Raw genomic sequence first — 121,896 nt, 5'->3', positions numbered from 1 at the left:
CCGCTTGTGCAGTATACATGGTTGACCACCACTATGCTGCTGTAGCATGGGCAGCTTCTCCAGTGCTAGGATACTGCATAGCATGTCGTACAAGGACATAAAAATCTTGAACATCAACACTATCAACCTCAGTAAGAGGTTACAAAACGCACTAGCCAACACTAGTAGAATATGCTTTTCAAGTGTACATAGAAGAACAATCTCCAAGGTAGAACATATGCTGGGCCATTAAGAAAGTCTCAATATATTTAAAAGAGTTGAAATTATTCATACTATATTTTTTAATAAAAATTATAAATCAATAACAGAGAAATTTGGCTTTGTATCATGATGCTTCTGGTGAGACACCTACCTCTAAACAGCTTCACCGAACACTCTAAATGGAGCATTTTTCACAGTGCTCAGAGGAATTAGAAAACAAAAGTTCTCAATAATATAAACTTCCACCTTGAAAATCTAGAAAAGCAAATTAAGCCCAAGTTAGGGAGAAGAAAGGAAATAATAAAATCAAAGTAGAAATCAATAAAAAAGAAAACAGAAAAATAATAGAGAAAATTATGAAACTAAAAGTTGCTTATTTGAGGCCTGGCGTGGTGGCTCATGCCTGTAATCCTAGAAATCTGGGAGGCTGAGGTGTGTGGATTGGTTGAGCTTAGGAATTAGAGACCAGCCTGAGCAAGAGTGAGATCCCATCTCTAAAAATAGCTGGGCATTGTGGCAGGTGCTTATAGGCTCAGTTACTTGAGAGGCTGAGGCAAGAGGATTATTTGAGCCCAGGAATTTAGTTTGAGGTTGCTGTGTGAGTTATGATGCCACAGCACTCTACCTAGGGTGATCAAGTGAGGCTCTGCCTCAAAAAAAAAAAAAAGGAAAAAAAAAGTTGCTTGTTTGATAAATCTTTAGCTAGGCCAAAGGAAAAAAAGAAGGCATGAATTACCAATATCAAGATTAAAACAGAGAATATTATGACTGACCGTCTAGAAATTGAAAGAATAACATGGTATCATTTTGATAGCTTTTTGCCACCAACTTATAAATTACATATTTACATATAAATATATTTGCAACATATAGTAAGCATTATACACCATGATCATGTGTTTTTTTATCAATTTATTTATTTAAAACAGAGTCTTACTCTGTGGCCCAGGCTAGAGTGCCATGGTATCAGCTTAGCTCACAGCAACCTCAAACTCGTGAGTTCAAGAGACCCTCCTGCCTCAGCTTCCTGAGCAGCTGGAACTACAGGCACCTGCACAATGCCTGGGTAATTTTTTTGTTTGGTAGAGATGTGATCTTGTTTTTGCTCAGGCTGGTCTCAAACTTCGGAGCTCTAGCAATCCACAGGCTTTGGCCTCCCTGAGCACTAGGTTTATAGGTGTGAGCCACTGTGCCTGGCCTAAGGCTTATCCTTTTGCACGCATTTCTAGACATTTGCAACAATACATTTTAAGGATTCTGGACCTCACTTGGGCTCTCTTATACCTCCCTGCCTTTGTATATTCTACATGCTCAGTGCATAGAACCGAGTATGTAAAATACATATTTGTTTAAGATTCAGCTCAAGCAACATCTTTTCTAGTAAGTCTTCCATTAGAACTAAGTTTAGGGTCAGGCTTGGTGGGTCAACCTGTAATCCTAGCATTCCAGGGGGCCAAGGTGAGTAGATTGCTTGAGCTGAGGAATTTGAGACAGGCTGAGCAAGAATAAAATCCCATGTCTATTAAGAATAAAAAAACTAGCTGGGCTTTGTGGCATACACCTGTAGTCCCAGCTACAAAAGAATCTGAGGCAAGAGGATTGTTTGAGCCCAAGTGTTTGAGGTTGCTGTGAGCTATAATGTCACAGCACTCTACCCAGGGCAACAGAGTGAGTTTCTGTCTAAAAAACAAAACAAAACAGGGTGGCGCCTGTGGCTCAGTGAGTAGGGCGACGGCCCCATATGCCGAGGGTGGCGGGTTCGGACCCAGCCCGGGCCAAACTGCAACAAAAAAAATAGCCGGGCGTTGTGGCGGGCGCCTGTAGTCCCAGCTGCTCGGGAGGCTGAGGCAGGAGAATCACGTAAGCCCAAGAGTTAGAGGTCGTTGTGAGCTGTGTGATGCCATAGCACTCTACCCGAGGGCAGTACAGTGAGACTCGGTCTCTACAAAAAAAAATAATAATAAAAAAATAAATAAAAAAACAAAACAAAAATAAAAACTGAGTTTAAGTGACTCTTTCATGTTTTTCTAATTTCCCTTGTGCTTGTCCCTAGGGTAATAGTTTTCAAATGTTTTGGTCTTCGGATGCCTTTACACTCTTAAGAATTATTGAGGACCCTGAAAAACTTTTAACTTATGGGTTATCTATCCATATTTACCGTATTAGTAATTAAACCTGAGATAGTTGATATTTTGAAACTCATTAAAGATAAGGAGTTGAAAAATGAGTAACTATTTTTTTGAGACAGAACCTCAAGCTGTTACCCCGGGTAGTCACAGCAACTCCTGGGCTCAAGCGATTCTCATGCCTCTGCCTCCCAAGTAGCTGGGACTATAGACGCCCGCCACAACACCCGACTATTTTTTTGGTTGCAGCTGTCATTGTCATTTGGCGGGCCCAGGCTGGATTCAAACCCACCAGCTCAGGTGTATGTGGCTGGTGCCTTAGCAGCTTGAACCACAGGCGCCGAGCCATACTTTTTTTTTTGCAGTTTTTGGCTGGGCCTACGTTTGAACCAACTACCTCCGGCATATGGGGCCGGCGCCCTACTCCTTTGAGCCACAGGTGCTGCCCGAATAACAATTTTCATAGCCTTTTCAGATAATCATAGGTATTCTTCCTTGACACCACCCCAAACTTATTTAAATCTTCTGGTCTATTTTGCATATGCAACAATCTATTAAATTTTGTAATAGTACTCACTGGTCATTTGGAAAATAGTTGTTCATTGAGTTGGAAGCATCATCCAAATGTTGACATATTTTATTGTATGATGTCAAAAATATTTGTTAATACATGTATCAGTGGTGATTTTAGCAGAAAAGTCTTTAAGTACTGGAAGACTATTAAGCTTAATGTAACATACAGGTTTAATAAAACTTGGATTTTTGCCTAAAAAAATCCATTACACAAGTGCTTTTTTGTGGAGCTAACTATCCTATTGGGGCATACAGTAGCAGTAGTTCCCATTTTTTTCATGTATTTAGTAGGTTACAATGTTTGTGTTGTTAGGTAAAGTCCCTGTTGTAGTTGTGTCCCACCCCCAGGCGGTGTGCAGTATACCCTCACATTGTGCCCATTAGGTGAGAACTCACCTGTCAAAGACATTCTTTAAGTGAAACTAATTTTAAAATCTTAAAGTGAAGAATAAACAATATAATGAGTATAGTTTGGGCCACTGCCTTGATTCCTGCTAATCAAGTCAGAAATGTAATTTTTTACACCATCAGTGGAAATGTTAACATAGTGATTAAAGGTCAATAAACTCTTGTTGACCCACAGAAAAGATCCAGGGTCCCTCAGGGATCTGAGGTGGGCTCTTTGGGGCCAGCAGCCCTAGGACCAAGATACTACAATTTGACTCTCATTAGGTTCCAAGTTTTTTTTTTGAGACACAGCCTCAAACTGTTGCACTGGGTAGAGGGCTGTGGCATCACAGCTCACAGCAACCTCCAACTCCTGGGCTTAGGTGAGTCTCTTGCCTCAGCCTTCCAAGTAGCCATTTTTTGGTTGTAGCTGTCATTGCTGTTTGGCAGGCCCGGGCTGGATTTGAACCCACCCTCTGGTGTATGTGCCAGCGCCTTAGCTGTTTGAGCTACAGGCGCAGAGCCTAGGTTCCAAGTTTTAGGTGGATGTCTCTCTCTCTTTTTTTTTTTTTTTGAGACAGTCTCACTATGTGGTCCTCAGTAGAGTGCCATGGGCTCACAGCAACCTCAAACTCTTGGGCTCAAGGGATACTCTTGCCTCATCTCAGGCTCCCAAGTAGCTGGGACTACAAGGCACCCACCACAATGCCCGGCTATTTTTTTTTTTTTTTTGCTGTTGTTGTTGCAATTGACGTTGTTTAGCGGGTCTGTGCCGGAATTCGAACCTGCCACCCTCAGTGTATGTGGCTGGCGCCATAACCACATGTGCTACGGATGCTGAGCCTATGTGGACGTCTCTTAACCGCCTTTCATGTGCCCTTGTCTAATAGTGTCTGGGACATGGTGGCGCCAGTAGCTCAGTCGGCAGGGTGCCGGCCACATACACCAAAGGTGGTGGGTTCGAACCCGGTCTGGGCCTGCTAAACAATGACGACTGCAACCCCCTGCCCACCCCCCACCTAAAGAGCCGGGCGTTGTGGCGCCTGTAGTCCCAGCTACTTGGGAGGCTGAGGCAAGAGAATCGCTTAAACCCAAGAGTTTAAGGTTGCTGTGAGCTGTGACGCCACAGCTCTCTACCCAGCTTGAGGCTCTCTCTCAAAAAAAACAGTAAAAGTGTCTGGGACATAATACCCGTGGAACGGGCGAAAAAATTAAATAATCTTCTTAAGTCTTAATTCAATCTGCACTTACACATTTTGTAAAAATTTTAAAGTTTTTCCCAAGCCAGGCGTTGTAGCAGGCGCCTGTAGTCCCAGCTACTTGGGAGCTGAACCAAGAGAATCGCCTGAGCCCAAGAGTTTGAGGTTGCTGTGAGCTATGACGCCACAGCACTCTATTGAGGGCAACAAACTGAGGCTGTCTCAAAACAAAAAAAAAATGCCGCTCTTCATTTCTCATTTACAGCACCCAGCAGGCCAGGCCGGCGGACTTCTCAGTAGGTCTGAGAGTACAAACTGGAAAAAAGTTGAGTCTCCCGCATTGACAGGATTAGAATTTTGTCGTATTTCAGGGAAAACAAAAACAAGGAAGAACTTCCAGGCTGACGGAAGAAACAACGGCTAACTTCACACAGACTGAGGCCGCAGTCGCGCGAGACCGGCCTGGTTGCCCGGGCGACGCTTCCGGCCGGCGCGCGCAACCCCGGGAGCAGCGGAGTTGCGAAATCGGCGGCTAGACCTGCCCGGCGCCGTGCACTCGCCCGCGGGAGCGTGCTCGGGGCCGCGCGTTCCCTGCTTTCCCGGCTCCGTCGCTGACGCGTCGTAGACGTTGGGGAGCGGGAAGGCAGCGGCAGCGGCATCAGGATGAACAGCGGCGGCGGCTTCGGGTTGGGCTTAGGCTTCGGCCTCACCCCCACGGCGGTGATTCAGGTGACGAATCTGTCGTCGGCCGTGACCAGCGAGCAGATGCGTACGCTTTTTTCCTTCCTAGGAGAAATCGAGGAGCTGCGGCTATACCCCCCGGAGTAAGTGCTGGAGCTCGGTGGGGGAGGGGCGCGGGCGCCGTACAGACCTCGGGAATCGCGGCGCGGGCGCGCGGGGCCTGTCACGTGACCGCCGGCTTACCTTGGTGCCCATGTTTGATAAGGGCACCGGTGCCCCGCGGGCCTGCTCTTCCTATTAGTCGGGTTTGGTTGGGGGTTAACCTTTGCAACGAGCCCTGAGAAAAGGTACAGGTGGTTACCTTTTCTGAGTCTCCGGGACTTGTGTTCGCTGCCAGGTCTCCGAATTCAGTGCCCCTTCCCCCCCAATTTAAGATGGCCGCAAGTGGGCCCAGAGTAGTCCTCATGGCATACGCTTGCTAGCGTTTTTGCATTCTGAACATCGCAGGAACTGCGCCTGAACAACTGTCGGGTTTTTAAGGCCTAAGTGTCAGGCTGTTACTGCTGACGAGAAAGCCTACGGCTGGTGACAAGATGGGATTAGGGGTGTATTTGCTCCCCAGGGCGGTTTCGCAAACTTACCGTAGCATCTTGGTCTATCGAAGCCCAGCCACGTTCTTAAAGAAAACCCTTTTTTGGTAATAGATTAAGTATTCCTTCTCGAAGGTCACAGTGTCCCACACCTTTCAGAAATGGTGTAAGTCTGTGTAGGTTTATCCTTGCTTTGAACTTTCTGAAGTCCAGATCTTGGCTGGCATTCACAGGTCGCAGCTTTTTCCCAAATAGTGTATTTTGAGGTGGTTTAAGATTTTCCCACGTACAATGTTATTTCCTCAAAAACTTGTAAGGGCTTTGCCGGTTGTTCATATTCTTGTTAGCATAAATGTCTCTGTTTTTTAAAGGTTTTAAGATCTTAATAGCCTCCGTTTTCTGTTCGTTATGTCAGAATCCTTTGAAGGAATGGATATTTGTCTTTTTTTTTTTAAATTTGCTTTGGATTTATCTCAGTGATGCCTGTAGACTTATTTTTCTTTCATTTTCTGCTTATAAGTTATGGCAGTGCTACTGCATAGATACATACAAGTTATTTGGATATTAAAATTTTTTAAGTTTTTTTCTCTGCTTTTGATTTTGAACTATGTCATGCATACAGAAAAGTTGAAAGATAATAACATAGAACATCCGTGTTCCCTCACCTGCATTCTTCCAATTTTTGCAACAGTTGATGATTAAAGTTTCCGGTTATCCTAATAAAGTTTTTTTTCTTTTGATCAGGTATATATACACAGTCTCTTTTTAAAGCTACAACTAACCTATTTAGTTATCTCATTTAATCCAGAAAAGCTCCCAGCACCTTAAAAAAAAATCTTTCATGATACTGACACTTTTCTTGTATAATAACTCATAGTCTTGAGTTTATATGGATTGTTTCTTAATGATGAGATTCAAGTAATTTTTTTTTTTTGGAAGAATACTGCATATGTGCATGCACATACATTGTGATTGTTTAGCCATGGCATTATAGCTTTGAATATCTTATTTAACTTTTGAAAATACTTTGGGCCATCTCCATTTAAGTACTCACAACATTTCCGAATAATGGAGAAGTATTTGGAGGAGTGCTGGTATCCTGCAGGTATTGCAGTCAATCAGTAAAAAATATATATATATATATTTTTGCAGATTTTGGCCCAGGGCTGGGTTTGAACCCCCCACCTCTGGTATATGGGGCCGGTTCCCTACTCCTTTGAGCCACAGGCACCGCCCAATCAGTAAAATATTTTGTACACAAACCTTCGCAAACTAACTTTGTTTTTGAGGTTGTGGTAGTACAGTATCTCATAGGTAGAAAAAAAAATATCAGAATATGCTTTTTTTTTTTTTTGAGACATTAGTCTATCGCAAAATCTTTGGGCTCAAGTGATCCTCTTGCCTCAGCCTCCTAATTAGCTGGGATTACAGGCTTCCGGGCACAATGCCCAGCTATTTTTTGGAGAGCTCTTTCTATGACTGGTCTTCATCTCCTGAGCTCAAGAAATCCGCTTGCCTTGGCCTGCCAGAGTGCTAGGATTATAGGCATGAGCCACCACACCCATCTATATCAGAATTTTTTTTTGCAGTTTTTGGCCGGGGCTGGGTTTGAACCTGCCACCTCCAGCATATGGGGCTGGCACCCTACTCCTTTGAGCCATAGGCAACACCCTATCAGAAATATTCTTAATTGGTAACAATACTATTTATATGATGGACACCTGAGTTTGAGTGAGACTATGTTGCCAGTTACTAACTGACAGTAATGGGCTATTTTTTTTTTGAAGTCTAGAGTTACTGGAGTTTAAATATCAAAGAGAATATGAGGCTCTTATAGGTATGGAACATTAAAATGGAGTTAGTTGGTCATAACTTGTAATACATTTCACAAAATTGTGGCATAAATGTAACATATATAGGCCAGGCAAAATCCTTAATGCTTTAAGGATTTATTTAACAAATCCTTACTTTTTCCGTAAGAGCAACATTAGATCCCTCATTCTTGTTCTGCAGCAATACTGACACACTTTATTAACAGGTTTTCTGCTTTGTAATGACATTGTCATTACTTGGCCCTTAACGTTTTTGCAAATTTGGACTTAAATGGATAAAATGCAATAGTAGTATGTTGTTTGAGAATTGTTTTGCCGTGTCACATAAACTATTTCATAATTAATCTTTAGAAACTGAGCAGAAATTCAGTTCTTTTAAAATTGGAAATATGTGGACTGGGCTTGGTGGTTCATGCCTGTAGTCCTAGCACCTAGAGGCCAAGGTGGATGGATTGCTCAAGCTTGGGAGTTGGAAATCAGTCTGAGCAAGAGCAAGACCTTGTCTCTGAAAATACCTGGACATGGTACCTTGGTGTTATGGTGGATGCCTTAGTCCCAGCTGCTTGGGAGGCTGAGACAAGAGAATTTCTTGAGCCCAAGAGTTTGAGGTTACTGTGAACTATGACACCTGGCAGTCTACCAAGGGTGACAAAAGTAAAACCCTCTCTCAAAAAAAAAAAAAAAAAAAAGAATTCATGTAAACATTCTTTTTTTTTTTTCATGTAAACTTTCTTATTTGTAGGGTGGTGCCTGTGGCTCAGTGAGCAGGGCACCAGCCCCATATACAGAGGGTGCCGGGTTCAAATCTGGCCCGGCCAAACTGCAACAAAAAAATAGCCGGGCATGTGGCAGGCGCCTGTAGTCCCAGCTACTTTGGAGACTGAGGCAAGAGAATCGCCTAAGCCCAAGAGCTGGAGGTTGCTGTAAGCTGTGATGCTACGGCATTCTACTAAGGGTGACAAAGTGAGACTCTATCTCTAAAAAAAAAAAGAATTCTTATTTGTAATTTGTCATCCTTTTTGTGCTACCAGTTAAGTATCCAGAATTACTATTTTAACCTTTTGCACAATAAATTTTACAGGTGATGAAAATGTTTTTTTATGCAAGTAAGAAATGTGGGGTTTTTTTAGTAAATTTTTTATTGACGTATAATTTACATATAGAAAAAGTGCACATAAGTGTACAGCTTGATAAACTTTTGCAAAGTAAATATTTCTGTGTAACCAGCACACTGAGCAGGATTATCTGCACCCTAGAAGTTCCTTGTGCACCCTTGTGTGCACCCAAAGGGTGACCCTGTCCTGATTTCTAACACCAGAGATTTTTGCCTTTGTTGATTTCTTTGTATCCTGGTTTCCTTCACTTTTCTTGGTGCTAAGAAAGAAAGAGAAAGAAAGAAAGATACAATGAACCAACTACTTGTTTAAGTTTACTTAGTAAAAAAAATTAATATAACTAGAAAAGGTACTTTATAGAAAAAAGGGAAAAAGAAATACCCCTGTAATTCTACTACTTCGTCAAAACTTCTCCATTTCCAGGTATTTCTCTCTAGTCCTTCTTTTTATTTTTTTATTTTTATTTTTTGTAGAGACAAGAGTCTCACTGTACTGCCCTCGGGTAGAGTGCCGTGGCGTCACACGGCTCACAGCAACCTCTAACTCTTGGGCTTAGGCGATTCTCTTGCCTCAGCCTCCCGAGCAGCTGGGACTACAGGCGTCTGCCACAACGCCCGGCTATTTTTTTGTGGCAGTTTGGCCGGGGCTGGGTTTGAACCTGCCACCCTCGGCATATGGGGCCGGCGCCCTACTCACTGAGCCACAGGCGCCGCCCCCTCTAGTCCTTCTTATATGCATTTCTTGTAATACAGTGTAAACAAAAGAATCATCTGCTATGACTGTAAACTCTTCATTTAACCTCTAGTAAGCAATTTTTATATTGCCTTTTTTTTTTTTTTTTGAGACAGTCTCACTTTGTCACCCTCTGTAGAGTGCTTTGGTATCACAGCTCACAGCAATCTCCGACTCTTTGGCTTAAGCAATTGTCTTGCCTCAGCCTCCCAAGTAGCTGGGACTACAGGCGCCTGCCACAATGCCCGGGTTTTTTTTTGTTGTTGTTGCAGTTGTCATTGCTGTTTTAGCTGGCCAGGGCTGGGTTTGAATCTTCCACCCTTGGTGTATGAGACTGGCTGCCTACCCACTGAGCCACAGGTGCCACCCTTTTATATTGCTTTTTAGAGTAATATTTAAAGACTAATGTGTGTTTTAAGTGTGTAGCGATTTTATTGTTGGATATTTTGGTTGCTTTTTAGTATTATGAATTAGTCCATTTTAGCTAGAAGCATTTGGAAGTCTGTATTTATGATTGCTATGATTAGAGGGCCTACTGGTATTTAGTAGGTATCAGCAATTCATAAGAAGGTGAAGCCCAGTGGAGAAACCTTGCTATAAATAAATAATGGCTCTATTAATATTTTATACTAAAACTATCTACTTTGCTCATGTTGTGGATTATATCCTTTTGATATGCTCCAAAGGATTTATATTAATGTATTAATGAAATATTGGACAGTTTATTATCACATTGACTTTTTTTTCTTTTTTCTTGAGTGCTAGTATTATAGGCATGTGCCATGGTACCTGGCCTCACATTGACTTAATATTGACAGGGCCATAGCCATGTTCAGTGAAAAACAAAATAGGCCGGGTGTGGGGGCTCATGCCTATAATCCTAGCACTCTGGGAGGCTGAGGGGGGTGGATTGCCTGAGCTTATGCGTTTGAGACTAGCCAGAGCAAGAGTGAGACGGCTCCAGCTCTAAAAAAATAGCCAGGGATTGCAGCAGGCGCCTGTAGTCCCAGCTACTCTGGAGGCTGAGGCAAGAGGATTACTTGAGCCCAAGAGTTGCAGGCTGCTATGATGTCATGGTACTCTACTCAGGGCAACAAAAATGGCTCAAGTGGCTAAGGTGCCAGCTACATATACCTGAGCTAGCAAGTTTGAATCCAGCCTGGGCCCGCCAAGCAACAATGATGGCTGCAACCAAAAAATAGCCAGGTGTTGTGGTGGGGGCCTTTAGTCCCAGGTATTTGGGAGGCGGAGGCAGGAGAATCGCTTGAGCCCAGGAATTGGAAGTTGCTGTGAGCTGTGATGCCATGGCATTCTACCCAGGACAACAGCTTGGGGCTCTGTCTATAAAAAAAAAAAAAAAAAAGAAAGAAAGAAAAAGAAAAGAAAAACAAAATAAATTATTTAACAGATGCAGTTGGTTCTTTGGTTTCTGGTTACCCAAAAGAAAGTCTAATTTTTCTTTGAAAAATGGTAAAATTTTATATTTAAAGAAACAAATGAGGTCAAACTAAAATCTGTTAAATTTGAGTTGTGCTATACTTGCTAGACCCAATAGAATATGTAATGTTTGTTTAAAAATGAAAACTGTAGATCAAAATTGCATTTAAATTGACAATTCTATTTAATTAAAAAAGTAAGTCTATTTGATAGTTTGGATATACTAGAGAGAAAGTAAATACAGTAGAATTTTCATAGTTGACCACCTCCTTAAGTTGACCCAGTTTTCATAACTAGGCATGGACCATGTGTATGTATTTGTCAGTCTAGTGGGCTTTTAGTTCATTATGTTGACCAGTTTGTTGCAGTCCTTTAGGTGGTCAACTTAACAGAGGTTCTACTATATGACATTTGGAAGACATACTGATTTATTAATAAGTACATATTTGTTTGCTGGGCTATTCGTTATCTGCATGTAGGTTTGGCACTGTATCATATTTTAGTCTATGTTTAAAATAGTGTTATAGCCCTGTGCAGTGGCTCACACCTGTAATCCTAGCACTCTGGGAGGCCATGGCAGGAGGATCTCTCAGGAGTTCTAGACCAGCTTGAGCAAGAATGAGAACTCCGTCTCTAGCAAAAATACAAAAAATTAGCTGGGCATGGCGGTGGTGTGTGTACCTGTTGCCCTGGCTACTCGGAAACTGAGGGAGGAGGATTGCTTGAACCCAGGAGTTTGAGGTTACAGTTAGCTATTGTGACACAATTATACTATATCTCCAAAAAAAAAAAAAAAAAAAAAAAGTGTTACTATCTCTCCTGAAAAGCCCAAATGTTTTTGTAAAGTAAAATATGTTAGCCTATACTCTGTATTTTAAGTGAGGTAATTGGAAGTAAAGATTAAGAAAATTACATAAAGCAATTTAATGGGTGTCAGCTATCCACACTTCCATCATGCAGAGTGTTCCAAAAATCACTCAAATTTTAGGTACAAAATTTTACAAAATATTTGGTATGTGTGTGTTGGCTATCTCTTTGTAAAAATACCCTTAGCTAGGGCGGCACCTGTGGCTCAGTCGGTAGGGCGCCAGCCCCCCATATACCGAGGGTGGCGGGTTCAAACCCGGCCCCGGCTGAACTGCAAACCAAAAAATAGCTGGGCGTTGTGGCGGGCGCCTGTAGTCCCAGCTACTCGGGAGGCTGAGGCAAGAGAATCGCTTAAGCCCAGGAGCTGGAGGTTGCTGTGAGCTGTGTGATGCCATGGCACTCTACCGAGGGTGATAAAGTGAGACTCTGTCTCTACAAAAAAAAAAAAAAAAAATACCGTTAGCTAGAATTTCCTGTTTCTGATGTATATAGCCACTTTGTAGGTGACTTTTGGGACATCCTCTAATGCCATTCAGAATAGACCAACATTTTTTTTCTTTCTTTCTTTTTTTTTAATTGGAGACAGCTTCCCACTCTGTTGCCCCAGGATAGAGTGCCATGGTGTCAGCCTAGCTCACAGCAACCTCAGACTCTGGGTTCATACAAGCTGTTTCATTTGGTTATGAAGTCTGGCTATGATGTCTTCTAACTCCCTTTTTGAATGGCAATTCCGATTTTCTTCAAGGCTCAGCTTTCAGATAAGCCATCTTAAAACTACCATGGTGATTAGGTACCCCTCCTACATGTGCTTTTGCACAAGGCCATAACAATATTTTATTCTAAACATAGACTAATACTTGATCCTCCTGCCTCAGCCTCCCAAGCATCTTGGATTAGAGGTGCCCACTGCAATGCCCAGCTAATTTTTCTATTTTTTGCAGAGATGGAGTCTGTGCCTTGTTCAGGCTGGTCTTGATCTCCTGAGCTTAAGCTATCCTCTGCTTCAACCTCCAAGTACTGGGATTACACACTTGAGCCACCATGCTGGCCTCAGACCAACATTTTTTAATCAGTTTCCAAGCTTTTCAAGTCTTGGTGGCAAGTCTCCTTATCTAGTTCCTTTATAAATTAGGTTCAGATTTATTCCTATTCCTGTGGATGTTTTAAATTTGAAATGAAGTATGTTTCAACTAGAGTATTTAAAAATGTGATACTAGGGCGGCGCCTGTGGCTCAACGGGTAGGGCGCCGGTCCCATATGCCGGAGGTGGCGGGTTCAAGCCCAGCCCCGGCCAAAAATTAAAAAAAAAAAAAAAAAAAAAAAAATGTGATACTAGTTTTCTTTTTTTTTGTAGAGACAGAGTCTCACTTTATGGCCCTTGGTAGAGTGCCGTGGCGTCACACAGCTCACAGCAACCTCTAACTCTTGGGCTTACGCGATTCTCTTGCCTCAGCCTCCCGAGTAGCTGGGACTACAGGCGCCCGCCACAACGCCCGGCTATTTTTTGGTTGCAATTCAGCCGGGGCTGGGTTTGAACCCGCCACCCTCGGTATATGGGGCCGGCGCCTTACCGACTGAGCCACAGGCGCCGCCCGTGATACTAGTTTTCAATAGTGATTATTTAGGTTTGTATTCTTTCACAAAAGGATCTTTCAGTTTAGGAAATGTAGTTTCAGTGATGGCTTGTCAGGTTCTTAAAGATTTCAGGGCTATGGGGTGACACCTTTGGCTCAGTGAGTAGGGCGCTGGCCCCGTATACTGAGGGTGGCAAGTTCAAACCTGGCCTTGGCCAAACTGCAACAACAACAACAAAATAGCCGTGTGTTGTGGCAGGCACCTGTAGTCCCAGCTACTCGGGAGGACTAAGCCCAGGAGTTTGAGGTTGCTCTGAGCTGTGATGCTACAGCACTCTACCGAGGGTGATAAAGTGAAACTCTGTCTCTAAAAAAAGATTTCAGGGCTAAAAGAGTGTTTTTTTTTTTCCCCTCAGTTGGTAAGTGCTATGGTATCATAATTCACAGCAACCTCAAACTCTTGGGCTCAAGGGATTCTTTTGCCTCAGCCTCCCAAATAGCTGGGACTACAGGCGCCTGCCACAACGCCTGGCTATTTTTGTAGATGAGGTCTGCTGTGGTTCAGGTTGGTCTCAAACCTGTGAGCTCAGGCAGTCCATCTGCCTTGGCCTCTCAGAATGCTAGGATTACAAGTGTGAGCCATGTAGAGGTGTGAGCCTGGCCTTAAAAGAGTATTCCTATTGCAATTGATAGGGCTTTAGTAGGTTAGTGTAATCATTTTTCTTGGTAGGAAAGGACAGAAACAATGTTTTTACCCAATCTAGCTCAAGAAGAGACATTATTTATTAAAAAGAGATTTCATTAAATTGAAAAATAAAGATTATGGTATAGCTAGGCCTCCTGGGAAGTAGAACTGGGAACCAGAAAGGTGCCAGTGATCAATGTGACTGTCTTTGCTCTCTTAGCTCAGGGTGTGCCCCCCCCCCCCCCCCCCCCCCGTGTATCTAGCCCAAGGCAATTCTGAGTCACTTTCCACCCTGGTAGAGAGAATCTGATTGTTCTGAACTCATTTGGTTAAGCCTGACTGCTCAAATTATAGGCTGCTATAAGGAAATGGGCCCTTATGAGAGGGGGTGGCTAGAGAAGTTTACAAGATCTGTTGAAGATTTCACATAAGGAAACTGATAAGACCTGTGTTGAGGTTGTGCAGAAAGTCTTGGTAGCACATGTAGGAGGGGTACCTAATCACTATGATATTTTAAGATGGTTTACCTGAAAGCTGAGCCTTGAAGAAAACCGGAATTGCCATTCAAAAAGGGAGTTAGAGGACATCATAGCCAGACTTCCTAGCCAAATGGAACAGCTTATATGAAGACCCAGATGTTCTTCCTGTGTTCTCAGAAGCACGAGTATTTGTATGCCTGGATTTTGGGGGATATTTAGATGATAAAGCAAGAACAGAAGATTGCCTTTGAGGAAATTGAACCTATGGAATGATATAATGGAAATTTAGGGTTAGGAAAATTGCCGTGGGAGCTTTTGTAGAAGACCATTAATAAAGGGTTGAGGTTGGATGCAGTTTGGTTAGGAGCCACTTAGTAATCCAGATGAGAAATGGTCAGAGTGTGAGTTAAGGCATGGATAGTCAGAAAGATAAAAGAATTAATGTGATAAATATTTGGGAGGTACTCTCAGCAGGATTTATGAACCAGTTGGATATGGGAACAAAAAGATCAAGAATTATTTATTTGTCAGGATAGGCAGAGTTTTGGAAATAACCCCAAATCTCAATAGTTTGACAAAACAGATTATTATTATTATTTTTTTCCCAGTGGTAAGATAGGACATTTATTAGAAGTTAGAAAAGAATACAGAAGAAGTAAAAAGGACCAGAGCTTCTGGAAGGGGGAAAGAACTGAAGAACTCTCTTGGGAGTCTCCACATGGGCTCTTTTATCTAGGGGTCTTAAGTCTAGAGGTTAAATAGGAAAAATTTGGGACCATGGAAGAGAAGAGAAGATAGAGCTGGGAGAGCAGTATTTTCCGAAGGCCTTCCCATGCCATGAGGTAGGAACCATTGCTAGGTACCCTAGGACCTCTGGGGAACTACTTCTATTTGCTGGGCTCTCAAGCCTTCTAACATTTCCTTCCACTCCTTTCTTTTGGAGCCAAGGGGAATTAGAAAGTTGGTTCCCCAACAGCCTCTGGTCTGTGACCTGGAGGTCAGCAGTCACACTATGCACATTTATCGGCTGAGGGGCATCAAAATTATTACTCTCCATTATTATAGCTACAGAATAAAGCAGGATAGAGGTAAGTGGTTCCATTGCTTACCACAGCTCTTCAATCTCGGATGAGCCCCCAAATATGATACCGGAGTTTCACTGTTCAGTAGGTCCTTGGTCTTGGGGATTCGAAGAAGGAACCCACAGACCACAGATCAGTGGTAAGATAGGACTTTCATTAGAAGTTAGAAAGGAATGCAGAAGAAGTGAAAAGCACCAGAGCTTCTGGAAGGAGGAAAGAACTGAAGAACTTACTCCAAAACAGATTATTTTTTACACAAACTTGATTAAGGTAGGAACTCATTGTGATCACTCACTCTGGGATGAAGCTGATGAATCAGCCAACCCATCTTTTGAATGTTGGTCGTCACTGTGGCAGAGGAAAAGAGCCAAGCAATGGCTCTTTAGGCATCATCAGAGTAACAACACTCTCATATTTAATTGGTCAAAGCAAGTTAAATGGCAACACCTAACTTAAAGGAGCAGAAAAATGGAATGAACCCAGAAGGAGCTTTGGAAATATTTGCAGCACTAATGACACTAGTGATGCCCAGATTCAGGCTTTCAGAAATGAGATACCTTTCACTAAGACACACAATATAGGATAAAGGTCAGGGGTTGGTAAGGAAGGAGGGTGATGTTTGCATTTTGGACTTAATGAGTAAAGGTATAGTACTCCTGCAGGCACTTACTTAAATCTAGGGGTGTAGAGCTCAAGATAGGAAGGCCTAATAAATTGGAAATTTGGTAATGTAAAGATGGTGAGTTAAATCTGAAAGGGGTATATGTATCTCAGTGATAACACATGAAGTGCTTTGCCTTAGATGTTGGATTGGATAAGGGGGAGATGTTTGGTGAATGCTGGTATGAATCCTAAGTTCCATGGTCTCAGGCAGAAGTGAATTGAATTGGGTGTCAAAGGGGTAGATGTCTTTTTGCCATCTTTAATTAACCTTATTAGCAAATGCTTTGTAGTATCACTGTGTTTGGTTAATAGCATAAAATGTATATATTTAACTATTAATGTGGTTATTCTACGTGATTTTTAAAGATGGATTTGTTGCTATTTGTGAGGAATTACAAAGACTTTTGAATTTAAAAAATGGGTAGTATTTGTGCCATTATTAATTAAATAGTATATCAAAATGATTTTAAAGTTCTTTATTCTTTGAATGATATGGTTACATGAGATTTGGAATTAGGCGATTAGATTTTTTTAGATCAGTGTTAAGACAGGATTTTATTAGACAGAAAGGAATACAGAAAGAGTAAAAAGCACCAGAGCTTCTGGCAAAGGGGAAGACCCAAGTTGGAAATCTTCCTGATTAGATTTTATATATATATATGTGTGTGTGTATGTGTACATAAATATATAAATTTTTTTTTTTTTTTTGCAGTTTTTAGCCGGGGCTGGGTTTGAACCCGCCACCTCCAGCATATGGGGCTGGTGCCCTACTCCTTTGAGCCACAGGTGCCTCCCTATTATATATCTTTAACTTTGCCATTTACTTGTTCTGGGATCATGGTCACCTTCTTTGACCTGTTTTGTAAACTAAAGTAAATTACTATTGCACAAGTCATATATTTTTTAAGTGATCTCTCCTTTTTTTAAAGAATGAATACTAATAATGTTTCAAATGATTGTATATTTATGTCACAGATTATATATATTTAGTTTGGGTCCTTTTTCTTTTTTTTTGCTAAAGACAATTATAGACCTTAAAGAAAAATGATTATGGATAGGTTGACAAAATGATTTGCCTATGAAGATAGTATATTTTGGAGTCCAACAAGATGAATTCATATTAGGAAAAGTTCCTTTCCTTTACACTGTCTCTGGTTCCTTCTTACTGTAAACCTAGACTGAACTGAATCAACAAAGACTAAAGTCTATGCTGTTTTCCATTTAAATATGTGAAATTTTATTTGTTAGATTTTGTATCTGGAAAATCACATTGATCAGCTTAAAGCAGTCTGGTATGGGCAAAAGACCTTAATTTTAATTCCATATTATCTGATTGTTTCTAAGATTGCTGTGAAGTTTTTGGTGATTTAAATGTTGGAAATCATATTTAGGAAGTGTTGGAGTTGTTATAAAATTTAGAGAATTGGAGCTTTTATCAAGATTTTGCCTATCGATGATACACTGGTTGACTGTCTTTGGTTAAATTAGCTATTAATGTTTCACTCAGATTAAGGACAGATTAATTTTGAGTTTCAAGTTTTACAAATAAGGGTATAGGCCTGACTAGATTGCCTTCTGTCTTGGCAGACAAATCATCAATAAATGAGTAAGTTTTGCTATTTTATGTCTTAATGATCCTTAAGAGCAAAAATTCTTTAATTATGTAAAAACTAAATTTGAAATGAAAATGGAAAAATCAAGCAAATGTTTATTAGTCCAATTGTTTTCTTTTTGTTTTGCAGCAACGCACCTCTTGCTTTTTCCTCCAAAGTATGTTATGTTAAGTTTCGTGACCCATCAAGTGTTGGTGTGGCCCAGCATCTAACTAACACGGTTTTTATTGACAGAGCTCTGATAGTTGTTCCTTGTGCAGAAGGTTGGTATCTCACATGTTTTTTTCCCCCATTGTATTAATCTGTGTCCTGTCTGTTACTGCCTTTGGCTTCCTAGAAATTGGCAAGTAGACAGTTCTGTGTGTGTGTCTGTGAGAGAGAATGAAATTTGGAGAAGGAAACAATTTTTACCTAATAGTAAATTATATTCAAATGGTTCTAACATGGCGTATGTATGTTTGGGATTTTATAGATTAACGTTTAAAAAGTTCTTAAATTATTTGGCTTTTCTGGTTTGCTTTGACTTTCTATAGTCAAATTTGTAGACTATAAAGAAGTCTTTCTAAAATTAAAAAAATTAGTAAGTTGATATGGGAAATTATTTTAAAGGACAAATAAGCAAGCATTTACTTACTTTATGTGTTCAGTACTAATACTATTACAAATTAAAACATTGCACACATTTTGCCAAATTCGGGTTAAATGGTATTTTAAAAGTTCATAATTTTTTACTTCCAAGTATCCTCTTAAGGTAATTTACCTTAATTGTTACTGTGGGACCATTATTTTATACTCAGTGCAATTGTTTACTGTGAAATTAGAATTTACTTTTTTCTTTTATTGGCTTTTTGTGGGTAGAGGCTCCTCCCCCACCCCCCCAAAAAGAGCTTCCGTCAAGGAAGTAGTTGTTGAAGATAAGAACAAAGGCCTCATAGTTACTTGTTAAATTTTATGACTTAAACTGTTTTGAGAACTAATTATTACTAATATTCTTTAGTAACTTCTATTTACAGAACTACTCACATATAATAAGCTGTGCTAAATTTTGACAGTTCTGGTGTGTAATTTTATTCAGAAGGCTGATTATGGCTTGTGTACATGGATTTTTAGAATTGGATTATTGTAAATTTAAGTGTCCTTAAAATAGATTTTCTTTGGTGGATGATGGTAACTGTTTTATAGCATGAAAGTTTACCTGCAGCAGTTTAATGGTATTTCATGTGTAATTTCTAAACCCTCTTTTCGTGGCCAGGTCAGTATTAAAATATATTAATAACTTAGTAGATAATAAGTTATCCACTGTACTTTGCTGTAATTACATAGTTTTATACTTATTTCAGAGTTCCTATTCTGGGATGTCAAAAACATTACAGTCAAATACAGTGAGTTCCAGCTAGTGTTTTTAAAGTCCTAGAATAGGACATTCTGGATTTTTTTGGACAAATTTTCCCATGCTTGGGTTAAAGTGGTTAGAAAAAATAAAAATTAATTAAGGTTAATTATTTGCTGAATATATCCCTACCTGCTGATCTATAAGGGTACAGCAAGCCTAAAATTAGGGAATTTTTTGAAAGGAGCTAGTTAATCGTTTAGTTGTACATACTTTGTACTGAAATTTCATACTAAGAAACTGCATGGGAAAAATATTAAATAGAAGATTTATTGAACTGGAATATTAATTATATCAGAAAATTATGCCTCCAGTAGCACAAGATCTGTTATTATGTTAGGTCATACTGAATTTTATCTCTGTTGCTTGGTTGGAACCTTGCTATATTCCCATAGAATCTTTCATAGATCTGAGAAGGTCTGACTGTGCTTTGTCATAAATATTGAAGACTTTGGACATGTAGAAGTCTCTTTTATTGTTTATTTTATTTGATATAGAGTGAATAAATGCACGTTCAGGTATAGCTTTTAATATTTTAATATTACCATTTTGAGAAAAAACATTTTTGAACATGAAAATTTAAGCATATTTTTATTTCAGTTTAGTTTGAAGTAAATATTTTACAACACTAACCTATAAAATTATAGCAATTAGCAAAACATTCAGATACTTATTTTTCATGAGTTGTATTAAATACAACAGAGATGAATTTATAATACCTGAAGAATTTGTTAAAAGTCTGATTATTCACTGCAAGCAAAGAAATAATGCACTGTATTACTAAAAATAGCAGAGTGATTTTGAAATAATGAAAGTGTTCTAATAGCTTAAGTTCTCTAAGAGGAGGTGTACTGTGGTGCTGTAAGCAGTCTTCATTTCATTGACTGCATCCTTTCCCTTGATGTTATACAAACAGCATCGTGACATAAATAAAAAGAACCTTAGAAAAAAGTTTTAAAAGTTTTTTTCATTTTCTTTCAATTTGCTGCTTTTTGATGCAGACAGTAATGCAAGAGGAACATAAGCTATAAAAGTGATGTTTGATGTGTAATAGGTTCATGCATATTAAGCATTAATTCTTGTTAATAAAACATACCATGTCAAAATAAAATATACATTCATTATTCTTGTCTAAATATGACCTTTTTGTTGTTATGTGCATTTCAGATTTCTTTTTATAAATGTTAACACTTGGAAAAGGATAAGGTCAAACATAACAAGGGTGTCAGCCTAATCATCAGTCATAACTTTATGTCCACATTTTCTGGTAGATGGATTTTGACTATTAATTTGGTTTTGTATGTTTTCTCTATGTGATATTTGTGCATTATTAGATGACTAGACTGGCCAAGGCAGACCTGTTACACTTGCCTGAGTTAGGCATTGTTTGCCATGCCACTAAACCTGCCGTCAAGTGAAACCTTCATTGGGGAAATGAGATCGAAGTCTGAACCGCGGAAGATGGACGCCCTGTCTCTGTTTTTTATTGTTTTACTTTAATTTCATTTCTTTCTCTTTATTTTGTCCCCTTTTTTTGTTTTTGTTTTTGTTTTGTTAAATCTCTTTCACTTTAACTTGTGAGCTGGTTTTCCAGTTTTTTGTAAATGGTATTCCATTAAGGGTTCATAACATGTTTCAAATTATATTGGGAGATGATTAGCAGAGCTCAACGTTAAGATAGATTAAATTTTCATACAATAAATTAGGATACAGTGATGTGAAGCTCTTTGTGAGTTTTAATTGGTGTTTATGCATGATTAGGGACATATTGTTCTTGAAACATTACAACACTGGTAATAATCTTAGGAACACTTTCTGATCTCAAAGAAACATTTTGTAGTTTTTTTCCAAGTCTACATCTCTCATAAAAACCAACTGAAAACTTCTGATTTTTATCCTTCCCCCAGGAATTTTAGGCAAGCAAAATCATTGAGGAAAACAAGTAAATTTGTTACTTAATCTGGGAGTAAGAGAGAAGAGCCTTTCACTTTCGTGATGGTTATTCATCATGGAACTTATTTCCTTAAGAAGGTTTTGTTGCCCATGTGGGGAGTGGATATTTGAGAAACTGTTGATTATTTATTTGTGTGTGTGTGTGTATTTGTTTGCTTGAATTTTTTTGTTGAAAGTTCTTTAAAGATTATCAGCCTCTAAATGGATTTTTGAGATTAGGACTAATACTTTAATACTGTGAGAGATGTTGTTTTCCTCTCAGTTGTTTTTGAGGAGTGCAGTTTGGGGAAAATGCTAATTCCTTATTTCATACTTTTATACACTGATAGCATTTGTTGGATAGATTTGATCTTGTAAGTTAAACAGTGGAACTTTTGCTTAACATACCTCAAATGGTAATTAGAATAAGAAACATTGTTGTGCTTACAGTTACAGATTTATAGTAGTTGATTACTCTCCGAAAGGCAGTGAGAGTCTGACAATCTACTGATAACTTTTATTTAAGCCAGAAATGAAAGATTTCATAATACTAAATAATTAACTTTTGGCTTATATTGAATACCCCCTTTATTTGTGTGTTCTTTCTAGACTGCCTTCAGTGGATAGATGTGCTTATGACAAGTAATATTAAATTTGGAATATTACTAGATTGGAACTCTTTTTTATTTTAGGGGCATGCATTAGAGTAGTGAAGCATAGGGGTTTTACCTCAGGACTGCAGTTAATTTATCAAAAGTGTTCAAGGTTTCACAAACATGAAAAAAAAAACCTGATGTATAACAGATAAAATGAGTGTTATATCAACATAAGTAGTATAGTTCATATGTGGGTATACATAAATACATATGTTAATACTAATAACTAATACATATAAACTAGATTATTGTTATTTGATGTTTTCAATAAGACCTACGTTTTATCTTTATGCATGTTAAGAAATCTGTTGTGAATTTACATATTAATAGAAATGATAAAATAACTTTGTTTCTGAAATTAGTAAATTAAAGTAATACAAATTTAGATGCCGCAAATTAGAAAATAGTAGGCTTTTGATAAAGCTAATATAAAATTTAATTTTTATTCTGTTCCTATAAAGCATAGCCGTTATTTAAAGCAAGTTTTAAATTTCATCTTGAATTTATCTATATTTAGAGATATATCAGATAATAATTGTTGAGAGAGTTATTGCTGTACATATGGTTGTCTTAAAAATATAATTTTTACCACCGAAACTGGGCATGGTGCTTTTGAAAATTTGCTGCATATGCTGTATTTGAGTTTAGTGTAATTTAGTACACTGTGTTTTAAAACACTTGAAGAATTCATAAAGGAAATGCAGAGCCAATTTAGTTCTAAATGTATCCACATGTGAATTATTTAAGAAAGTTTTTTCTTTTGGGGGGGCAAGAGGGTAAAGAACAATGTGTGGAATCCTTATTGAAATTAATTGGTTAGAATTCACTAATTAAATATGGTAGATGAGACTTATTTCAGGGTAATTTTTTTTCAGGTTATGGGGATTTTTTTCTTAGTGTCTAAAATTATTTTGGTGTTCCTGGTTTTACGCTAGCTACTAGGCAATTGTTTATAGGCAAGGCATTTTAGACATTAATTTCCTCTCTTCAGATAAGTATGCATAAATTAGTTGTAAGAGTTAATTTAAGTTTTCTGGGATTAGGGAACATTTTTTGTTGGTTACTCTAAAATTTTTTTTAGCAATTTCCCAAGGCATATTATTTAGAACTGAATTCTTTTAGGCACATCTGTGAGGTTGGTGAGATGCCTTATTAAACTGAAAGGATGTAGCCTTTTTAATTGAAGCTGATTACAAGAAGTAGGATTTTGTTTTCTTCTATTTGAAATTGAATGAAATCTGTTGGAGGGTTATCAAAATTGTTTGCATCACAAGAAGGTAGTTTCAGTAACAGGATAGGGGCACTCATTAAGGAACAAATTTCAATTCGCACATATTTGTTTTTTCTTTTTCTTTTTTTGACTAATTTGGTTATTTGCCATTTCTGGGGATTAAACTTTAAAAAATGTTCTTCTTTTCTGTATCTGATGTTCTGTGTGCTATTAGTGATGCAGCCAACACGAACGGTTGTCATGTGTAACACAACTTTCGATCACCGCGAAAACACCGTCCTGGGAAAGCGTCCATGCTTGATATCGTTTGGTTCATGAACATTAAGTTTCCAGTACAGGTGACCCATAGCTCAAAGTGTTAAATAATTGTCTACATTATTCAATTTTTAAAATAATGTTCCATTAATGAGATTGTTAATCTTTGAAGTTTTGCTCACTTTTATTTTTCCTAGTAGAGCAGGATAAAAGGAAAGACTTAAGTTCTTATTTATTTCTTTATACCGATCTGATAGATAGATTCATTTATTATTATTATTTTTTAAGTGCAAGGGTTGTTTGTAAAATCATAGTGTAAAGTTTGTGTGGTGCTTCTGCTTTCTGTAATGTTTGAAACTTGCCTCTGCAGGTAAAATCCCAGAGGAATCTAAAGCCCTTTCTTTATTGGCTCCTGCTCCAACCATGACAAGTCTGATGCCTGGTGCAGGATTGCTTCCCATACCAACGCCAAATCCCTTGACTACAGTAAGTATTATACGCTCTTATGAAAAGGGTGAGGTTCAACTATGTAATCAGTTGAATAAAGAGCTTAGAAAATTATTTTCATTTCAGAAAAAAAATCTGTTAAAGAATTTACAGTTACTACTTAAATTCTTTTCCCGCATTATCCCTGACTTGAATTGACTTTTGGAATTACTCCTGAAGTAATTGAGGATTAATTGAATTGAGAATTCAAATACAGTAGAACTGTAAATTGACCACTCCAGAGACTACAACAAGCTGGTGAATATATGGAGGTGGTCAATATACAGAACTAGCCTACTGTACTGATACGTACTTGTGGTGCATGTCCGGTCTATGAAAATTAGGTCAACTTAAGGAGGTGGTCAATGTAGGGGAGATGGTCATCTATGGAGACTCTACTATAGATTATTCATTAGAAAATAAAGTATTGAAACAGTATTTTAGATAGCATGAGGAACTGGGAGGAAATACAGTTCATGAGGACTAAATCCATTTTAAAAATATGAAATGTCCTACAACCTTGGTAATGAGAAAAAATACCTGAGAAGCTTATGTTTGATATTGAGAAAAGGCTACAAGGTAAGAACATGGCTAAAATATTTTCCCATTAACTATGCAGAATTAACCAGTAATTTAATGTTCCTTTGTGATTTCCAAATGGGATAATAAAGAATATTACTGTTATTGGCCTCATGATTTTTCTATAAAAAATTCTAGTCATATTCATTTTAAAAGAAGGGCCATTTTTCTTCAAAAACAAACCGAAAGCAAATTACAAAGCTCAGATCAATTAGAAGTTGAATCAGCTTTGTGGGTTGGATAGGGAGTAAACTTAATATGTAAGCTTTGTGATTGTTGTTAATTTAGCCAAATTGTAAAAGTGGTTTCTGAAACTTTTAAGTGTGGAAGTTTAGATTTTTATGTAGGGTTTTTTAGACCATGGGAAGGAGCTGTAATTTATTCTGAAGGTAATTAGAAGCCATAGTTGAGTTTCAGGCCAGAGTAGGGGGTGATTTGACATTTTGAAAGGATCAGATTGGCTGTTAAGACAATAAGTGACATTGTTCCCCCCAGCTCACTACCGGGCAACCCCTAGTGGCAGTGGGGCTGGGACCGGTTAATTTTCTCAACTACTAACAGAATAAATCTAAAAAAAAATGAAATAAATAGAAGTGACATTGGTTTTTATAAACTTGTGTTTTCACTTTTAGGAAGTGCTGTTACTTAACATTTACTAAATCTTCGTAGTTTTGCAGTATATTTGCATGTATAATCATCAGTGGTCAAATTTTCTTTTCTTTTTTGTGGTTTTTTTTTTGGCCGGGGCTGGGTTTGAACCCGCCACCTCCGGCATATGGGACCAGCGCCCTACTCCTTGAGCCACAGGCGCCGCCCTGGTCAAATTTTCTTAAATAGCATGAACAGACATGAAAAAAGTAATTATGTTTTGTTTCTTTTTCCTTGAAGAAGTGTTTACTTCTGGAAGGTTTTTCCATTTTCTTTCTTTATTTTCGAGACAAAGTCTCACACTTTGTTGCCCTTGGTAGAGCGCTGTGTCATCATGCTCACAGCAACCTCAAACTCTTGGGCTCTTGTAATCCTCTTACCTCAGTTTTTCTTTTCTTCTTTTTTTTTTTTTTTCTTTTTTGAGTAGAGATGTGGTTTCACTCTTGCTCAGGTTAGTCTCAAACTCAAGAGCTCAAAGGATATACCAGCCTTAGCCTCCCAGAGTGTTAGGATTAGAGGCGTGAAAACCACCAAGCCCGGCCAATTTTTCCATTTTCAAATTCTTTTTTTTTTTTTTTTTTGTAGAGACAGAGTCTTATTTTACCGCCCTCGGTAGAGTGCCATGATGTCACACGGCTCACAGCAATCTCCAGCTCTTAGGCTTAGGCGATTCTCTTGCCTCCTCTGGTTTAAGTGCACATTAAAATTAATATTATTCTTTATACCTGAACTACAAACTGAATTTAGTAATAATGTTATGGAAAGCTTATTCAAAGTTTTTTGTCCTTTTTATACCTTAATATAAGTAAGGACCTTAAGATTTAAGATTTATTTTCTTAGGTAAACTTGATCATTTTTATTCTGTGGATGATGGTACCCTGCTTTTAACACTGGATAGTGTCAGGCACATCATTTGATTTTTTAAAGTATTTTTCTTTATCTGTGAAAGTGGCATAAAAATAACCTGTTTCAAGGTTGATAACGATAATTAAGAACTCAGCAAGATTAGATGCTATAATAATTATTGGCTATTTGGAACTCACACAGTCTGTTTAAGAATGGCCAAGTTTGGGCCTCATTATTTGTGAATTCTGTGTTTATGAGTTCACTAACTAGGTAAAGTTTTTTTGGAACTTCCCACATCAACCCTTGAAAGTGCTTTTGTGGTCATTTGTGGACACAGTGATAAAAATTTGAGTTGCTTGATGTGCACTTTTCAGGTGAGGTAAAACTCTTGTTTGTTTTGGCACTCATGGTGTAAACAAGTGTATTTTCTGCAGTTTTAGTGCCTTTTTTTAAAATTTTTGTGCTTTTTGTTAGTGATTTTGCCCCCAAATGTAATGCTAAAGTTCTATGGGATGTTCCTAAGTGCAGGAAGGGATGTGTTTCATTGACAGAATACAGGTGTGTTAGCTAAGCTTCATTCAGGTATGACAGTGCTGCTGTTTGTGAGTTAAATGTTAATGAATCAAGAGAAAAATTTAATTGAAGTTGGTGGGAGGGGAAATGAGGGAGAGGGAAGAAGGGAGGACGAGGGAGAGGGAAGAAAGAGGGGGACTGGTGTGCTCCCACTCAATGGACACAGTGTCAGGGTATAAGGCATACCTCCTAGGCGCTGGGCACAAATATAACAGGGATTTTACCTAAACGTGAAACTTTGTAATCTAGTAATTTGTACCTTCATCTTAATCTGAAATTTAAAAGAAAGTGTTAATGAATCAACAGTACGTAATAACTAACGTGTCTTTAAACAGAAACACATATAAAATAAGGTTATATATTTATTGGTTGATGAAAATGTGGTGACCAGAGGCTGGTAGGAACTTCACCCTGTGTTTTCCTTAGGAACAGTGGTTTAGCATTCAGTAATTCATTGTTTGTAGAAATGTTATAGAACATAGCTGCCTCAAATAATAAGAATCGACTATTTTTAATGTCAAGAAAAAAAAGTAGCTAAAATACTCAGTTAAGAAATGTGATATTTCCAGCCAGGAGTGGTGACTCTCACCTGTAATCCTAGCACTCTGAGAGGCTGAGGCAGGTGGATTGCTTTAGCTCAGGAGATTGAGACCAGGCTGAGCAAGAGTGAGACCCCATCTCTACAAAAAATAGAACCCACCCCCACAAAAAACTAGCTGGGCATTGTGGTATACTCCTGTAGTCCCGGTATTCCAGAAGGGTAAGGCAAGAGGATTGCTTGAGCCCAAGAGTTTGATTACTGTGAGCTATGATGCACTCTACCCAGGGTGTGGAATGAGACTCTTGTCTCAGAAAAAAAGAAATATATTTCTAATTACATTTAAAACTAATGTAACCTCTCTTAATTCGGAAATAATCTTGGTTTAAAGGTAGGGGTCACTAGTCTCCTTCCATTCTTAACTGAGTTATTTTCAAGATTAGAGAATGGTAATTTTGAATAACAAAAGAAAATATATGCTCTGTTTTGTTTTTTTTTTTCTTTTTTTTCTTTTAATAGCTTGGTGTTTCACTTAGCAGTTTGGGAGCTATACCAGCAGCAGCATTAGACCCCAACATTACAACACTTGGGGAGATACCACAGCCACCACTTATGGGAAATGTGGATCCTTCCAAGATTGATGAAATTAGGAGAACAGTCTATGTTGGAAATTTGAATTCCCAGGTAACTAATTTAAGAAGAAATTCAGTGGCAGAAACTCTTATCCTTTTCATAAGAATCTTACCAGTTGATAAAGTAATATTTACCTGATTTTTTTGAACGAATACTTTATTAAAGTCTCACTTTGTTTCCTCAGACAACGACAGCTGATCAACTACTTGAATTTTTTAAACAAGTTGGGGAAGTGAAGTTTGTGCGAATGGCAGGTGATGAGACTCAGCCAACTCGGTTTGCTTTTGTGGAATTTGCAGACCAAAATTCTGTCCCAAGGGCCCTTGCTTTTAATGGAGTTATGTTTGGAGACAGGCCACTGAAGTAAGAAATCCTAAGCAAAGAAATTTTAATGATTTTTAAAATGTGAAGTATTTTTATGTAATTAAGGCTTTTTTTCTTTTTATGGTAATTGGCAGTTTGTAGAAAGAAAGAAGTACAAATGAAATACATGAGATACTTAATCATTTTAGCCTTTAAATTCCTATATCTAAAGACATTTATCTTTATCATTTTCTATTTTACAAGGTCTAGTAATGTTAACATTTTTATTTGTAATGATTATAGGTCTTTTTCCAAACGTTTTGACAAGTCAGGTTGGTTTTGCATTATGACTCTAAACTAATGGGCAGTTTAACAAGTGAATTGAATTACAGTGCTACCAGTAATAAGAACTTTGGTAAATCCACATCTCAGGAAGAAAATAAAATACTAAGTTCCCCAAAATGTTGTAAATCAAACATTTCAACTTCTAAGGTTTGCTCACGTCTTTGTTTGCAAAAAATTGATACAGCTTTTCAGATACAGAAATTCTGTTTCATGCAGATTATTGCGGCAAGTGTAGTTTTATCTGAATTTCTTAGATAATTGCCTTAGTCACACGGTTTGATCAGGATTTTGCTGTTAAAGGATACATAACTTCTTAGTGGTGTTTGTCTTCTCTGTGGAAGGGGCAAAGCAGGACACAGCAAATTTATTTGTTTGCATCAGAGAAGCCACTCTTACCTAATATAGGAAGAGTTTTATCTGATACTGCCAAAATTCCAGTCCCTGTGTCTGACTCAGCTGTGGTTCAGGGTTGATTAAAAGGGTACACATAATACATAGGTTTCCTTTTATCTTCCCAGGGTGCACAGGTTATCAATATAATTTTATGATTGAAAAACAGAAACGATTGATTTTAATATTGGTATCAACATTTTAATTTATTATGATTATAAGCTATGTGGAAAAGCACTTCCTCTTGTCCGAGTTTTTAAAGAAGTCAACCAGGGTTCAGTTTTTTTCCCCCGCTTTGGCTTTGTTAGTAAGAAATGAGAAGAATAGAGATTAATAGAGATTAATCATGGTTTTGAAGTTGTTTTTGGTTATTCTGTTTGTAGTTATATAATTTTTAATGTGCTTTTGAGACGCCCTCAGATTTATAAATATGTGTTTGATGTAACATATAATTGTTTCATGTTTTATAAAATGTGGTGTGTTATTTGTGATTGGCTAATATTTTTAATTTAGAATAAATCACTCCAACAATGCAATAGTAAAACCCCCTGAGATGACACCTCAGGCTGCAGCTAAGGAATTAGAAGAAGTAATGAAGCGAGTACGAGAGGCTCAGTCATTTATCTCAGCAGCTATTGAACCAGGTAAGGCCATGTAGCATTGTTACATAGGTCATAGCTTAGAGATTACAGACTCTTAAGAGTTGAAAGGAATTTTAGAAATTATCTCATTCAGTCCCTTTGTTTTACAAATAAGAAGACTGACACTCAAGAAATAGTAAGTGAAGCTTACTCATGTCAAAGAGCAACTTAGTACAAATCCTGTCTTTCCCCATTAACCTGAGTTAACTCAGCTCTTTATATTTTAGTAGCATGATCTATTCAAAAGTGATTTGCTGAAAGCTAGATATAACTGTTACTATGAGGCCGAAAAGAAAAGAGTAAATACATATAAAATGTTATGATTCAGCAGGTTTACTTTCCTTCAAAGTTTTAACTTTAAAAATAGCAAAGAGAACCCACAGTTTAGGGGGGAAAAAACCCACAGATAACTGTTTTAGCAAGATAAACACCTATTCAAATTTTTGTGTTGCTAACTAAAGTAATTTAAAAATCCAGTCTAAAATCGTCTACGTGGTTTATATTTGAGCAGATTTCCTGAATTAACACTCAGTTTAAGCTTCGTTTCTAGCTGAATAAATGGGAAAAGGACTGAAAATCACTATCGTAGAAATTACAGACATGTTATAATCGTACGTTATGGCAGCAACAAAATATTACGAACAGCTGTTTATAATCATCTGGTTTATATGTACTGCTGCAGGGTGGCTGCACTCAACGAGTTTATGCAATGACTTTCTTGGATGTTTCTGAAGGATAATTGCACAGGAGGAGGATGTACAGAGAGTAGGCCCCTTGCACTATATGTGGTACATTCCACTTGTGCCTGATTATTAATTGGGATCTTTAATTGTTCTGAGCTTACACTGCAAAGTGGTTTTTTCCTCCCAGAGTCTGGAAAGAGCAATGAAAGAAAAGGCGGTCGATCTCGTTCCCACTCTCGCTCAAAATCCAGGTCTAGCTCAAAATCCCATTCTAGAAGGAAAAGATCACAGTCAAAACACAGGTGAGAATTTCTGCTATCATATTTAATAGTTTTTTTAAGCTTAGTATTTAAAATAGTTAAGATTTGATGAATCTTTGTCACAATACCAGAATTTGGAAATTTTAGTAGTATTCATTTAATTATAATACCGTAGTTTAAAGAGTGAAATATTTAATTTTTAATATTTCAACTAATTTTTATATTTAGAAGTTGTTTTCTGTTTAAAGATACTTTATTTCTGATTTTTCTAAGAGTAAGCTATTCTTTATATAGAAGTTATAGAAACTTATTGTTCATCATCTATGGTTATTATTCAAGTAGCAGGTTTTTTGTTTGCCTTCTTCATCTATTCCAGGTCTGGGGATCACCACCTTAGATCTTAGTTTCAAGCAGTTCCCTGTCTCCAGTACCATGCATGTGTCTCATGGAGAACATCGAGTCCTTGGTACTTTTGGGGTGATAAGGGTCTCCTCTGCCCACTTTTGGACCCAAAGCACAGGAGTAGCTTTCATTTTCAGCTTCAACTTTTATACTTTTCCTATGCTCTATTTCTTTTTTTTTTTTTTTTGAGACAGAGTCTCATCATGTCACCCTTGGCAGAGTGCCGTGGCATGACAGCTCACAGCAACCTCACACTCTTGGGCTTAAGAGATTCTCTTGCCTCAGCCTCCCAAGTGGCTGGGACTACAGGCACCCACAACAGTGCCCAGCTATTTTTTTGTTGCAGCTATCATTGTTGTTTAGCTGGTCCGGACTGGATTTGAACCCACCACCCTTGGTGCATGTGGCTAGCGCCCTAACCACTGTGTGCGGGCCCTAACCACTGTGCTACGGGTGCCAAGCCCCTATGTTCTATTTATCTTATTTTTGATCATAGCTTTGTCATTTTGATTTTCTTTGTTTTCTTTTGTTTGCTGCAAAGGGGACTTCAAAATGTAAACTTGCAATCTCATCTCCATGGGCAGTATTCTGTAAATCATGACTAAGTTAAAAATTTTGTCTTTAAGCACTATTGTTGAAATGTGAAAAGTATATATAGTAGATCTTAATTGCATATTATATGTACACATGTACTAATATCTTGAGAAAGGAGGTAAGGGAAAGTGTGTGTTAGAGAAGGAGGAACATGTCAGAGGAAAGAAAAAAGGAACCAATGTGCTATATTTTGAGACTCATTATCAAGCTCAGTTTAGTTTGTTTTTCTGTGATGATCAAGGAAATTCAAAGAATGGAATAGGAAAATAGGATGTTCTTTCTTTGAGTCTAGTAAACTGTAATTCTGGCTCTAACTACATTGTCTTAGTTATTCTTAGTTTGTAAAATCTACTTTGGAATATGATTTCACTAACTCTGTCTGGGGTCTTTATTTTATTTTATTTTTTTGAGATAGAGTCACACTTTGTTGCCCTTGGTAGAGGGCTGTGGCATCACAGCTCACAGCAACCTCAAATTCTTGGGCTCAAGAGATTCTCTTGTCTCCGCCTCCCAAGTAGCTGGGACTACAGGTGCCTGCCACAGCGCCTGGCTGTTTTTAGAGATGGGGTTTTGATCTGGCTCAGGCTGGTCTTGAACTCATGAGCTCAGGCAGTCCACCTGCTTCGGCCTCCCAGAGTGCTAGGATTACAGGAGTGATCCATGCCGCCCGATTAGAGATGGGGTCTTGATCTGGCTCAGGCTGGTCTTGAACTCATGAGCTCAGGCAGTCCACTTGCCTTGGCCTCCCAGAGTGCTAGGATTACAGGAGTGATCCATGCCGCCTGACTGTATCCAGGGTCTTACAGTCAGGCACGTTCAGAACCACGTGAAGGAAGTTGTTTGATGTACAAAGAATAAGGTAGTGCAGCAGAAGCCAGAATTGGACGGGGAAAGTACAACAGAAGCAGCAGTGATAGTAGACTATAGATATTTCCTATGTTGACAGGAGATGAAGGAAATAGAAAACTGGGCAGAAAAAAAAAGATCAGTGACCTGAATCTCATTTTTGTGTTGAGTCTAAGAGCACTGAGTTCCAAGGGAAAAATCAAAACTTGATGATTGATAATGTCATTGTTTCCTTGGTAATCTACATGAAGCATTATGTGCTTTTTAAAATTATGGCAAGTAATTTAGCTATATACTTCAAGGTTTTTGTTTGTATTTGAGTATATTTGGCTATTTTCTCCCTTCGAGGGTGAGAGAGGGAAGGGCTATTCAGTCTAAATTTAAATTTGTTGATTATTGTTCTCATTTGTGGGAGTATATTCTAGTAGATCTATGTAGCATTAGAAATTATTAACTCTTGACATATATACATACGTATTTTTTGTCAGCATATTCTATTTTTATACATGTATGTAGAAACGTTGACTAAGTGCTCAAACATAGAAGAGGATGAGTTCTCTTTAAAGGCCAAAAAATCCCTTACCTAAAAGCATTTGGTTTAAGGATCTTGACTTGAAAGGACTCTACTCCCCCACCTCTCAGTTTCCCAGGAGTCTGGGAGTGAATGACAGACCTTTCTTGGCTTTTCCTCCCATGGCAGTTCGAGTTGATGCCGTATAAGAAGGAAGGGTTTGTTGTTATTGTGACCTTGCCTAGGATTGAGGAGATGTATTACCATTTTGTCCAAATTTTGATACATTTTATTCATAGAAACACCGTTTCTGTGAATAACACAAGCATTAAAAGTTGTATAGTACTGTAATTGTTGTATTTTTAAGTTAAGTAACTTACAGACCAACATAGAAAGTAATAGACATTTACAATGATTTAATGGAAAACAACTGATTTACAAATGAACTTTGCAGCATAATGGTAAGTTACCATTTATTTACAGTTTAATTTACAAATATGATTCTGCATTATTCAAAATAATGGGAATATAATATATCATTAAAAAATGGGAACTGCTGATAATAGCACACATTTTTATTGTTGGTTGGAATTAGATCTGCTTTTGACTACTTTGAGCATTCTTTTTTTTTTTTTTTTTTGTGGTTTTTGGCCGGGGCTGGGTTTGAACCCGCCACCTCCGGCATATGGGACCGGCGCCCTACTCCTTGAGCCACAGGCGCTGCCCAATAAGTGTTTTATTATTTTTTTTTGTTTTTTATTATTAATGTTTATTTGGACTATATTTGATTCCTTAAAAGATGTTCCTTTGGTTGATTAGGATAGAAAGCACTGCTTTGAGGAAAACAAAATAATTATATTTTTAGCAAGGGTAATTAGAACAGAAATCTTTACGTTAAGACTTTTTATTAGCAAGCACAGAAACAGAGGCACTTTAAAAGATTATCATGTGTGGGTATCTGTAAATGAACTAATAATTGCCTTAAACTCTATTCCTTTACCTTTGTGTCTCTTAAGTTACTAATGATAAAGAATTTCTTTTCTTTTTTTTTGAGATAGAGTCTCACTTTGTCACCCTCTGTAGAGTGCCATTGCATCATAGCTCTTGCCTCAGCCTCCCAAGTAGCTGGGACTACAGGCACCCACCACAACACCCAGCTATTTTTAGAGACGGGTCTCGCTCTTGCTCAGGCTGATCTGGAACTCCTGAGCTTAAGCAGTCCACCTGCCTCGGCCTCCCAAGAGTGCTAGGATTATAGGCATGAGCCCCTATGCCTGGCTAAATGTATATTTTAATAGTTTATTCTTAATGCTAGCCTTTGACAAGGTAATAAAAGATAATTGCAGGCATTTATTTGGTGCTTTACTATATGCCAGATAGGAAGACAAGTGTATTATCTTTAAAGCCTTATAACAAATGATGTTAGAAAACACTTCTAAAGTTTTATTTTAATTAATTATTTTTAGAGACAGTTTTAGAGACAGTTGCCCAGGCTGGAGTGCAATGGCACAATCATAGCTCAATGTAGCCTGGACTCTGAGGCTCAAGTGAGCCTCCCAAGTACCTGGGACTATAGGTACGCATGCCCATACTTGTTTAATTTTTAATATTTTTGTACAGACAGGGTCTCGCTATATTGTCCAGGCTGGTCTTGAACTCCTGACTTAAAGCGATCCTCCCACCTTGGCCTCCCAAAGTGTTGTGATTATAGGTGTGAGCTGCTGTTGGTGGCCTAGAAAACAGATTTTGACATAAGTGAAAACTGTGTTTAAAAAACATGATTTTGTTATTACTTGAGGATTGTATGGCAATTTTTCTGATAGTATGGCGTAACACAAGCATTAAGTGTGTCTTTTCTGTAGGTATTTGCTTTAACTTACTAAAATATCATTAAGATGAGTGTTAGTTACAGAACGCATACTTGTAGAAGTTCATTTGACCTTCTTAGAATACATGTGTAATTTAAAGTTTACATTTATGTTAATTTTTAATGATGATGATATTGAGAGTTAAGAGTGCTAAGAATTAACTCTGCCAGAGACTGCTAGGCAGTTTTACATACATCTTCAGAATTAATCCTCATGACTGCCCTGGGAGATGTAGTGGTAGAGCTTAAGTGGCTAGCTAGAGTTCTCACAGCTAGTATGTGGCAAAGCTGAGTTTCAGAACCAGACTTTCAGACTCCAAAGCCGGTGAGTCTAATCACTTTGCTATTTAAGTTGTGTGCTTCCTTTTTGTTACATTTTAATAAATAGTACTTAAGGTACCTCATTATAGAGAAAAAAAATCACATTATTAAAATACTTATTTCAGTATGGAAAAAGGACCTAGTCAAAGTTGAAATAACAGTTGTTTTTCTTGCAACAATTCCACTAATATTTATTATTATTATTTTTTTATATGGCTTGAGCCTCCAAAATCTCAAAATCTGAAATGCTCCAAAATCCAAAACTTTTTCAGTGTGGTTGTGATGCTCAAAGGAAGTATTCTTTGGAACGTTTTGGAGTTTGGATTTTTGTATTTTGGATGCTCACCTGGTTAAAAAAAAATAAAAAAAAAAAATATATATATATTTTAATATTATAAAATATTTATAATATTTTATATTATATATAAAATATATATATAAAATATATATATATTTTTTGCAGATATATCTGCAGAAATCTGCAGATAAATATTGCAGATTTTCTAGAATTTATAAAAATCTGAAATTCCAAACACTTGTGGTCCCAAGCATTTTAGATAAGTGATACTCAACCTATAGCTGTGATTGTAGTTAAAGCTATAAAATCAGAGCATTGCAAATCTAACATTTGAATATATCTAGTTTTTACTTACGAGTAATGATTTTTATTTTATGCAAAAATATAGTTTTTTTTTTTTTTTGGTTGCAGTTCAGCCGGGGTTGGGCCTGAACCCCCCCCCCTCGGTATATGGGGCCGGCACCCCACCGACTGAGCCACAGTTTTAACTTAGAAGTATCATCATTAGTACTCTGCTTCCTTATATTCTTAATATGCTGGTTATGACAAACAGCATATAGCCATTTATAGAAACTATTAAAACATGTAACCACTATTCCCTTGACAAGATGAGCTATAACCTGGCTTGGCGCCAGGAGCTGGCGGGTTCGAACACAGCCTGGGCCTGCCAAACAGTGACAACTAAAACCAAAAATTGGCCAGGCCTTGTGGCGGATGATTGTAGTCCGAGCTGTGTGGGAGGCTGAGATAAGAGAATCTCTTGAGCCCAAGGGTTTGAGGTTGCTGTGAACTGTGACACCATAGCACTCTACGGAGGGCACCAAAGTGAGACTATCTCCAAAAAAAAAAAAAAACTATAACCAGATTACATGCAAATCAAGAGTTAAGGACATTTTATGGTATGAAAACATGGACCATGGGAAAAAATTTTATATTAATCCGAGGCATGTAATGATTAGCAAAAGAAAGGTACACCTGAAAATATCAAACTTAAGTCTGACATAGAAAATCACTGTTAATTTTTTTTTTTTTTTTTTTGTTGGATGCAGGCTGTCACGTTGGGGTTGAGTGCCTATAGCTCATAGCAGCCTCAAATACTTGGGCTTAAATAAATGATCCTTATGCTTCAGTTTCCCAAGTAGTTGGAACTATAGGTGCCTACCACAACACCCAGCTAATTTTTCTATTTTAGTAGAGACGGGTTCTCATTCTTGCTCAGGCTGGTCTGGGAACTCCTGAGCTCAGCTCCTACCCACCTCAGCCTCCCAGAGTGCCATGATTACAGACGTGAGCCATCTCACCTGGCTGATAAATTTTTTGTTTCTGTCTCTCAGTTCTAGACAACAAAAATGTTGAGTAAAGTTTTTAATAAATAAACTTATTTTAGATAATCTTATCTAAGCATTATATATACATATATATACACACACATAAGAAAATGTTAAAATACTGATAAAATAATGTTGGGACAGATTATTAACTTCTCTTATTTGAAAGCTATTTAAAATGTTTTAAAAATTGAAATTCTGAGAATAAGTTTTGATAGTCTAACAATTTGTTTTTCTTTAGGAGTAGATCCCATAATAGATCACGTTCAAGACAAAAAGACAGACGTAGATCTAGGAGCCCACATAAAAAGCGTTCTAAATCAAGGGAAAGACGAAAATCAAGGAGTCGTTCACACTCAAGGTGCGTTTTAGAGAAATTAAGGTCAATTTTTTCATTGATTTCATTTGTTTAAAATCTCTTGTGGTTTAGGCTTTAATGAAAAATAAAACAATTTTTTGATTGTTTTAGTAATCTACAATTAATATTTATTACCATTGATTTCAATCAGATGTCAATATGATTTGAGGTTTCTGAACTCAATTCAGCTTGATAATCGCATCATTTAGTGGCTTTTTGGACACGAATTATAAAAATTTCTGTGTAATGTGTATAGCCATTATAAATTGTTTTGTGTTGATAGTTGAGGAAAAGGAGGGCGGTCCTTTTGGGGGGTAGAATTATTTCAGTTATGAATTTATTTATTTTTGTTTTTAAAGGGACAAGAGAAAAGACACTCGAGAAAAGGTCAAGGAAAGAGTGAAAGAGAAAGATAGAGAAAAGGAAAGAGACAAAGAGAGAGAGAGGGAAAAGGAGCGTGAAAAAGAAAAGGAACGGGGTAAAAACAAAGATAAAGACCGGGATAAAGAACGGGAAAAAGACAAGGAAAAGGACAGAGAGAAAGAGCGAGAAAAAGAGCAAGAAAAGGAGCGTGACAAAGAGAAGGAAAAGGAACAGGACAAAGAAAAGGAACGAGAAAAGGACAGGTCCAAAGAGATAGATGAAAAAAGAAAGAAGGATAAAAAATCCAGAACACCACCCAGAAGTTATAATGCATCAAGAAGATCTCGTAGTTCCAGCAGGTTTGATAATGCTTAATATTTTTTATGGAGGGGTTTACAGATGACTATGAAAACATAAACTTTTAACTGAGGGGGGAAGGTCATTCTATAAATGGAATCAGTATGATAATATCAGAACATTTCACAGTAAATATTTCTCTATCACAGAGGGATTGCCACAGTATTAGACTTGTTTCCAAGAAGAAATGATATTGGGCAACATTACTATTAAAAGTTTTAGTTCCTTTGTAACCCACTGTTATTTTTTGAGATAGAGTCTCACTTTGTTGCCCTCAGTAAAGTGCTGTGGCATCATAGCTCACAGCAACCTCAAAGTCTTGGGCTCAAATGATCCTCTCGCCTCAGCCCCTTGAGTAGTTGGGACTACAAGTGGCCGCCACAATGCCTGGCTATTTTTAGAGACAGGGTCTTGCTCTTGCTCAGGTTGGTCTCAAACTCATGAGCTCAGGCAGTTCACCTGCCTTGGCCTCCCAGAGTACTAGGATTATAGGTGTGAGCCACTGAGCCCAGCCTAAGAAGGTATTATTTTTAAAAAGTATAGAAAGACTTGACCTGTATGCTTTCTTTAGAATAGTGTGAATTTTAATATACAAAATGGTTTCTAAAGTTGCAGTGTTAGCCCTTTTTGTCATCTGAGTTAATTTTTAACCTCTATTTTGTTGACTGTAAAACATTTAAATTTTGATTGTCTTTTGTCAGTTTTAAGGCTTAGATTTTCTTAGGACCGTACTACCAATTTGTTAATAAGTAGTCTGCCACCAGGTGGCAGCAAGTTGCCATAGTAAGAGCTGTGAAATGAGAACCAACTTTTGAGATTTGAATATCCCTTACTTCAGATGATACCATGACTATAAATAAACGGAAGTTCCTAACTTGTGTTAAACTATCTAATTTAGAAATACTAAATATTTTTAGCAAGTTTTAAAGATTATTTTAAAGATGATTTTTTTAGAGAAAACAATTTGATATAGAAGAAATGTATTTTGTACTATATATACGTGTGTATATATATATTTTTTTCCACTTTCTCACCCTTGGTAGAGTGTTGTGGCATCATAGCTCACACCAGCCTCAAACTCCTGGGCTCGAGTGATCCTCTTGCCTCAGTCCCTGAATAACTGGGACTACAGGCGCCCACCACAACACCTGGCTATTTTTAGAAACAGGGTCTGACTCTTACTCAGGCTGGTCTGGAACTCCTGAGAGCTTAGGCAATCCACCTGCCTCAGTGTTCCAGAGTACTAGGATTACAGGCATGAGCTACTGTAATTCTGGCTAAATGTATATTTTAATAGTTCATTCTTAATACTAGCCTTTGACTAGATAATAAAAGATAATTGCAGACCTTTATTGGGTGGCAGATATTATGTCTCATTAGACTTTTCATGTCTCACTTTGTTTAAGAACAGACCTGTGAATCGACCGTTAATTGATTATCAGTTTTTAAAACATGAGGAAACTTAAGCTTACAGGAAGTTCTCTGTTCACTCTGTACTTTAAAGTCAAAGGTGTACAAGTTATTTCCCTACTTTATAGAGATTAAGCTTGAAAAGTTTTTAACTAGTACTTGCTACCTGTTTTTAAAAACTGTCCCAGAAACCAAGTTGGAAGCGATAATATATCATGTTAAAATGGGGCTTAAAGTAAACAGGTCTTTGTAGGATTTCAGCATATTGAACCAAAAAACTGCACCTTTACTATGAAGTATTTTCTTGGTGGTTTGTCATTCATGCCTCTGTGCTTAAGAAATTGTTTAGACCTTATCCTTTACAGCACCAAATGATGTTTTGATTCTTTTTTAAGAACTTGAATTTACTTTTTCAGATGACTTGGAAGTGGTTACATTTTCCATGCGCAGTTTTAAGTTGCTCAGTGTTCATATTTTTAAATTTGTTCTTAACCTCTAGGGCCTGGAGAATAAAAGATATCTGACAGTAGTTCGTAATGACTGAGCAATTTGGAATGTCTTTGCTTTTAGAAGAGCTGCTTAAAGAGCTATAGTTTCTAATCTTTTAGCTTTGTTCCTAATGCTTATGGGATGCTCTGATTTATTAAAAGGGGAAATATTTTTTAATTTTTTTTTTTTTTTGAGACAGAGTTTTACTTTGTCACTCTTGGGAGAGTGCCATGGCATCATATAGCTCACAGCAACCTCAAACTCTTGGGCTTAAGCGATTCTTTTGCCTCAGCCTCCTGAGTAGCTGGCACTACCTGGCTATTTTTTTTAGAGATGGGGTCTTGCTCTTGCTCAGGCTGGTCTTGAACCTGTGAGCTCAGGATAATCCACCCGCCTTGGCCTTCCAGAGTGCGAGGATTACGATGTGAGCCACTGCACCTGGCCAAAAGGGAAATATTTTAACTACTCGAGAAAAAAAATCTACTTCATAGTTTTGTTTTCAGCATTGCCTCCTAATCTGTATTTTTAATGAACATTTTGATATTTAAAAAATGTTTGTTGCTTAAAAGTTACTACTAATAAAGGCAAGAATAAGAATGGGAGGGAGAGAATATTTGTTGAACACCTACTATGTGCCAACTCTATGCTTGGTACTTTACAGTACCATATCCTTAAAACAACTCCGTAAGGCTCGAGTTACTAATTATCTCCATTTTTCTGTTGAAAAAGCTGACTCAGGTTAAATATAACATGACCCTGGTTGTGCAGCTAATAAGTTGTATAACTAAAATTTAAATACACATGGTGTCCATAAAGTTTGTGTGTTATTTAAACCATACAACTGTTTTAAATTGCACACAACTTTATGGACACTCTGTAATTTTGTTCATACTATAGCTTACAGCTTCTTAAGTGATTGACTATCTAGATTACTGTCTATTCAGCCTAGTTTCACTATCATTGCCTAGTAGTTAGTGGACATCCATTTGTAGTGCTTTCCAAACAAACAGCTAATGAATTATACTGATCAAGGCAGAGCTGTTTTGTGTAAACTTGAAGTCTGGAATATGCTGACATTCTCATGCTATGAAAAAATTACTTTTGGCTTTTATGTTGAGCTGTTATAGAATGGCATTGTAACAATGAAATATCATTATATAATTTCTATATTAGTTAGGAGATATAATTTTTGAGTATCTTGGAAATAAAAGTGGGTAATGGAGGAGAAAGCCTTAGATAAAGTTAGAATTGATTTATTTGTGTTCTTAAAGTTCTTGAGTTTTTATGGTCTTTTACAAACATCTGCTATTTGTACCACATGTGAGCATTACTTAATTTTTTATGTTATAACTGAAAACTTACAGAAAGCCAAGTTACTATTCTGACAACAATTGTATTAGTCTCTTAGAATCACTTCCTGGGTTGGCAATGAGAACTTAAATTCAAGCGAATTTGGTTCTTTCAGCCATGTAGTCACTGATTATCAGAGCTCCCTGTGAGATAAATCATTAGGCCAGGCATGATGACTCACACTTGTAGTCTTAGCTCTCTGGGAGGCCAGGATGGGCAGATGTTTAAGCTCAGAAATTTAAGACTAGCCTAAGCAAGTATGGGATCCTGTCTGCTAAAAATAGAAAAACTAGCTGGGTGTTGTGGCGGGCGCCTGTAGTCCTATTATTTGAGAGGCTGAGGCAAGAGGATTGCTGAAACCCAGGAGTTTGAGATCGCTGTGGGCTATGACACCATGGCACTCTACCCATGGTGACAGAGTGAGACCTGTCTTAAAAAAATAGTATTTAATATTAGGTTATTAAGTATGAAGTGTCCGATTTCCTTAAGTACTAAGTTTGATAGATGATATCTCTGACGTTTCATTTTGACACTTCTTGTTTTCTTTTGCTTGTGAAGGTATGTCCTCATTCTTTCAAATGCATGTTTTGGCTTGTAATTATCTTCAAAAAATTTTTTAGGGCAGTGCCTGTGGTTCATTGGGTAGGGTGCTGGCCCCATATACCGTGATGCCTGTGGCTCATTGGGTAGGATGCTGGCAGGTTCGAACCTTGCCACCACCAAACTGCAACAAAAAAACAGCTGGGCGTTGTGGCGGGCACCTGTAGTCCCAGCTACTTGGGAGACTGAGGCAAGATAATCACCTAAGCCCAGGAGCTGGAGGTTGCTGTGAGCTGTGACGCCATGGCACTCTACCGAGGGTGACACAGTGAGACTGTCTCAAAAAAATAAATAAAAATTTTTAGAGCAATTTTTGTGAAACCATGGATAAGTCAAAAATTTGTGTTATTTTTGAGTATGAATTCCGTTGTGGAACCCACGTAGCACAGACAGCTTTAAACAGCAACAATGTGTTTGGCAAGGATGTAGCTAATGAATTCACAGTACATCAGTGATTTGATTCTGTTTTGTTGATTTTAATCTTGGAAATGAGCTACGTGAGTGGCTTAACACCAAGGTAGACAATGATGAGGTGAAAGCGGTAGTGGAAGCGAATCTATCTTACCCTATGTGAATTAGCAGCAAAGTTTAACGTTACTATTCCAACAATATTTGAGTATCTGAAACAAATTGGCATGGTAATTAAATGTCAGAAGACAAGTCATCTCAAAGCCTGCCTTTTTGCTGTCACAACATAAAGGCAAACCATTTCTACACTGTATTGTTAATGTGATGAAAAATGGATTCTTTTTGACAGTAGCAAACTTTCAGCACATTGGTTAGAAAAAGATGAAGTTCCAAAACACAGCCCCAAATTGAATATTCATCAAAAAAAGCTAATGGTGTCTGTTTGGTGGTCCAACACTGGTATTAATACATTAAGGCTTCACGAAACCGGGTCATTTGGCTATAGTGGGTGTCTTCTGCAACTAGTTGGATGAAATGATGAGGGTACTTGTGATTTAGCAGCCAAGATTGATTATTGGAGACAGGTCGATCTTCTTGCAAGAAAATGCTCCTACCCATATTGTACAAATAATGCTGCTCAGACCACAGAAGCTGGACTAGGAAACTCTGTCATCTACCATATTTACCAGACCTTGCACCAACTGACTACCACTTCTTGCAGGGTTTGCACCACTTACAAGGAAAAATATTTAATTCTCAATAAGCGGTGGAAAACATCTTTCACAATTTTATTGCCACTCAGCTCTCCAGGTGGCATATACAAACTACCCTAAAGATGGCAAAATTGTGTCAATAGTTTAGGAGCATTCTTTGATTAACTTTACTGGTTCTTGTTTGAAATACAATGAACTTTGATTTTGAAATTGGGCATTTCATATTTAATGACCTACTATATATATACTAACATCTCATCTCCTAAATTACAGACATAGTAAAGTTTATTGTTTCAATGTTGAGCACCCTTACAAATGAAGTAATTTAGAGTATGCATCATTTGCTAATACGTTAAGCAAATAGTTTTTTTTTTTTTTGTAGAGACAGAGTCTCACTTTATGCCCCTCGGTAGAGTGCCATGACGTCACAGGACTCACAGCAACCTCCATCTCCTGGGCTTACGCGATTCTCTTGCCTCAGCCTCCCGAGTAGCTGGGACTACAGGCGCCTGCCACAACGCCCGGCTATTTTTTTTTTTTTTTGTTGCAGTTCAGCTGGGGCCGGGTTTGAACCTACAGACTGGGGCCGGCGCCCTACTGACTGAGGCACAGGCGCCGCCCAGCAAAATAGTTTTTTTTTTTTTTGAGACAGAGTCTCCTTATGTTGCCCTTAGTAGAGTGCTGTGACATCACAGCTCACAGCAACCTCCAACTCCTGGGCTTAAGCGAATCTCCTGCCTCAGCCTCCCAAGTAGGTGGGACTACAGGCGCCTGCCACAATGCCTGGCTTTTTTTTTTTTTATTGTTGTTGTTGTGATTGTTGTTTGGCAGGCCTGGGCCGGGTTCAAACCCGCCAGTCCTGGTGTATATGTCCAGCGCTCTAGCCACTGAGCTACAGGCGCTGAGCTGGCAAAATAGTTTTTAATAGTAAACATTGTTAATCTACTTACTAATTATTTTCTACTTTGTCATATTTAAATCCCAGATTTTAGCTTTTTAACTTATATCTAAAACATCTTGTGTACTGAATTTTAAATGAGTAGAACAATAGCGAAGTTGTAGGAAATTAGAAGGAAAAGAAATTTCTCTATAATGATATTAATGTGAATGCCTTTTTTAGAGTACTTCTAAATACTTTGGTGTAGAAAGTTCACATTTCACAAACTTTATCTTTCAGTTTAGAAAAGGACTTAATTTTGTTACAAAATAATCCACAGTGGGGGGGTAGCAGGAGCTAGATGGGTGATAAAGGATCTGCTAAGCAAAATATGTTTTAGGTGCTTAGAAAGAACATACTTAACTTGAGAGAAAGTGAAATATTGTTAATATTTTTTCTACTCAGGAAATTATTGTTTCAGTAAATATGATAAGAAGGAGGACTTCTCTATGCTTTCTAATATGAAATCTCAGGTGATATTTTAGTAAAATTACTAGTTCATAATTTGACCTGCCCTAAAATTAGTTAATAGATCATGTTCATAAAGAATGTGAAGTTAAACTGGCCTCTGAAGAATACTGTTCACTTTAGAGTATCAAGGACCCTTTTGCTATTGTATTTCCTTTTATTTCATCTACTGTTTTCTGAAATGACTTTTGGCTTTCAGGGAAAGGCGAAGGAGGAGGAGCAGGAGTTGTTCCAGATCACCAAGAACATCCAAAACCATAAAGAGGAAATCTTCTAGATCTCCATCCCCTAGGAGGTAGGTTGCAAGCACGTGCTAAAACTAAAGAGGAGAAAGCAAGCAGGAAATAGGAATAAATGTTTTAAAATTATCTTTTTATTTCTTATTTATTTATTTATTGTTGGGTATTCATTGAAGGTACAAGAAACTAGGTTACTCTGATTGCATTTGTTAGGTAAAGTCCCTCTTACAATTGTGTCTTGCCCCCAAGAGGTGTGTCACATACCAAGACATCTTTTTATTTCTTAAATTTTGTTTTTTTCAATGAGTAATACATTTCCATCATCCTCTGGTTAAGTATTATAAAAAGTTACATTTTGAGAAATTGTAAATTCCAATTATAGGCAGTCCCCAAGTTACAAACATCTGACTGACATACAACTCACACTTAAGAACAGAGGCTATTACAGTAAGTCTCCAAGTTATAAACATCTGAGTGACATATGACTCACACTTAAGAATGGAGGCTATTAGAGGTAATAGGTAAGTGTACCTATTCCATCCTATGTAGGAATTCAACTTAAAAACAAAGCTTACACTCAACACCTGTAATCCTAGCTCTCTGGGAGGCTAAGGTGGGTAGATTGCCAGAGCTCAGGAGTTGGAGACCAGCCTGAGCAAGAGCAGGACCCCATTTCTACTAAAAATTGAAAAACTTGCCAGGCATTGTAGTGGGCGCCTGTAGTCCCAGCTACTTGAGAGGTGAGGCAAAAGAATTGCTTGAGCCGAGGAGTTTGAGATTGTTATGAGCAATGATGATGCCATGACACTCTGGCCAGGGTGACAGAATGAGACTGTCTCAAAAAAAAAGAAAGAAAGAAAAGAAAAACAAGGCTGTAGAACCTATCTTATTTGTAACCCAGGGACTGCCTATATGTAAAACTAAAGAATAACTTTGGACCTAGAGTAGGAGTGTATTTGTAACTTTTAAATGAGTAGGAAGTTGGAAGGAAAAGCAATTTGTCTATAATGATATTAATGTGAATGTCTTTTTAGAGCCCTCTAAGAAACTATGTATGAGGGTACCTTTATCTCTGCTTCCATGACAGATAGTTACAGCTTTTTGTTCATTTGGTAGATGAGAAATGGTATCCTTATCTGTATAATTTATGCATTTGCATTTGTCTTATTTTTGAGTGAAGATGCCAACCTTTTCATACATTTGAAGGTTATTTGGATTTCCTTTTTTATGAATCATCTGTATTCTTTGCCCATTTTTCTGTTGGATCTTTTTTTTTTTTTTTCTATTTCCAGGGACTTTTTATATTGGAGACAATATTGTGATAACAATAACAAATATCAGTTCCTGTTTCTTCTTCCTTCTTAAGAAATACATTGCTGGGTGGTGCCTGTGGCTCAAAGGAGTAGGGCACTGGCCCCATATGCTGGAGGTGGTGGGTTCAAACCCAGCCCCGGCCAAAAACTGCAAAAAAAATAAAAATAAAAATACATTGCTTTTGGGCTGCGCCTGTGGCTCAGTGAGTAGGTGCTGGCTCCATATACCGAGGGTGGTGGGTTCAAACTCTGCCCCGGCCAAAATGCAACAAAAAAATAGCAGGGCAAGGTGGTGACTGTGGCTCAAAGGGGTAGGGCGCCGGCCCCATATGCCAGAGGTGGTGGGTTCAAACCCAGCCCCCGCCAGAAACTGCAAAAAAAAAAATAGCAGGACATTGTGGCAGGCATCTGCAGTCCCAGCTACTCAGGAGGCCGAGGCAAGAGAATCACCTAAGCCCAAGAGCTGGAGGTTGCTGTGAGCTGTCACTCTACCAAGGGTGACAAAATAAGACTGTCTCTTAAAAAATAAAAAAAGAAAAAGAAATACATTGCTTTTGAGATTTAATTTTATAGAGGTTTGGGGGGCTTTTCTTCTCATTCGTTTTTTTTTTTTTAATTTCAGAATATTAGAGGGGTAATCTCACTGGGTTAGGTGATATCTCAAGGTGGTTTTGATTTGCATTCTTCTGATGATTAGGGACGAGGAGGATTTTTTCACCTGTTTGTTGGCCATCTGTTTATTTTGCTAGTAGAAGGTTCTGTTCATGTCTCTTACTCAGTGATTAATAAGGTTATTTGCTCTTTTCTTGTTGATTTGCTTAAGTTCTTTGTAGATTCTGGATTATTAGCTCTTTGGGAGATCTGTAACATGTGAACATCTCCCATTCAGAGAGTTGTTTATTTGTTTTGAGTTTGTGTCCTTAGCTGTGCAGAAGCTTTTTAGGTTGATCAAGCCCCATTTATTTATTTTTGTTGTTGCCGCAGTTGCCAATGGAGTCTTCTTTATAAAATCTTTCCCCAGGCCAATATCGATAAGTTTTTTTCCCACATTTTTCTTCTAGAGTTTTCATTGTTTTGTGCTTATATTAAATCTTTTATCCAGAGTGAGTTACTTTTTGCAAGTAAAGAGTGAGGAAGGTCCAATTTCAATCTTTTACGTGTGAACAACCCATTCTCCTAGCACATTTGTTAAGTAGGGATTCTTTTCCCCAGTGTATACATCTGTTCAGTTTATTGAAAGTCAAATGGGGATAACAAGCTGGTTTCATCTCTTAAGTTCCCTATTCTGTTCCATGTCTGTGTCTCTATTTTTGTGCTAATACCATGCTGTTTTGATCACTGTAGACTTGTAGTATAACCTGAAGTCTGGTAATGTGATGCCTCCAGATTTATTTTTATTTCTGAGAATTACAGTGGCTATTTGGGTTTTTTTCTGTTTCCATACAAAACGTAGAACTATTTTTTCAGGTTCTTTGAAGTGTGATATTGGTACTTTAATGAGGATTGTGTTAAATTTGTAGATCTCTTTGGGTAGTATAAACATTTTAACAACATTGATTCTTCCCAGCCATTAGCATGGTATATTCTTCCATTTGTTAACATCTTCTGCTATTTATTTTCAGAATACTATGGGGGTACATACGATTTGCTGCAAGTTTTTCTGTTGCACAGTGGAAGAGTAAGAGTTTTCTTGGTCACCACATTATATATACACAAACACTAATGAAAGTTGATAAGCAAAAAAAAAAAAAAAAAAGGCCTGTGCATACTTTATGTCATATTGAAAGACAAGCCAAATACCACAGATAAGCAAAAAGTGTCCTCACAAAACCAGCATGTGGCCTGTCAGCTGCAGCTTGGATACTCCTGGGTTACATAATTTTGCTTTTGTATATTTTAAGTCAAAGCTGTCAATGTACCAATGTACCAATGCCTTTTGGTAAGTATACTTATTCTTTTTTTTTTTTTTTTGTAGAGACAGAGTCTCACTTTATGGCCCTCGGTAGAGTGCCGTGGCCTCACACAGCTCACAGCAACCTCTAACTCCTGGGCTTAAGCGATTCTCCTGCCTCAGCCTCCCGAGCAGCTGGGACTACAGGCGCCCGCCACAACGCCCGGCTATTTTTTGGTTGCAGTTTGGCCGGGGCCGGGCTTGAACCCGCCACCCTCGGTATATGGGGCCGGCGCCTTACCGACTGAGCCACAGGCGCCGCCCAGTATACTTATTCTTAATAATTTTCTTTTGTTGCTCTTATGAAACTTTTTAAATTTTTTTTTTAGACAATCTCACTCAGTCACCTGGGTTTCATAGTGTCATAGCTCACATCAACCTCAAACTCTTGGGCTCAAGTGATTCTCTTGCTTCAGTCTCCTGAGTAGCTGGGACTACAGTTGCCTGCCACAGTGCCAGTCTCTTTTTAGAGGTGGGGTCTCACTCTTGCTCAGGCTGATCTGAAACTCAGGAGCTCAGGTGATCCACCCACCTCGGCCTCCCAGAGTGATGGGATAACATGTGTGAGCCACAGTGCCTGGCCCTTCTTGTGAGTGTTTTTCTTTTATTAATGTTATCTACTGGGAGGTCAGTTTTCTACTTGGAAGGTTGTTTTTATTTTACTTATTTTTTTGAGACAGAGTCTTGCTCTGTTACCCAGGCTAGACTACTGCACCTTGTTAAGTTTTATATTTTCAGTAGAGATGGGATCTCTTGCTCAGGGTGGTCTCGAAATGGCCTCAAGCAATCTTGACCTCAACATCTCAGCCTCCTCTAGGATTACAGGTATTAACCACCACACTGGCCCCTCTTTATTTTATAATTTTTTTCTTCACAAAGGACATCATACTTGTGTGTGTGTGTGTGGGGGGGCTTTGACAAGACCCAGCCCCACAGTATTTTTTTTTATTATTTTTATTATTTATTTATTTTTGAGACAGAGCCTCAAGCTGTCACCCTGGGTAGAGTGCTGTGGCTTCACAGCTCACAGCAACCTCCAACCTCTGGGCCCAAGTGATTCTCCTGCCTCAGCCTCCGAAGTAGCTGGGACTACAGGCGCCCGCCACAATAGCCCGGCTATTTTTTGGTTGCAGCTGTCATTGTTGTTTGGCAGGCCTGGGCTGGATTCAAACCCGCCAGCTTAGGTGTATGTGACTGGCACCTGCTTGAGCCACAGGTGCCGAGCCATTATTTTATTTATTTATTTATTTATTTGGGGGGGAAAAAAAGACATAAGAGTCTCACTATGTCACCTTTGGTAGAGTGCTGTGGCCTCACTGCTCACAGCAACCTCAAACTCGCGCTTAAGCGATTCTGTTGCCTCAGTCTCCTCAGTAGCTGGGACTACAGGCGCCAGCCACAACACCCGGCTATTTTTTTGTTGTGGTTGTCTTTGTTTAGCAGGCCCAGGCCAGGTTTGAACCTGCCAGCCCCAGTGTATTTGGCTGGCACCCTAATCACTGAGCCATGGGTGCTGGGCCCCCACAGTTTTGTTTTGTTTTTTAGTTAAATCATAGCTGTAGACATTGATACAATCGTGGGGGTACAATATGCTGGTTTTATATACAATTTGAAATATTTTCATCAAACAGGTTAACATAGCCTTCATGGCATTTTCTTAGTTATTGTGTTAAGATATTTGTATTCTACATTTAGTAAGTTTCATATGTACCCTTGTAAGATGCACCGTAGGTGTGGTCCCACCAATCATCCTCCCTCCATCCATCCTTCCCCCTCCCCTTCCCTTCCTATCCCCTTTCCTCATATTCTTGGGCTATAATTGGGTTATAGCTTTCATATGAAAGCTATAAGTTGGTCATAATTTTTTAAATTGATATCAGTCACATACAAGATTTACCCTTTAAGCTGTGCAATTCAGTAGTTTTTATTATGTTGGTAGTGTTGTGTTGCCATCACTATTTAATTCCAAAACATTTTTTATCATTTCAAGAAAAAACCTATACCCATATTCCCCTCCCTCTAGCCCCTAGCAGCCACTAATATACTTATTCTGAATATATCATATGTGCACTCATGTGATATGTGGTGTTTTATATATGGATTCTTTCACTAAACACATTGATTCAAGGTTCATTTATGTTGTAGGATAAACCAATATGTCATTTTTTTTTTTTTTTGAGACAAGAGTCTCACTCTGCTCTCTAGGTAGAGTGCAGTGGCATCCTAGCTCACAGCAACCTCAAATTTCTGTGTTCAAGTGATCTTGCCTCAGTCCTTCAGCTGGGACTAGATACTCACCACCATGCCTGGCTAGTTTTTCTATTTTAATAGAAATAGGGTCTCACTCTTGGTTAGGCAGGTCTTGAAACACCTGAACTCAGGCGATCTACCTGCCTCCCCCTCTCAGAGTGGTGCGATTATAGACATGAGCCACTGCACCTGGCCTGTTCTTTTCTTTTTAAGGGTAATACTCCATTGTGTGGATAAGATCATGTTTATTCATCAGTTCATGGACATTTAGTATTTCCACTTTTCTTAGCTATTATGAACACTAATGCTATGAACATTTATGTACACATTTTTGTGTGGAAACGTTTTCATTTCTCTTGGCTTTGTATTGGGAGTGGTAATTGTTGGATAGTATAGTTACTCACTTTCTGAGTAATTACCAAATTGTTTTCCAAAGTGTGCATCATTTTACATACCCCCCGCAGAGTTCCAGTTTCTCTGCATCCTCACTGACACTTGTTACTGTCCGTTTCTTTCATGGTAGCCATTCCTGTGGGTGTGTGATGGTGTCTTATTATGGTTTTGAGTTGCATTTATGTCACAATTAGTGATGTGCAGCATCTTTTCATGTGCCTGTTGGCCATTCTATAAAGAAATCTTGCTTATTTTGAATAGGACTGGGCTTTTTTTGTTTGTTTTTGAGAGAGTCTCACTCTGTTGTTGAGGCTAGAGTGCCATGACATGAACCTACCTCATAGCAACCTCAAACTCCTGACCTCAGGCAATCCTCCTGTCTTTTCCTCCTGAGTAGCTGAGATTACAGACATGCACCACTGCACCTACTGAAATTTTTTTTCTTTTTTCTTTTGAGACAGCGTCTCTGTCACCCTCGGTAAAGTGCTGTGGTGTCACAGCTCACAGCAAACTCTTGAGCTTAAGTGATTCTGTTGCCTTGGCCGGGACTATAGGTGCCGGCCATAACGCCTGGCTTTTTTTTGTTGCTGCAGTTGTTGTTTTAGCTGGTCTGGGCAGGGTTCAAACCCACCACCCTTGGTGTGTGTGGTCAGTGCCCTACCCAGGGAGCTACGGGTGCCACCTGAAACTTTTCCATTTTTAGTAGAGACACTGTCTTGATTTTTTGCTCAGACTGATCTCAAACTCCTGCTAAGATTACAGGAGTGAGCCACTGGGTCCAGTCACAGAACAGTTTTGTGGTTTCCACTGTACATGGTTACCTCTTCTGATAAATTTATTCCTAAGTATTTGATTCTTTTTTATGCTATTCTTTTATTTTTAAGTTACGTGTAATGATACACATACACACAAATACGTTGCAAGTATTTTTTGTCATTTTTCTTTTGAATACGTTAATGGTGTTTTTTTCCTTATGAAAGTTTATGTAGGCAAATTCTTTAATTTTTCTTTTATGTACCTGGAGTTTAGTTACGGTTAAAAAAAATTTACCTTCACCCAAGTTGTACAGTAATTCACCATGTTTTTTTCTTTTTCTTTTTTTTTTTTAGAGACAGAGTCTCACTTTATCACCCTCAGTAGAGTGCCATGACATCAACAGCTCACAGCAACCTCCAACTCCTGGGTTTAGGCGATTCTCTTGCCTCAGCCTCCCCAGTAGCTAGGACTACAGGGGCCTGCCACAACGCCCGGCTATTTTTTTTGTTGCAGTTTGGCCAGGGCTGGGTTTGAACCCACCACCATCGGTATATGGGGCCGGCGCCCTGCTCACTGAGCCACGGGCGCCGCCCCACTTTTTTCTAATACTTATATGTATAGTTTCATTTAAAAAATTGAGGCCTCTAATCCAATTGGGCTTAAACTTTTCTATGTACTTAGGTCTGTTTCATAGGTATCTTTATTTGTTCCATTAATTTGTATCTATTTTTAAACCATAATTAACAGAAAAAAGTTTAGAATTCCATATTAGGGCTGTTTTGAGTAGAGGCTGTCTGTACTTCTGTGTAATGCATTGGTTTTTTTCCCCTATAATCTTAAGGGTATGCTAATTTTTAAAAGTGTTAGTTCATTCCATCATCATCTGCTTAACTTTTGCTCTTAAATTGTTGAGACTTCTTTCTAATGGTATATGAGGAGGACAGGTAGGTTGTTTGATGTTCCAAGTTTTTGCTAGTAGTCATTCAGCCCTACCTGGCAACCACATTTAATTTTTATCTTTTTAATTTCTTTCTGCTTATTTATTTATTGCTTTGGAAAGGTTCATATGAAAGCACTATATGTGGTTTAATTTTATCCTTATTACACTTAGATAAATCTTGACTATCTCGAAACTTATGAATTGGCAGTAGTAAATTGTGTTTTATATGAACATATGATGGCCTCTGCAAAAAAAAGTCTTATTTACCTTCAAAAAAACTAATGGGAATAAGGGTGGAGTAGGTTGTGTTGTATAACTCATTTGTGTTACTTTGCCAAACCAGTTTACTGGTAAGTATACAATGAATTATTTTGGATACCCTGTGTGAGATAAGGATATTTCGTCAAGAATATGATAGGTTTTTAATTTCTTAGAAATTAATTGGCACATCAATATGCTTATAGCAGAAATAAGAAGGATAAAAAGAGAGAAAAAGAAAGGGACCACAACAGTGAAAGAAGAGAAAGAGAACGTTCAGCCTCTACAAGGAAGAGTTCTAATGACAGAGATGGGAAAGAGAAGTTGGAGAAGAACAGTACTTCACTTAAAGTAAGCAGCTGTTATTCAGTGTGTGGGCATTTGAGACTGTTTTTTGCATAGAAATAGTTTTTTTTTTGTTGTTGTTGCAGTTTTTGGGTTTGAACCCACCACCTCCAGCTTATGGGGCCTGCGCCCTACTCCTTTGAGCACAGGTGCCACCTGCATAAAAATAGTTTTAGACTAAAAGCTTCTTGAGAGCAATAGGGTCTTGTACATTGTTGTATTTTATTTTATGTATTTATTTTTGTTTGAGACAGAGTCTCCCATTTTGCTATTTTAATAGCAAACTTACAGGAACAGCACAGAAGACAGACAACATTAAAAACATCTACTTGCATGTAGGACAACTCAGAAAAGTATAGTGAATGGATGGAATCTACTGTATGATAAAAATGCTACAAACACCATTTAGTTGCCGTCAATAAGAAATTTAGTTGTTTTAAAAAAATCCAAATGCTGGCATTGTCCAGAAAAATTTAACAGGTTTATTTATAATTGTTATAAAGTTGAACTGCTGAAACTTGTTCACTGAAACATTTTGACTTGCATTAATGCTGCACATCTCCGCATTTTATATTAAAAATTCACACACAAATGAAAATGGAAAAACTGCCAATACCACCTGATTTCTGTCCCCTATTTTTCCAGTCGCAATCATATACTTAAGTATCTTTTGACCTCATGGGGGAAAAAAAATCTAACGTTCAGAACTACCAATAACAGGAAGAAGAGAATTTTTTTTTTTTTTGAGAATGAAATGTTTTCCCATCATAGTGGACTCTTAAGCACGTTCTCCACATATGCGGCGTGCTAGCTGGATGTCTTTTGGCATAATTGTTACACATTTGGCATGGAAAGCACACAGGTTGGTGTCTTCAAAAAGGCCAACTAGATAGGCCTCACTTGCCTCCTGCAAAGCACCAATAGCTGCGCTCTGGAAGCACAGATCTGTCTTAAAGTCCTGAGCAATTTCTCGCACCAGACGCTGGAAAGGAAGTTTGCGAATCAGAAGTTCAGTGGACTTCTGATAACGTAGTGCCACAGTACCAGGCCTATAGCGATGAGGTTTCCTCACCCCTCCAGTAGAGGGCTCACTCTTGCCAGCAGCTTTTGTAGCCAGTTGCTTCCTGGGTGCTTTACCATCGGTGTTACCATCGGTGGATTTGTGGGCACTCTGCTTTGTACGAGGCATGGTATAAAGACCTCCTTACTTACCCCCCTTCTCCTTCGGCTGGAGCTCAGCAAGCTAGAGGCGGCACTGGCGTTAGACAGCGATGGCCCGTGTTGAGCTTTCATCTTACAGTTTTATTTACTTTCATGCTGTGAGAGCTTTACCATCATTTTCAATACTGTTGACAGCATTTATTGATCATTTATTATGTTCCAGACATTGTTCATTTTCATTTAATTCTCTGTTAAGCTGAGAGCAGAATTTGGAATGTTCTTAAACAGTCTTATTTGGGAGGAATAGTGACTTTCTTTATTCCCTTATTTTTGCTTCTTGTATATCCAGGTTATAAATCTATCCTGGTATCTTTGGAAACTATTTCAGTCTTTTTTTTTTTTTTAACTTAATTTTTATTAAATCATAACTGTATACATTTATGGGGTACAGTATGATGATTTGCTATACAATGTAGAATGCTTAAATCAAACTAACACAACCATCACCTCACTTATTTTTGTGGCGGGACATTTATGATATACTCTTAGTTTTGAAGTGTACCCCTTGCATTGTGCACATTAGGTGAGATCCTACCAAATACCCTCCCTCCACTCACCCTCTACCCTCTCCCCTTCCCTTCTCTCCCTTCTTTCTTTCTGGACTATATTTATTTTTTATCATTTGTATGAATGTGTAAGTGTTTATACATAGGTTTCACAATAGTTTGAGTACATTGGTTACTTTTTTTCTTATTCCTGAGATACTTTACTAAGAAGAATATGTTTCACCTCTATCTAGCTAAACATAAAAGATGTAAAGTCTCTATCTTTTTTATGGCTGCATAGTATTCCATGGTATACATATACCACAGTTTGTTTATTCATTCAGCATTTAGGCAGCTTCCATGATTTGGCTATTATGAATTGGGCTGTAATAAACATCCTGGTGCAAATGTCATTGATTAGTTAGTTGTAAAATGATTTTTGTTCATTTGGGCAGTTAACTAGTAATGATATTGCAGGATGAAATGGTAGGTCAACTTTTAGTTCCTTGAGAATTCTCCATACTTCTTTCCAAAAAGACTGTGTAGAAGTGTTCCCTTCTTTTCCACATCCATGCCAGCATCTGCAGTTTTGGGATTTTGTGATGTGGACTAATCTTTATTTTAGTCTTTCAACAGACCTATCCCACGTTTTTAAGTCTGTCACTAACATTTAATATTGTCCTTAGAATTTCTGTTCATCTATTTTATTCTACAATAATTTAATTTCCATGAATCATTCATCTTTTTTTTTTTTTTTGAGACAGAGCCTCAAGCTGTCACCCATGGTAGAGTGCTGTGGCATCACAGCTCACAGCAACGTCCAACTCCTGGGCTTAAGTGATTCTCTTGCTTCAGCCTCCCAAGTAGCTGGGACTACAGGTGCCCGCCACAACACTCGGCTATGTTTTGGTTGCAGCCGTCATTGTTGTTTGGTGGGCCCAGGCTGGATTTGAACCCGCCAGCTCAGGTGTATGTGGCTGGCACCTTAGCTGCTTGAGCCCCAGGCACCGAGTCGAATTATTCATCTTTTATGAGAACACAAAGGGCAAACTGATAGTGTTTTCATACTATTTTTATATGAAAAAGTAATGGGAGAAAATAGCCAGTTTTATTAATTCACAAAATAGAAAGTTTCATGTTTTAGCCATAATAGCAGGCACCTATTGAGGAAAATATTAAATGTCTGCCTTGATATTGGTTGTAGGAGAAGGAGCACAATAAAGAACCAGATTCAAGCCTGAGCAAAGAAGTAGATGACAAGGATGCACCAAGGACTGAGGAAATCAAAGTGCAGCAAAATGGGAATTGTCAGCCAAATGAAGAAAACCTCTCTACCAAAACAGAAGCAGTATAGGACCAACAAACGCACCTTTACACTCAGTGCTGGAATAAAATCCAAAGCTTTTAATTCTCTCAACAAGATGTAAACAGAGAAGAAATCTAGTTGAGCATAAAGATAGGATCTAACAGCTTTGCCAGTTGTTAGGTGACTTTGTGGCCATCTTGTTGCTGAGTAAGAAAATAAAGCATGGACATCATGAAAACAACAGATGTTACCCAAACTCATCTTCTAAAATCTGTGCATTTCCATGGTGGCTGACACAGTTGTCATGTGGTTTGTTAGTGTTTGCCAAGAACCATTGCAAATAAATTGAACATCAAAGATCTAAATTTGTTCCATCCCTAAGGACTGGAGATAAGCATTGGAGGCTCTTAAAAAATGGTAGTTACTGAATTTTGTATTGTTTTACTGTTTCTTTTTTTATTTCAGTATATACAGTTTGATGATGTGCTTGAAATTGGTGCAGATATATACACACCCTTGTAAGTGCAAAGTATGTAAGAAGTTTTAACATTTACTTCACAAGATTTACAGAGATGTGTTAAATTCTCACTATTGTGTTTTCTTTTGCTCACTGTTTAGGACAACGGTTTTCTTTAAAATAGTTTTGCAGATTAAAATTGCTTAAATAAGTGAATTAAAAAAACCAGTTGACAATGCATGCTACTGTTCTTTTACAAAAGGAAGAACAACTGTGTTGAATACTAATAATAATGTATTAGTATTCAGTATTTAGAATTGTTGGGTCTACCCACAAAGTGAGCATTTATTTTTGAACTTTCTTGACATTTCCAAGCTTCTTATGAATAATATTGCAGTGTGTCTTGTCAGCTGTAGGTGGCAAAGGTGCCCTTTTAAAAAGGAATCTAGGTTTTCAAAATGGGCTATGGGAGCACAAGCTGAAGCTTTAGTGCCTTCTACAATGTGGTATACTGTTTTCTAGAATTTTATATGTGCTAGTCATTCTCAATCATATGGAATCTAGATGGATATTTCATTCATACCCATTACAGAAGTGTGCAAGTGGTATGTCAGAAGAGCTTCTTACTTATTTCGCCTAATGTGAGAAGGAAGTCCTATTTTCAAGAATGACTATTTAGAGTCATACAGTTTTGGGACCATCACTTTTATACTGTGATAATTGAAAATGAAACATATTGTTATTTTCCTTAAATCAGAGGAAACACTTTAGTTGTCTATATTGGATGGCCTTAATTATTACCTCTCAATTGTCTTTGCATAAATAATGTGCAGAAATTATACTTAAAGGGAGGGTAGGACTATATGGGCAGTTTTTTATGTTTAAAGATATATTTACTTGAGTTTAAGATATAGGTCATCCTTCATTCTTAGGTTCACATTTTGCAGAAAGTATGCAAATAATAAAATGACAACGTTGCTGTTGTTCCCCAAAACTATAACTTGTAGTTTCTGAACTCTTCATTATGGTTGTATTTTCCAAAAAGTAATCTTTTAATTAGCATGTTACTAAAAAATCAAGTATAATTATTTTAATGCAGTCTAATACAATCAAATTACTCAGTTGCCTTACCTCATGGGAAGAGTTACTTTTATAAATTTAAAAAACTGGTAGCACATTAGTTACTTGGTTTCCACTTGAGTTTTCTTTTAATATTAGTACTATTGAAACCTAAGTATTTGGTGGAGAATGGAAAGAGTTACCCTTATTGCAAGTAATGAAGCCTGGTTTGATTATGAAGCTGCTTAATCACTCTTCATGTGTTCAAAATTACTGTGTTTTTTGTTTTTTCCTTTTTGTCACTGTGTACATTAAAATTTTGGAAAATGCTTTACTATGTAAAGTATAGATGGTCATTTTAATCATTCAGCCACATATGGTTGGCTGGTAAACAGCTTATTCTGATATAAGAATGCTTGGGTACAAATGGAAAGATTGTGAAAGAGTGTGTGTCTTACACCAACAGCTATTTTATTTATGATATGTAAGTAGCATAGAGCAAATGTTTGAATCTTTGTTATTTTTAGTACTATTTCTCTAATAAAGCTAAGTATTTGAGGAAATTATTTGTTTATGCATTTTAAAAAAGAATTTTAGTTTCATCCTGCTCTGTTATAGTTGGCATAGAGAATGTTTTAACATGGAGTGTGTGTGGTGTCTATAAAACAGTCAATTAAGATTTGAATGTTTTCCTGTACTCTAGACTCTTACTAAATGTTTTTTTATGTTGGTAATTAACATTGAATTTGGTTTGTGCTGCTGATTATTTTTCTTGTTGATACTTACTCAGCTTTGAAATGACCATACTAATACTATTTTGCAAAAGCTGAGAATGAGTAGGAATACAAGAGTTCTGTAGAAAGTGAAATCAGATGATTATGGGAGATTTGACATTTCCTTGCATGGGCTTACAGAAGCAAAGCTTTCTTGGGTCTAGTGGGGGGTGGTGTGTGTGTGTATGTGAGTGAGAGAGACTTACTTTCTCTGTTCACTTGTAAGAGTTCCTATGTTTCCATTGTTTACTTTCTTTCAAGGTTTTTTTTTTTTCCCCTTTAAGACTGTTCTTTTTCATCCCATGTAGATGTTGTCAGGAAAACTTGAGGTAAGGTGAAGAGGACAGCCATTTTACACTCAATACCTTCTGTAATATCATTTTACTTGATTATGCAGTTGCTATTTATCATTTGTAGATGAATTCTGTTGGTACTCTTATTCTTGCTTTTCAGCAGTGCACACTTGAAGTGGTAATAGAAGTTGATCCTTCATAAGGTAGCCAGTCAGTTCCATGTGTCAAAACTTCTAAATGCTTAAGTTTTGCAATTATCTTCTTAATTATTAATTGGTTTATAATGGCAAACACTAGTCAGCTTGTGGTCTTCCTCTGTTTAAAATTCTTTTTTGATGTCTGCTATGTTGATCTTCAGAATTCTCAGCTTAGATTTTTGACATGGTCAATTAAAAATAAAAACTGGCATTTGTAATTAAAAGGGTTTTTTTGGTCAAGAAAATAAGTGATAGTAATCACTTTCAGGGCCCTTGGTCATTCCTATGTATACGTTGATATCTATAGTTTAAAACACAACAAAAAGAAAAAGAACTCTACTCCAAATTTCCTTTCAACTAAAGATATTACTTAAGTTTAAGGATTATAATGTACAATAGGTTTTTAATCCCCCCCCCAAATGACTAGAAATAAAGCATATGCTTTGATTTAATCATCTTTCTTTAGTTGTTGGATTAGTATTTAAAATGAGTCCTTTTGGAGGGATGCACTGAATAGCTTAACATTTCTGGTGAGTAATTTTTAATATTGTCATTAAAAGATAGTATATGATTGTATCTGGGTAGGTTATGAAGTAGAGCCATTCCTACAAACTAAATGTGCAGTGACCATATATATATTCCTTACGTGTTTAAATATTTTTTATTTTCATTACATATATACTTAATATTTTCTCCTATTTATTTACTAATGTAATACTCACTTGAAATTTAACTGTTTATTTTCAAATTTCAAAAGCTAGTGCTCTTTAAAGGGCTAAAATTATATTTCTGGAAGCAGGAGTCTAGTAAGTGTAATAAAAGGATCTTTTAGAAATAAAATTGATTTCCCTGCTTAAACTTGGGTTTGTGAATATGTTTGTTTTTTTTAGGTGGTTTTTGCCTAAAGAGTGATACGTTATTTTAAAAATAAAAGCTAAAACTGTTTATAATTTTTGGTCATAGTCTGGTTGGATTTATTATCTAATAACTAGCTTTCTTTCCATTCCATTCTGATACTGTTACAGTTTCTAGCAACTGATTTATTACAATTATTAGTTTATATGTAATACAACTTTTTAAAATGTTTTTAAAAGTAGGTTTGTTGTCCGTTGCTTGATTTTTAAATTGATATCTAGCTAACATTTTAATTTTGAAAATTGCCAACTTTGGGGAAACCTCACAAATTGTACCTCTTCATTTTATTTTTACAGGATTGGAATGGATTAGTCGTTTCATCTATTGATTAGTTTTTATTTGCTAGACAGATAATTTCTTAGAGATATAAATATTACATATATATTCAAATTCATAAAAATCATACTGAAAGAATTAGAAGAGCTTGATCTTGGGGAGTAATCTAAAGAATTCCTGTTTAAAGATTAAACTTGAGCATACTATGTAGCTTTATAGATCAATTAAAGGTTACATAATTACTTCCTTGATCTTGAATAGTTTAATAGAGCAGTGCTATGGATTATCAAGGGAAGAGTTTAAAATGTAAACATAAACATGCTGCATAGGTGGTGTATATTTGTGAGTAGGACTACTTTTAAATGGTACTAGTAAAGATTTATCAAATGCTGCTATTATGTTGCTATATTTTTAATAAAATGTAAATCTTAAAATTTTGTCACTGTTGAGTAGTAATTTCACCTATTTCTGGGATATTTATGTGCAGTACTTGTAAATGGAAGATGGTAATATAGGCTCTTCCAGAGTTCAAAATTATTGCCAAAATCAAGGGTTTTGTATATTGGGGAATATTCATGTTGTGTGGCAATAATTCTAGTTAAGGCTTTTCTTTTTCTTTTCCCTTTTTTTTTTTTTTTGAGACAGAGCCTCAAGCTGTTGCCCTGGGTAAGCAGCCGTGGCATCACGGCTCACAGCAACCTCCAACTCCTGGGCTCCAGCAATTCTCCTGCCTCCACCTCCCAAGTAGGTGGGACTACAGACGCCTGCCACAACGTCCGGCCATTTTTTGGTTGCAGCTGTCGTTGTTCGGTGGGCCTGGGCTGGATTCGAACCCGCCATCTCAGGTGTATGTGGCTGGTGCCTTAGCCACTTGAGCCACAGGTGCCGAGCCAGGCTTTTCATATTAAACATTATGTAGTGTTTGAGTAAGTGATAGCTTCTCTCTGAATCTCCCTTTCCCCCACAGAATTGGCTTCTTAACTGTAATAGTGTATTTGAACAAGGAAGATCGTGAATTTGTCTTTTAATAGAAAGTAGAATGTTATCTCCCATTTATCAAAAGTGTAGCTCATCATTTGGTGGATGAGCTGTGTGCTCAGGGTGGTCGTTTAAGTGAAGAACCCTGTTAGTCAAAAGTGCCTCTAAAAAAATTACTTGTCAGATATGTAAATTTAGAATCCTGTGTGACCTGATGGCTTTATCAGCCAAGAGATGGTGAGGCTGTGTATATTGATTTCTCTGTGTAGGCCAGTTCTTTTAGCTGCTTTCTGTGGTTAAAAACCATGAGCCATTTTGGTTTCAAATGTGTTAAACTGCAATTGTGGGTGTGGGAGAGTCCTTTAAAGTGTACCCCTTGCCAGTAGTGGGATTGGACTTTTCTGTATGTGACCTTCTCACAGGACTTCTTAGAGGAATGCCAGGTTGAATTAGAAGCCACTTTGCTGACTTACGTTCAAAATCTCTCTTATGTACATTACCTTTGAAGGATTAGTGAGTTATAATTACTTGAATGAAATGACAGAACATTTAGGATTTAAATTCTCATTTTCTTACCTTTGGAGAAACATCCTAAGATTTGCTCAAGTGTAGTTAAGTCTTAAAAAGTATGCTACTCTATTTAATGTAGTAATAGTCACAATATGATAATCAGAGATGACAAATGGAATCAGTTATATAAGCATGGCCTTTATACTGTATTTCCCTCTCTTCTGAGCTCCAGTCTTAAATTTCCAACTATCTGGTATAAGAAATGGAATGAATATTAGTTATTTTAAAGCTGAATATCTACTAGCACCCTAAACTCATCCTGTTCCAAGAAAAAGTTCCCTCTGTTGTTCATTATTTATTTTTTTTTACCATATTTCTAGTTCCACATTGCCACATTATAGGCATACTCTACTGCATTTCACAGACACTGCATTTTTCATGAATTGAAGGTTTATGGCAACCCTGTGTCACGCAAGTCTGTTGGTGCCATTTTTTTCCATCAGCATATGCTCACTTCGGTTTTTTGTGCCATATTTTGCTAATTCTTCTAATATTTTAACTTTTTCATTTTTAAATCTCTTACTGTGATCTACGATCAGTGATTTGCTGTTACTCTCATAATTGTTTTGGATGCCAAGGATTGCGTCCATATGACAGTGAACTTAACCAGTGAGTTCTGACTGCTCTACCAACTGGCCATTCCTCTATCTCTTTCCCTGTCTTCAGGCCTCTCTGTTCCCTGAGGTACCACAGTATTGGAATTAGGCTACTTAATAACCCTATAATGAATGGCTCTAGGTCTTCAAATGCAAGGAAGAATCCGTATTTCTCACTTTAAATCAAAAGCTAGACATGATTAAGTTTGTGAGGAAGGGATGTCAAAAGCCAAGATAGGCAGAAAGCTGGTCTCTTGTGCCACATTTTATAACTGGAAAATGGTAATAGGCTCTTCTGGGGTTCAAAATTACTTCCAAATTTAAAGATTTTATATATTAAATTATGAATTTAAAAGAAAAATTGGATGAAGTTTAAAATACTACTGTAATGAACACATAAATACTAAGAAAGCAAAACAGCGGTGCTAATAGGGAGAAAGTTTCAGTGTCTTGATAGAACATCAAACCAGGCATAATATTCTTGAAGCCAAAGCCCAATTCAGAACAAATTCCTAACTCACTTCAGTTCTGTCAATGATGGGAGGTGAGGAAACTGCATAAGAAAAGTTGCAAGCTAGCAGAAGTTGGTTCATGGGTTTTAAAGAAAGGAGCCATGTTCATTACATAAATGTACAAGGTGAAATAACAATGATGGTGAAACTGCAGCAAGTCATCCAGAAGATAGAGCTAATGTTGATGAAGGTGGCTGCATTAAACAATGTAGATGAAACAGTCTTACATTGGACTTACAGTCTTTCGTAGGTAGAAGTCAATGCCTGGTTTTAGTTTTAAGCTTCAAAGGATAGGCTGATGCTCTTGAGGGGCTAATGCAGCTGATGACTTGAACTTAAAGCTGGTGGTCACTTAACCATTTTGATAATCCTTGGGCCCTTAAGATTTATGCTGAATGGGCTCTGTGCCTGTAGTCCCAGCTACGTGCAAGGCTGAGGCAAGAGAATAGCTTAAGCCGAAGAGTTGGAAGTTGCTCTGAGCTGTGATGCTACTGCACTCTACCGTGGGTGACATAGACTCTTTCTCAAAAAAAAAAAAAAAAAAAAAAAGTATGTTTACTAACACAGCATTCATTCTACTGCCTATGGATCAGGAGTAATTTCGCCTTTCAGGTCTTGTTAGTCATTTCATAAAGCTATAGCTGCCATTGGTAGTGATTCTTCTGATGGATCTGGGCATCTGAAAATATCTCACTATTCTAGATGCCATTAACAACATTATTGATTCATGGGATGAGCTTAAAATATCAACATTAACAGGAACATGGAATAAGCTGATTCCAACACTCATGGACAGCTTTGATGGGTCTAAGTGGAGGAAGTAACTACGGATGTGGTAGTAATAGCAAGATAACAGAATTAGAATCTAAAGATGTGGCTGACCTGCTGCTATCTCGTTCCAACTTGGTTGGATGAGGAGTTCCTTGTGGATGACCAAAGAAAGTGGTTTCTTGAAATGGAATCTACTTCTGGTGAGGAAGGATGTTGTGGAATTCTTGGAATGACAACTGTCTCTACAAAAAGCAAGAAAATTATAGAACCATGGTGGTTTGTGGCTGTAGTCCCAGCTACTCAGGAGGCTGAGGCAGGAGGATTGCTTGAGCCAGGGATTTGAGGTTGCAGTGAACTATGATGATCCCACTACACTCTAAGCCCAGGTGATACAGCAAGACACTGTCCAAAAGGAAAACAAGGTAGATAAGATGATTGACCAGAGACATCATTTGCCAAGATTGTCTCAAAAAGAAGTTTTAGAAGAAAAGTTCAAACGAACACACACACATAGGTCGGGTATAATTCTGAGAGAAAAGTATCAGAACGTGCCAGAAATTCCACAGGAAGAAGTTGTGGAGTGAAAGAAGAAAAGAAGATACAACCCCTGAGAGCCTTGTAGCTTGGAAGAAAGGGTAGTTTGGGGCATTTGTTTCTCCCTCCCTTGTATCTCTGGCAGTCAGCAGGCTACTGAGCTGTTAGCCTTTCTATCCTCAAGAGCCTGAAAACTTGCCACCAGTGAACTAGGAGCTTCTTGACAAAGCACCAGCCTGTCAGCCCTCTTGGAGTTGCTTCCCCATCACCACAGACCCCAGCTGAGATAGCAGGCACCAAATTGCTTCTCCACCCACTGTGTGCTTTTGTCTTTTCTAGGCAGTTTCAGAACCTCAGTTTTCATCTCACTTTCCCATACATTTTCCAACTCTGGCCCAGAATGCAAGAAACACAGCAGCCAGTGGGTCCTGGGGGATCTGTTTGACCCCAGAGCCTGGACATACAGGTTGTGTTGTCTTCTGGAGAGAGACAAAAAGCACCTGAGTGCTAGTTGTCCTTCATTCAGATACTTTTTCCTTTGCTACTGCTCCCTTGCCCTTGTCTGTCAAGAGAGAGATGATTCAGCCGAGGCTCTCCCAGAGTGGCTGTTTGCCCTCTGTTGGTTTGTACACCACACCAAGGCTTCCACAAAGAGTAGGACCCAAACCTTTCCCCTTAAAGAGCTTCAGCAGATTAAGGGGTGTTCAGACTGAGTTTCCTGCTCACTGGCCCTCCTTGGTGCTGCTCACCAAGCTTGTCCACCAGAGCAGGGTAGAGCATCAAACCTGCTTGAGCACCCCATAGGCAACTTGGGACCACCATGCTTCTTGGTATGGTCAGGGATTCATCTTTGATGAGCCTGGGGCTGGCCCACAAGTCAGATAGTGGTGCTAGAGGACAAAAGGGAGATTTGTAAACTAAAGAACTGAGGGAGACCATGTGGGCAGAACAGAAGAGAGCAGTGTAAGGCTCAACCCCAAAGCACTCCTGGAGTAGCTCTCCCCTCACAGGAAAGCTGCACTTCCAGTCCATGGCAGGATCCTAGACAGGGAAGATCCTAGCCCACAGTGCCTTCGTTGAGGTCAGCTGTTTTAGGGTTCATCCTAATGGCAAATGCCAGAGGGATACTGTAAAGCAGGAGAGTGTGGAGAAGAGTGAAACCTGATACTGCCAGATTATGAATCTCAGATGGCCTGAGTCCCACAAACAGACTTCCTGGCTTGGCGGGACCACTTCAGCTCCTACCTGGTGACTTTCCCCAGCAGCCTAGGAGTAGACCAGTCACCCCTACTGACATAGCAAACTGCCTGGCTTTTGTGGAGACTGAGGGTAGGCTCATTCAACCCAGCCTCACTCCCCTACCCACCTCTGCTGTGGTGGAAAATAAGAATTCGCCTGGAAGTTTCAGTGCCCTGCCCACAACCTGGGGCTTTTGAGTGCTTCTGAGGTGCTAGAGTCATCACAATCTCCAAAACAAGACTGCAGCTGATTTGTTCAGCAAACACCACATACTGATAAGGAGGTAAATTTGTACGGCACTTTACATTTACTGACTCAATTATACAAAGTGTAGTTGATTCTTACCCACAAGCTTCACCTACTGTCTCAGATTAAACTGGGCATCCCAATGTAATTTGTGCTTTTAGGAAAACTACAGGGCTGGGGAATGAGAAAGGATTCTAAAGATCTCCATTCCCTTATCAAAAAAGGACAGGGAATACATAGCTCACCCCCACTACACCCTATGGAAAACTAGCACCTGAGAAAAACACCACACTAAGGATATCTGTAGCCAAAGCATCTATCCAGAATCTAGATCACCATCAAAGCACCCACAAGCAAAGCCAAAGGTTATTACCCAACATATGCTACAGACACACCCTAATCAGTAGGGGTGGGGAGGGAAGTCCCCTCTAAAAAAAATCCAAGGCCAGGCATGGAGGCTCAATGCTTACAATTCTAGCACTATGGGAGGCTGAGGTCAGGAATTTGAGACCATCCTGAGTAAGGGTGAGACCTTACCTCTACAAAAAATAGAACAATTAGTTGGGTGTAATGGTGCACATCTGTAGTCCTAGCTACTCAGGAGGTGGAAGCAGAAGAATTACTGAGTCTAGGAGTTTTGAGGTCACAGTGAATTATGATAATACCACTACACTCTGGCCTGGGTGATAAGAGTTAGACTCAGTGTTAAAAAGTAAATTGAAAACCTGGACTATGGGAGGGAACCAAAAGTAAGAAGGGACAACTGCACCAGATGAGAAGGAATCAGCCCAAGAACTCTGGAACTACGAAAAATCAGAACAAAAAGACACACCAAAACAGTACCCCAGCTCTCTTACCAATGGATCTTAACAAAATGAAAATACTGAAATGACAAATAAGCATTCCAAATATGGATTCTAAGGAAGCTCAATGAAATACAAGAGAAAATGGAAAACCAACTAAAAGAAACCAGGAAAACAATTTAGAGAGAGAATAAAACATTTACTAAAGAATTAGACATTAAAAAAAGGCTCGTCACCCATAGCTCAGCAGTTAGGGCGCTGGCCATATACACTGGAGCTGGTGGGTTCAAACCCGGCCTTGGCCTGCTAAACAACAATGACAACAACAACAACAACAACAACAACAAAATAGGGAATTGTGGTGGGCGCCTGTAGTCCCAGCTACTTTGGAGGCTGAGGCAAGAGAATCGCTTAAGCCCAAGAGTTTGAGGTTGCTGTGAGCTGTGACACCATGACACGCTACTGCAGGTGACATAGTGGAACTCTTGTCTCAAAGAAAAAAAAGCCAAATAGAAATTCTAGAAATGAAAATTCATTGAAGAAAATACCACAGTGGAAAGCTTGGGCAGTGCCTGTGGCTCAAAGGAGTAGGGCACTGGCCCCATATGCCAGATATGGCAGATTCAAACCCAGCCCTCACCAAAAACAGAAAAAAAAAGAAAGAAAGGATAAATTGGACTAAACAAAGAAATAATTTCAGAGCTTAAAGGCAACTCGTTAGAATTAATTCACTGAGTTAAAAAGAACAAAGAATTAAAAGGAATGAACAAAGCCTACAAGAAGCATGGGATTATGTAAAGAGGCCAATTATAAAACTCAGGCATCTATGAGGATGAAGAAGAAAATGCACAAGGGCTGGAAAACCTATTTGAGGGAATACTTTAGGAAAACTTCCTTGGTCTTGCTAGAGATTTAGCCATCCAGAATGAAGCTCAGTGAACCCGTGGGAGATTTATTGCAAACAGGCAATAGCAAGGACATACAATCATTGGCCAAAGTCAACACAGAGAAACTCCTGTGAGCCATGAGGTGAAAACATCAAGTGACTTAGAAAGGAAAACCCAAAAGGCCAACTGTGGAATTCTCTACTGAGACCTTACAAGCCAGAAAAGATTGGAGTCCCACAGAACTGCCCAATAGAATTTTGTATCCATCCAAACTAAGTTTTAGTGGAAAGGGCGGCGCCTGTGGCTCAAGGAGTAGGGTGCCAGTCCCATATGCTGGAGGTGGCAGGTTCAAACCCAATAAGGTATACTCAATATGATGAACCAGAATAGCATTTCACATGTCAGTTTTATCAGTCAGCATGAATGGTCTGAATGGCCCCTTCAAGAGATACAGGCTAGGTGAATGGATGGAAAAATAGAACCCAAGTATCTGTTGTCTCTCTCCCCATCTAACCCTCAAAGATTCATACAGACTCAAGGTGAAGGGATGGAAAAAAAATTATTTGCAAACAAATCAAAAGAAAGCAAGTGTGACTTTAAGTCTACAATGGTAAAGAAAAAAAGAGGTCACTATATAGTGGTAAATGGAACAATTCATGAAGACATAACCCTAAATATTTATGTGCCTCACGCAGGAGCACCCATATTCATAAAGCAAATTCTACTAGATCTAAGCAAAGAGATAAACAGCAGCAGCATTGTAATTACTGGGGACTTTAAACATCTCACTGAACAGATTATCACAGGAGAAAATAAACATTAGACTTAAATGGTACTCTAGAACAAATGGACCTAACAGACATTTTGAGAACATATTACCCCCAAACTACTGAAGATGCATTCTTCTCAACAGTACATGGAACATTCACTAAGATTGACCCGTATTTTATGCCATAAAACATGGCTCAACAAATTAAAAAAAATTGAAATCATATCTTGTATTTTCTCAGATCACAGTGAAATAAAACCAGAAATCAATTCCAAGAAAAACACCCAATTCTACACAAATTCATAAAAATTCAACAACCTGATGTTGAACAATTTTTGGGCCAATAATGAAATTAAGATGGAAATCAAAAGATTCCTTGAACAATGACCATATGATCATCTCAATGGATTTAGAAAAACTATGTAACAAAATCCAGAACTGTTTAATGAAATCCTCAATAGACTACTCTTAAAAGGAACATACCTTATAAGCCATATACAATTAACCTACAGTCAATATCACTGGATGGGCAAGTGTGGAAAGGATCCTCCTAAGAACTGGAACAAGGCAAGGGTGCCCAATTCCACCATTTCAATTCAGTATAGTGCTAGAAGTCTTATCCAGAACAATCAAGCAAAAGAAATAAAGGGTATCCAAATCAGGAATGAGCAGGTCAAATTATTGCTTTTTACTGATGATATGATCTTATATCTAGAAAATCCCAAGGACTTCACCAAGAGACATCTATAATCGATAAATTCAGCAAAGTCTCAGGTTACAAAATCAATGTACACAAATCAGTAGCATTTCTATACTCCAGTATAAAGTCAAGCAGAATATTACATCAAAGACCTAATACCATTCATCATAACCACACGCACAAAATAAAAGACCTCGGAATGTATTACATTTAACCAAGGGGGTGAAAGATCTCTACAAAGAGAAGTACAAAACATGAGGAAGGAAATCACAGATGACACAAACAAATGGAAAAACATAATCATATGCTCATGGATTGGTAGAATCAGCATTGTTTAAACGTCCATACTCCAAAGTGATTTATAGATTCAATGCAATCCCCATCAAAATACCAAAGTCATATTTCACAGATCTGGAACAAATAATTCTGTGCTTTGTTTGAAACCATAAAAGAGCTCAAATAACCACAGTGATCTTAAGAAAAAAGAACAAAACTGGAGGCGTCACATTACTGGACTTCAAACTATACTACAAGGCTATAAGTAACCAAATAATATGGTAATGGCACAAATATAAAGATACAGACAAATGGAACAGAATAGACAACCCAGATATAAAATCATACACAGCCAACTGATCTTTGACAAAGCAAATAATATATAGGGTGTCCCAGAAGTCACCCCTAATGTCACCATACATAGAGAAATGGGAAATTGTAGCTAAATGTACCTTTATTAGCAAAATACTCATTACAAAATATTTACAAAATACTTCGTCAGTCACCTCTTTGTAAAATGAATATTTTGTAAATAAAGGTACATTAAACTGTAATTTCTCATTTTACCTATATATGATGACTTTAGGGGAGACTTTTAGGACATCCTGTACACTGTAGAAAAGAAGCCCTATTGAATAAATGGTGTTGGGAGATTTGAATAGCTACTTGAAGAAGAATGAAACAATCTGTACCTCTCATGACTCTGAAAAACTAATTCAAGGTAGATAAAAGAATTAAATGTAAGTCATGAAACCATAAAAATTTTAGAAGGGAGGAAAAGGAGATGGGGAAAAAACCCATCTAATGAGTGTAATTGCTGAGTCATACTCCATGGCATACATATACTACATTTTATTAATATATTTATGTATTGACAGGCACTTGGGTTTGGTTGAACATTTTCACAATTGTGAATTGTGTTGCAATGAACATTTGAGTACATGTACATTTTGATAAAATGACTTTTTTTCCACTAGGGTAAATACTCAAAATCTTGAAATCTTGAAGATGGAGTATGGATTTGTTTATTTCTCCTTTTAGTTTTATTTTTGCTTTATGTATTTTAAAGTTCCATTACTAGGGTCATAAATGTTTAGAATGGTCATGTCTTGGTATTAAATAGACCCCTTTATTACTTTTAAATTACCCTTTTTTATTCCTTTTGGTATTCTTTAAAAAATTGTTTTCCTTTTATTAAGTCACATACACATAGATCATGAATGCATTTATGCATTTGTGGGGTACAATGTGTTGATTTTTTTAATACAATTTGGAATGGATACATCAAACTAATTAATATAGCTTTCACTTCATTTACTTAATTATTATGTTAAGACATGTTCTATACTTGATAGATTTGACTTGTACCCTTGCAATATGCTCTATAGGTATGGTCCCACTGTTTACCCTCCCTCTATAAAAACTCCTCCATCCCCTCCAAGCCCCTCCACTTCTCTCCTTCATCCTGGGCTATAGTTGTGATCTATCTTGAAGGGTTTTTTTTTTTTGGTTTTTGGCCGGGGCTGGGTTTGAACCCACCACCTCTGGCATATGGAACCGGCGCCCTACTCCTTGAGCCACAGGTGCCGCCAGTTGTGATCTATCTTTCTCAAAAAAGTGTGAGTAATTATAAATTGGTTTCATAAAAGTACTGAGTACATTGGATACTTCTCTTCATTCTTGAGATACTTTACTAAGAAGAAAATGTTCCAGCTCCATCCATATAAACATAAAAGAGGTAAAGTCTCCATCTTTTCTTAATGTGGCACAGTATTCCATGGCATATATATACCACAATTTATTAATCCTGGTATTCTTTATTTTGACTTTTTTTCTGATAATAGTACTAGCATTGAGGTTGTATTTTTATATTTAAAGTGTGAGTCTTATGGGTAGCATATAGTTGGTCTTGGTTTTTTATCTGATCTGACAATCTCTGCCTTTTAGTTAGTATGTTTAGACCAGTTACATTGAATGTGATTATTGATGTGATTGAGTTTAAATCTACCATCTTGCTATTTGTCTTCTATTTATCTCCTTTTTGTTCCCTTTTCTTCTTCATCTGCCTTCTTTTGAACTAATTCAATAGTTTTTATTGTCCAATTTTACCTTCCTTATTGGCTTATTAGCTATAATTCTTTGTTTTGACTTTTGAGTAGTTTTACAGGTTTATTGTATGTATATATTTGTATATGTGTATTTTTAAAGTTATCACAGGCTGGGTACAGTGGCTCATACCTGTAATCCTAGTATTCTAGGAGGCTGAGGTGGATGGATTGCCTGAGCTCAGGAGTTCGAGATCAGACTGAGCAAAAGTGAGACTCTGTCTCTAAAAACAGCTGGTTGTTGTGGCAGGTGCTTGTAGTTCCAGCTACTTGGGAGGCTTAGGCAAGAAAATTGCTTGACCCGAAGAGTTTGAGGTTGCTGTGAGCTACAATGCCATGGCACTCTACGAAGGGTGGCAAAGTAGATTCTGTCTCAAAAAACAGAAAAAAAAAGTTATCACAGGCAGTCCCTGAGTTACAAATCTGTTTTATGTACAGCTTGCACTTCTGAATGGAGGTTATTACAGGTAATAGATAAATGTACCTGTTCCAACTTACATACAAGTTAAGAGCAAACCTACAGAAACTATCTCATGTGTAACCCAGGGATTGCCTGTAATATTATACTATATTCTTTTCTCTTGCCACTCCCAAGGTTTGCTACTTTTGTAATGCATTTTACTTATACACATGTTAAAGTCCAAACAATATGGTATTCTGTTCTGTTTTAGAGAATTGAAGAGAAAGAAAAAATTCCCTTATATTTACCCACAAATTTACAATTCATGATGCTCTTCACTCCTTTTTGTAGATCCAGACTTTTACTTGGTATTCTTTTCCTTCTGCCTGGAGAAATAGTTTAACATTTCTTGTAGTGCAGGTCTGTTGGAATTCACCTTTTAGATACTAATAGAGTTTTTATGTTAACTTAATAAATATATTTGTGCTGGTTATAGAATACTACATCGATTATTATTATTATTATTTTGAGACAGAGCCTCAAGCTGTCACCCTAGGTAGAGTGCTATGGCATCATAGCTCTCAGCAACCTCAAACAACTCTTGGGCTTAAGTGATTCTTTTGCCTCAGCCTCCCAAGTAGCTGGGACTACAGGCGTCTGCCAAAATGCCCGGCTATTTTTTGTTACAGTTGTTTAGCTGGCCTAGGCCAGGTTCAAACCTGCCACCCTCAGTGTATCCACTGTGCTATGGGCGCTGAGCCGTTCTTGTTCCTCTACAAAGAATGTGGTCTTTTTCCTGGTCCAATTTTAAGATTTTCTGTTTTGATTGGTTTAAATTGACTATGCTGTGTTTTGGTATAGCTTTAATCATGTTTGTTGTTTTTTGAGCTTCTTAGGCTTGTATGTTTAGAGTTTTTATTAAATTTAGAAAGTTCCAATTATTATTTTTTCTCTCTTCTTCCTCACCACTTTGTGGTCTCCAATTATGTGTATATTTAGCTGCTTGAACTTGTCCTACAAGTTCACTCATATGTTGTTCATTTTTTAAAGTTTTTTTTTCTCTGTTTAATTTTGGATAGATCTGTTGCTGTATTTCTGAGTTTACCAATATTTTCTTCTGTAGTTTTTTTTTTTTTTTTTTTTGAGACAGAGCAGAGTCTCACTCTGTTACCCTGGCTAGAGTGCCAGGGCCTTAGCCTAGCTCAAGTAACCTCAAACTCCTGGGCTCAAGCAGTCCTCAACTTTCAACCTCCCAAGTAGCTGGGACTACAGGCACCAGCCAGAGTATATGGCTAATTTTTCTATTTTCAGTAGAGACAGAGTCTTGCTTTGCTCAAGCTGGTCTCAAACTCCTGAGCTCAAGTGATCCTCCTACCTTAGCCTCCCAGAGTGCTAGAATTATAGACATGAGCCACTGAGCTGGCCTCTTCTGTAGTTTCTAATCTGCTTTTAATCTCAGTAGTGAATCCTTTAAAAGAAAATCCCAGATATTGTATTTTGAATCTCTAGAAGTTCTATTTAAGTCAGTTTAATATTTTCCATGTCTCTATTTTGCATGGTTAAATGTAATGCAATTTAAGCATGTAAAAGGTAATTTGTGTTGGGCGGTGCCTGTGGCTCAGTGGGTATGGTGCCAGCCCCATATACCGAAGGTGGTGAGGTGGTTTGGCCAGGGCCGGGTTCAAATAAAATAATAAACAACAAAAAATAGCCAGGTGTTGTGGTGGGGCTCTTGCCTCAACCTCCCACAGCTACTTGGGAGGTTGAGGCAAGAGAATTCCCTAAGCCCAGGAGTTGGAGGTTGCTGTGAGCAGTGATGCCACAGCACTCTACAGAGGGTGATAAAGTGAGACTCTGTCTCTAAAAAAAAAAAAAAAAAATTTACGTTGTTGGTGCTGAATATTTTGCTGTTTTATAGATATTCTCGGCTTGTGTTCTGAGATGCACTCAAGTTACTTGGGAAGTGTTTCTTTCCAAGTCGATTTTTTTGTTTGTTTGTTTGTTTTGAGACAGAGCCTCACTTTGTCACTCTTGGTTAACTGCTGTGGTGTCATAGCTCACAGCAACCTCAAACTCTTGGGCTCAAGCAATTTTCTTGCCTCAGCCTCCTGAGTAGCTGGGAGGGAGGCGCCCTCCACAACACCTGGCTATTTTTAGAGATGAGGTCTTGCTCTGATTCAGACTGGTCTTGAACTTGTGAACTCAGGCAATCTACCCACCTTGGCCTCCCAGTGTTCTAGGATTACAGGTGTGAGCCACCATGCCTGGCTCAAAGTTGACTTTTAAGCTTTGTTAGGGAGGACCAGATCATCCTTTTCTCTAGGGCTAATTTTGCTCCACTACTGAAGTGATACCCTTCTGAGTATTCAATGCCCTAAAAATTATATCACCATCACCACCACCACCATCACCTCCTATCTCATCCCCCTCTTAGAAATACAAACAATTTCCCACTCTAGGGATTCTTTCTTTTGATCCCTTTAGATGGTTTTTCCTGGGCCTCAGCTAATTTTTTCCCATTCATCTGGGGCCATTTGTATCTTCAGCTGAATAATAATCAACAACTTAAAAAAAAAATCAACAACTTATTTATTGATTTGTTGATTTTCAAAGCTCTGTCTCTGTGAAGCTCTTTTCTCTGTACTCTGTCCTGTGGTCTCTGGACCTTTTGGCCTCAGTGGACTCCAAACTTAATCAATTCAACTCAGATCACTGGGTTCAGCCTGAGTTCCTTCTCCCTTTACTTTAGCCTGGAAGCTTTTTCTAGGCAGTAAGCTGGGGGCAATCATAGGGCTAAACTCGTTTGTTAAAAAGGGATCACTAACCCACAGAGCCTTATGTCTGAAAACTATTGTTATATGTACATACATGTGTGTGTATACATATGTATATTTTTTCTTTTCCGTTTTTGTTTTTCAGGTGTGATAGTTAACACAGTTCCTGTTAACTCCCTTTCAGCCAATAGTGGAAGCCCTTCACCATAATTTTTAGCCTATGTTTTTCAGCTGCAAACTTTTTGTTGATAATATATTTTACTTCTTACCAAAAAAAGTACATTGTTAAGGTCTCTCTCAGATCCTTGGAAAGTATCTGTACAATTTAGGAGGTCCTGAAGCCTAAATTTTATTAACTTATTAAATTCTTCTTTGGGTCATAATTAGGAAAAGAAGAAAGACAAGAACTAGCAGGGTGGAGGCCTTGTCCAGCCCAAATAGACTTTCCCCAAGTATAACATAAACACTGAGAACCGATGAAGAAGGCAGAGTTTATAAGGACTAATTCCTTGACAGATCATAAAAACTCATTTCCTTAAAGATCCAGGTATGCCTCTCAGCCCGAAGTTGCTTTTATCAAGATCCAGTGGATCTATTCTTGTCTCAAGGTCAAGCAGCTTGGAGTCCCGGTGGCTGAGGGACAGGTGATGGAGGAGCCATCCACCCTGCTCACCTGTACAGAAGAGGTGTCACTTTTCAGGACCACTTGAGCTGATCTGTGTTGCATCCCTGTATCTTTTTTGTCTGAACCTCAAGCTCCTCCTTAATCCCAACTTCACTCCTTGCATAGAGTAAGAGCAAGCTAATATCAGAAATTCGAGTAGAGATTACACTGAGGTACACTGAAATCAGAATAATGTGATTATAGAACAAATCATGAAACTAATAATTTAAACAATCTTGCTAAACAACTAACAACTTAGATTGTTGTCCTGTGTACAGTCTTGTGGTTTAAGGGCACCTGGAACTTTGAAATCACACAGCTAACATCTTTGATTGTTCTCTAGATCCATGTGCATGTAAGCTTGTCATCAGCTCTTAAGAACAGTGACAATAAATAGTAATAAATCAATAGCAATAATAAGAAATAAATATGTTCTTTGGTTTCTCTAAAAGAAAGTAATCTTGGAGCCTCTCAAAGGAATTATGAAATCTAGGGAGGTAGGAGCAAGGCTGCTGCTGACCTCTTTGTGCAATTAGGAAAAGGTGTTGCCTTACAGGTGTGTGGCTTGGTAAGTGGAGCTTAGTTTGGAGTTCAGCTGCTCTTGTCTCCTGGACTGGGCATTGTTGTGCAATAAGCAGACTACACAGTTGTGGAGGAATACTGGGGGCAGGAGGCTGCTTCACCAAGTCTCCCTCCTCTAGTCCCAGCCTCTGGTTGGCCTGTTTGACAGGGGACTGACAGAGATTTATTGACTTAAAAAGGGATGGAGACAAACAAATACAAAAGATGAAAACTTAACTATGAAATCCTGAACCTTATAAATAAGCTGCAGAGAAATGAGAATAAACTGTCCACAGACAGCAGTACTTTAGAGCTTGAAAGGACCTTGGAAATAATCTAATTCTTCCCTTTCTACTCTTACTTTACAGAATAAGAATTCCAAAGTTCAAAAGAGAGGTGAGTAGCTGCAGGTCTCATCACTAAGTAAGTAGCAGAGTCAGGGAAGGACCAGAATGTTGTGATTTTAGACCATGTTCTTTCCATGACTGAGAACTCAACCATCAGCAATTTCCTTTCAAATGTCTAACTATTATTTTTATAAATTAAAATACAAATCGATTTTCTTTCAAAGTTCCCCTTATAATATAATTCATCTTGAAAATACATTTAAAAATGTAAGTTTTCTGATTCAATGATTACAGAACTTGCAAACATATCATTTATAGTATTTGGAAAAATACAAGTTTTATTTTTATGGAAATCATGGCTTTTGGCAGTGATAATCCCATTACTCTTAATGAACCAAGTGAGATAATCAAGTTAATGCAATTTGTGTTCAAAGATATCCTAAAAGGCTGATATAACATTATTATCAGTACATGACTTTTAAAAGTATTATAGCTATTAAAATAAACAATAAGAACATCTTCTGATATCATTGTAATATGATTTTCTGTTCTCTCAGGTCAGTTGGCAAAAGTTTAATGAGCAATTTAATTGCTTGATGAATCAAATAAGCCTTATTTTCTGCTCCAAGGGTTGAGGTAACATTGGTTTAGATGAAATATTAAGAGTTTTGGTTAGAGTATTTTACCTTCAAGAACTAAGACATGCCTCAAAATCATTTACAGGTTTCCATATACTTTACTGTGCTTACCTTCATTCCCTTACTATTTACTAAATCCATAGACCTCAGAGCTAGATTTCATTTTAGGAATATTCTATTATCATCTTCTATTTTACCCAAGTGGCAGTTGATAGAGCTGCCATAATAAAGTATCACAAACAAGGGGACTTAAAAGAACAGACATTTATTCTCTCACAGTTCTGGAAGGAATCTAAAATCAAGGTGTCACTAGGACACTCTGAAGGCTCTATGGAGAATCTGTCCCATGCCTTCCTCTTAGCTTTTGGGTTGTTGGCATTCCTCAATGTTTTTTGGTTAATGAGGCCACAGCTCCCTAATCTCTGTATCTGTTGTCACATGATATGACATTCTTCATTGTATGCCCTTGTGTCTCTCCTCACGCAGGGTCTTGCTCTGTTGCCCAAGCTGTAGGCAGTGGTATGATCATAGCTCACTTCAGCTTTCGACTCCTGAGCTTAAGTGATCCTCCCACCTCAACCTCCCGAGTAGCTGGACTATAGGTGCATGCCACCATGCCTGTCTAATTTTTAATTTTTTTGTAGAGATGGGGTCTTGATCTGTTTCCCAGCCTGGTTCTGAACTCCCAGCCTCAAGTGATCCTCTTGTCTTGACCTCCCAAAGTGCTGGGATAACAGGCATGAGCCACTCTGCCTAGTGTCTCCTCTTCTAATGACATCAGTCACACCATTCTACTGTAGTATGATCTCAACTAATTACATCTGTAACAACCCTATTTCTAAATAAAGTCACACTCACAGGTACCAGGGCTTAGGGCTTGAATATCTCTCTTTGGGGAACACAGATCTACCCACTGCAGCATGCCACCCTACTACTTCTAAATACAAAGACACTATTGGTAGGGATTAATTACCATATTTTTTTCTGGGGCACTTTGAGTTATATTAAAGTAGGGTGCAGGGCAGCATCATATATACAAATCATTCCTCTCTTCAGAAAGCTTACAGGCTCATGAAAAAACTAATGATAAACAAGTCAATCCAAATGTCTTAGTCCATTTGCACTGCTGTAACAAAATACCTTAAACTGGGTAACTTATAAATAACAAAAATGTATTGGTGATAATTCTGGAGGCTGGAAAGTCCAGGATTGGACTCTAGCAGATGTGATGTCTGGTGAGGGCACACGTTCTCATAGATGGTACCTTCTATAAGTCCTCACATGGTGGAAGGGGCTAAGAAGTTCTTTTCATAAAGGCACTAATCCCATTCATGAGAGCTCTTCCCTAAAGCCCTATTCACCTCCTAATCACTTCTTAATCACCTCTTAATCATATTGCTTTGGGGATTAGGTCTTTTTTTTTTTTTTTTTGTAGAGATAGGGTCTCACTTTATGGGCCTCGGTAGAGTGCCGTGGCCTCACACAACTCACAGCAACCTCCAACTCCTGGGCTTAAGCGATTCTCTTGCCTCAGCCTCCCGAGCAGCTGGGACTACAGGCGCCCGCCACAACGCCCGGCTTTTTTTTGGTTGCAGTTTGGCTGGGGCCGGGTTTGAACCCGTCACCCTCTGTATATGGGGCCGGCGCCTTACCAACTGAGCCACAGGCGCCGCCCAGGTCTTTTTTTTTTTATTGTTTGGGATTCATTGAGGGTACAAAGAATTGGGTTACACTGATTGCATTTGTTAGATAAAATCCTTCTTATACTTGTGTCCCACCCCCAAGAGGTGTGCCATACATGGTGTCCCCGTCCTCCTCCTTTGTTCTCTTTCCCTGCTCCCTCATCTCCCTACCCCACTCCTTGTATTAGCTCATCCACTGCCTTCATATTAGAATGGAATACATTGGATTCTTGCTTCTCCATTCTTGTGATGCTTTCCTAGGAAGAAAGTGTTCCATCTCCATCTAGGTTAATACAAAAGATATAAAGTCTTCATCTTTTTTAGTAGCTGAATAGTATTCCATGGTATACATATATCATAGCTTATTCATCCATTCCTGGGTTGGTGGGTATTTAGGTTGTTTCTGGGGATTAGGTTTTAACACATGAATTTTGGAAGATACAAACTTTCAGACCATAGCATGTAGTGTGGGAAAATATTATGAAAACATGGTTTACATACTGTGGTCAGGGGAAGCCTGTCTGAGGGAATGACATTTAAACTGATACTTGATGGATGACAGTCAGTCAGCCATGGGATTGATAAAGGGAAGAATGTTCTAGGTGGAATTAACAGTAAATTCTACATACTAAGGCTCCAAGGGAGGAAAGAGCACAACACTTTCCAGGGACTAAAGGAACAAAGACGGGGAGATGACAGAAGATGAGACTGGAGATACAGACAAGAACCGTAACCAGTGGGCATTAAGTGGCTTCTAAACTTTTTGACTGCAATCTTACAGCTAAGAAACACCTTTGACACACTTTCTGGTGCACATATGCGTGTCTGTACAACTGGATAGTAAATAAGAAGATGGTGAGTAGCAGTTAGATTTTTTCTTACCTTTTGGAGGCAGTATCTGAGGATACCAATTGGTTGTATGAGGAAAGATGACAGAATTCAGGATGATGCCCAGCATTTGGGCTTTAACTCCTCTGTTGTGGATTTGCCAATATGTGAAATGGGAAGGCCTAGGGCTGGAAAAAAGGATTTTGGTGACAGCGGTGCCTGTGGCTCAAAGGAGTAAGGTGCTGGCCCAATATGTTGGAGATGGTGGGTTCAAGAACAAAGGAGTAAGGCCCTGGCCAAGAACTGCAAAAAAGAAGGATTTTGTTGAGGAGAGTGTGGCTATAAATAAACAGTTCAGTATTTGACATACTAAATTTAAGATACCTGTATAGTAGTAGGAAAACAGCAGATTGTTTTCTCCTACTATACTCTTTATACTCAACACAGAATATTTCACATCTGGTCATCAAATTTGTTGGAAATTTTCTCCCAACAACTAGTTTATCTGCTGGAGAAACTGGCAGATAACTCAATTCAAGTCTAACACCATCTATCTGGAGTTAGAGTCAGACCCCACAAGTAAGGACTCTGTCCCACAATTCTGCCTCCCATTTCAGATGCCAGTTCCTGGTTGTGAACCGTACTTCTGATGACTGGCTATAGATGGGGGTTCCCATGACCTCCTCTTTGGGTTAAATCATTTTCTAGAGTGGCTCACAGAACTCAGAAAAGAGCTTTACATTTGCTGGTTTGTTATAAAGTACATCACAAAAGATACACAGGAACAGCCAGAAGGAAGAGATGCAGTGAACAAGGTCTGAGGGAAGGGTCTCTGAGCTTCCATGTCCTCTCTGACTGTGCTGGGGGCTCTCTGAGCCCTGTCCTTTAGCTTTTATAGAAGTTTTATTACATAGGCATGATTGATCAATCGTTGGTCATTGATGATCAACTTACCCTCCATTCAGCACCTTTCACCTCTAAATACACAGTTGGTTCTCGCAAACTGAGGCTATCCAGGAGTCACCAGTCATCTCACTAGCATATAAAAAGATACTTATAACTTGGGAAATTCCAAAGGTTTGAGAAATTTTGTGCGATGAACTAGGTGAAGACAAAAATATATTATTTCTTCTTATAAATCACAATACCACAGTTACTGAGGTGGAAACCACAGAGACTATCACTTAAATAAGAGGCAGCAAGCTTCCTTTGCTTGTTTCAAGTCCACCTTCTGTGAGACTGTGTGTGTGTGTGTGTGTGTGTGTGTGTGTGTGTGCGCGCGCGCCTGTGTACTCGCTGCACTAAGGGCCTGTTCTGAGGTGAAGCGAAGTTCATGAGCCAAGACTGAGCTGAGCTGTCCAAATTGGTTTCAGCTGACGGCCTTTGTTAGTGGAGTCTGCACTCTTGCTTTCTGTCTTGTTATTTTTTTTCATTTTCTTTCTAAATTCATTTCTGGAGCTTGGGCCCTCAAAAATAACAAGCTTTTAAAACGACTGAGTGTGCTCACTGGCTCCATAGAGCCCAACTTTCCCTGCTACATGTTCTAAGCAGGACTCTGAGTCCTTATTTTCCAGACCAAGCCCAATAGAACAGTGGTAGAGAACAAAGTTAGTTAATCCTCTCCACTGGGGGAGGAGGGAGAGGAGAGAGAGGAGGGTAAAAGGGTGAGTCAGAGGCATGTGGAGAGGCTGACAAATACTGGCTAAATTCTAAAGCATTCTTTACCCATTTTAAGGTTGTACTTAAGTTTGGAATTGCTGAGAAAATGCCTTTTTTTTTTTTTTGAGACAGAGTTTCATTTAGTGCTGTGGCGTCTTAGCTCACAGCAATCTCAAACTCTTGGGCTCAAGTGATCCTCTTGCCTCAGCCTCCTGAGGAGCTGGGACTGCAGCCTGGTGCAACACACAGCTATTTTTCTTATAGGGTCATGCTCTTGCTCAGGCTAGTCTCAAACTCGTGAGCAATCCACCCGCCTCAGCCTCCCAGAGTGCTAGGATTGCAGGTGCGAGCCACTGTACCTGCCTTCGATTCCTTTGGTATAGATGCCTCTTTGCTCTGGCTCACATCCTCTTGGACCATGTGGCACCAGAGGGAACCTGCCCCAAACTTACAAAGGCACAGCCTCGCCAGATGGCATCTGTCCTCTTCAAGATCTGTCCCCACCAAGACTTGACTCCAGATCAAAACCAGAGTCAGAATGAAGCATTACCAGTTCCCAGAGGAAATACTGAGCACAGTGAAAAAATTGGGAGGCCTAAATATTAGGTGCTAGCAATGCCTAGGGGCTGAGTGTGGAAGTGGATTGTAAGGACTTGGAACTGGGGTTGGGGAGAAGATAAGAATGGGAAGGAGAGGATGTGATGACCTATGAGCCTTCCTGGTAAAGGCACCTGGGTCCACCCCAATAGGCTGCTGAGCTGCTGTCTGAGGCATGGACTGTGTTGGCCTGCAGTTGATGAGTCAGAAAGCAGAGCTTGCTGAGCAGGGTACCAAGGAAGAGAGCTCAGGGCACTGGAAGTGTTAGCCTGGAGTTACCTGGTGAAGCCAGAGAACTGCCTGTCTGTGCTCCTCCAGAGAACCAAAAGACACTCTCTTTCCCCAAGACAGCAAGCAGTGGGGGTGGGGAGAAGCTGGGCATTTCCCAGATGCTGGGGGCGGGGGTCTTGAATGCTTGCCTGCCAGTGGGCCATGCTGTGGCCCAACTGGCTTTCCCAGCATCAGTGGATATGGCAGGAGCCCCTGGCAGCAGACACAGGTGGATGCAATTAACCCAAAAGGCAGGGGAAAATCAACTGCTGGTTTATAGTGAAAAGACTGGAGCTTCACACTTGACCTTAAACAAACTGTTCTGTCCCACGGTCTATTTCTCCCCAAATGATAGCACTAGCCAGTGGCAGCTCAGACCAGAAAACAGTAGCCAGTAGCCCTGATTTGTGCCCTCATTGCCACTGTGTCCTGCTGTCTGTGAACACCCCTCACACATGGGTGACACCCTCTCCACCCTCTCCCCTCCTGCACTGGTACAGATCCTCACTGGTTCTCATTCAGATTACTCCAGCAGTCTCCTCTCTGTCTCCACCTCCCATGTCCAGCCCTTGTGAACAGTGGTCTTCCTACACTTGAGGCAGCTCCTGCCATTCCTCTGAATAGCATCTTTCAGGGGCTTGCCAGGGCCCTCGGAGCACAGCAGAGGCATGACTGGGTGAGCACATTGTCTTCCAGACACCTAGACTACTGGCTGCCTGGAGGAAGCCACCTGCAGAGGAGGAGAGTGAGGACGACACCTCATTGGTGAGTGTAGCTGAGGAGGTGAGAAGGAAATCAAGGACGTCCAGTTAGCAGAGATGGTGAATTCCCTCTTTTTGGGGATTCATCTAATTTGAATTGGGTTTCGGTTACCTCCACTGAGAGAGCCCTGCCTGATGTAGACCCCTCCAGTCTTTCCAACCCGTGTTTTTTTCTCTGCTGTTGATTAATAGACTCTGTGTTCCAGAGTCTGCTGCCTACCACTTGGCCCTTTCTCTGTCCTTGTTTTCTCTGCTTGCAATGTCCTCTGCACACATCCCCTCTAATCCCACTTCCACAAGTCTAAATTTGACTTCTGCTTCAGGGCCCATGAAAAATCCTCTCAGATACTATGATCAAATGGTCAGTTATACTTTCCTCCCTATATACCACAGCTCAGCCTAAAACATTCAAAGATAACAAGTACTTTATGGCCCACAGAGGGATGTGTGGGCTTGTAGGAATGAATATGCTGTGCTCGGACAGAGCTGCCCCAAGAAAAGACAGGATCCAGGCCATTTGTCATAGAACTGATTTTGCTGCAACATGTATTACTAAGATAGATCCATTTTACTTTGAACTTGGAATGTGCTACAGTGCAAAATTCATAGTAAGTATTTAGCAGCAAGGTCAATCAAAGGTATTGACTCTTGGAAATGTAAATTGTTTCATCCCAATCTCAGTGAGAATCAAGAATGGCTCTGTAGTTTGCACAAAACTCCTTCCAACCCTTTCTTGCATGTTATTTGGGATCCAAGAGGAGGCCTAAGAGTCGTAGCCAAGACCTACCAGTTCACAACACCTTTATTGGCCTGTACTTCTTCTGGGTCTATGAATTGACCTCAATTATAAACTAAACTAACCTAATCCCATTTTGTCAGTTGTAGAATTCAGGGATTGGAAGTAGAAGCACCTTGCTGAGGTCATTCCAGGTTGGATTCTGTGAATGGCGAAGATGTAGAGATCACTGTAACACACTGAGCCTGTTTCCTCTTTTGTTAAGAGAAGGGACAGATAATATTATCTACCTCGCAGAGTTTTTGTAAAAATTAGAAATAATTTTTGTAAAGCACTTAGCACAGTATCTAGTAGAAAGAAGATACTTAATAGATGGTTGCTGCTATTATTATTACCATTTATTATTTATTTTGAAGACCCATGGAGAGTTATAAACCTAATACTAAGGAGGTACCATGGAAGAAGGTGAGAAAGGCTTCACAAAGCCTTCATGGATTTGGAAGGAAGGAAGAATGTATAAAGTTGGGTTTTGGTAGATGAAGATGGGAACAGGCCTTTTTGTAATAATAGGACTTGTTGTGGTCTGGAGAATCCTCTCCCTGATCCCAGTTCATATCTAGAACATGTCTTTCCCATTAATAAAGTTCTATTCCAAAGTCACCACCACACAGGCCCCTAATCCTTCCCTGTTTCTGCTTTGGTTATATATTAGGCCTAGATACAACAAAAGCCCCATCAGATAATGTTAGCACTTTTAAACTTTCACACATATTTTATTATTATTATTATTATTATTTTTGCACAGTTTTTGGCCAGAGCTGGGTTTGAACCTGCCACCTCCGGCATATGGGACTGGTGCCCTACTCCTTTGAGCCACAGGCGCCGCCCAACTTTCACACATATTTTAAAGAACTCAAGAGGAAAAGAAAGTTAATGATATTTACCATTTCTGTTTCTCTTTCTTTGTTCTGAATATCCAAGTTTGTTTCTGGTGTCATTTCTCTATCCAGAGAACTTCTTTTATCTTTCAGAAATAGTCTGTTAGAGATGAATTTTCTTATTTTTTAATTTTTTTTGTAGAGACAGAGTCTCACTTTATGGCACTCGGTATAGTGCTGTGGCATCACACAGCTCACAACAACCTCCAACTCCTGGGCTTAGGCGATTCTCTTAGCCTCCCAATTAGCTGAGACCACAGGTGCCCGCCAGGATGCCTGGCTATTTTTTGTTGCAGTTTGGCTGGGGCTGGGTTTGAACTCGCCAGCCCTGGGTATATGAGGCTGGCGCCTTACTGACTGAGCCACAGGCGCTGCCCAAATTTTCTTATTTTTCCTTCATCCGAGAATGTCTTTATTTATTTTCAGTCCTGAGAGAGATTATCCTGGACACAGAAGTCTGATAGTTCTTTTCTTCCAATAGTTAAAAATGTTGTTGTTCTTCCTTCTTGCTCCCAGGGTTTCTGAGGAGACATCTACAGTTATTCAAATTGTTGTTTCCTGTAAGTAGTGCATTTCTTATGACTTTCAAGGATTTTTTTTTTTTTTTTTGTCTTTAGCTTTCAGAAGTTTGATTATGACTCATCTGGGTATTATTTCTTTGGGTTTAGCCTGATGAGGTTCTTGAATCAGGCTTGTGTCTTTCACCAAATTCAGGAAGTTTTCAGCCATTATTTCTTCAAATATTTGTTTTACACTACCTTCTTTCCTGTCCTAGAACTCTGATGACATGAATATTTAGACCTTTTGGTATTGTTCTGTGGTCTCTGAATGAACCTACAGGTTCATTCTTTATGATCTTTTTTTCTTTTTGTTACTCAAATTGTATAATTTCTATTGATTTATTTTTATGTTTTCTGATGCATTCCTCTGCTATCTCAACTCTGCTATTAAGCCACTTTAGTGAGATTTTAGTTTTAGTTATTGGAAATTTTTGTTTGAAATTTTCCATTTGGCTGTTCTTCCTATCTTTTATTCCTTTGATGAATTTTTTTTTCTGTTCATTTCAATGATGTTTACCCTTATTTGGTGAAGGAATTTTATACTTGCTTTAAAATCTATTGGATAATTCCAACATCTGTGTCATCTCTGTGTTAGCATCTGTTGCTTGTTATTTCCATGGATTTTGAGAGTTTCCTGGTTCTTCATATTCCAAGTATTTTTGTATTTAATATTGAACACTTTGACTATTCTGAGACTTTGTTGTTTAAATTCTGTGGAATTTATTGCTATTTTTTTTCTTTGGAATTTGCATATACTAGTCCTTATGCCAAATTAATCACAATCATTTAACATGTATATTAAAAGGCAATTGACCTTCTGGGGTTTAGGCTGCAAGTGTCCAAGAAACCTTTTATTTTATTTTTGAGACAGAGTCTTACTCTGTTGCCCCAGGATTGAGTGCCTGGGGCAACAGAGTAAGCAACTTCAAACCCTTGGGCTCAAACAATCCTCTTGCCTCAGCTTCCTGAGTAGCTGGGACTATAGGTGCCTAACATCTGGCTAATTTTTCTATTTTTAGTAGAGGCAGTGTCCTGCTCTTGCTCAAGCTTATCTTGTACTCTTGAGCTCAAGCAATCTGCCCATCTTGGCCTCCCAGAGTACTGGGATTACAGGCCTGAGCCACTGCACCTGGCCCTGCTAAGCAGCCTTTTGTGAGTTGAGTTGTGGTTTCCAAGCCAGAGTGCTGTTCTGTGTCTGTGTGTGAGAGAGAGATCTAGTGCCCAGTCTGACTCTAGATCGATGATAAACATTTAAATTGACTTGGGTTATTTATGCACTTATACACCTCTGTGAATATTCTTTTTTTTTTTTTGAGACAGAGTTTCACTATGTTGCCCTTGGTAGAGTGCTGTGGCATCACAGCTCACAGCAACCTTGAACTCCTGGGCTTAAGCGATTCTCTTGCCTCAGCCTCCCGAGTAGCTGGGACTGCAGGTGCCTGCCACAATGCCCACCTGTTTTTTGGGTGCATTTGTCATTGTTTAGCAGGCCCAGACTGGGCTTGAACCCACTAGCTTTGTTGTATTTGGCTGGCACCCTACTCATTGAGCTACAAGTGCCAAGCCACTGTGAATATTCTTAAACATATCCTTTGATGTACATACATGCATTTTCTTCTGTATGTTTCACTGAGAAGTGAAATTGCTAGGTCATAAGATGTGCATATATCCAATTAACTAGAAATGGACAAGTTCCAAAGTGGTTCTCTGGGGGGCAGAGCAAGATGGTGGACCAGGATTGTTCAGCTGAGTTCTCCTAGAACTACTAGGGAAAAAGAGAGAAGCCAGCCATACCTGGCCCTGGGGCCTTACCCAGAGTTGTAGTTCAGGGAGCACAGTGAGGAGGTGGTGAGCTGGACATGGCATATGACCCAGAGTGGTGGAAATCTAATGCATTAGGCAAATGATTGCAACTGGCTGGGATCAGCTGGCCTCCCACAGAGGTCAGGGATGGGAGGAAGCCTTTCCAGAGTTTTCAGTTATTGGGGGAAGCCACATGTTGAATGAAAAGCTTGGAAGAGTGGGAGGACTCGAACAGTATATAGCAACCAAATTTGAAAGCCATTTGGAGTGTATTTGCCATAAGTTTGATGACTGGTGAGGCCAGGGAGCTGCCATTGTGGGAAGGTTGTGAGATGGTCTTAGCAGGGACCTAAAAAACAACTGTCTTAATGCCACCTGCTGGGATCAAAACTCTGCTCTAGGGACAGGCTGAGGACTCCAGCATCCCATAGGAACTGGAGTTGAGGCACTGTGAAACCTGCCCCTGAAGGATTCTTGTGAGCTTTAAGATCTCAACCTGGCAGTGTCTAAATGCTGAGGAAACAATCAAGCAATCACAAAAGGCAACTAAGTTTGGAATAAGAACTATAAAGGTAGCTGGCTGTGCTCTCTGTCTTCAAAAAACACCACAGTGCCACCTGGAGTCTCAGTGACATATTTCAACATAGTTTCATCAAGAGCATGGACTTCTGTTCATTTGATCATGACGAAGAGTTTGGCTTTGCTCAGGATGAGACCACTTCAAGACCTAAGCTCTGAGACAAGGTAATTTGAAGCAAAGGAGGCAGGGAGAAGGAAAAAGGAGGACAAGCAAATGAATAAGAAGAAAGAACTCATAAGAAGGAACCAACAGAAAAATTCAGGCAATGTGAAAAACCAGAACAAAGCAACTCCCCCAAGAGACCATGAAGCAGCTACTGTGGAAGACTCCACCTATAAAGAATTAATGGACTTGGCAGAAAGGGAATTTAAAATATGGTTGATAAAGAGAATAAAGAGAATGGACAAGAAAATGGAAAGACAGAGCCAAAAGTCAGAGAAGAGCTATATGGAATATAGAAGGGATATGGCAGAGCTTAAGGAAATGAAGTACACAATCAGGGCATGTAAAGATCCTGTAGAACAGGAGTCCTCAAACTTTTTAAACAGGGGGCCAGTTCACTGTTCCTCAGACCATTGGAGGGCCAGACTATAGTTTAAAACAACAAAAAAACTATGAACAAATTCCTACGCACACTGCACATATCTTATTTTGAAGTAAAAAAACAAAATGGGAACAAATACAATCACACCACCTCATGTAGCCCGCGGGCCGTAGATTGAGGACCCCTGCTGTAGAAAGTATAAAAAATAGGTTAGACCATGGAGAAGAAAGAACTTCAGAGTTAGATGATAATGTTTTTGAGTTCACCCAGGTAGTTAAAGAGGCAGAAAAAAGGAGAGAGGTGCTTAGAGAACTATGTGACTCCACGAAGTGTTCAAACATATGAATAATAGGGATTCCTGAAGAGGAAGAAGATTGTTCCAAAAGAATGGAAGCCCTACTGGAGACCGTCATAATGAAAACTTCCCAAGTTTTACTAAAGACCCTGACACTCTCCTTTCAGATGGATATCGAACCCCGGGTCATCTCAACTCAAACGGAGCCTCTCCAAGACACATTGTAATGAAACTGTCCAAAGTCAAGATGAAAGAAAAAATTCTGCAAGCAGCCAGGAGTAAGTGCCAACAGACCTACAGAGGCAGAGCCATTAGGATGACAGCAGACTTTTCAAATGAAACTTTCAAAGCCAGGAAAGCATGGTCATCCCCCTTCAACATTCTTAACAAAACAATTTTCAGCCCAGAATTCTGTATCCTACTAAACTAAGCTTCAAAACTGATGGAAAAATTAAATCTTTTATGTATATACAAACACTGAGGAAATTCTCCACAATGAGACCAGCTCTACAGGGTAAGCTTCAAAACTGATGGAAAAATTAAATCTTTTATGTATATACAAACACTGAGGAAATTCTCCACAATGAGACCAGCTCTACAGGAAATACTTAGGTCTATTCTCAACACTGAGCACCACAATGGACCACCACCAAAGTAAACACTCAGAAGCTAAAAATTAGCCAAAACTTAGCTTCCACAATGGCCCAAAGGATAAAACTATACAACAGACTGTCATAAAAAAAGATGACTAGAACTCCATCACACTTACCAATTCTCTCAATAAATGTCAATGGACTGAATTCACCACTGAAGAGACATAGGCTGGCTGATCGCATAAAAAAAGCACAAGGCGTCCATATGATGTCTCCAGGAGATTCACCCAGCCTTGAGGGACAAGGCCTCAGCCTCCTAGAGTGCTAGGATTACAGGTGTGAGATATCACGCCTGACCAAAAGCAGTCTTAAGAGGGAAATTTATTGCATTAGATGTACACATTCAAAAAACAGAAAGAGAGGGCATCAACAAACTAATGAACCATCTTATGGAATTGGAAAAAGAAGGACAATCTAATCCCAAACCCAGCAGAAGAAAAGAAATAACCAAAATTAAATCAGAGATCAATGAAATTCAAAACAAAAGAATCATTCAGAAAATTAACAAAACAAAAAGTTCATTTTTTATTAAAATAAATAAAATTGATAAACCTTTGGCCAGATTTACTAGAAACAGAAAAGTAAAATCTTTAATAACTTCAATCAGAAATGATAAAGGGGAAATAATAACAGATGCCACAGAGATACAAGAGATCATCTTTGAGTACTACAAGAACCCATATGACCAGAAATTTGACAATGTGGAGGAAATGAATCAATATCTGGAATCACACCCTCTCCCTAGACTTAATCAAGAAAAAATAGATCTCTTGAACAGACAGATTTCAAGAACTGAGATGGAAGAAATAGTGAATAGTCTCCCAACAAAAAATGCCCTGATTCAGATGGCTTCATACCAGAATTCTTTCAAGTCCATAAATGTAATTCACCATAACAACAAAAACAAAAACAAAGATCATATGATCCTCTCAATAGATGCAGAAAAAGCATTCAATAAAATTCAGCATCCTTTTCTAATTAGAACACTTAAGAATATTGGCATAGGTGGCACATTTCTGAATCTGATTGAAGATATCTACGGCAAACTCACAGCTAATATTATACTGAATGGAGGAAAAGTGAGAGCTTTTCCACTTAGAACTGGAACCAGACAAGGTTGTCTGTCCTCTATCACCACTACTATTCAACATAGTGCTGGAAGTTCTAGCCAATACAATCAGGCAAGAGAAGGAAATAAAGGACATACAAATGGGGGCAGAGGAGGTCAAACTTTCCCTCTTTGCCAGCAGTATGATCTTATACTTAGAGAACCCCAAAGACAACCACAAGAATCCTGAAAGTGATAAAAAAAAAATACAGCAATGTCTCAGGATATAAAATCAATGTCCATAAATCAGTAGCCTTTGTATATACCAGTAACAGCCAAGATGAGAGGTTAATCAAGGACACCATTCCCTTCACAGTAGCTTCAAAAATTTGAAATACCTAGGAATATACCTAACAAAAGAGGTGAAGGACCTATACAAAGAAGATTATAAAACCCTAAGAAAAGAAATAGCAGAAGATATTAACAAATGGAATAACATACCATGCTCATGGCTGGGAAGAATCAACATTGTGAAAATGTCTATACTACCCAAAGTAATCTACAGATTCAGTGCAATCCTCACTAAAATGCCATCATCATACTTTCAAGATTTGGAAAAAATAATTCTTTGTTTTGTATGGAACCAGAAGTAACCCCATATAGACAGGGCAATTCTTAGTAATAAAAACAAAGCTGGGGGTATCACCTGACTGGACTTTCAGCAATACTACAAGGCCATATTGATCAAAACAGCATGGTATTGGCACAAAAATAGAGACATTGACATTTGGAATCAAATAGAAAACCATGAGATGAAACTAACATCTCACAGCCACCTGATCTTTGATAAATGAAACAAGAACATACACTGGGGAAAAGAATCCCTATTCAATAAATTATGCTGGGAGAACTGGTTAACCACATGTAAAAGACTGAAACGGGACCCATACCTCTCACCAGTTACAAAAATTTTTTCAACATGGATAAAAGATTTAAATCTAAGGCACAAAACAATAAAAATCCTCGAAGATAGTATGGGGAAAACACTTGAAGATATTGGCCTGGGGAAAGATTTTATGAAGAAAACTTCCATGGCAATTTAACTATAATAAAAAGAAGCAAATGAGACTTAATTAAACTGAAAAACTTCTGTACAGCTAAGGAAACAACAACCAAAGCAAACAGACAACCTTCAGAATGGGAAAAGATATTTGTATATCATGAATTGGACAAAAACTTAATAACTAGGATCTATAGAGAACTCAAATTAATCAAGAAAAAAACACCCAACAATCCCAAATGTCACTGTGCAAGAGACATGAATAGAACCTTTTCTAAAGAAGACAGACGAATGACTAACAAACAGATGAAAAAAATGCTCATCGTTCCTAATCATCAGAGAAATGCAAATCAAAACCACCCTGAGATATCACCAAACCCCAGTGAGAATGGCCCACGTCACAAAGTCTCCAAGCTGAAAATGCTGGTGTGGATGTGGAGAGAAGGGAACACTTTTACACTGGTGGTGGGACTGCAAACTAATACAGCCTTTTTGGAAGGAAGTATGGAGAATCCTCAAAGAACTCAAACTAGACTTCCCATTTGATCCTGCAATCCCATTACTAGGCATCTACCCAGATGAAAAAAAAATCCTTTTATTATAAGGATATTTGCATTAGACTGTTTATCACAGTTCAGTTTACAACTAACAAATTGTGGAAACAACCTAAATACCCACCAACCCAGGAATGTATTAACAAGCTGTGGTATATGTATACCATGGAATACTATTCAGCCACTAAAACAGATGGAGACTTTGCATCTTTTGTATTAACCTGGATGGAGGTGGAACACATTCTTCTTAGTAAAGCATCACAAGAAAGGAAAAGCAAGGATTCAGTGTACTCAATTCTAATATAAAGGCCGTAGAAGAGCTAAAACAAGGGTGTGTAGGGGAATGAGGGAGTGGAGGAAGGGAAAAAGGGAGGTCATGGAGGGTTACTGTATATGACACACCTCTTGGCGGGTGGGACACAATTATAGGAGGGACTTTATCTAACAAATGCAATTAGTGTAACCTAATTCTTTGTACCCTCAATGAATCACCAACAATAAAAGAAAAAAAACAAACAAACCCAAAGTGGTTCTACCAATTTACCTTTGCACTAGCAGTGTGTGAACCCCAGTAATTTCCTACCTCATCAACACATGGCATTGTTAGGAGTTTTGTTGTTGCTTTTTGTTTTAAATTTTATCCATTCTTGTGGGAGGGTAGTGGTATCTCATTGTGTTTTAATCTACATTTTCATGGTGACTAGCTATTGAGCATCTTTTCATAGATATGTTGGCTGTTTGGATATTCTTTTTGGTGTTGTGCCTGTACAGTTAGGTTTAGATTTCAATTGCTGGCCTACCTATCTGTATATCTGCATAGATCACATACATTTTTTTTTTTTTTTTGAAATAGTTTTGCTCTGTCACCCTTGGTAGAGTTGGGTGGCATCGTCTTAGCTCACTGCAACCTCAAACTCCTGGGCTCAAGTGATCCTCCTGCCTCAGCCTCCTGAATAGCTGGGATTATAGGCATGTGCCATGACACAAGGCTAATTTCTCTATTTTTAGTAGAAACAGGGGTCTCACTTTTCCTCAGGCTGGTCTTGAACTCCTGACCTCAACCAAGCAATGTACCCACCTTGGCCTCCCAAAGTGCTGGGGTTACCGGTGTGAGCCACCATGCTGGGCCTGAAAGACTTGGGGCAGGACCCCCCACTCTGCCCTGAGCGATGACGACCCCAATCAACCGCAAGAGACGGCGCTTGATGCAAACAGCAAGAGGATTTTATTCCAGCATGCTGGGGCTTAACTCGCAACTCTTTTAGGAGCCGAGGAGTCAAGCCCTGAACAGCAGGTTTTACAAGCTTATAAAGGCAAAAACCACAAAGTAGGGAGGGGTAGCAGACATAGCAGGGGCTTTAGGGAGGGGTAGCAGACATAGGGGCTTTTCCAGATAAGAAGAACTCTGGTTCATTACTCATCTGTCTTAAGACAAGATCAGCAGTTAAACATTTGCTTAGCTTTTTTTCTTTCAGAACCAGTTACCGGTTATCTGCTTCAGCTTGGGGCTATTTCCTAGGATAGTTACGAAAGGTCACATTCTTATGGTAGGGGATGAGGGGTGCTGCTACATATCTGCCCCCCCCCTTTTGGATTTGGTAGTACTTTCCTTCATTCCCCCATTTGTTTTTTGGGAAGTTCTAATCATGGAACTTCTGGCTGTATGTATTCATTCTCATGGCTATCCTCCCAGCGGAGAGACTGGTAATGCTGTCTGAGCATTAACACTTGTACAGCACTTACTCTATCCTGGACGAAGGTGACTATACAGTTGAAAATGCAGGGCCCAAAGGTAAGAATTAGAAGCAGTATGATAAGGGGACCTATTAAACTGGAAACGAGAGTGGTGAACCAAGGGGACTGGTTGTACCAACTTTCAAACCCCCTTGATGGGCCTCCTGGTCTCGTTGCCTTTTTTCCAGTCTCTCCCTGAGTTTAGACATGGAGTCTTTTACCATGCCAGAGTGATCTATATAGAAACAGCATTCTTCTCTCAGTGCAGCGCATAACCCTCCATCTTTTAGGAACAGGAGATCGAATCCCCGTCTATTCTGTAATACTACTTCAGATAAGGAGGACAGTGACTCTTCTAGTTTTGTGATTGATTGTTCTATGGCTTTTAGGTCCTCATCTACGGCTGCTCGCAGTTCTTCAAGATACTGTGGGGTCTGGACAAGCGCAGCCGTTCCTGTTCCTACTCCGGCTGCCACCCCTATACCCATCAGGACAGCTAGGGTAATAGAGACTGGTTCCCTCTTCTGTCTACGGGGTCGGAGATCGAATTCTGCCTCGAAGGAACTCGCCTCGTGGTAGATAACTCTAGGTATTAACTGTACAAGGATACAGTAGTCTGCAGTGGAGTTAAACACTGATGAGGAAATGCACGGGGTTAGCCTGCATTTGGTGGTGCTGCAAGCCCACCATCCTCCTTTAGGGGGCACTAGATAATAATTGGTAGTGGTTGACGGGCTTTTAATGGTCTGATTACACAGATGCTGGCGATTTTCGGGGATCGTGCCTAGGCAAATGCCTCGCCCAGAGACTGCTGTAAGGGTGATCTTGGATCCCCAGTCACAGGAATTATGGGAGGTGGTATTTTGGAAGATACCTGAGAAGGCGATCCCTTCATAATAGGGTGGGCCTGAGGCTAGACACAACCAGCAAGATTCGGTAAGATTAGGGTTGGAAGTATTGAGGACATTGAAAGCCCCCTGTATTAAGTTAAGGAGTCTCTGCCCGGTGCTTGGAGTCTCCGGGGATGTTACCTGGGGAGACAGTTCCGCAGGTGATGGGGCTATGCTGGCCCCAGTTAATTGGGTGCTCTGTGGGGTCTGGGGCATACGGGGGGAAATAGGCGGCCTGGCTGGTGGCTGCTGTCCTGAGAGTACGATGTTGGGTCCTATCTGGACAGCGACGGGGGTTTCTATTTTTAATTTGATAAAGAAGGTAAATCCTTTATCCCACCCTGACATATAGAAACGGAATCCCCATGTTCTTCCTTTTAACCAATCTCGGGCTTGCTTTCCTCTCTCCATGAAGGAAATATTTAGGGGGTTTGACCCTGCCCCGGTACTGCTTCTCTTTACGGTTATTAAGTCCCAAGAGGAAATGGGGTGCCAGGAGGCCTGCCCAGTCGTTTCACATCCCCATTGCTTACAATAGAAATTTTCTATCCCCCCGCATCTGTTGGCCTGGCTTCTCGTTCTCCCATCCCGGGGACAGATATAGAACTCTGTTTGTCGCATCTGGTGCTGGGCGGGCAAGTTGCCACAGCCAGGGGCATCTGCAATGTACTGGCCTTGGGATGTGGAGCCTCGGGTAAGTGAGCCCTTTGCCAAATGATGATCAAGGCTCGATGGAACCTCCTCAAAGGTCTCATCGGGGATATCCCAATTATCTAGCCGTGCTATTAAGGTGCAAATATCTGGGGTGAGGGACGGCCACCAGGTCCAAGGAGGGTCTTCTTTTGTAGTACTCCATACTACATCACCAGTCTGAGAGAGAACCTGCCAGGTTAACCTCTGGGGGGCACGGGGATTGGGACCAGAGCTACTTATCACCGGGAGTTGTATCAGCAGGAGCAGGGCTACTGTGGCGGATGCGGAGCTTGAGGGGGTTGTCCATCTTTTACACTTTCCACCGGAGTCTGGCGGCGGTGCTGGTTTGACATGAGATGCGTGGATCCAGGCTGCGATGCCATCAACTTTTACTGCAGTCGGGGTTGTGAGCAGTACTAGGTATGGTCCTTTCCACCGTGGTTCAAGGTTGGCTGTCCGGTGGCACCGGATGTACACCGAATCTCCAACCTGGAACTGGTGAGGTATTTGCAGATCTCCGGGCTTGTAGGCTTCGATCAGCTGGCTCCACACTTCCTTTTGTACAGTTTCAAGGGCTTTTAATCTGGTGTATAGAGATTGAGAGGAGTAAGATTCTGGGGAAGGGAGGTGCTACATGGCAACGAGCAGGGGGTAAGCTCCATATAGGATTTCAAAGGGGGTCAGCTTGAGAGTACTAGGGGTGTTGCGCACACGGAACAGGGCAAAGGGAAGGAAGACTGTCCAGTCAGTAATGCCAGTCTCTAAGGATAATTTAGTCATGGCCTCTTTTAGGGTTCTATTCATCCTCTCTACCTGCCCTGAGCTCTGGGGCTGATAAGCACAATGTAATTTCCATTCAAGCCCCAGGATTTTGGCCAAACCCTGACTAACCTGGGCAATGAAAGCGGGACCGTTGTCGGATCCGATTACTTTGGGTAGCCCAAATCTTGGAAAAATCTCTTCTAATATTATTCTGGCCACAACTTGAGCAGTCTCCCTCTTTGTAGGAAAAGCTTCGACCCATCCTGAGAAAGTGTCTATGAACACTAGCAAGTACTTGTATCCGTACTTAGCCGGCTTAATCTCAGTAAAATCTGTTTCCCAGTAGCTTCCAGGGCGATCCCCTCGGAGTCGTTTTCCCTGAGGTAGTGTGCTAGGCTGGGTGTTTACTAATTGGCAAGGTCTGCACTCTTTTACAGCTGCATCAACGAGCTTACTTAATTCTATAATATAGTATGGAGAGGACTGAACAACGGTTTTCAGATGCTTGGGGCCCAGATGGGTTAATTTATGAAGTTGCCTGAGAAAGGTGATTGCCTGCTCCTCAGGGAGGATGTTTTTCCCTTCCGGGGTTTCTCGGATCCCCTCTGGGGATTCTAGGTGGAGGCCTAATCTGTCCATCCTCTCGAGATCCCGCTCCGAATATTTAAAGTTTTTGATAAGGGGGGGTGCTATTTCTTTAAGGCTAGGCCTTAAAGTGTTTTCATATAGCGGTAGGATGTTGAACCCTTGAGCCGCTAGCTTAGCTTCTCGGTCGGCTCTTTGGTTTCCCTCAGCAACTCTGGACCCCCCTTTCTGATGTCCAGGGCAGTGGATTATGGCCACTCTCTTAGGCAGGTGAACAGCCTCCAGTAGACTTAGGATTTCTTCCCTGTGTTTAATTTCTTTTCCTGCTGAAGTCAACAGTCCTCGCTGTCTGTAAATGGCCCCATGGACATGGGCTGTAGCAAAAGCATACCTGCTATCGGTGTATATGTTAACTTTTTTTCCTTCTGCCAAACGTAAGGCCTGGGTCAAGGCGACCAGCTCGGCCTTCTGGGCCGATGTCCCTTCAGGCAGACTACTTGCCCAGATGGTCTGCTTATCGTCCACCACCGCCGCCCTGGCCACCCTTTTACCTTCTATTATGGAGCTGCTCCCATCAGTGAACCAGGTCAATTGGGCATCCGGCAGAGGCTGATCACAGAGGTCCCTCCGAGTTCCAGTCTCCTCAGCCAGTACTTCTTGGCATGTGTGTAATACATCCTCCCGGACAGAGGTATCAGGTAGTAGGGTAGCCGGGTTGAGGATGATAGGCGGGCCAAACTGGACTCTGTCTCCATTTAATAGGAGACTCTGGTAGTGTGTCATGTGGGCATTGGACAGCCACCAATCAGGGGGCTGTCTGATGATGCTTTCTAAGGCATGGGGGGCAATGACTGTCAACTTCTGCCCCATAGTCAATTTGTCTGCATCTTTTACCAGTACCGCCACTGCCGCCACAGACCTCAGACAGGCTGGCCAATCACCAGCGACGGGGTCTAATTTCTTGGAGAGGTATGCTACTGGTCTTTTCCATGGCCCTAAAGGCTGCATCAGCACCCCTCGGGCCACTCCTCTCTTCTCATCTACGTATAGGACAAAGGGCTTTGTTACATCTGGTAGAGCCAGGGCCGGGGCTGATAATAATGCCTTTTTAATGTTGTCAAAGGCCCGCTGTTGGCTGGCACCCCACTCGAAGGGAATGCTTTCCTTGATCAAAGGGTAGAGGGGGGCTGCCAGAGTAGCAAACCCCGGTATCCATAAGCGGCAGAACCCCGCAGTCCCTAAGAATTCTCGCACCTGGCGGGGCGAGCGGGGAACTGGAATCTGAGTCACAGTATGCTTCCTGGCTTCTGTTAACCATCTCTGCCCTCCTCTTAGGGTGTAACCCAGGTACGTTACCTCTTTCTGGCAGATCTGGGCTTTCTTGGCGGAGGCTCGATATCCTAAGCGGGCTAGCTCTTCCAGTAACAGTTCTGTGCCCCGATGGCACTCTTCCTTTGTCGTTCCAGCTAGTAGTAAGTCATCTACATATTGTAGGAGCGTTACCTGAGGGTGGCTGGCGCGAAAGTGAGCTAGGTCTTGGTGGAGGGCTTCATCAAAGATGGTTGGGGAGTTCTTGAACCCCTGTGAAAGTTGGGTCCATGTCAATTGCCCCGTCATTCCAGAGTCCGGGTTTCTCCATTCAAATGCGAAGATGTTCTGGCTAGAGGAGTGTAGTCGGAGGCAGAAGAAGGCATCCTTCAAATCCAGGACAGTGTATCAGATATGGTCCGGAGGGAGAGAGCTTAACAGATTATAAGGGTTAGGCACGGTGGGGTGGATGTCTTGTGCCTGCTTGTTTACTTCTCTCAAGTCCTGCACAGGGCGATAGTCTCCTGTGCCGGGTTTCTTGACGGGTAATAAGGGGGTGTTCCATGGTGACTGGCACTTTACTAGTATGCCCAGCTGTAGGAGACGCTGAATGTGAGGCCTAATCCCTTCCCGAGCTTCCTTAGTCATAGGATACTGGCGCACTGCCACAGGAGTGGAAGTAGCTTTGAGTTCTATGACTATAGGCGGCCTTTCTGCGGCCAGTCCCATTCCGGCAGTTTTGGCCCATGCCCCGGGATATTTTTCTAGCCAGTCATGTATGAGACTAGTCCCTTTCTCCCGTTGCTTTTCAAAGAGTCTATGTTCATCCTCCAAACGCATGGTCAGGGCTGTTACTCTCTTATTCTGGGTTACCTCCGGGCCATCAGGAGTGAAAGTGATCTAGGCTTCCATTTTGGTGAGTAAATCTCTCCTGAGGAGGGGCGCAGGGCACTCAGGGATAATTAAGAATGAGTGGGTTACCCGTCCCACTCCCAGATCTACTGATCTTCGGGTAGTCCATGAGTACTACTGATGCCCTGTGGCCCCTACAACCCAGGATTTTTTCTTGGAGATGGGTCCTGATGGTTCGAGTAGGACTGAGTGTTAAGCTCTGGTGTCTACTAGGAACTCAACTGGCTTCCCCTCCACCTTAAGTATTACCCTAGGCTCGGGGAGGGGTTCTGAGCCCCGGCCCCGCTAATCTTCTTCTTTCTCTAAGGCCAGTACTTTCTTCCTTTTTTTAGGACATTCCCTGGCCCAGTGCCCCTTCTCCTTACAGTAGGCACATTGATCCTTATCTAACAGGACGCGGTTGCCCAGGCTACCTGACTTCTTAGTTCTACCTTGGGTCTGTTCTTGGCTCTTCTCCCCTACTACTGCGGCCAAAATCCGTGTTAAGTTTTTCTCCTGTCTTCGGTCTCTCTTATTTTCCCTTTCCTCTCTCTTTCTCCTTTCTCTGCTCTTTTTCTTCCTCAGTTTCTCTTTTATGGTATACTTTCTCAGCTTCCTTAACTAAATCCTGCAAGGTATAGTCCTGCAATCCTTCAATCCTCTGCAACTTTCTTTTAATGTCTACAGCTGACTGCCCTAAGAAAGTCATAGCCACGGAAGCCCTCTGTCCTTCAGAGGCAGGGTCAAATGGGGTGTAGCATCTAAAAGCTTCCATTAGACGCTCAAGAAACACTGAGGGGGGTTCCGTGGCCCCCTGTATTACTTCTCTTACCTTAGCCAAATTAGTGGGGCATCTTGCCGCCCCACGGAGGCCAGCCACTACAGCCTGGTGATAGACTATCAGTCGCTCCCTACCTTCTGCCGTGTTGAAGTCCCAGTCAGGTCTGGAGAGGGGAAAAGCAGCCTCGATGATGTTGGGGAGTTGGGTAGGACGCCCGTCCGCCCTGAGTACATCCTTCCTAGCTTCTAGTAAAATCCTCTCCCTCTCTTCAGTAGTGAAGAGAGTCTGTATGAGCTGCTGGCAGTCATACCATGTGGGCTGATGAGAGAACATCAGGGACTCTACTAGCCCAGTCAGGTGTTGGGGGTCTTCTGAAAAAGGGGGGTGATTAATTTTCCAGTTATACAGGTCTGTGGAAGAAAATGGCCAGTACTGGAGGGGCTGGAGAGTAGGTGGTCCCTCATCTGTTGCCACCGGTGGGGGGCCGTATGCCCTCAGGGTCAGGGCAACAGTAGTGTCGGGAGACATTCCTCCCCAGCAGTGACTCCTGGTACCTTGTGCGGGCCCCAGTGAAGGTTCCCCCGGGGGTGCAGAGGGGGCAATCGCCGGATCCGGCGATGCTGGTCCTCCCTGCCCCCCGACAGGAGCCAAGGCGGGAGGGTATGGGGGAGGAGGGGGTGGAGGGTCGAGGAGAAGATGATCAGCCTGAATTTCCGGGTAGATCTTCTTAGGGGGGTCCGAGCTGTCGCCCCCTTTTCTGGAACCGGAAGATTGGACAGCGAGCACCCGAGGATTAGACGGGGGCCTGGATGTGGCAGTCCACAGCTGAACCCAGGGGGGCGGATTCTGCACCAGGTCCTGCCAGACTATGTTGTAAGGTTGTTGATCCGGATGGGCTCCCGGTCCTCTCTGAAAAACAATCTCTTTGATAGTAAAAATAAGAGATAAGTCAAAGGTTCCTCCTGAGGGCCAGCCAACGTTAAAAGTGGGCCACTCCGAGGAGCAGAAAGTCTGCCATGGGCCTTTTTTAACCTCTACTGACAGGTCACGACCTCTTCTCTTCACTTCAGTCCAATGATCTAGAGTCAAACTCAGAGGGGTTGTCACAGTCTGTCCCATCGTCAGTAGATATGTCAGAAACACAAATAACAGGAATAACAGAAATATTACAGATAAAAGGACCTACCTACCACACTTGGTCCCTCACAAGTCTACAACAGAATCAGACGGGCTCGTTTCCCATAATTTTTGATCGAACAACCGGACTCGATCAGCGCCCTTACAGCAGGAGACAACCAGGCGTCCCTGGTTCTCCTCAATTCCTGGGGCGTCCCCCAGGATTTCAGCCTGTGGTTCTCTGGGCACGTCTATCGACCACTGTCCGGCCACTCTCACGAGGTGCCAAATGGCTGCGAAATCGAAAGCGCACACACAAAGTCAAACAAAAGACTGAAGACACAGACCAGACAGTTTTCGGGGTACCCCTTTCTTACCTCCAAGGTCGACTCTGCAGGTGAGGGGTGGTCGTCAAATCCCAGGAGAGCCCCCAAATGAAAGACTTGGGGCAGGACCCCCCACTCTGCCCTGAGCGATGACGACCCCAATCAACCGCAAGAGACGGCGCTTGATGCAAACAGCAAGAAGATTTTATTCCAGCATGCTGGGGCTTAACTTGCAACTCTTTTAGGAGCCGAGGAATCAAGCCCTGAACAGCAGGTTTTACAAGCTTATAAAGGCAAAAACCACAAAGTGGGGAGGGGTAGCAGACATAGCAGGGGCTTTAGGGAGGGGTAGCAGACATAGGGGCTTTTCCAGATAAGAAGAATTCTGGCTCATTACTCATCTGTCTTAAGACAAGATCAGCAGTTAAACATTTGCTTAGCTTTTTTCTTTCAGAACCAGTTACCGGTTATCTGCTTCAGCTCGGGGCTATTTCCTAGGACAGTTACAAAAGGTCACATTCTTATGGTACGGGGCGAGGGGTGCTGCTACATATCTGCCCCACCCCCCCCTTTTTGGATTTGGTAGTACTTTCCTTCAGGCCTACCATGTATATCACATATAGTTTTTGATGAACATAAACTGGGATAATGTAGTACATATTTGTGATAGATTGATTGAAAATTGGCCCCAATTTTGTACCTTTTTCTGTAACCATAACTTTTGAAATATGATATTGAAGGTCTTCCCATCAAGGGGCAGTGTAATTTTCCTCAAATCTCTGTGTCCTTTGAGTAGCTTTGGCCAATTCTGAGGCCAGGGTTAAGAGGCCTTGTGAGTGTCCTTGACTGTGCCATGGTAGCAAGCTGAGGCTAGCCTGAGAAAGAGGGAAGAGAGCTGGGACACTCAGCTGATAACCAACAGACCCTTATGAGGAAAAAATAACAACTTTGGTAAATGAACATAGTATTGCATTTTAATCTGTATTCCTTTGATTACAAGTAAATTAAACACTAAAAAGTCTATTTAGTGACCAATGCTTGTTCATATTCTTTGTGTATTTTTCTTTTGGAGAATTCTTTTATTTATAGTTTTTTATATGGAAGGAATATTAATTCCTTGTATTGTATATATAAAAATTGTTCTTCAGACTGGGTGCAGTGGCTCACACCTATAATCCTAGCACTCTGGGAGGCCGAGGGAGGTGGATTGCTTGAGATCAGCCTGAGCAAGAGTGAGACCCTGTCTTTACCAAAAATAGAAAAACTAGCTGGACGTAGTGGTGCACACCTATAGTCTCAGCTACTTGGGAGGCTGAGGCCAGAGGATTGCTCAAGGCTAAGAGTTTGAGGTTGCTGTGACCTATGATGCCAGGGCACTCTACCCAGGGTGACAAAGTGAGACTCTGTCTCAAAGAAAATTGTTCTCCAGTTTGTCATTTCCTGTTAAATTTTATTTAGCACACTCCTATAACCAAGGGTTTTAACTTTTTCTTTTCATGTTAGATGGGTAATGTGACAATGTCATAACAAGTTCTGAGGGAGGCACATTTTACAGGAGTGTGAAAACCTAATCATTACACTTAGGAACCACAAAAGGATCATTTTAATTTTTTATGTAGTTAAATGTGTTAATATTTTCCTTACAAAGGAAAGTATTTTCCTTTTTCATTTTTGTTGGGTCAATGCTAAGAAAATGAGTTCCCTCTCCAAAATTACATAGTTACTTACCTATTACCTATTAGGGAACACAAACATTCAAAAGACTAAATTTTTAATAGTGAAACACAGAACTTGGTAGGGTATTCAAGAATGTAATTTGGTCATGGAGCTAATATTACTTAGGATGCTTTCTTATGCCAGTGCCAGAAACCTTGCCTTAAATTAGTTAAAAATTATAACACAATTTATTTCACGTAAGAAATTTTGAAGTATGCCAGTTTCCAAAATTGGTTAAGCCAGAAGTTCAATAGTTCTCCCCACCCTAAACCCAATTTGTTTTTGGTTTTACCAGAATGCCATCACTGGGGTGTTGGCTTTGTCTTTAAGCGGTTCTCTTCACAGTCCCAATATGGCTACCAGTAGCCAAAGGGCAGCACTTTTCCTTGTTGGGTCTCCCAAGCACTGGATATATGCGCCTTCCTTTAGTATAGCTGGACCATCTAAGGTCATGTGCTCACCCTTCGGTGAATAACAATGGCTAAGAGAATTCTAATTATGGATCATCTTGATCAATCAGAACTCCCTTTTGGAACTAGGGAGAAATTAGATAATCAGTATCTTCCATAATTGAGGTTTGGGCAGGAAGGAGGAAAGGGAGAATGAATGCTGGACAGGTCACCAACAGTGTTTGCTTTAGGCATACTTAGGCATACCTAAAATTGGATGCCGTTTCCCAATTTGTAGTCTTAAAAAAATTGTAACCATTTCCAACATAGTCTAAAACAAGCAGGGCTCTGTATTCCACTCTGTTTTGAATTATGCTTCTGCTATTTATCATCTGTGGCAGCTGGGGTAAGTTATTCGATCTCTTTAAACTTATTTTCCCATTGGTAAAATGGAAATATTATCTATCTGGTTTGGTGCATAGTAGATCTTCAACAAATTATCATTTATTATTATTATGTCCATTCATGAATCGACTCATAGTTCTAATTTTCTTAGCTCTATTTTGTCTTAACACATTTGACCAAATTTGTGATTACTATGCCATATCCTATCTGCTTTGAGGCCAGTTTTAAACACTGAGCTGGCTTTTCTTTACCACATTCCCACTTGCCCTTCCACTACCCTTCTAGCTCTCTTGAACTCTTATGGGTATGGGTGTTTTCTGTACTTTATACATGAGTGGCATTGATTTCTTTTCTCTAGTGAATTATGTTTGACTTAAAGTTCTGAGGTCAGTGTTTACAAAAATGATTCTGTGGTGAGGTTGCCAACTCTCTAACATGTTTTAAATCATCCTTTGGTTTAATAATAAAAATCAGCTCTCTTTTCCCATTTGAAATTGCATATGTAAACAGAGTTTCTTAATTTATATTACCTTGTGCTTTTCACGCGAAGCTGGGCTTCTTGGAGGCATACCTCTGTGTGTGTGTGTGTGTGTGTGTGTGTGTGTGTGTGTGTGTGTGTGTGTGTGTGTGTGTGTGCATGTGCACACATGTGTTTTTCCCTTAGTATAACACAAGGCAATCTGTCATTCTGGCAATGAAGAGTGAGTCTCATACATAGAAGGACTGAGAAACAGAAAGTCTCCTTGTGCTGTCAATCTGGGCTGATGACCTGGAGCCTCTTCACACGTCAAAGCAGTCAGCACTAACACTTGGGTCATGACCAAATGAATTGTTTCTGCAGCTGGCGGCCATGATGAACTGGTTTGGGCCTTTGTTTCCTCTTGCAGTGATGGAGTGACTGCCACTCTATTAACCAAAATAACACATGAGCCATATGGACCTCCTTAACATACTTCAAAATATACCACATCACAAGTATGTGTGGTGATTGTTTACTGAGCTTCAGTTTTCCCATATGTATAAAAAAAGAGAGTAACACCCACCATAGAGGATTGTTGTGAAAATGAACGAGGTGATCCTGAAAATTGTTAGCACAGGCTCAACGCCCATAGCTCAGTGGTTAGGGTGCTGGCCGCATACACCAGGGCTGGTAGGTTTGAACCCAGCCTGGGCCTACTAAACAACAATGACAACTCCAACAAAAAAAATAGCTGGGCATTGTGGTGCCTGTATTCTCAGCTACCTGGGAGGCTGAGGCAAGAGAATTGTTTAAGCCCAAGAGTTTGAGGTTACTGTGAGCTGTGACATCATAGCACTCTACCCAGGGCGACACAGTGAGACTCGTCTCAAAAAAAAGAAAAAGAAAAAAAGAAAAGAAAATTGTCAGCACAGTGCCTGGCCCATTGTAAATACTCAGCAAGAGGTAGTGTTCATAAGGGTTAAGATTTTCTTTTTAAGTGCAATTAGAGCAAGGCATGGAAGAATTATACCTGCATACTCACCTGGGAATCATTATTTTATTTCATTTTGCTCAATTTTTAAGTTGATTTTTGTTCAAACCTTCAGCAAGCCTTCCAGTTCTACGCGCTGTTTTGGAGACCAGTTGACACTGCTCCGTTTCTCTGTGGGATGGCATTGATCCTTTCAAATGAGCTGTGGAGGAGCACATCTTTGTCAATTAATAGAGAAAACCCTACCTATGCAGTGGAAATAATTTTTGCTTTTTTTTTATTTGTAATTTCCATTTTCCTCTCTTGGTTTGTCTTCTAGGGAAAGAGCTAATATTCTGATGAGGCCACATCCTGCAGCATGGCATTGGGCCTTATATGCTAGGTGACCCTGTGGCAGAAGGAGGCGTGGAGGCAAGTCTGGTAGCGGATGGGAGGGAAGCACTTACTTTTCTTTGAGTCTTACTGGCCCACAGGAAACAGGTGTGTTTTTGAGGAGGCTGGGTGACCTAATCAAATGGTGTTTGATCTGGATGTAGAAAGCTTGACAATTGTCAGGCACTATAACTAGGTTTGGCATGTGGCCTGCTTCATACATCTGATCACATGGGCTCTGAAATAAAATTGGTGGAAATTATGCCTGTTCTGTGTCTAAAATATCCAAAGGGCCTTCAGTTTGGCTGGGTTTTATTCTTCTTGAGCAAGAGTTTTACAGGCTACACATTTCTGAGAGGGCCTTACAGAGGTGGGGGACCTAAAGCTAAGGGATCTCTAGCTTCATGCTATTGGGGGCTCCATCCAGAATGGGGCACAGCCTCTTCCTTGATAAGGGGTGAGAAGGAAGTACCTTAGGGCACTGTCGAGCTCCACACAGGCTGTGGAGATGCGCTAAAGAGGGAAAGTGTTTCCATGCTCTGTGCCACCCGGAGGCTGTGGTTGAGGCTTCTCTTGTCATGGTCAGGGTCGCCCCCACCCCTAGACATGAGCACAGAGAGGCCTCTGTCCTGTCTCTCAGCACCATAGGCCCAGGACTTGAGCAGGAGAGCAGGGAAGCCTCTGTGCTCAGGGGAGGCATCTCCAAGTGCTGGGCTAAAGGCTCTAGGGTCCAGAGCCATGTTCCTGACTGTCGCATGTGTGGGAGGCATGGGAAGCTTGTTAGGATGTAGGGTCTGCTTGCCCAGACCCTGCTTCTAACAAGCTCCTGGGTGATGGTGATGCTGCTGGTCCTGGGAACACAGGTTGAGTAGCAGAGTATAGAGCAGCGGGTCTTCAAGTGTGTTCCACCCAGCAGCAGCCAGTGTACCCCTGGGAACTTACTAGAAATGCATGTCCAGATGTGCTGAACCAGGAACTCCAGAATTATAGGGCAGTAGTCCTCCATGTTTCAATGCACTCTCCATGTGACCCTGCTATTTGCTCAAGTTTGAGAACCACTGGTCTGGGGTACAGGCCTACTTAATGTTCTGACATCACCAATTTACTTTTTCTCAGAAATGACAGAGGGGAACTTTTAGAATATTAACATATTATTAATGTTAATATATTAATAACTAACATATTAACAGATCACGGTGTCACAAATCTTGATATCAGCTGTCCACACCTGGCTGTTTCACAAATGGATGGGGCAAACCCCAATTTTTTTAAGTTACAAAGGAAGTCCATGTTCTCCTTTTAAAATTCACACAATATTGAACTATAATTATAATAGAAAAAGTGAAGGTTCCATCTCCCGTCCTCTCTTACCATTTCTCTGGGGTGTAATAACTGCTCACAATGTTGGAACTTCTTCTTTGAACAACTAAAACACACTATCTGGAGCCCATTTTTAAATATAAAAATTATGTTGCCTTAATATTTGTGGAATATTCTGACGCAGAACTCATAAAACCCTATATAATCTCTCTTTTTGTTTTGAGACAGAGTCTCACTTTGTCACCCTTGGTAGAGTGCCATGGCATCACAGCTCACTGCAACCTCAAACTCTTGAGCTCAAGCGATTCTGTTGCCTCAGCCTCCCAAGTAGCTGGGACTACAGGCGCCTGCCACAATGCCTGGCTATTTTTTTTAGAGGTGGGGTCTTGCTCTGGCTCAGGCTGGTCTTGAACCTGTGGGTTCAGGCAATACACCTTCCTTCCAGAGTGCTAGGATTATAGGCCTATATAATCTCTTGAGAGAGAGGGATGCTAGGAGCATTTGAGTTCCAGTATTTGACCCCAGTTCCTCATATAGAGCTCCTAATCCTTTGGGATTTTCTGGGTGACAGGAGTGTCTTTTATTCTAATGAGGTGATGCTTAGTGGCCTCCCGGATAGGGCTGCTCACCAGAAAGACCAATAATTGGTTAGAAGCCTGGAGCTTTCAGTTTTACCCTCCATCCTCTGAGAGGGGAGGGGGCTGGTGAGTGAATTAATAATCTGTTATGGCTACGATGAGACCTCTATCTAAATTTCTCAAGTATGAAGTTCAGAAAGCTTCCAGGTTGGAGGACACATCCACATGCCAGCGAGGTGGCATACCCTAAATACACAGAGCAGAAACTCCTGTACTGGGGACCCTTCTCAACCTCACTCTGCACCTTCTCATCTGGCTGTTCATCTCTACCCTGTATCATATCATTGATAATAAGCCAATAAATGTTAAATGTTTCCCTGAGTTCTGTGAACTGTAATAGCAAATTATTGAACATGAGGCAGTGGTTGTGGGAACCCCCAATTAGTAGCCAAGTTGGACAGAATGGGGACCTACTATGTGTGATTGCTGCCTGAAATGGGGAGCAGTCTTTTGGAACTGAGCTCTTTACCTGGGGCATGTGCACTAACTCCAGGCAGGGCTATAATTGAATTATGGGACAACCAGTTGGCCATCTGGAGAGTCGGTGAGTTGGTTGGTGTGAGAAAACTCCCCACTCATTGGGTGTTAGAAGAGAAATGTGAGAGTGAGTAAAGATAAATGACTTTTTTCTTTTCTTTCTTTCTTTCTTTTTTTTTTTTAGAGACAGAGACTCACTTTATTGCACTCAGTAGAGTGCCGTGGCGTCACAGCTCACAGCAACCTCCAATCCTGGGTTTAGGCAATTCTTTTGCCTCAGCCTCTCGAGTAGCTGGGACTACAGGCACCCACCACAGTGCCCTGGCTATTTTTTGTTGCAGTTTGACAGAGGCCGGGTTCAAACCTGCCACCCTCGGTATATGGGGCTGGTACCCTACCCACTGAGCCACAGGCACCGCCCGAGTTTGTTCTTGTCAGTATGGTTTTCCAGTCTGTTAATTGCATTTCACCGTATTGCACAGGTATATGAAAAGTTCCAAAAACCTTAGGACCATAGGGGAGCTGGCTCTGTGATTGTCCTGTGTTCACACAGGAGTCCCCAGGTGGGGCTGTTCCGCATGCTGAGCTCCCTGAGGCAGGTGGGCTGCAAACTATGCCCTCTCCCTCTGCACATTGCCCTGGAGAGGGTGGGTTGGGAAGCATGGATCTCACTGCCTGCTTCTCTTTAAAGTTGTTTAAACCTCTGTCCTTCCCACACTCAGCTTGGTGGGAAAGGACAAGCTTTTCTCTTACTTAATAGAACGAGTCTGGGGTCATATCTTAAGTTTCTTCTATACTGTGAAAGAGATTTGATGATCTGTATTGGCTAGCGAGGCATTTAATAAAGGACCTGTGTCAGTTTGGGTTCAGTCCCAACTGGCAGCAATCACTGTGGTTGGTTTTAGTACACATGGATTTAATGCATTTTGTTGGTTGGGCTAGGGGAAGAGACACTAGCCATTTCCAGAGCAATCCTGCAGAAGTAGCTCACCAAGGGTGCTGCCACCTCTGCTGGGGAGCCAGTAGACCTCTGCCTCAGCTGCAGGACCACTCAGCCTCAGCCAGTGTCAGTGCCAGCAAAAGAGACCCTGTGCTCTGCCAGCAGGAAAGCCACCAAACTGGGGCTTTGTAAGTTTCGTGAGGTGTGTCTGCTTGTTAGCAGCCAGGTCCCAGGCAGAGCCTGATTTCTAAGGAGGTCAGGAAAATGCAGTCTTGCTCACCAGCCTCCATTGTGCAGCTGGGCTCCAGGAAGGTTGGCATGGAAATGGGAGACGAGCAGCAGCCTCTACTAGGACCTGAGGAGAGAACAAGGATGAAGCCATGCTGGCTTGATTCTCCAACATTGGTATCATAATTTCACAGCCACATGTCCTTAAGCCTCATGTTTAAATGCTTCTAGAACTTGGTTAAAGAAAAAAATAACCTGTGTTACTTTGTAAGTTCAGAAGTTTACTAGGCACTGTGTAAAATGATGTCCTTTCATTTGTCTTTCATAAAATGCTTAGTACTGATATTTCCAGGCCAGAACTAGAACCAGGCCAGAAAAAGAGAGCGCCCTTGACCCCAAGGGATATACACTCTAGTGGGGATAGCAACTACATAATAACTATCACCACAAAGCAACTGCTATGTTCAATGTAGTGGCTACTTTACACTCACTATTTTATTTATGCCTCAGATAGCCCTGCCAGATCAGGGTTATTTATCCCTTTTGACAGATGGGCAACCTGAATTTCACAGAGTTTGGGTAATTTGCCCAATGTCATGGCTAGCCCATGGCAGTGCTGGAATTTGGACTCAGAACTAAGCAAAAGCAAAATTGACACCTCAACTGAGATTTGGAATACATACAGACATTCAGCCTAATCACATTATTACAGATTTAAACCAGGGGTCAGCAAATTATGACCCATGGGCCAAACCCAGTCAGTCACCTGTTGGTGTAAATTCAGTTTTGTTGGGACAGCCATGCCTATTTGTTTGCGTGTTATCTGTGGCTGCTTTTGCGCTACAAGAGCAGAGTTGAGTAGTTGGTAGAGAACAAATGGACTGCAAACCATGATGTATTTACTGTCCGCCTTTTTACGAAGGTTGTTATAGTTTAAATAATTCCATGCTGACTACTTTTATCTTTCCAATAAGAGCATAACAAATTCATTTTGAAGATGTCACATTTCTTTTTTTTTTTTATTAAACCATAGCTGTGTACATTAGTATGATTGTGGGGCACCATACACTTGGTTCATAGATCGTTTGACACATTTTCATCACATTAGTTAACATAGCTTTTGTAGCATTTTCTTAGTTATTTTGCTAAGACCTTTACATTTCACATTTACTAGGATTCACATATACCCTTGTAAGATGCACCGCAGGTGTAATCCCATTAATCCCCTTCCTTACACCTCGCTCCCTCCTCCCTTCCCTCCCTTTCCCCTTTCTCCCTATTCTTAGGTTATAACTGGGATATAGCTTTCATGTGAAGGTCCTACATTAGTTTCATAATAAGGGTGAGTACATTGGATACTTTTTCTTCCATTCTTGAGACACTTTATTAAGAAGAATATGTTCCAGCTCCATCCATGTAATCATGAAAGAGGTAAAATCTCCATCTTTCTTTAAGGCTGCATAATATTCCATGGTGTACATATACCACAATTTATTGATCCATTCGTGGATCGATGGGCACTTGGGCTTTTTCCATGACTTAGCAATTATGAATAGGGCTGCAATAAATATTCTGATACAAATATCTTTGTTATGGTGTGATTTTTGGTCTTCTGGGTATATGCCCAGTAGGGGGATTACAGGATTGAATGGCAGATCTATTTTTAGATCTCTAAGTGTTCTCCTTATCTCTTTCCAAAAGGAATGTATTAATTTGCATTCCCACCAGCAGTGCAAAAGTGTTCCCTTTTCTCCACCTCCACGCCAACATCTCTGGTCTTGGGATTTTGTGATATAGGCTAGTCTCACTGGAGTTAGATGATATCTCAAAGTAGTTTTGATTTGCATTTCTCTGATGATTAAAGATGATGAGCATTTTTTCATACGTCTGAACGCCATGCGCCTGTCTTCTTCAGAGAAGTTTCTCTTCAAGTCCCTTGCCCAGCCTGCAATGGGATTCCTTGTTCTTTTCTTGCTAATGCGTTTGAGTTCTCTGTGGATCCTGGTTATTAAACCTTTGTCGGAGACATAACCTGCAAATATCTTCTCCCATTCTGAGGGCTGTTTGCTTGCTTTACTTACTGTGTTCTTGGCTGTGCAGAAGCTTTTTAGTTTGATCAAGTCCTAATAGTGTATTTTTGAAGCAGCTTCAATTGCCTGGGGGGTCCTTCTCATAAAAAACTCACCCAACTCAATTTCTTCAAGGGTTTTCCCTCCACTCTCTTCTAGTATTTTTATAGTTTCATGTCTTAGGTTTAAATCTTTAATCCAGTGAGAGTCTATCTTGGTTAATGGTGAGAGGTGTGGGTCCAGTTTCAGTCTTCTACAGGTTGCCAGCCAGTTCACCCAGCACCATTTGTTAAATAGGGAATCTTTTCCCCACTGAATGTTTTTAATTGGCTTGTCAAAGATTAAATAACGGTAAGTAGCTGGATTCATCTCTTGGTTCTCTATTCTGTTCCAGACATCTACTTCTCTGTTTTTGTGCCAGTACCATGCTGTTTTGATCACTATCGATTTGTAGTATAGTCTGAGGTCTGGTAGCGTGATTCCTCCTGCTTTGTTTTTATTTTTGAGTAATGTCTTGGCTATTCGAGGTTTTTTCTGATTCCATATAAAATGAAGAATTATTTTTTTCAAGATCTTTAAAGTATGATAGCGGAACTTTAATGGGGATTGCGTTGAAATTATATATTGCTTTGGGTAGTATGGACATTTTAACAATGTTGATTCTTCCCAACCATGAGCATGGTAAATTTTTCCATTTGTTAACATTCTCAGCTATCTCTTTTCTTAGAGTTTCATAGTTCTCTTTATATAGATCTTTCACGTCCTTTGTTAGATAAACTCCCAAGTATTTCATCTTCTTTGGCACTACTGTGAATGGGATAGAGTCCTTAACTGTTTTTTCAACTTGACTATTGTTGGTATATATAAAGGCTACCAATTTATGAATGTTGATTTTGTAACCTGAGACACTGTTGTATTCCTTAATCACTTCTAAGAGTTTTGTAGTAGAGTCCCTAGTATTTTCCAGATATACAATCATATCTGCGAAGAGCGAAAGTTTGATCTCTTCTGACCCTATGTGGATACCCTTGATTGCCTTTTCTTCCCTAATTGCAGTGGCTAAAACTTCCATTACAATGTTAAAGAGCAATGGAGACAATGGGCAGCCTTGTCTGGTTCCAGATCTAAGTGGAAATGATTCCAATTTAACTCCATTCAATATGATATTGGCTGTGGGTTTGCTGTACATGGCCTCTATCAGTTTAAGAAATGTCCCTTCTATACCAATTTTCTTAAGTGTTCTAATCATGAATGGATGTTGGATGTTATCAAAAGCTTTTTCTGCATTGATTGAGAGAATCATATGGTCTTTGTTTTTTAATTTGTTTATGTGCTGTATTACATTTATAGATTTACATATATTGAACCAGCCTTGAGACCCTGGGATAAAACCGACTTGGTCATGATGTATGATTTGTTTGATATGTTGCTGGATTCTGTTTGTTAGAATCTTGTTGAATATTTTTGCATCTATATTCATTAGTGATATTGGTCTATAATTTTCTTTTCTTGTTGGGTCTTTTCCTGGTTTGGGGATCAGGGTGATGTTTGCTTCATAGAATGTGTTGGGTAGTCTTCCTTCTTTTTCTACCTTTTGGAACAGGTTGAGTAGTATAGGTACTAATTCCTCTTTAAAGGTTTGGTAGAATTCTGACGTGAAACCATCTGGTCCCGGGCTTTTCTTTTTGGGGAGATTTTGTATGGTTGATGATATTTCTGAACTTGATATGGGCCTGTTCAACATTTCCACTTGTTTTTGATTAAGTCTTGGAAGGTGACGTGTTTCCAAGTAACGGTCGATTTCCTTCAGATTTTCGTATTTCTGAGAGTATAGTTTCTTGTAATATTCATTAAGGATTTTTTTGATTTCTGAGGAGTCTGTTGTTATTTCGTCTTTGTTATTTCTGATTGATGAGATTAGAGATTTTACTCTTTTTTTCCTGATTAGGTTGGCCAAAGGTTTATCTATTTTGTTGACCTTTTCAAAAAACCAGCTTTTTGATTTATTGATCTGTTGTATTGTTCTTTTGTTTTCAATTTCATTTAGTTCTGCTCTGATTTTGGTTATTTCTTTTCTTTTACTGGATTTGGGGTTGGATTGTTCTTCCATTTCCAGTCTCTTGAGATGTCCCATTAAGTTGCTTACTTCCTCTTTTTCCGTTCTCCTGAGGAAGGCTTGCAGTGCTATAAATTTCCCTCTTAGAACTGCCTTTGCTGTGTCCCAGAGGTTCTGATAGTTCGTGTCTTCATTGTCATTTTGTTCCAGAAATTTGGCAATTTCCTTCTCGATCTCATCTCTGACCCAGCTATCATTCAGCATAAGGTTATTTAATTTCCATGTTTTTGTATGTGTATGCAGATTCCTGTTGTTACTCATCTCAAGTTTTATTCCATGATGGTCCGAGAAGATGCATGGAATAATTTCTATTCCTTTAAATTTGCTGAGGTTAGACTTGTGACCTAAGATGTGATCGATTCTGGAGTAAGTTCCGTGGGCTGATGAGAAGTATGTGTATTCAGTTTTATTGGGATGAAATGTTCTGTAGATGTCAGCTAAATCTAAATGCTGGATGGTTAGATTTAAATCTAGAATTTCTTTACTCAGCTTTTTGTTGGAGGATCGATCCAGCACTGCCAAAGGAGTGTTAAAATCTCCGACTATTATAGAGTTGGAGGAAATCAAGTTGCTCATGTCTGTTAGAGTTTCTTTTATAAATTGAGGTGCATTCTGGTTGGGTGCATAGATATTACTAATTGAAATCTCATCATATTGAGTTTTACCCTAACAAATATGAAGTGACCATTTTTGTCCTTCCTTACTTTTGTTGGTTTAAAGCCTATTATGTCCGCAAATAAAATTGCAACTCCTGCTTTTTTCTGGTTACCATTTGCCTGAAATATGGATGACCATCCTTTCACCCTGAGTCTGTATTTGTCTTTTAAGTTAAGATGTGACTCTTGTGTGCAACAAATGTCTGGCCTGAGTTTTTGTATCCAGTCAGCTAACCTATGTCTCTTTAGAGGGCAGTTTAAGCCATTCACATTAATGGAGCGCATTGATAAGTTTGGTGAAATTTGGGGTATTGAGTTTTTTGAAAGTCCAGTGGGCATTTTTAATCCTTTTAGAGTTTGATCAGAAGTTAGAGTTTGATCAGAAGTTTCTGAGTGAGTTAACTTTTGTAGTAGAGGATTGGGTTGGTTATTCTGGAGGATAGGTCTGAGAATATCCTGAAAAGCTGGTTTAGTTATGGCGAATTTCTTTAGCATATGTATGTCATTAAAGTATTTAATTTCTCCGTTGTAAATGAAACTCAGTTTAGCTGGATACAAGATCCGGGGTTGAAAGTTATTTTGCTTGAGGAGATTAAACATTGATGACCACCCTTTTCTGGCTTGAAAAGTTTCAGCAGAGAGATCTGCAGTCATTCTAGTGTTCTTCCTTTTGAAGGTAATAGATTTCTTTCTCCTGGCAGCTTTGAGAATTTTCTCCTTCATATTAACTTTAGTGAAGTTAATTATGATATGCCTGGGGGATGTCTTATTGGGGTTGAGTCGTGCTGGGGTTCTGAAGCTATCTGCTATCTGAATTTCAGGTTCTCTAGGCATGTCTGGAAAATTCTCTTTCATAATTTCATGCAGAAGGGCCTCTGCGCCCAGTGAGGCCACTTCATCTGTTTCAGGAATTCCTATGAGACGGATATTTGCCTTCTTCGAGTTATCCCAGAGCTCTCTGAGTGAGTGATCCATTTTTGCTCTCCATTTCTCTTCCTCTTTGAGAGTTTGGGAGCATTCAAAGGCTTTATCTTCTATGTCGGAGATCCTTTCTTCTGCTTGGTCCATTCTGTTGCTAAGGGATTCCACTGTATTTTTCATATCTTTGAGGGCTGCAAATTCTTGTTTCAGTGTGTCTAAGTCTTTCGTGGTTTTGTCTTTAAATTCGTTAAATTCTTGAGACAGCTTTTGAATTTCTCCACAAATTCCTAATTCCATTTTGTTAATCTTGTTTGCCATCCAAATTCTGAATTTGATTTCTGACATCTCAGCCAGTTGTTTGTGAATGGGATCTTCAATTACATCTGCTGTATCTTTCCTTGGGGGGGTTGATCTATTCTGGTTATTCATGTTACCAGAGTTTTTCCTCTGATTCCGCCCCATGATTGTTTTACTCCCTTTGATTTTCCTCTGGTGTTTTGTCGAGGACCCGTACAGTGCTGTGGCCTGAGAAACTGGGGCCCTGTTTGGTGTAGAGGGGCTAAGTGGTTCTGACTTGTTTTCAGCTGGTTTCTATGTGACCCTAGTAAAACAGTTACTCTGGGTTGAAGTCTCAGCTGTGGAGAAATACCAGCAATTAAGTCACCCCACCCACCATAGGCAACAAATGGAAAAGGAAAATCAAACCTTCCTACAACCACACACCCAGGGACCACCTGGATAGTCCCCAGGTGATTGACTCAGTTCTAAAGGTCGAAGTCAATTGTCTCAGTCAGCAGCTGCCTCGGATTGGAGAGTTCAAGAGGTCCCTGGGAACTGGGTCACAGGGGTCTGGTGACTGCTCTAAAATGGCTTGCTCCAGTGCTGCGTGGAGTCAGGAAGAGCCACCAGTAAATAGATCAGTCTGGGAAGAATGATGCCTCCTTCCCCACCTTGCAGCTCTGTCACACCCAGTCTCTGCTAGCCCCACAGGGCTGTGACCCAGTCAGTTGTCTGGAGTAAGCAGATACTCCAGGGTTTGCACCTGCCTAAGTCACAGGGTAGTCTGTGTCTGCTCGACTAGGCCGCTATTTTCTGTCTTTATCCAGTAGGGAGTGGTGTGGCCTGTCAACCTCGGGCACTTGATGGAGGCTGGAGGTGTTCACTCAGTTCCAGCCCCACCCTTAGTTTATGTTACTGGGTGAAGGGAACAACCCTGTGGGAGTTTGTTTCTGACCTTGCCAGATTCCTCTGCAGAGGAGAGGCTGATTTGAGTTCCCAGAACCTGTGTCTCAGGCCCTGTCTTTAGTCCTGTGGGTTTGTATTTGCAGCACGATCAGTTGTTGGCTGTAGCCTCTTGGCCTCCTTTGTCTACAGGCTGGTGATCCCCTAAGGGCCAGGTGCGTCTTAGGCTCAGTAGAGCGGTTCTCTGGATCAGCCCCACCCTAGGAGTTTCCCAGCTCTGCGGGTGTGTTTTCTAGTCCCTGTGTTCCACCCAGGTTGGTACCATCTCAGGAAAACCCTTTACTCACGGGGCCTGTGTTTCAGTCCCAGGTCTGTTCCATGGTGGTTGCCATCTGAGAAGATGCTCGGCCTCATCTGGTTGCCCAGGAAGACAGGAGGAGAGGCTATGGGATATCTGGGGGTGGGCCTTGTTATTGCTGAAGATGGCTGTTCCTCTGCACCTCGGGGCACCACCGCTTCAGTGTAATTCCCTCTCAGCCGACCGTTGTCTTCTCGCTCCTTTGCTACAGAGTCAGCACTGGTCAGCTGCAGTCCAGGTCCTGTCTATACCTCTTGAGAGTTTAGCCAAGAATCTGGACTCCTGAGGGGGCAAGTCTCCAGATCACGGAGTGAGAGTGGAGGGGGGTGTTAGGCGCTCAGGGTTACAGGTCGTAACACCAAGCTCATTGAGACCAAATGAATGAATAAACAGATACAAAGGTTACCAGGCACATGGGCCCATAGATACAGAGATAGACAGAAACACATAAACATACAAGCACTAGCCACGACAACAGCAATATAAGAACAACTGCAATAAAAATAGTGATAATTGTAAAATAATTGAAAGAAAGGAAAAAAAAGAGAAAAAGTGGTGTTAGAAGGAATGTTAAGTGAGAAGAAGAAATTAAAATTAGAAGACATGGAAATAAAAAATATATCTATATAAAATGTAATAATAATAAATTATCAAAATCTCTAAGAAAATGGTGAGGAAAAATCAGACAAAAAGAAAACAACAGCAAAAAAAAAAAACCCCACGAAAACCAAAAAAAAACAAAACAAAACAAACAAACAAACAAAAAAAAGGCACCAACTGCAAAAATATTCTTGTGGTAGAAATATACCTATAAATGTCTATATGTCTGCTGTAGGGATCAACTTTCGTAGGAATATATTCATACTGCAATATACTTTCTGGACACCAGGTGGCGCTGTGAGTGGTTTTCAGACAAACCTGGTTTGCAGTTTATACCGTTACCATGGTTACCACCTTCCATGTCTGATCGCCATTTTGGAGTTTCTGTAAAAGTTTGTCGCCTAAGAATTGTGCAACCTCGGCTATTCTCCTCCGGACAGCACTTGCGACCGACCCTCCCACTCAGTGCAGGTGTCCACACTTCCTAAGTCCCTCCACTCTGCTCCCAGGTTCCCCCGCAAACTGGTGACTGCAATCGGCCATAAGGGGAGTGGTGCTGAGTTCGCGCGGTATCTCCTGTAGCTGGTTCCCGGGGCTTCAGCAGCCAAAGCCGGTCCGTGGCTTCAGTTGCTCCGCGGCCCCAGAAGCCAAAGCCGGGTCCTAGGCTTCAAGCCGTTCCCATGGTTGGAGCACTCGGGGGTTTTATTCTGAGTTTTATGGTTCAGAGTTTTGGATGGGCGTCCGCCAGTTTGCTGCGCAGCCTGAACCGCCAGCCCCCTCCAACACCTGGGGGAAAGATGCCCGCCCTTTTGGGTAGTTCAAAATGTCTGTTTGTTTCCCGGGCAGGATCCCTTCCCTTCAATTGTCCAACAGTTTGCCCAGCTCCCTGTGGTTTTGAGTGGCTCTCCTTTCGGATACCTCCCTCAGTTCAGGATTAATTACTTGTCAATTGGATTTTGTCAGCATTTATAAGCTGCTGAGCTCCGTGGGGGAGGGGCCTGCTGGCCGGCACTGCCGAGCAGGGATGAATCTCTACAACAGAGTCTGTGATTTTTAAATTACCCCTCATATATAGCAATCCGCCAGTTCGCTGGGCGTCTCCAGCTGTCTGTCCACTCCAATAATCCACACACAGGGAAGTTCCAGACCGCCTTTCCTCTCACCTGGTGGCTTGGGAGAGGTGGGCTACACGTCCGTCCTGTCCGCCATCATGCTCCGCCTCCAAGATGTCACATTTCTAAGTGTGTCTAGTCTTGTATGCTTTTCCCAGGCATGTGATTAGGTGAGGAGGGAAGTGCAGTCCTGGAGAGCAGGTTGGCCTGGACACATGTGCTCGAGTACTGGTTCTGCTGCTTACGTTGGCATCTGAGACTTTGGGCATCTGCCTAAACCTATTTGTTCTCATTTATTTACTCATTAATTAAAAAATCCTTATGGAGCTTGGTGTGGTGCTCACACCTGTGATTCTAGCACTCTGGGAGGCCGAGGCGGGTGGATTGCTTGAGCTCAGGAGTTTGAGACTAGCCTGAGAAAGAGCGGGACCCTGTCTCTACTAAATATAGAAATACTAGCTGGGTGTTGTGGTAGGTGCTTGCAGACCCAGCTACTTGGGAGGCTGAAATAAGAGGATTACTCGAGCCTAAGAGTTTGAGGTTGTGAGCTGTGATTCCACAGCCCTCTAGCTGGGTGACAGACCGAGACTCTGTCACACACTGTGTGTGAGACACTGTTCTATGTATTGAGAACATGGCAGTGAACAAAACAGATAAAAATCCACACCCTAATGTAGTTTTCATTCCAGCAGGTGAAGGCAGACACTCAAAAAAGAAGCAAAAGTGTATACTGTGAAGGTGACAGTAAGCATCAGGATGAAAAATAAAGCAAGAAAGGGGGACAGAGAAGGGAGGGGGTATGGAACGGCTGTCATTTTAAGTAGGGTGCTTAGGGAACCCTCAATGAGAAGGGCTTGGAGGAAGGCAGTGCACATCTTGAAGAAAGAACATTCCAGGTGGAGGTGAGAAAAAGAACAAGACCCCGAGGCAGAAGTGTGTCCACCATGTTGAAGGAATAGCAAGGAGGCCAGAAAGACTGAAGCAGGATAAATGAAGGGGTCTCGGGGGACCCAGCAAATCTAGGCTCTCATTAGTTATTGTAAGACCGTAGCTTTTACTTTTAATGGGCTAGGAAGCCAATGGAGGACATTTGAGGAAAGAGAGACATAAGATGACTTGTGCTTTATTTTTTGAGGCAGAGTCTCACTCTGTCACTCTGGATAGAGTGCTGTGACATCATAGCTCACAGCAACCTCAAACCCTTGGGCCTGAGTGATCCACTTGCCTCAGCCTCCTGAGTAGCTGAGACTATAGGCACCCACTACAACACCTGAATAGTTTTTTTATTTTTAGTAGAGATTGGGGTCTCACTCTTGTTCAGGCTGGTCTCGAACTCCTGAGCTCAAGCGATCCACCTGCCTCAGCCTGCCGGGGTACTTGGATTACAGGAGGAAGCCACGGTGCTCGGCCCTGACTTGTGTTTTAAATGGCCCACTCTGGGCACTGTGTTGAGAAGAGACTAGACATGGGGACAGTGGGCCAGATTAGAAGCTGTGACCAGGTAGAAGGCAACTGTAATAACCCAAGTGAGCGATTATTACTGGGGCTCACTCCAAGATGGTTGTGGTAAGTTGGTAAGATGTGGCTGGATTCTGGATAGATTTTGAAGGTAGATCCAACAGAATTTCTCGACAGACTAGATGTGGAGTATAAGAAATAATAAAGGTTTTTTGTCCACACATATGGAAGAATGGGGCTGTCCTTTAATTGAGATGGGAAGACAGCAGCTAGAGCAGGTTTTGGGGAAAGATCAGGAGTTTGATTTTGGACATGCTAAGTTTGAGATGCCTTGTTAGGGAAGGGGGGATATTAAAGGCAGTTGGATACATGAGTTGGAATGCTGGAAATCAATGTTACAGAGGGATGCTGTTATTGGTGCTATGACCATGGGAATGAAGGGCTGAGGTGGGGTCGAGAACAAATCTTAAGGACCTGAAAAGATCATCCATGTAGATATTAAAATCACCAATAAATTTGGTGATGTGCTGTGCCCCAGAGTGCTGTGGGAGGAAGTGGCAGTGAGCCAAGAGCAAAGATCTTAGAAGAATGAGGGGATTGATATTGGGCAAGGGCTCAGTAGATGAGAAGAGCACAGTGACATCAGACTCTTAGCCCAGGGGCGGGGCTTAGAAAGGGCAGTGAGCAGCGCAGGAAGCTGTCCCATCTCTGTCCAGTGGTTTATAAGGTATGAGGGAGAATGCTTTCAGCGCTCGAAAGGGCTGCAAGTGAAGCAGTGTCCCCAGGTTTCAGTCAGAGCAAGAGGAAGGGTGCCCAGAGGTGGCTGAAAAGAGAGGTGGTTTCTCTGGAGACTGGCTGTGTGACCCCACTGCTGCAATGAAAGGATTTCAAAAGCTACAGGTGGGTGATGGAGGGCAACGGGGTCAGAGAAGGGCATGGACAGATGCTTTGGAGTCCTGGGCTTCTTGCAATGGCTGATGTAGTGGAGACAAAGGATCTGACGGTCACCAGGTAGAGGGTGGATGTCAGGGTGTGAACGATGGGAGGAGAGGGGGCAAGGGAACTTGACAGAGCAAGCCCAGTTCTGGGGCTCATTCTTGGCTCCTGCAAAAAGAAGTGCCCAGGCTGGAGGAGGTAAGTGAGGTCTTCCTGGAGGCAGGAGTGCCCTCTCAGTTCCTGCAGTGGGCGGCGCTCCCTTTTGTCTAGAGCCATCAGAGTCATGGAAGTCACAGCAAGGAACAGAAATCTAGCTTTGGAAAAGGGGAGCTTGCTGGAAGATCTCTCATGAGTGCCAAGGGTTGTCTGGATGTCAGCAGCCAGGGTCTTGTTTTCAGTCTCTGCTGCTAACGCTCAGCAACTAACTCTCCGTCTCTCTTGCTCTCAGTTCCTATTTGAGCTCATGGCTTTTTGTTTAATTCCAGCTTAATGTGAGTGTGCAGATGACCAGGTTACAATGTTTGTGTTGTTAGGTAAGGTCTCCGTTGTCGTATCCTTACACTGTGCCCATTAGGTGGAAGTACACCAATCCCCCTTCCTCCTCACTCAATTTGGGCTTTTGAATGGTTCCTCTGACAGAATCAGGAGCTACAAATATGTTTCCCGGGGAGCCACCACTTTGGATTGTGTGACAAAAATGGGGGAGTTTGAAGAGATAGACATTGATTGTGAATTAGGCGGACATTTGCCAGTGTCTGAATCGCTAAACTTCAGCTTCTTATTGGTAAAATGGGACAGGGCAGCAATAGAATTCTCCTTGTTTGCTTGAGACAATATGTAGACAACATTCCGCCCGGTGCCTGACATCCTGTTGGTACTCTATCCCCATTAGCCATTATTAGTATAATCCTGGGATCTAGTAATTTGTCATCTTGCTGAAGGGCAAATTTGATTTATTCCTGCACTGTGTGAATCATTCGTCTCAGGGGGAATGGGGACGTGGCCTGTGTGTGCTGGACAGGATGGGAGCACAGGGGTCTGGCTGGGTCCCCCGCAGGATGCCCAGTGATGAGCGCTGATATTTCAGAGCAGTGCCTTTGTTGTCCTTTACCTGGGTCTGAGGGGCACACTGAGTTTCTATTCATGTTTTATTGCTTTTTACTGGCGAATCCTCCTACAGAAACTTCCTGGAACACAGGGACCCCTGATGGCCTGGGGACTCATTCTCAGCTCATGGAAGGGTCGTGGTTGGTCTCCTTTGGCGCCGTCTGCGGGTGGCAGCCCCTTCATCTCCCTGACCTTTATCGCTGACCTCTGCTGGCTTGCTTTTGTCTGGTTTTTCACTTAGTTTCTATTAGGACAGATCTTGAATGTGAGCAACCATGCATTCACCCCCTGGATAAGAATTTTAGTTAGCTCTTTTATTTGGTCATTTAGAATTTATTGGCTTCTGTATCTATCTGAGCACTTGTGGATAAATGTGGGCATGACGCATAGTGTGCCCTCTATTGTGTGCTTTAAAGAGATCATAAATGTATTGATGGAAACTGTATGATAAGAAAAATGAGGTTTGGGCTGGAATAATTTTGGTTCCTACTGAGAAACCTTGAGGGCACCTAACTGTACTGAGTCTGTAATGTATTATTGAAGAGGAGATTATTCTAATTCAGATCACAGTGATTTGCAGCTATTACAAGCTCAAGGAGACCCTTTCTGTGATCGCCTCTGGATTGTCCCTGGTAGAAGAGAATGTGGAACTGTTGATATCAAATGCTGATTTCCCTGATTTCTTCCTTTGTTGCTGTGGATCTCGCTGTAAAACATGGGCACTATTTGGGCCAAATAAACTTCTATAGATTTGAGGAGCAGAAACCCCAAGGCATTTTTTGACATGGGCCATAAATAAAATAAGGTTGTAACTCAGAAAATATATGACTATAAAAATTCTTTGAGTTTGTTACTGGTGATATTATTTGATCAGTTTCTTTCAATTTATCCTATCAGATGTCCGAAAAAAGTAGACAGGAGACTGAAAACAGGTGTTTTGAAAATACATGATTAAAAAAGTATTGTCATTGTCAACTCTAGAACAGGCTACATTTCCAAAGCCAAATGTTTACCTCACAATTATTTATGACAAATGAACCTACAACAAAGTCTCTTATTAGTACTGGTGTTCAGCCTCACTTGTGTTTGAAGGGGGCATGGAATATACTATTTTTTCTTCTTTACATTACCGTGGTATTTTGTTACTACATTTTCTCTGGTTTTAGAGGATTTCATGGCAAAATACATACCTTATTATTTTAGGTAGATTTTTTAAATTTTATTTTTAGTTTTTATTTTTTAAGTTTTTTTTAAAATTATTAAATCATAGCTGTGTACATTAATGCGATCATGGGACACCATACACTGGTTTTATAGACCGTTTGACACATTTTCATCACACTGGTTAACATAGCCTTCCTGGCATTTTCTTAGTTATTGTGTTAAGACATTTATATTCTACGTTTACTAAGTTTCACATGTACCCTTGTAAGATGCACCACAGGTGTAATCCCACCAATCACCCTCCCTCCACCCATCCTTCCCCCTCCCTCCCCTCCCTCTACTCTTTCCCCCTATTCTTAGGTTATAACTGTGTTATAGCTTTCATGTGAAAGCCATAAATGAGTTTCATAGTAGGGCTGAGTACATTGGATACTTTTTCTTCCATTCTTGAGATACTTTACTAAGAAGAATATGTTCCAGCTCCATCCATGTAAACATGAAAGAGGTAAAGTCTCCATCTTTCTTTAAGGCTGCATAATATTCCATGGTGTACATATACCACAATTTATTCATCCATTCGTGGATCGATGGGCACTTGGGCTTCTTCCGTGACTTAGCAATTATGAATTGGGCTGCAATAAACATTCTGGTACAAATATCTTTGTTATGATGTGATTTTTGGTCTTCTGGGTATATGCCTAGGAGAGGAATTATAGGATTGAATGGCAGATCTATTTTTAGATCTCTAAGTGTTCTCCAAACATCTTTCCAAAAGGAATGTATTAATTTGCATTCCCACCAGCAGTGTAGAAGTGTTCCCTTTTCTCCACCTCCACGCCAACATCTCTGGTCTTGGGATTTTGTGATATAGGCTAGTCTCACTGGAGTTAGATGATATCTCAAAGTAGTTTTGATTTGCATTTCTCTGATGATGAGCATTTTTTCATATGTCTGTAGGCTGTGTGCCTGTCTTCTTCAGAGAAGT

The 121,896-nt window shown here is 40.2% G+C and overlaps 1 protein-coding gene and 1 non-coding gene across 8 annotated transcripts; one reads left to right on the top strand and one right to left on the bottom strand.

Annotated features, from left to right (window-relative positions):
• Positions 1 to 4,990: 4,990 nt before the first annotated feature.
• SREK1 (splicing regulatory glutamic acid and lysine rich protein 1) lies at positions 4,991 to 57,377 on the top strand. 7 transcript variants are annotated; one of them, XM_053589565.1, is made up of 13 exons: positions 5,222 to 5,310; positions 16,936 to 17,009; positions 17,966 to 18,099; positions 23,671 to 23,786; positions 27,490 to 27,654; positions 27,788 to 27,966; positions 29,155 to 29,285; positions 30,153 to 30,267; positions 36,634 to 36,753; positions 37,110 to 37,472; positions 44,045 to 44,140; positions 52,152 to 52,296; positions 55,201 to 57,377. In XM_053589565.1, exons 4-13 carry the CDS (start codon positions 23,724 to 23,726, stop codon positions 55,348 to 55,350), a joined length of 1,527 nt encoding a protein of 508 aa, XP_053445540.1. In that variant the 5' UTR covers positions 5,222 to 5,310; positions 16,936 to 17,009; positions 17,966 to 18,099; positions 23,671 to 23,723; the 3' UTR covers positions 55,351 to 57,377. The 7 variants fall into 7 exon arrangements, with proteins under 7 accessions (XP_053445514.1, XP_053445505.1, XP_053445556.1 ...); XM_053589539.1 differs by lacking the exon at positions 16,936 to 17,009 and having other exon boundaries at positions 4,991 to 5,310; positions 52,155 to 52,296; XM_053589530.1 differs by lacking the exon at positions 16,936 to 17,009 and having other exon boundaries at positions 4,991 to 5,310.
• A 43,416-nt stretch (positions 57,378 to 100,793) lies between these two features.
• LOC128593476 (small nucleolar RNA U13) lies at positions 100,794 to 100,895 on the bottom strand. Its single transcript, XR_008382363.1, has one exon. It is a non-coding gene; the product is annotated as a small nucleolar RNA U13 (small nucleolar RNA).
• Positions 100,896 to 121,896: the final 21,001 nt, after the last annotated feature.

This window comes from Nycticebus coucang, chromosome 1 (genome assembly GCF_027406575.1).
Source record: "Nycticebus coucang isolate mNycCou1 chromosome 1, mNycCou1.pri, whole genome shotgun sequence".
Lineage (NCBI taxonomy): Eukaryota > Metazoa > Chordata > Mammalia > Primates > Lorisidae > Nycticebus > Nycticebus coucang.
Note: the sequence above shows the minus strand (reverse complement) of the source record. Positions and strands in the feature narration are given on the sequence as shown.

Bases quoted from the DNA above. Each gene is read 5' to 3' on its own strand.
- SREK1 (XM_053589530.1), top strand. From the start codon at position 5,150: ATGAACAGCGGCGGCGGCTTCGGGTTGGGCTTAGGCTTCGGCCTCACC. The intron at 29,286-30,152 runs GTAAGGCCATGT...TTTTCCTCCCAG, and splicing joins CTCAGCAGCTATTGAACCAG to AGTCTGGAAAGAGCAATGAA. The intron at 44,141-52,151 runs GTAGGTTGCAAG...ATATGCTTATAG, and splicing joins AGATCTCCATCCCCTAGGAG to CAGAAATAAGAAGGATAAAA.